This window comes from Phyllostomus discolor, chromosome 11, assembly GCF_004126475.2.
Source record: "Phyllostomus discolor isolate MPI-MPIP mPhyDis1 chromosome 11, mPhyDis1.pri.v3, whole genome shotgun sequence".
In the NCBI taxonomy this organism is placed as follows: Eukaryota; Metazoa; Chordata; class Mammalia; order Chiroptera; family Phyllostomidae; genus Phyllostomus; species Phyllostomus discolor.
Genome location: NC_040913.2, coordinates 19,877,288 through 19,999,183, shown reverse-complemented (window position 1 = coordinate 19,999,183; position 121,896 = coordinate 19,877,288). Strand labels below are relative to the sequence as shown.

Sequence of the window (121,896 nt, the reverse complement as noted above, 5' to 3'; positions counted from 1 at the left end):
AGGAAACCAAGACAAGGGGAGCTAAATGACTAGCACAAGGTTGTGCAAGTAGTCACTGGCAGGCGCCATGTGGCACCCAAGTTGTGTGCTCTTATGCTCTAGCCACACTGTGTTCACTCTGAAGGTCTTCTAGAAGTGTGTGTGGTACACTGGGTACAACCAGTTTATCACATATGCAGTTAAATGCTGTAATAAGTGCATACAGACTCTCCTTGGAGCAGAAAGGAAGGGGGTACCTGCCTGTCATTGGGGTATGAGAGGGTAGGAAAATCTTCACAGAGCAGGCTATGTGCTTGCTGGGCTTTAAAGGTGAATAAGACATTACCAGATGCACAAGAGGCAAGGATATTCCGGGTCACAAAAATGGCGTAAGGACAAATATTAAAGGCCTGAGCTGTATAGTATGTTTGGGCAACAGCGAGGATTTTTATGTGGTGAGAGCATTTACGTGAGGGTGCACGGGGGAGGAGGTGGGCGATGACCCTGGAACCGTCGAAAGTAGCTTTAAGAGGCAGCAAGATCAACCTCCTGCTTATCCTGTCTGTTCTGTCCGGTATGGTATTTGCAATGTGGCTTGTACGACTATAGAACATAATTTTAACATTTATTTATTTAATTATAATTTGGTTACTTGAAGTTTAAATAGCCACACGTGGTTAGTGTCTGCTGCATTAGACAATGTAGTCCATCCTATATGGATATAAGGTGTTTAAATTTTAGGAGGCATAGGGGAAGTTCCAATGAGTTTGAAGCTGGGGAGTGACATGATGGCATTTGTGTTGGAAAACTCATGTTCAGCCGTGTCTTTACTAGGGAGACAGTAGTAAGTTGCTGTGTGCTATGCCTGGAACCCACTGCTGAGTGTGTGCAAGGCTTAGGGAAACTGTGCAGCGCTGGTGCTTTGGTCACCGCTGGCTGATGTAAGGTGGGTGTCCGAGAAAAACCGTCCTCTTATGGCTCACCAGCAGCTCCAGAGATGGGCCCGTACAGACTTCTACCTACGGGAACTGAGGGTGGGATGGTGGCTGACCAACTCAGACAGATCTCTCTCAGGGGATTTAAACTGCTATGCGTGGAGACTGTGTTAAACTGGTACCATGTTGGAGAGAAGAAGCAGGAAGAGAGTCAGAGGTAGGGGAACTGAGTCATGGTAAGGAGACTCGTGGAGGTGCTATTAGCCGCCCAGAGTTGTACCAAACAGTTTGTGTTGCTTTTGCAAAGTAACCAGCAGGAAATACTTAATTTCTCAGAAAGGCTGCTGACACTGCATCCTGTCTTCCTTTCAGTCCCCTGAATCTTTACACTGAACCTCCTGTGCTGTGAGGGTTAAGTCCAGCAGTCTCGGTCATTCTACAGAAAGAAGAAATAAATACGCACAGCTCCGATCTGAAGCACACCAACTTACAGTGTTGCTTTGTAACCGTGAGCCCTAGAGTTTCAGGACGGTTTGTCAGCATTGTTTGTGGGTAGCGGTGAGACTGAAGGCTTGTGTCTGGGGAGACTTCAGAAGGCCTGGTCGCGTTGCAGGAATGTGCGTATGTGACCAGCAGGGTGTTAGGAATTCCAGCTGAGCTTCCATTTGGGTGTTCTGTTCACAAGTCAGTGGTTCTTTTTTTTCTTTTTCTTTTTTTTCCTTTTTTTCATGAGGTGAAAACTTTAATTGGCCTGATTTGGGGTCATATGCATGATTCAGACATTTTTCTACCAATTGAAAGATACAAAATATCCTAGACTTTTCCCACAATTTTCTTTTTGCCCATTTTATTTTATTCCCTCCCTCCCTCCTTCCCTCCTTCCTTTCTTCCTTCTCTCTTTCTCTTTCTTTCTTCTTCCTTCTCCCTTTCTTTCTTACTGTTCATCTTTTCATATAAATGTAGAGGTTCTTGATCTGAGAGAGAAAGCGCATCCTGCAAAAACACCTTTGAGAGAAGGCAACTGGAGCTTGCAAGTGGCTTCGCTGACCCTTTGCTGTAAGAGACAGCCTTTATATGTGATGCTCCTCTCTAAAGTGATTGCTACGTTGCATCTCTTCCCTGCAATAAGCTGCAGAGTTCTAGGTATTGTCGTTTTGGGGAGTGTGGGTCTTCCCTGTTGAACTGCCACTGTCAGTGTGCTTCTATCGACCTCTGATCTTTGCAGCCTGAGAGGGGCTGACACAGTAGGGGAAAGGTTTGACCAGGGAAAAGACCAGTTTGCAGGCGTTTGGAGAAGTGTTCCCTTACGATGATGAGGTTGGAACCAAAGAAGGGGCGGTGGGAGTCAACGGGAAGGGGAGGGTTAGACTGAATTAGGAGGTATTTGGAGTCGACAATAATGGGCAAGTGGCCGTTTAACTGGGTGTGGATGTGAAGAGGGTGAGGGAGGAGGTTTCAACCTTGGGCAATAAATTCAGCTATGGTCATTGTTATTTGAGCAATTTCCATATATAATCTAGAGAAATCTCTTGTTTTAAGAGAACACTGAATGTTATGGTGAGTTGAAGAGCTGATTTTATGGTCTTTAGTTCAGGCTATTAGAGTCTATTCATTAGCCAGGGATAGAAAGGTCTGATAAGAAAAACAGATTTCTAAAACAGATAAACCAGAGTTTTGGCAAACAGTGAATACCCTTTGTGTGTGCACACTTACCGTTAATGATCATTATTCCTTCATTAAAGAGCTAGTACTAAGTGCTATTCTGAGTCAAGAACCGTGCTATGTATTTAGATAGAATAAGGACAAATTAAAAGGTCTAGTCTATAAAATATTTAGTGATGAAGAGACTAGTGCAAAGTGGAAAAACTGCCTGCAAAGTGAAAAAAATCAGAAATGATGATTGAATTATGATATAACTATCTAGATTTAAAAGTAAGACTTTAATTATAAAATTAGATTTGCAATTCTAAGTTATTTTTCAGTGGAAGAAAGAGCAATTCTTCTGATCTTTGTGGAATTGTTTATTTTCACATGTGGCCAGGAGGATTAGGGTATGTTTGCTGTGTCACATGTTTCTCTAGCTGTGAGACTAGGAAAATGGAGACACATAGCCCCCTGAGTACTGCTGGGCAGCAAACGTGCTGGTTTGGTGGGGCGTAAGAATGAGTGGAAAACCTTTCAAGCAGGATTCGTCAACACTGGCACTGCTGAGGAGAGTTTGGCAGCGAGCCCTAGCCCTGCCTACTCCATTATATTTCTGCTCCTGCTTCTCCCACTGATTGGAGAGATCGGTGATTGCTCAGATTGCCAAACCATGACCTACATTCATAAGCAGAAACCTGGAAGATGTTAAGAAGAGGATCCAGGAAGGCAGAGTGGACCAATGGCCCTTTTTCCTCGTGACCATCTAATTAGTGTCCACTCAAACTTTAAAACTCAGTCCACATCACCTCCACAGCCCAGGTGGAATTCTTAGTCTCTCTACTGTCCTTACCCATGCTTGAACATTACTCTGTACCACTCTGTTCTGCTGTGTTACAGCTGTTTGATTCATCTGTCTCCCTAAACACGGTGAATTCATGGAGAGCAAGCACCAGGCCTCCCTGATTTTTCTGTCCCTTGGGACTGAAACAGTTCTAGAAGCATATTGGGTGCCTAGTATTTGTTAAATGAACACATGATGAAAGAAACAAATGCAAATAGGAGGAATAAACTGGTAAATCCATTACAGAGGACAATTTGGTAATATTTATCTACCAAAGTTAAAATGTACAAATCCTTGGATCCAGCAAGTGTATCTCTCAGAATTGACCCTACAGAGACTACACGTGTCAAATGTTTGTTCACAGTGTTACTCACTGCAGCATTGTGTATTAGCAAACCTTGGAAATGATGGGACTATCCGTTAATATTAATGACATAGGTTGTGAAATACCCATGCTGTGGAATGCCAAGCAGCTGTGAAAAACACAATACAGAAAGATCTTCAGGATATAATGTGACAGGAAAAAAAGCAAGGTTCAAAACAGTGTAACATGCAAGCAATAGTGTAAAAATGGAGGAAATAACCATATATTACATTTGCTTGTATACATATAAATGTCTCTGGAAAGACCCAGATGAAACTAATAATTGCTTTTTATTTTGAGACTGAAGTTTAGAGGGAGAGAAAGACTTTTATTGTATTCCTTTTTATACTTTAAATTTCTGAAAAATATAAATAAATGACTGATTCAAAATATTGCATAAATTTTTTTAAAAAACTGCATATAGATGGTTATATAAAACTTTATTCATAAAAATTGCGAAGACTTGGCAGCAGCCAGATGACCTTCGTTAGGTAAATAAATAAGTAAGCTGTGGCATACCAAGACAATGGAGTATTATTCAGCACTAAAAAGGGAGATGCTATTAAGCCATGAAAGATGTGGAGGAAACTTAAATGCAATACACAAAGTGAAGGAAGCCATTCCGAAAAAGCTACATGCTATCTGATTCCAGCTCTATGATACTCTGGAAAAGACAGAACTGTGGAGACTGTGAAAGGTCCGTAGTTGCCAGGCGCTGGGAGTAGGGAGGGATGACTAGGCAGACCACAGAGGGTTTTTAGGGCGGGAAACTACTCTGCACGATACTATAATGGCAGATACATGTCATACATTCATAAAAACCCATCAAATGGTTTTTTATGACCCATAAAATGGTTAAAACCACCAAAAGTGACAGCCTGGTAGAAATTGTGGACATTGGGTGATTATGATATGTCAGTGCAAGTCCATCAGATACAATAAATGTACCACTGTGTGGGAGATGTTGATAATAAAGGAGATGTGTGTGTGAAGCCAGGTGCATAAGGGAAATCTCTGTACCTTACTTTCCATTTTGCTATAATCCTGAAACTACTCTAAAAATAGTCTGTTTTAAACCCTGTCCTGTGTGGCTCAGTTGGTTGTACATCGCCCTGCAAACCCAAAGGTCACCAGCTCAATTCCATGAAAGGCAATGGGAGGAGGCAACTGATTGATGGTTCCCTCTTGCATCAAAGTTTCTCTCTGTCTTTTTCTCCCTCCCTTCCCCCACTTAAAAATTAAAAGTAAAATACAATAATTATAAACAATTCTTTCATGAAATCATCAACAACTGGAGTTATAAAAAATTTTATTTAAAAGTAAAAAAGTAAAAAAAATTAGTGAGTGAGATTTACACTATGCATAAAGGACCCTAAATTCTGAAGCGATTCCAGGTCATTCTGTGGTCTGATGTTGTGATTCAATGTACATAGGCTATGATATATTACTTTTGGTGCTATGAGGGATATAGGTACATATATTTATGCACATTACATATGTTTTCTGCTAAAAGCCACTGTTCTTTTCTGTCACCTAATAGTCAGGGCTCAGGCCTGCTATAAATTTAGCTCACCCTGTAGCCTGGCCACAGTCTCCTGATTCAAGTGCCTGTTCTTTCTGGTGCTTTGGAGAGATGAAAGAGCTTCCTGTCCAAGAATGCGGTCTCTGCAGCCAGCTTGTCTAGACTGGAATTTTGGACACATCTACTTCATCACTGTGTGACCTTACACCTTTGTTTTCTTATCTCTGTCATAGATATAATAACAGGTCCTTGGAGAGTAGGGATTTTGTGAGGATCAAGTGAAATAATACATGTAGTGCACACAGCAGTGATTGGCACATACTTAAACTATTGTTGTGTTGTTATTGTTATTTTTATTATCATCATTTTAATCATCACCAGCCATGCCTAATCTTGGCCTATTTCATTGGGCAAGAGTAGTTAGTTGCCTGTTTGAAGCATGAAGAAGACTCAGAAAGCTAGGAACTCTGGCCTAAGTCTTCTTGGTTCCTCCTGATGTTGCTGGATGGAGCACAGGTTTGAGGTCCTGGTTTAAGACACCTGATATCCTCACTGTGACCTGTCCAGTTGGTGAAGAGATTGATCTCATCAGTCTTACTGCACCAAGGAAGCCATGGGCGAAGGGGCAAGAGATTTGCCATAGTGAATAGCGGGTCTGCACAGACAATGGATTCTCGTCTCCTGTGGGCTCTCTGCTGTGCTCTGCTGTGCTCTGCACCTGCTTCACGGTGGTGCCGTTGACGCGAATGAAGCAATGCACCAGCTCTAGCAGCGCTGACAGTAATTCATGAATTCTGGCATCCATCTACTCTCAGCCAAAGAGAAATGGTTCTGTAATTATCCCCATAATGACATATTCTTGTTTTAACATGCACATTCCATATGCTTTCTCCACCTAGGAGGACCATTGGGAACCCTCTATCTTTCAACCCCTCAAAAAGGCCCAGCCCAATACTGGTAGTTAGAGATGCTGATTTGCTCTATCACTATTTTTTTTTTTTTTGCATTTTCAGCATCACTTTTGGAATCTTTCTGGGGTGAGGAGGTATCTTAGTCCATTCCAGTTGCTTTAACAATATACCATGGACGAGGCAGCTTAGAAACAACAGAAGTTTGATTCTCACGTTCTGGAGGCTGCAAATCTGACACCAGGGTGCCAGCATGCTTGGGTGAGGGCCCCGGTCCTCATTCACAGCAGCAGCTTCTTGCTGTGTCCTCCCATGGTGGAAGGGACTCTGTAGGGTCTTTTATAAGGACACTCATCTCATTCATGAGGGCTCTACCCACTTGACCTAAGCACTTCCCAAAGGCCTCCCCTCCCCATACCATCATCTTTGGGGGTCAGGATTTCAATATGGATTTGTCAGGGCATGAGTGACCACAAACATGCAGACCATAGCAGGAGGGAACAACCATTTAATAACAATTGTTAACTTAATGTATGACAAGCAGTTAGAAAAATGCCTGGCACATTCACAGTGTTATATACATTTTTCTATATTCATTATTTTATAGGGATAAGTGCCCTTTTCTGACAGGTTGTTTCATTGGATCCAACACATAGAAAAAGCACTGTCCTGTGTCAGGAGACAGGGTCAGCCAACACTTCCCTGTCTGGGAGTGCTGTCAGACACCGCTAACTAACCATGGCACTCTCCCCGGGAAGTCCGAATCTGTCCTACAAACCTCATGGTATCTCCAGGGCAGCCAGCACTCAGCAGGACCAACCAAAAATACCATGTGCCATCCCAGGCCTAGGAGCGCATGCTCCAAACAGACCTCAGGAACTCCGACACTCACAGTGAAATAGGCGTGGTGGAGTCAAGTTATGCTAAGTATGCTCAAGGCTTCCTAGTTCAAGGCCCGAGTGAAACCAAGGCCAAACCTATTTGGCCACCTCCACACCCATGCACATTCTTGACTGACCTCTTCACACTCTGAAATTCTTAACTTGAGGCATATTTTTTGCTGAATGCCTTTTTAGTGATAAGGTCTGAATTTTCCCCGAGCATTTAGAACTAGCTCTTTTTTGGAATCAAAGATTTGGTTCCAAATAAAAGGACACTGGTGTGGTTTAGTGGTGTGGGTTCCTGGTACGAAAAATAAGAGAAACCCTCAATTATGCACAGAAATAATTGCTTAAAAGCTCAGAAGACTTAAATGCAGTGCATTTTACTTCATTACCTGGTAAAAACTTATTTTTCTGGTTCTATATTTTATGAAGAAGAGAACCATACATTTAAACATTCCCTATAATGGAAGTCACTACCTGTCCCTACAAGTCAGCTCTGAAACTGTGTTAGCCCTTCATTTGGCCAAATGAATGCTGAATATAACTTTTAATTTATTTTTTTAGTTCAGCCACATCATACCTTGGTGTTTTAATTTTGTCATCTGTAGTATTAACATCCAGCCTCAATCCAGCCAACATTTATGGGCATTGCAGAAATTTAGAACATATTCCTATCATATTTTGCACACATAAAATTCCATAAAAAGGCTGAATAAACATACACACACGTATGCATGTTACTTTGAAGGACATTTTCCGTTTTGGATTTTCGAATCCTTCAGCCGAAAATAAGGGTGCCTTAAAGAGCTGATGTCCTAGTTCACAGTGGCTGCACACTGCAACTTCTGTGACTTCCAATCTGAATCTTTCTACTTCTTGTTATAGTCACTTCTGTGACTATAGTTCAGCTGAACTGTCATTTTCAGGAGCTGTCTTAAAGCTGGGAGGATGGGTTGATTGCTGGTGTGACAGATTAATAAAGATGACCCAGGAAATTCTAATTACCCGGCTTCTCTCAGCAATGCTCCAGATGTGCTGAGCCCCTTTATGGCCTCTGCGGCCGTGACGGAAGGTGTGTTCCAGAACCTGTGTGTTAGGACCCCCCTCCCGCGCTGTTCCTTCCTCACCAGAAGCAGGTGCTGAGTTTCTGTTCAGGGGCAGGTGGAGTCTGCTGCTGCCCCTCAGATGGGAAAGAAGTTTTAAGCATTCTTTCCACATTATTGTGCATGGAGAAATAATCAAAGGATTGGAATTCTTATATTTCAGAATATATTTTCCCTCTGAGAGTTTTACAAAACACTCCCTGTGTAGAATTTGTGGAACAGACTCCTCTCACATTTTCTGATCTCAGGGTTCCAAAGGACTTTTCTGTCTTTAAGGATCTTGGTTCCTCTGAGTGATGTACTTCCTGTGGGTATATCTGTACCCCAGCCTTTGGGTACCATGAGCAGATAGAAATTTCCCCTACCATGAGTTTTTTCTTTTTTCTTTTCCAAAAAGAATCCAAAATGGGTTGGGTACTATGCCACCTTATCAGTGATATAGTTGTGTGTGTGTTATTGATAGCAGTTAAAAGAGCAATAACAGCAACACTTTTTTTTTTATTTGTCTGGGTGTTTTTTTGGCCAAACAAGGCCATAAATTATAGGAAGAATTCACCAAACAAAGATGGTGGGTCCGTGAGAGAGCCTGTTTTAATTGAATTGGTATTTATACAAGGTGACACCCTGTTTCACACCACCCACATCCTCCCTGCCTGAATGACTCAGACACTGAGGGAGAAGCCTCTGACTGTTCATTAACACAGTCAGGTGGAGGTGGAAACCAGACTCAGTCAACTCCAGGCACACACATCGCTTTCAGCTGGACCCACCTGGGGAATCGCTGTCGGCTGTTCAGACAAAAAGTCCTGGTTTTCTGCTCAAGAGAGGTGAGTTGAATTATATCTGCAAACATAAGGATGTCTGCTTTCACCTGCATAACTTTCTCTGTTTTCTAAGCAAATGATGAAAATGAGAACTTACTGTATTAACTTTGTCTTTTTTCCAGTTAACATTTTGACAGCTTCCAATGGGCTGTTCTGCTTGTTGACAGCTCATTACTCCTTCTTGTGATTTAGATCCCCTTGTTCTCAACTCCCTGGCAGTTTTACACATCTGCAGGCATCACAGAAATACCTGGGAGCCTTTTCGAGTTTCTGTTTGGGAGCTGTCAGCCAGAGAGTCCCATCCCGCCTAAGAGAGTAAATTCTTTCAGTCACAGGACCAGCACCCGCTGGTCTATTTTCTCAAGTGACTATAAAAACATTTTTTAAAAAAGGATCTCCCTGTTTCTACAGATGATGCTTGTAGTGAAGTGATGAAACCTATTGTTTTATAGATAGTAAGTTCTATCTGGGGGGTTTCGACTGCTAGAAACATTACACGTCACGGAGCTGTGGGAGAGGTGCCAGACGCATTCCCCATCCTCTCTGTTTTCCCCATTAAGAAAGTCACACAGTTTGCATTAATGTGCCAAGGAATGAAGCAGGTTGGGGTTAAACGGGGTGTGTGGTTTCACAGGGATTTGTGTGCATGGTCAGCTTCTCTACGTCATGCATGGGGGCAGTTTTCAACTTCTATTCATATCCTCATCCTGAAAAACCAGTTTTAGAAGCCCTTTGATAAGAATAGAAAAGTTATTTTCATCAGGCTTTCCTTTATAAATAATAGCTAAATTGACTTGTCTGACGTATTTTTTTCTTCGCCGTCTCCATTCGTGATGCAGAGCTGCAGGAATCAAATGCAGGGGCCACTTGAAATTTGCAACTAGCAGCTCTATGTCCTTCAGAGAGGCACCTCCCACAGTGTCACCAGGCTCTCCCTTAAGCTCTAGAGTTGTCATCACTTCCCTTGCTGACCAGGTCACATCTGTCTCAGGAGGGCCTGGGGCTCAGTCCCCGAAGGTTTACTGAAGAATTTTGTAACTTGGCTTTCAAACATTTATAGTGATCAGAGAGCTAAAGTTTAACATTTGTGAATTATAATTTTACTTTGCATGAAACATGATAAAATTTAAAACTGACTTTCACTTCCACAGTTTATAACACAGATATAGTCTTTCTGGTATTTGCTGTACCAGTGTTTCAAGCATTGAAAAATCAATTTGAGAAAACTGAGATATGACATCAGAACAAATTTTAGTAAAACATTTGCTTGATTCTAAATGTCAGGATAGAAAGAGAATGGAGATAAACAGGCCAGGAATTTTATTAAAATTTCAGCTTTATGTAAATCTCAGATCCAGCTGACATAATTTTCAGTTAGAAAAGGCATGGGGTCTTCTAGTCTAACTCATGAATTTTCTAGATGAGGACAACAAAACATAAATGTTAAGCAGCTAGTCAAGATCACAGTAAAAGAACCAGAATGAGAAGCCAGGTCACCTACCTTACTTTTGTCTTATTAAATTTCCTCGGTGATTTTTCAAATTTCTTTTGCATTGAATAAGTAGTAGCAATAACTGAACTTTTTTCTGGTTTTGTAAATGGACTACAAATGATATAGAAATGAGAACCCAGCGACACTTGAAAATTTATTACAGGGTGCATGGTATGACTAAGATATAATGAGGTATATTTTTAATTTCTGGCTTATGGAGTCCATCTTGTTATTTGTCATGTTGATGAGGTTTTAATCTCAGGAACTGTTAGCCCCTCTGTAGGAAGGTAATGCCTTTTATTTCTTTTTCTTGCCTAATTGCTGTGGCTAGGACTTCCAATACTATGTTGAGTAAAAGTAGTGAGAGTGGAAAATGTAGACAACTGTACAACATTTTAAAAAATAGAGGGTAAAAAATAAAGTAGTGAGAGAAGGCATCTTTGTCTTGTTCCTGATTATATAGGAAATTCAGCTTTTCACCTTAGGGTGTGATGTAAGCCATCATTTTGTCATATATATATATATGACAAAGATATATATATATATATCTTTTATTATGTTAAGGTATGCTCTGTCTGTACCCACTTGATGAGAGGTTTTTATCACATGGGGGCTCAAATTTTGCATCTATTAAGATAATCAGGTGATTTTTATCCTTCATTTTGTCAATATGGTATATCACATTGACTGATTTGCAAATGGAGAAGCATCTTTGCATCCCTGGAATAAACCCCACTTTATTATGGTGTTGATCCTTTTATTGTATTGTTGATTTTGGTTTGCTAATATTTTGTTGAGCTTTTTGCAGTTATATCTTCAGGGACAGTGTTATTTATTTGTAATTTCATTTTCTTGGAGTGTTTTTGTCTCGTTTTTGTGTCAGGGTAATGCTGACCTCATAAAATGAGTTTGAAAGAGTTCCTTCCTCCTCTGTTTTTTGAAAGAGTTTGTGATGGATTGATATTAATTCTTCTTTGCATGTTTGGTAGAGTTTCCCAGTGAAGCTGTCTGGTCCTTGACTTTTGTTTGTTGGGAGGTTTTTGATTAACCACAGGAATTTGGAATGCAATACCTGAGAGGTTTATTTTTCTGGTGACTTTATAAACAAAACAGAGGATGTGTTTTGAATGACTGAACTCATACTGTGGAATAAATCGCATGTAATCATATTATTCACTAAGCAGTAAACTAAAGAAAACGTGATTTAGCTGATAATGTCACCATGATTTTGCCATTAACTTAAAATGTTCTTTAAGAAGGAAATGATAAAATCCTTGGCCAGCAGTCCAAGGTAAATCTTTGTTGGTTTCATACAGCTTGTCTGCTGATATCCTGCTTCTAGGCCCTTTGTTGATTTCTTTTCCCTTGCTGAAAACTTTGAAATAAGGGTTTTACATGTTAATTGCTGCATATCTATCTGCAATTGTTAAGTTCACTTTTTAATCAAAAGTCTTTATCACATATGTCTAAGTATTTCTAGTTTATTATAAAAATTCACGAGATTTTAGAATTTAGGAAAGATCTTTTCACAAGTGGATGCTTTGTCAAGTTACAACTACATTTACTAAGTTTGCATTTTATATTGGTTGCTATACTTTTTAGAGATATAAATCATCCTTTTATTGTGATCATTAATTGGAAGAATGCACTTTATAGCTATCCATTAAAGACAACTGGCTTACTTGTAGACATGGGAACACATTTGAGTCCCGAATAGTCATTGTAATTGTATGCTTGAAAGTTCTAAACATCTAAATCATTTATTCTGTGTTTCTAGACCCAATTTCTCTGGCCTAAAATGTGATTATGTTTGCTTTATATGGAACCTTTGGGGGAAAGCAGCGAACAATAAACCACACTTTCAAACTGGGATACACACATCTGAGAGACTATGGCAATGTTCCAGAAAAGCACAGAAGCCACAAGATAAGCATTGTACATCTACATTGAGAGTTAATTTTACTTAATTTTTATTTTTTATTGTTGTTCAATTGCAGTTGTCCCCATTCCCCCCCCCCATTGCTCTCCCCTGCCTCCCCACCCCTCACATCCCACAGTCAGTCCTCCCCCCGCCCTATTGTCTGTGTTCATGGCTCCTTCACACTTACTTGCTCCTCGACTTGATCTTTCCCCTTCTTTCCAGCATTATCCCCTTCCCTCCTCTCCTCCGGTCACTGTCAGTTTGTTCTTTATTTCCATGTCTCTGGTTATATTTTTGCTTGTTTCTTTTGTTGATTATGTTCCACTTATAGGTGAGATCATATGGTATTTGTCTTTCACCACCTGACTTATTTCACTTAGCATAATGCTCTCCAGTTCCATCCATGCTGTAGTGAAGGGTAGGAGTTCCTTCTTTCTTTCTGCTGCATAGTATTCCATTGTGTAAATGTACCATAGTTTTTGATCCATTCATTTACTGATTGGCACTTGGCTGTTTCTAGCACTTGGCTATTGTAAGTAGTGCTACTATGAACATTGGGGTACATAGGTTCTTTTGAATTGGTGTTTCAGGATTCTTAGGGTATAATCCTAGCAGTGGAATTGCCAGGTCAGATGGCAGTTCCATTTCTATTTTTTTGAGGAAATTCCATAGTGTTTTCCATAGTGGTTGTACCAGTCTGCAATCCCACCAACAGTGCACTAGGGTTCCCTTTGCTCTGCAACCCCACTGGTACTTGTTATTTGTTGATTTGTTTATGATGGCCATTCTGACTGCTGTGAAACAGTATCTCATTGTGGCTTTAATTTGCACCTTTGTGATGGCTAGTGATGCTAAGCATCCTTTTATGTGTCTCTGGGCCCTCTGTATGTCCTCCTTAGAGAAGTCTGTTCCAGTCCTTTGCCCACTTCTTAACTGGGTTGAGTGTCTTCCTGGTGTGGAGTCCTGTGAGTTCTTTATATATTGTGGAGATTAAATCCTTGTCTGAAGTATCACTGGCAAATACATTTTCCCATATGGTTGGTTCCCTTTTCATTTTGCTAATGTTTTCTTTAGCTGTGCAGAAGCTTTTTAATTTGATGAAGTCCCATTTGTTTATTCTTTCCTTTATGTCCCTTGCTCTAGGGGACCTATCAGTGAAAATATACTGTGTGGGATAGCTGAAATTTTCCTGCCTGTGTTTTCCTCTAGGAATTTTGTGATATCATGACTTATATTAGTTAATTTTAGTTAAAACATTTTTCAAAAACCCACTCACCTGACACTCTGCCCTCTTCCCTGCTCCTTCCCAGCATACTCTCTTTTGTCTTAGTTAACAGTTCGAAAGGATTAAATCCACGTCCACCTGCCATGGATTTAATCACAACCCCACTTTAGCCAAGGGTAGCTTGCATGATTCTGCTTGTCTCATAGCACCAACACATAAAGAGAAAATTTCAGGTTCTTAATGAATGATGTATAAACACATACATATCATATGACATCATATAACCCATTGTATTATTATTTCTTTCATAGTAGCACAAAGAAATGTAAAACATCAAGAAAAAAAATCTCTGCAAGAAAAATGTGGTGCTCAGATGAAGAAAATAAAAGTATTTACTGTAAAATCTCCTTTGAGCACTGTTCCTGGATGGGCAAATTGAGTAGCACAAATGTCAGCTCTCCCTAAACCATTACATAGGACTCATGCAATTCTAATAAAAAGTTCCAATAGAATATGTATCCCAACATTTGGGAACCAGACAAAATGATTTTCAAGTTTATCTGAAAGAAATGAATGAGTGAAAATAGCTGATAGAATTTCCGCAAAGAAAATTAATTAGGGAATGTTTGTTTAGATATTAAAGTATATTATTAAAAAAGTAATTAACAGATTTCTTGAATAGAAATGACAACTACAGAGCATATTCTAGACTATATTAGAGTTTAATGCATGGAAAATGAATTATATATCAATGAGCACCAACCATGACCAAAGTAAACCCACATAGGTTAGAGAAAAAAAGTGTAAACATATAATTAATCTCACTTGTCCAACAAAATATTCCTCTGAAACTGATTATGTGCCAGATGCTATGATAAACTTTTGAAATACAACTGGGGAGAAGACAGTCTTGGTTATGTTCTCAAGATTTACATGTATGTGTGTGTGTTGGGGATGAGGGAAGAATACTCAGTCAGACAAACAGGCAGTCAGTATGGAAATGTTATAAGGAAGGACCCCTTGCCCTTTGAATACTTAGTAGGGCCCTTAACTCCACCTGGGCAGGAAGGCATGGGACAGGTTGGGATGATATCACTGAATACTTCCAGGAGAATATCTAATGCATGACTTCATATACTAGTCTTTCCTGAAAAAAAATTACACAGTGAACAGAGTATTCTAGACACACGCCATAGAGTGAGCTCAATAGCTTAAAGGTGATGAAAAGGATGGAGCCCTCAAGGAATTGTAATGACTCACTGTAGCTGAATGAAGTTGGAATTGAGTGAGGAATGGGAAGTTGGAAGAATTAAGGCTGTAGAGTGTGCACTTGTAAGCCGTAAAACTTCTAAAACTTCTAAAACTTGTAAGCCATATTAACTATTTGGATTTTATTCTGACTGAAACAGAGCACCACTGAAGAGTTTTAAGGTGATAATGGGTTAGAAGAGAGCAAATCTAGAGATCGGAAATGTAGCTGGGAAGCTCTTAAAACAGTAAGATTATGGTAACTTGAACTGGTGTTTTGAAAGTAAAAAGTAATTCAATCCAGAGATATGTAGAAGTAGAGTTGTAGGACTTGGTGACTTCGTGGATTTTGAGGTCAGAAAGTTGCATGAATGGGCTACAGGGATCGTTAAGGACTAGAAGAGTCCATAAGACAGGGAATGCAAAATAGAAAGCTGCCAATCAAAAGGAAAATCACAATTAGAAGCTCAATGAAAACCTGGAAAAATAATGGATGAGTATCTCTGATAAAGAAAATATTAAGAAATCCATAATAATAACCAATGGGTAATTTACAAAATAAGAAACAACCAATAAAATTAGAGAAAACACAATTGAAGCACAAAAAATGTCATCTATTAAATTATTAAACAGATTAATAAGTGATGATTCAAACTCTTGGCAAATGTATGGACACTCATATGTTGCTGGTGGATTATAAATTTGTGTAAGGTTTATGGAAAGAAATTTGACAATAGGGACCAAGAACATTTTAAAAGTTATACCCCTTGGCAAGTAATTTAACCTTTAAGGATCTGTTCAAAGAAAACAATCAGAAAGATATTCAATGATTTTTGTATGGTTTTGTTGCAGAAAAATAGAAAACTTACATTATATTGATAAGTAGACCCATAAGATGAAATACTCTACAGTTGCAAAAGAAATAATTTTTAAGTGGCATTTGAAAAACGTGTAACTGTAGCACCTAATAGGCACAATGATTGATGAAAAGTGTCTAATTTTTTCTTCGTACTTTCTTGTATTTTCCACATTCTCTTTAATAAGCATGCATGACTAATATAATGAGAAAGACATAAAATTGCTTATATATAAAATTGAGATAATAAATGACCACATGACAGAGATGTTGTGAATATGAAATATGATAAAGTATTTAAGGTAACTAACAGGGTTTTGGCCCATGGTACATGGTCAAGTTTGGGTCTTCACTCATTTAACAAATATTCTCAGTTAGAACTGGCAATAACCTGTGAGTGGCTCTGGTGATAGGTCATTCTTATTAGATAGTATTCTTATTAATGAATATTAGGCCAGTGTTTTTCTCAAATGAAACAGATCAGTGTCTCACAGAGTGGCATACTTTATGTTTATACCGAATGTTATCATTCTGCAGGAAAGATAACTGGTGGGAACAAGGGCGGGTGAGGGTTTTTTATCAAAAATAAAAACCAACAGTAAGAAAATCTTGTGGTTGGTGGGTATCAGGCTCTAGACCTCTGGCTAGCTAAAAGATTTCATCTGTGCTACATTCTGAACTTTTTCATCACCAGTGAGCAGGTTTCCCAATGTTAAACTCAGATTGTGAGGCCATGTGACTAAAGAAATAGTCAGTTTACAACCATTACGAGACACAAGATGGCAGAGGAGTAAGTGGAAGCTACAATAACTTCCTTCCAGGACCAATCTGGAATTCAACTTAACAATCACTGCAGCAGGCTAAATGTGTCTGCCAACCTGATTATTTTCCATTTCTTTCTCCACTGCACATTTAGAATAAACATGGTCCATTAATTTAAATGGGCTTGTTGATATTTACACTTCATGAAACCCTGTTTGTTTCCTCCTTAGGTAGTATTTCATGTTCTTTTAGGTAATAAGTAGTTGTTTGATGCTTTGTTTTATTTATCATTTAGAAGATAACGCTTCTTTTTTTGTATGTGCACTTTATTTGTTAAATTATATTTTGATTATGCTATTACAGTTGTCCTTATTTTTCCCCTTTTGTCCCCACTAAGTACCCCCAGTCCTTCAGACAATCCTCCCACCATTGTTCATGTCCATAGGCCATGCATATAAGTTCTCCAGCTACTCTGTTTCCTATACTGTACTTTACATCCCCATGGCTATTCTGCAACTACCTATTTGTGCTTCTTAATCCCCTCACCTCTTCACCCATTCCCCCACAACCCTCTCCCATCTGCCAACCATCAAAACACTTTCTGTATCCATGATTCTATCTCTGCTCTTCTTGTTTGCTTAGTTTGTTTTTTAGATTCAATTATTGATAGATTTGTGAGGGTTTTTTTTTTTTTTGCCATTTTATTGTTCATAGTTTTGATCTTATTCTTTTTCTTAAAAAAGTCCCTTTAACATTTCATATATTATTGGTTTGGTGATGATCAACTCTAGTTTTTTTCTTGTCTGGGAAGCTGTTTATCTGCCTTTCAATTTGAACTGATATTTTTGCTAGGTAGAGCAATCTTGGCTGTGAGTCCCTGTTTTTCATGACTTGGACTATTTCTTGCCAATCCCTTCTAGCCTGCAGTTTCTTTTGAGAAATCAGCTGATAATCTTATGGGAACTCCTTTGTAAGTAATTATGTGTTTTTCTGTTGCTGCTTTTAAGATTCTCTCTTTATCTTTAACCTTTGACATTTTAATTATGATGTGTCTTGGAGTGGGCCTCTTTGCATCTATCTTGTTTGGGACTCTGTGCTTCCTGGACTTGCTCATCTATTTCCTTCACCAAATTAAGGAAGGTTTTCTTTTTTTTTTTCCAAACAAATATCCAGTTTCTTTCTCTTTCTCTTCTTCTGGCATCCCTATGACGAGAATGCTGAACCTTTTGAAGTTGTCTCAGAGGCTGCTTATACTATTCTCATTTTTTTAGATTCTTTTTTTTTCTTCTTGTTCTGATTGATTGTCTTTTGCTTCTTTACATTCCATATCATTGATTTGATTCTTGGCTTCATCCACTCTACTGTTGTTTACCTGTAGATTATTCTTTATTTCAATTAGTGTCTCCTTTGTTTCTGACTGGATCTTTTTATGCTGTTGAGGTCCTCACTAAGTTCCTTGAGCATCCTTATAAACAGTGTTATAAACTTTGCATCTGGTAGATTCTTTATCTCCATTTTATTTAGCTCTTTTTCTGGAGTTTTGATCTGTTTGTTCATTTGGGCCATGTTTCTTTGTCTCCTCATTTTGACAGGTTCTATTTGACAGGTTCTCCTCTATTTGACAGGTTTGTACTAGGTAGAGCTGCTTTGACTCTGTGTCTTGGTAGCATAGCCTAATGTAGTAGATGTCCTGTTGGGTCCAGTGGCATAGCCTCCCCTATCACCCATGCTGAGTACTCAAGGTGTGCCCTTTCTGTTGGCTGAGTATATCTTCCTTTGTAGTTGAGCCTTGGATGCTGTTGGCAGATCAATGGGAGGAATTTACCTGGGCCCATCAGCTGCAAGGATCGGCTGTGACATTTACCACCAATCTCACCCTCTGTGGCAGATCAGCTGTGTAGGGGAAGGGTGGTGGGGCTCCTACTTGGTCTGTAGCTGCCTACTGCATGCACCAGCTCTGGGGTCCCAGGTGGTGTAGGCTAATGTCATACCCCACTGTGTTTTACCCAGGGCCACCCTACCTAAGCTATAATTCAATTTGAGATGGCTGCTACTTGTGCTGGGATTGGAGATTCCCAGGCAAAGCCAAGCTGTGAATCTAGGCTGGCTGCTGCTAGTGCCAAGTCTGGGGCTCACTGAGGCTAGCTGTTGCTTGGTCTAGAGGATTTATGAAGTTGTAAAGCATGAGCCAAGACAAGCCATTCATATGGAAAAGCAGCTTGGGTGGTATGGAATTTCTGGAGATCTCCAAGGTAGGTCAAACAGTGTTAGCCAAGTTGATGGAGTCTAGATATGGCACCAGCTTGCCAGCTGTGTGGGGGCATAGTTTAGAAAAGGAACAATGGTGTCTGCTTGCCTTGATGCTAGACACTTCAGTCTCTCCCTATATACCACTGGTGCCTTTCAAGCTGCTAGGGTAAGTGCTGGAGCTCAGAGGGAGTGAGTCTGAGTAGGTGAGTCTGTGTGTGGGTTCAATAAGAGGAACTGCTTGGGGCTCCAGCAGTTTCTCCACTGACTCAATCTCACTGGTTTTTATAACCAGGAATTGTGAGGACTTATCTTCCTGTCACTGAAACCCTGGGCTGGGGGGTCTGGTGTGGAGATGGGGATGGGGTTCCTTGCTCCTAAGCTATCTCTCCTGAATTTGTATCCACCACATGTGCATGTAGGATCAGCCAGTTCTACGTCTGTGCCTTTCCTGCCAGTCTTGATGATACGGTTTCTTTAATTCTGTAGTTGCCAGACTTCCATTTGACTCAATTTATGATGGTTCTGAGTGATGGTTGTTCTGTATGTTAGGTGTAATTTTGATGTGGTGGTGCAAAGAGGTGAGCCATGTCTGCCTGTGCTGCCATCTTGACTGGAAGTCTTGATAATGCTTCTGTCTATTGGTTTGTAATTATTGCATCCCACGTATTCTTCTATTGAAAAATGGTTTAATAGAATTTGTCCTTTTGAAGTTTCTCAGGAGTTTTCCCTATTACAGGTGATTTCTAAGATGGAAACGCTAGTAGTTATGGCACTATTATTGGGCTGTGAAACCCTCAAGACTTTTCATACACAAAGGTGAATTCCACCAGGGTGTGTACATATGCCATTTCCTGGACATTTTTGCTGTATTTCTTTCCTAATTTTCTGTTAGCTTTTTAATATTTTCTATCACTATGAAGATTTTCCCTAGGTGACTATTTATATTTGTTTTTTTATTAAGACATTAATTCACGTAAGTTTACTAGAGACTTGATAAATCGATTAGAAAATTTTGGGGCAGTTACAATATTCAATTATCACTCTGTGCTGATCTCATGAGACTTTGGTAAAACAATCAAAGAAAGTCTGCTCCAGGTCTCACTCTTGGTTGAGGCCCATCATGAATCTGTACTGCAAAGGGAATGTCATTCTTCTCACCCTTTCTTTTAGTCTGGTAACTTTGTACCTGTTCGCTCTTTTATGTTTCCTGGGCTTCTGAGACAGGAACTTTGGTGTCAGGCTGACTTGGGTTAGAATCCCAAAGGTGCACTAGCTATGTAACCTCAGGCAAACTACTCCTCCTAAAACCTCCTTCCAGAAAGAACCAGTTTTACCCACTTCCAGCTCCTCCCCTGCTCTTCTACAAAAGGAGTCTGACTTCATTGAAACCATTGGTCATAAAGTGTCACTTAGGTATGCAGTGAGAATAATAACACTGTCACCTTTAAAGCCTGTGTGAGTCTTACATGAAACAGCACATGTAAGTTTTAGCTCAGGCAGCTGAGACTACCACATGGTCCAAAATATCAAGAGTCAGAATAGGATTCTCTTTCTTGTTTTTTCCTCATCCTCTATTTTGTTCATTTATTTTTGTTTTATTTTTTTCCTTTTCTGTCCTACTTTTTCTATTCTCTCTTTTTTTGGTCCCACTCAATTCCAGTTTCTTTGCTTATATCATCTTTCTTAAGAGAAAGTTAGCAGGGAATGGTACAAATAATATTATACGGCAAATCAAGAGACATTTTGTCCTTAGGTGGGAAGGGAACAGTGAGACTACAAAGGTTTTGTGTCACGAGGACCCAAAAGATGAAGAATAAGATTGTAGTTTAGCTGGGAGGTGGCCCAGGGAATCCTTGGAGCTGGGACAAGAGGAAACTGGACTAGGACTGGGCTATAGGAATAGCAGATTACCTAATGGACCTCTATATGGTCCCAGGGAAGCACTATTTATTACTAAAAAGAGAAATGTAGTGAAGGAAGTTGAGAACAATCACAAGGGGATAAAGAAAAGCCCAATAGAAGACAATTTTAAAAATAGGAGATGTTTTAGAGTTTCAAATACATCCAAAGAGAACTAAGAAAGTTGCGTGATTCAGAACTTTAGATGAGTGGTTTCATCTAAAACTTAAAGACAGATGTCTTTGGGCAGAAGCTGTAGGCCAGAAGTGGGCCGGAAGTTGAAAAGGATTTTTTTCCCCTTTATTCTCATTGACTTTGACATCATGATTTCACATCAGAGTTTCCAACTTGTGTATTAATGCTTTTTTAAAGGGAAAGAAGGTTTTTGTAGTTTCCAGCAAAACGGAGGCACACAGCTTCCACATATATTTGCCATAATATTCCACAATAAAGCACAGTTGCTGGCGTCTGCCACTGTTAGTCATATGCAATGGTAACAGTTTTTGGAGGGGCCAAGATCAGAGTTTCCTTTTTCTTGTGAGAAGTTAAAAACTTCATTAGAATGAAAATGAATGGTCACACTAGGAAATCAGCCCAGTTGGCTGAACTAAGACTGGTAAGGTGTCATTATTTGGGTGTTGAGTAGATTTGAAACTCAGGATAACCTCAGTCCCTAAGTAAGTAATTCCTTTAAAGAATGTAAAATTAATATTTAGCTGCACATATTTTTTATACTACCAAATTAAGAGGTTTGTAGTCTCTAATCCACTCTATGAAAGGCTGTTTTTTTTAACAAAGGCATTATTCACAGAGACATATGTGGTTCATCCATTTATAATAACGAGAAATATTCAGGTATAAAAATACTGCTTTATATTCTGGGCAAGATGAAAAGAGTCCCATTGCAGTAACATTTCTGTGAAATTAGAGGTTGATGAATTAGGGGCTTGCGCTTCAGCACTTCTAGATTGGAGTCTCTAAACTTGTTCTGGGGCCCCCGAGGGGTTGACATGAGGAGATGGTTAGGGTGAAATGGCCGGTGGGTTCTAAGGAAAGAAAAGAAAGAAATCCAGAGCAGGTGGGGCCAACAGAGGTGGTACAGGAGACGGAGGAGAAACACACATAGATTTGAAGAGAAACATTTTACTTTCTACAATATTGGTCCCCTGCATTAAAAACTCCTGCATACTCATTCAACTCTGATCACCTAAAAATAGAATACGTGATAGTTTCCTTTCTCATTTACCTTCTGTCAATGAGTAGGAAAAAGTATGAAATATTATCAGGCTCTCTAGCAGGGTGACAGATCCTGGGAAGGATATAGTGTGAGGCTACTCATGGCTTCAGTGTGGTCGTGAGGGGGTGAGGCTCGAGGCTGAGCTGTCCAGGGATGATGCAGCGGTCATTCATTGCTGCTGTTCCTCCCAGCTACTCTCCCATTGCCTTCCACTTTCTGGGGCTCCAAGGTATTGACCATCTCACGTGGTTCTTTAGCCGACTTATAGTATGGTGTACAGAAAAGAGACTGTAGGGCTGTAGTCATCTACACCTAATCACTGTTCCTGGTTCTGCCATTTACTGTGTGACCTTGGGCAGGTTATTCAGCCTCTCTGAGTTTTGGGTTCCCATAACTAAATATAATAATTTATTTTCTCCTCACCTGGGAGAATTAAGTAAGATAACGTGCATCACACATGTGGCACAACCTGAAACATATAGTAGAGACTCAGCATGTAATCCCTGCTGGGAACATTGAACAAATAAACATATTTGCTAGAAATAGTATTTTACTAATAAATAAGTCACTAATATCTTATAATTTTTAGACTTTCTATTTGCTCCACAATAACTTCATAACAGGTAGAAAGGACATAGGCTTGAGTAACTGAAATGTGGAAATACAATCTCCTGAACAAGTTAGGAGGTTTGTTCTTCTCTTGCAAGGAGAAGTTCAGAGATCAATAATCCAGGACTATTGTGGCAGCTCTATGACACTGTCAAGGAGCCAGGCTCCTCCTAACCTCCTGCTCTGCCACTGTTAATATGTGACTTTAGTCCTTGGGGTCAGTTCATGGCCCCAGGTTGTCTGCACCTATCTTCTGCAGGGCATGCTAGTTTCAGAGCAGGGGAGGGTGAAGCTAAAAGGCCAGGGGACTTTCATGCAAGAGGCAACAAGATAATACAATTGGGAAAGCAAGTGGGTTTGTTGGAAACTATTCCTAGAAAATGTATCAGAGACTGGGGTGGAGCTAGAGAGGTGTTCTAGGATACCCAGGGCTATTGCTTGGCAGGGAGAGAGAGGTTAAGAGCCATGTGCTTGTCTGCAAGTCTCATCTCATTCGATCCCATTTTGTTAGGCCTTCTGGAGAATGCCTAGCTGCTAAAGGCATGAAACTATCAGACCTTCTCACAGGATGTTGGATCTGACTAGAGCCAGCCCTAGATATAAAGAGGAGATACATGCTTTTCTCTAGACAACTTTCTGCAGGAATTGCTGACAATCTGGAGTCTCTGGCATAGAGAAAAAATGATGAGTCTTGAGCTAGAAAGCCTCAGGTTGAGTCCCAGCTTTGCCACGCATCGTCAGCTACTCAAGCTGATTCTCCACTTCTGTGTCTGCACAGGAGGGATTATGTCACTCTTAAAATGCTGTTGTGGAAACTAAATGAGATCAAATATAAGTTACTATAAAATCATCTAAAGAGAGCATTGTCTGAACTCTCCTCCTTACCCAGCAGAGCCAAAGAGAAGAGGACTGAGGTGGGACACCATGGAAAATCTAAAAAACAACATCCATGTAGAATCATACATGTGTCATCTTTTACATCTGGCTTTCGTCATTTAGCATGTTTCAAGCTTCATCCATGTTGTAACATGTATCAGTCCTTCATCTTTATTGCGAAGTAATACCACTGTAGGGATATAACACGTGTTATGTATCCATTCTTTCCTTGGTGGGCATTTGGGCTCTTTTCATTTTTTGGCTATTTTAAGTAATGCTGCTGTGACCATTGGTGCACAAGTTTTTGTGTTGACATGTGACAAGGGAGTGTCAGGAAGGACACGAGAAGGCTGCTCTGTGCGGGTTTGCCTGCTGCAATAATGCCTTGGGAGACTGCCCCGGCTCTCCTGCTTCCAGGCACTGGGCCTCCCAGGGGGTGAGATGTCAGGAGTCACACAAGGAGCCGTGTATGGCACCTGCTGCCTACCTTCCCTCTCTCACTCTAATGCCAGGGGACCAGTCCGGACTTGCAAAGATCCGTGATGAGCATTACTTCTGGTTGCTGGAGAAGGAGTTGGCTTTCGTTTACAAACTAGATTCTGCTTCTTATAACCCTTCCCATGTTGGATACTCCCTCTGAGCTTCAGTTGTCTCATCTGAGAGGAGAAGGTAATGATAGCTGTCTTGCGGAGTTGATTCGAGACTGAGAGGCAATGTCTATGAGGTAAACTGTTCAGAGCAGGTGCTCAACTCATGGATGTGGACATTATTAGCAATTGCCCTGTGCAGTAGGACAATTGAAGACACAAGGGCATAGGTCAAAGACAGTGTGGCACAAAGTTCTTGGAATGACCTAGCTCCTATAAAAATGATTGCATGCCATTTCCCATAATTACTCTATTCATTTGAGAGGGCTGTCATAACAAAGCCTCAGACTGGGTGACCTAAACAACAGAAATCTGTAATCTCACAGTTTTGGAGACTAGAAGGCCAAGGTCAAGGTGTTGTCAAGTTTTGTTTCTCCTTGGCTTGCAGAGGGCCACCTTCTCTGTGTGTTCTTGTAGGGCCCTTTCTTTGTGCATGCACACCTCTGGTGTCTGTGTGTGTGTCCAAATGTCTGCCTCTTACTAGGATACAAGTCAGACTGGATTAGGGTCCATCCTAAAGGTCTCATTTAACTTAATCACTTCTTTAACAACATTATCTCCAAATACAGTCACATCCTAAAGTACTGAGGGTTAGGGCTTCAGCATGTGGCTTTTGGGGGTGATGCAGTTCAGCCCACAACAAGCATCTAGGGAGCACCTGCTCTGGGGATATAGGAGAGAAAGACTTCGGCCTCACCCACAGGAAATAGTCTTTTGGGAGAGGCAGACAAATCAGCAGATAATAATAAAATGCCTTTTCCCCCTTTATTCTACCCTGTGTCTCACTACTGAATTTGCCATCTCTGCAAATGTATCATCAAATATACATTCAGCACGTTGACCACCTCAAAGCCCAGTTTGATCAGCTATAAACCCTCCAGGTCTTTCACTTGTTCAGAGGAAAAGAATTTATCAGAGCCCAGTTTTAAAACAGGGAACACATTAGCCAAGAACTCAGAAAAGCCAGGCCTGACTGAGGCAAAATGAAGAGGTAGTTGAGACTAAAATTTGCCATTGGATGCTTCTTTATCTCTCTTTCTGCCAAAGTTTTAGCAACTTCCAAACACAGACATCCAGAGGCTCCCTGCTTGCCCAGGACCCAAATTCAAGGGTGCTCCACACCCCTGTGTCGCACACCCAACCACACCTCCCCTCTGTCTTGGCTCTCGGCTTTCTGAGGCAGTGGAGGAATGGAGTTAAGACTTACTGAGCACCTACTGTGTATTGGGCAATAATTAGACACTTTACGTGTCATCTAATTTGATATTCAAAACAGCTCTCTTTCATCAGGGGGATGAACTATATAACATACCCAAGGTGACACAGTCAGTAAACAGCATCTTTACATGCAGATCTAACGTCAGAAAGACCTTCGGACCCTCAGCCCTTAGTATAGTGAGCAGCTGCTGGTCTCTGTAAAGATAAAGCCTAGGCTGACTACACTGGTTGTTGGTCTTAGGTTGGGTCTCTTAGAAGCTGTGCCTGAGGGTGTCTGTGACTTACTGGGAGTGTGCTCTTGGGACAAGGGGGAAAGGGAAGCAAGAAGGGGAGGCGGGGAAAGGGGCTGAGCGGGCTGCACTCTCTGCTGGCCTAACTCAGCCGGACCCCTGGGTGAACTCTGGGGCGCAGACCACCTGCAGAACTGGCTCCACCTTGAGGCAAGAGAGTGACCTTTTTTATCCTGAGTCGGTCAGTCATCTGCTACAGGTTGTGGTGGCTAAGGGCCCTTCCCCAGAGCAGGTGCAGCCTGGACTTAAAGCCACGAAGCACCAGACTGGTCAAGGGGACCTGTCCTGGGCATCAGTAGCTTCCGTTTCTCACGTTCTACAGGGGAATTTACATTCTATAAAGGATTCTGGGGAAAACCATGCCTTGATCCAAAGGAATGTATCTTTACCACTTCAGGTCATATGACAGTTTACTGTAGGAGATACTTTTGCATCAGAGGGCAGGAGATGAAGGCTTTCAGGAACCCCGAGTTTTACCTATAAACAGCTGTTTGATGATAGTACCTTAAGTCCAAGTAGCATTTATTGTTGAACAAAATGATTTGGTGCACATTATTCATTGGCTCATGACAAAACCCTCATGGAGTCCACGGCAGGTTTCATGAGCCCCATCTGACAGGGAGACTAAATGCTCAGCACAGAACCTGGATGGGATAAAGCTGCACCTTGAACTTGCTTCTGACATGAGGTCTAACGCCCCTCCAACATTCCATAGACTGCCTGCTCGGATGAACTCTGCAGAAACATAATACCCCACCGAGGGTGACCAGACACCTCTGGTTGCCCAAGTGTTTTCCAGTTTTAAAACTGAAAGTCTCACATTAGGGGAAACCTGGAGGCTGAATTGCCCATCAAATAGAAAGGCAATGCCTAGGGCCCATGATACCATGAGGGGCCCACAAAAGGGTTCTAATATTAATTTCTTTTACTGGCAGAAGAAAAAATGAATAATGAATATAATAATAATGAATATATAATAGTGAAGCCAGCCTGGATTATTATTCGTCTTTATACTAACACAGTCAGAAATAAAACTTTTAAGTGTGTGTGTATATAAAGGAAATTTCTAAAAAGTTGGTATGTCCTGGTATGTTATCAGTCGAAATTCAAAAATGCATGTTACAGAAAAAAAAGAAAAAAAAAGGAAGAGAACCACGAAAGCGCCTAGGATTCACAGAGTCGTAACTCAGCCCTGGACACCCAGTCAGCACCCAGTCAGTTCCAGACAAACCGGGACTGCGGGCTGTCTTCACTCCTGCACAGCTCAGAAGTGGTGGAGAGCTAAGACACTCTGGGCTTTCCCAAGCAGCAGTTACTTATCATCAGCCGTGTTTCCCAGATCTGTGACTTCCATGCCTCCGGCTGCTTCCCTTCTGATCACGCACCAGCTGCCTGGGTTCCTGCTGGCTTCCCCGGAGGAGCCCCGTGCCCTCCTCAGGGTACTCTGCAAAATGTGCTCTCAGCTCCACGTCTTTTCATTGACCTGACCAGACGCTTATCTTACTCATCTCTTGTCCCCAGCTCCTGGCTCAGTGCCGGGCATGTCAGAGGCATTGAATAGATGGGTTAGCTGGTGGCCTGATTCAGCCAACTATTTGTTCTCTAACATCAGGGGCACTACACACTCTGGGCCTCAGTTCCTTCATCTGCAGAATGAACACAGCGGAAGAGATGAACTCGCGGGTCCTTAGGGGGCACTTTACGTCATGTGCTCATGATATCAGATCCGGTGACGGCGCCGATGCCATTGAAAAATGTGTCTTGTCAGCAGTGGAAGAGTCACTTGTAGATCGCTAGAGTCATTGTCGTGTTTCCCCTGCTCCTGTTTTTCTTTTAGATCTGTGCTGGAAGGCAGTATATCCAATTTTGCCTTAAGAAAAATGTCTCCCACAGGAAATGGCAATGTAGATGATATTTCCCTTACTCAGAACACTTAAAAATCTGGGGAAAACAACTCACAGGTCCTAATTATTTTATATAGATATTGAATGTTTAGAAGCAGCAGTCTAATGTAATTGCTAAAACTAGGCTGAAGAAAAAAGTGAGGCTGCAACAGCTTTTACTCACATAATTGCAATTCAAACATTTTTCAATTAAATCAGCAAAAATTGTTTTGTGTGTGACCTTTTATGTTTCTGACTCCTGTGAGATCAAAGAATTAAGTTATTTATAATCAAAAGCACCAGGCTCGGGTTGACTATTGTTTTACTAGGTGCCTTTAGAATAGCCCTGTGTGTATTTCTGAGGTGTATTTCTTCTCTGGGTAAAGTGGCCTCCCACCGAGCCCTGCCCTGGTTTATCCCAGGCCCAGGGTTCTACGTCCCCAGGTGCCAGCGGGGCCGCCTGAGCTGCATGGGCAGTTTCAGTTGGCAGCTGAGCAGCTGCACATTATCTTTGATGATGGGGTGTGGGATTTGTTTTTTCTTGCTGGTGCATCCTACTTTGAAACAGTACTGGACTTGCCAGCCTAGAAGACTGATGCTGGCCAATCAGATGTGCCTTTCGAGATTTCCAAGTTAACAAACCCACACTCACCTCCATGCCTTTACATCTCCCTTTCTGTTTTCATTTTTCTGTTGATAGCTATGACGAGCACTACTCGCGGGACCACACAGAGACAGCAGGGCTTTCTGGAGGTGAACAAAAGAAGGACTTTCTTACAGGATAGCAGCTGGATAAAGAGCCGCCCTGAGGAAGAAAGGTAAGACGGGGTGGAGTGGCTGGATGAGGAGAGAGAGAGCCAGTCTCTGTGTGGGAGGCCAATGGCCATCTAAAAATGGGATACTTTCATTGTAGAACACTGTCGCATGGCCTAACTTTTGGTAAGGTTTATTAAGCATAAATTGGTAGCATCAGATTTTCAAGAATATCGCTACCATTTCTAATGTCCACATACCAGAGAACAGGAGTCATCGGTGAGAGAAAACAGAGTTTCGTGGCTGTAACTGAACACACCTTGTGGTAGGGCGCTTCCCGCTGCACGATGGTCATGTCGGTGGAAACAAACACAGTCTGTATGATTGTACATTTAAAAATGTAATAACGATTTAAAATAATTTAAAATAAAATTACTTTATGCACAAGTGAAATCAATAAATTCATAACTTATTTTAGCCCCAACTAGCCGTATACCTGTAGGTAGTAGTAAATATGGTATTACTTTGCAAGGGGAAAGGCTCAACATTGAGAAAGTTTCATCTGCTTTGAGCATTATTTCAACTATGATTTTAGAGCTATGACCATGTCGCCTTTTTGCACACATAGATCCACAGTAGACGTTTGTCCAGCCCAGATGTCCATTTGTTATAAATTCTGTGTATACATACACACACATGTTCTGATTCCCTCTTTTGTGTTAGGCTTGATCCTGGGAACTTTACACATCGAGCATTACTAGATCTCACGGCAATCACACAAGTGGGTACTATATCCTCGTTACACAGATGGGAAATCTGAGGCTCCGAGAAGTTGAGTGGCTCGTCCAGTGACACACAGCTGTTAGGTGGTGGAGTAGAGATGTTAACGTGATCCTTGTCCTTCATGCTACCAATGGTTTCACTCCGGTCAGGGCAATTTTACCCCTTGGGGATGTTTGGCGAGGACACAAGAGACATTTTCAGTTGACATCCAGAGGGTAGATGCCAGTGTTACTGCTAAATGTCCTACAATTCACAGGGCACTTCCCAGAACAAAAAATGGTCAAATCCATAATGTCAGCAACACTGAAGTTTGGAAACTTCACCTCGTAAGATACTTACCTTAAATTTACTGCCAAACTGTCTGTGGGTGGTTATTTGAGAAGTGTACTTGTAACTGTTACATAAAAATGACTATTGATTTCTGTTATTAAATATTATATTAAGGGACTGTTGGGGGTGTTTGGGGACTCACACTTTCAGAGTTAACACTCCCGGACAACAATTGTCTCCTTCTGTGAAGCAACACTTCTTACTGCTGTCAGAGCCTAATGTGGCATTTCTGTGTTTTCATAGTGGCAGAGTGGTGTCAAATATAGAACATCAATTTTGGGTTGCAAATATTTGCACAGATGGGTAAAGATAGAGATGTCGAAGACAAATTACAGTTGGCAGGAATGGTGGTTTTATGCCTGGCATGCCTCCTTAAAAAGACCCGGGGAAGCCAGCGTGGATGGTATAACAGCTGCTGATGAAGGGGAGCTTGGCTCCGCCGCCTCCCCGACTCCCACTAGCTCAGTTCTGGGCGACGTGTTATAACTTCTCTTCAGGTGAAGGCATGTCCCATGGCTGCTACGCTCTCATAAGTTTAGGGAGGGATACCAAGGGAGATAGAAAAGTTCTCTTGGGATTTTTGAGGGTGTATATTTGCTGGAGCTGTTTCACTAACCCTTCTTTTTAATTGTCTACTTATAGCTTTTTATAGCTTTATGCTACATGGTTTCAGAGTGTTGAGTAACAGGAGTGGAGCAGAACCAGGAGAAATGTGGTATTTCAGGTTCGGTGAGGTTGACATGAAAGAGGTTCAGGCACTCACTCTCTGCCTTGGCTGAAGGCCAAAGACTCCACTACATGTTTTGACATTTCCTCCCATCGCCTGTACTTTCCGTCCTGCTGCAGAAAGGAGGAAGGACACGGCTGTGGGGGTTTCGGCCTGAAGGTCTTTTGCAGGGCTGACCGACAGGAAACGCAAAGGCTTGGAAGAAATCGATATAGATCCTAGACCCACCTCTGCCACTTGCTCACCTTTTTGCCTTAGGAAAGCCACAAAGTCGCTTTCCGTGCCTGTGAATCGGGTGTGACAGTGTCTTCCCTGCCTAATTCATAGGGTTATTTTAAAGGCCACACAGAGCAAAGTGCGTATTCTCATAGTTCAAAAACAAGCTAAGTCTCCTATGAGTAATCAACCTCTTTAACCACAGCTTTTGGTAATTATTTTCCTCCTCTCGTCAAGGAAAACGGTCAAGTCCATAAAATGAAGATGCCCAGACATAATGGGCTTCATTAAATTTAGAATGCTTTTATAGAACACTTTTGCCTTCCTGCAGAAAAAAATGACTCTCCTAATAGATACAAAGTAGATGGCCTTGTGCTCCCACACTCGGATGGAAAGTCGGCACAGAACAGCAGACACTTACTCCATTGTTGAATCACTTGGAAATCTCATGCAGTAAATTAGAATGCTGATCATTTGTACGGACAAACTTGTTTCTTTTCACCATGCTCTTTCAAGTGGTGACTGGTTAAAATAAATACATAGATATGTTTTTATGCCTGAAGTAAAATGAATTAACCTTGCCAAAAGTTGTGAGCTGTTTCATGTCTCCCTTATTTGGTGCTTGCTGAACACTGTGGCTACTTTCCATGTGACTTAATTCTGTTCTTTCTCTGCAGAGATGAAAATTATGGTAGGGTGGTGCTCAACCGACATAACTCCCAGGATGCCTTGGACAGGTGAGTGTTTCAGACGAGCTACATCATTAGCAGAAACACAAAGGCATCGTTTTTGAGAAGACTTGTTCAAGACAGGCCGCATAGTTGTGGCTGCCCTCGGGCTTGCCCTGACACCCTGGGCACGTGAAGGCTCCTGGGTAATATCACCAGGGGTTCCCACAGGGCACGCTCTGTGCTGCTCCGGCCCCGTGCTGCCCTAACTACAGAGTAGAATAACCAATTCCCTAGTCCTGATGGGAAAAGGAGAGGACTCCCACTGAGACATGACCAGATAAGCTATCTCTAAGCCTTAGGGAAAGAAACTCTAAAATATAGACAGACCAGCCCCAGAGTTCACTGCTTCCTGGGATAGTACACTTCTTTTTAGAAACTTGAAGGCTTGCAGAAAATCAGTAAGTGATACTCAGTGGGAAAATAGGCTGACAAGCACAAATTAGTAGGAAAATTCAGACAAAACTAGTAATCTTAGTGATTTAAATAATCTAAGATTGCTCAAATAAATACATCCTGTTCTTATTAAAACACCTTTACACGCACACACACAAGACCACACCCATCACGAGGAACCCAAAGTCTTATCAGACACAAGTTTTGTCTGGCCCGGTAGCCTGCGTGTCACCGAAAAGTACCTAGGAAAGGAGTGTGATTGTTTTCTGTGGTGTGGTCTTCCAAAAGTGAAGTAGACACCCTGAGTATGTCTGTTTTGGAAACTCGTATTTGTGAGCTTTTCTGAACTCATAATCTTGACCTATTGTAAGGGCCCTGAGCTTGCAGCCCTCTACACAGAGTATCTGGTCTTCTAGTCCCCAGCCTCAGCTCACCTGTTCGAACGGCTGCCCCGGGACTCTGCAGACTCTCCTGGTGCCCTCTCCGGGGTCTTCACGGCTTTGAAGACCACAGCCTGGTTCTCAGTTGGCCCCCCGTCACCAAACAAAGAGAGTCTGATCCTCTGACTGCAGCCACCAATAGAACCTTCTCCCTCCATTTCATTGGCCTTTCTATGGGACTAAGAGCGAACATACTTGTTTTTCATCGTGACCGGGAAAACTAAGCTTCACATTCTCAGTGTGTTTTAGGTTCACAGGAGCTTAACGCCTCCTGTGCTTATTTTATGTGTTAAACTACATCAGTTTCCCGAAACCTTGTTGTTGGTGGACAGCACTTTGGCTAAAGCAGCTCGTGGAGCTTTTATCTTCAATAACAAAACATTTTAAGCCCAAGACATTTTCCCCTTGACCTACATCTACTGTTTCTCAAACTACATTTTCTGAAAATGGTAGTGTGCGTTATTTTTTCTCCCTTGCCGGTGCTCAGATGGAAGCCCAACTTGAAACTTTTTGGCCCTCTTGCATAGGATGTATCCACTTTGGTGTTTACCTAATACCACTTTGAAGCACCTACTATGTGCTGACATTGTGCCAGGTGCTGGGAATACAAAGATGCGTAAGACAGCACCCAGCACCTTCAGGAACTCTCACGTTCATGAAAAGTATGGAGCCATAAGCCACAAGGCTAAATAAAATTCACCATGGAAAGTGCTCTTGCAGCAGCGGGCACAGAGGGAGGGAGGCAGGGAGGGCGTATCTCAGCCCGAATACAGGAAGTGCTCGTCCCTGTGGGCCCTGCTGCTTGGAGGGGGAGGAGGAGAGATTTCCAGGTAGGGAAGGGCGGCTGGTGGGTGTGGGGTGTGGGAAGAAGCACTCCCTGCAGAAGTGACGATGTGTGCAGAGAGCCCGTCGTGAACAGAGACTGAAAGTAAAGGAAAAAGAAAATGAGACATCCTCAGTTGTTGCCCTAGATAACAAGCTTCATCTTATCACAAACTAGGCGATTTCACTGTGAGCTTCTCTGCCAGATCGTTAAAACATGTCAAATAGGCATGCATGATACCTGCACAGGTGCCTCCTGTGAGCCAGGTGCTATGGTAAGGTCTGGGAGCCCAACAACATCCCTGCAGTCCTAGAACTCGCATCCCAGTGAAAGGTGGAGGAAGGGGAGACTGAAAGGAAAGAAACACAGTACAGTAAGCTCTGCTGCGGTAGGTGCCAGGAAGGTGGAAGCCAGCTGATGAGACCGAAAGTGACTGTCTCAGAAGGGCTGCTTTGTGCAGGGGTGTCGGAGGGGCCCCCGCAGCGCCTGTTTGTACTCAGGCATCACACCCAGGGACGCACTGCAGCGGGATTTACTCTGTTAGGCATTTTCCCTTCCTTCTCTCCTAACGGACACTGCTCTCTTCACTCTGTTTCACTGCGTCCACATTTAGGACCCCTCCGAGGCCCAGCTCCAAGTGCACCGCAGTCCTACAGCCTTCTCTGGTTCCCACCTCTGGAAATGAGCTTCCTCAATCTAGAACTTCCCTGTACAACGCTTTCCTCCAGCCCCCTTTACGACACTGACCCCGGTGTGCCTGTGGGTGCAGGGAGGTGCCTAGTGCGTCCCTCCAGCTCTGTGTGTGTGTGTGCTGGGTCTGCAATTCTCTTTTAATTTTCTCATAGTCGTCCACACTGTGCATCGTATACTGCTTACCTCCCAATATTGGCTTCATCAAAATATATGACATCAAGTTAAAATTAAATCTTAAATATGCTTTTTTGGGACTTCTTACTGATTAGGTGCCTTTGATCTGTGTTTGCTCTGATGTACAAACACAGTAAATCATGGTTTAATTCCCCAATGAGCTTGCTTTCCCCATATCACAGGGTTATATAAGATATTAAACAGGTCATATGTGTGTGTATGTGTATATATATTGCTGATTGATCATTCTGATGGAGACATTTCCACTACTTTCATGATCACAATTCCTACTATTGAGCCTTCTATCCTCTCTTACCTTATTTTCTTTTCCTCCCTCTCCCTTTTTTACGTCTTCCTCCTCTCTCTCTGCCTCCTGTCTCTCCTCTCCCTGCTTCTCCCTGTCTCTCCTCCCTTCTCCTCTCCTTCCAACATCCATCTGTTCTCTCTTCTCCCGCTTTCTTCTTTTCATTTCTTTCCACTTTTCCTGTTTCTCTCTTTTCCTTTCTTTCCTGTCCCTCCCTCTCTTCTGCCAGCACATTATCTTTCAACCCTATCCACAGTGCTGAACTTTAAGCTAAAACCATTTGTATTTAGCCTGTTGGGCTGCCAAAACCCTGCAAATAAAATGTAGTTGCTTGTAAGGGACCGGAGCTCCTCGTGTGTAAAAATCAACACCAATACTTCCCTGGCAGGGGAGATGCCATGATCACGAAGGTGGTTTTCCTGGGGCGAGGCTTATCCACTGCACTCCGGATGTGCTGACCCCTGCGATGTCCCCAAACATGGGAAACTCGCTTGCATAATTTGTGGTAGTGGGGGGCTGTGTTCTCATTCTCCCCTAAAAAAATAAAATACTAAAATAAAATAAAAATCAACACCACTGACAAGATGTGTATTAGTTACTACCCATCTTCATGTTGTGCTGTTTCCTCAATTGCAGTAGGTTACACTCTAGTTAGAAATAGTGGACTTAGAGAAGAATTTCTTTATTAGCATAATGAATTGGGTTTGCTATAATTTATTCTTTCAAACTAAAAACCTTGGAATATTTGGATACTTCAAATCTGTCTTTTCTTGGTAATATATGCTTCTCCTACTGAACAGACCAAAATTTTGCCAAATGCATGACAGGTTTTATGAACTATTTTTTTTGGTAATTTATTTTATCTGTCTCTAATTATCTTTGCTACAGGAACACGAATGAGAGAAATGAGCTAAAAGCCACACTTAGTCGGTACAGATCTGATGACACTTTGGACAGGTAAGGTGTTTTGAACTCAGTAGAATGCATAGCATATTAAATCCCATTTCGTATAGAACATGAGGCATTTAAATGCTTACCAAGGTAAACTTTGAATCATGATATTTTATATGCAGATATAGAAGGGCTATAGTAATTGAATTATCTTCATCAAAACTTAAAATCTTGACTCAATAACCCAGTTTTCCTAAAATCCTGCTAACAGTAGATTGATAGAAAAAAACTGAAACTGGTTTGAAGAAACCGGTTTGAGCATAGGTAAAGCGGACATCGTGTGGAGTCTGTTCCATTTAAAGTGCAGAATATAGCTGTGTTTGTGGATCTGAGTTGTCGGTCCTTTCCACCCCAATGGTGGAGGAACAACAGTTTCTGTATGGCTACTTTATGGAGAGACTGTACCTGTTCATAACACAATAATTTTGATCCATTCTAGGGTGAAGATGCTAGCTCTTTTAAAAAAAAAAGATTCTACTTATTTATTTTCAGAGAGAAGGGAAGGGAAGGAGAAAGAGAGGGAGAGAAACATCAATGTGTGGTTGCCTCTCACATGCCCCGTACTGGGGACCTGGCCCACAACCCAAGGATGTGCCCTAGACTGGGAATTGAACCAGCAATCCTTTGGTTTACATGCTGGTGCTCAATCCACTGAGCCACACCAGCCAGGGCAAGATGTTAGCTCTTTAGAAAGTGAACCTACTCTTTCTGCCCTGGCATTACCATATGGTTTATAGAATGAATCTATTATGTTGTACCTGTTGTCAGTTTATTCTCATACAGAATGAAAGGGCTCATCTCTGTAGGGAAAATTAAACGTCTATTCAGGGTGAAGTGTAAATGCTACAGATCACATTTAAGTTTTATTTTGGGTGGAGATGCATATAAGCATAAGTGGAGAACAAAGTTAACACCTTTAACTGGAGTCTAGGCACAATGGACACATGAGGCTGTTGATAGCTGGGGTCACTTCTTGTAGCCAGAACATGTGCTGTTATTGTAGACAAAAATGTTACCTGCTGCTGTTTAAGCAGATATGTTGAAACCTGATATCCAATTTGTTCTATATTCAGACTATTGCCAGTGTTAATTATCATAGCAAATGTACATACTTCACTCATAGGTTTTCAAAGTCAGCCTGCCCAAGAGAGGACAGTCAGCACTGGCATCCCTCAGGTGACGTCTCCCCTGTAATTAACAGCCTTGACAAGGGTGAGCTCGTAGGAGTCTGGCATATGACCCAGGCCTCATCTCTGCAACACGGAGTGGAGAGAGGAGTCAAACACCTCTGCCACTCACCTGGCCTTGCAGGCTTCTCCTATTGCATCGTTAAGTGAGAAAAAAAAAAGCACTATTTCTAGGGGTGAATTTGAAAGTGCCACAATTATGCCTTGAGAACAGTAAAGATGTGGGAGACCTGGGCCTTCATGGGCTGTGTGTCCGAAAGTTGGTACCAGGCCAGTGGAGATGGAGCCTGGGAGCACTGGCAACGCCCAGACCAGCACACGCAGGCGAGCTGGCTGAGTCGCTGTCAGCCTCCGCTGCAGATGAGAGTGACTGTGAGAGCTTTTACATTTGATGGGTAACTTGTTCCCACCACCTGCCACCACCCAAATTCTGATTTTATTAGTCTGAGGTGGGCCACAGGCATTTTTGAAACCTTATAAAGTAACTCTAATGTGCAGCCAAAATTTGGAACCACCAATATAACCCAAAACCTTCATTTTTTAAAAAAGATTTTTATTATGTATTTTAGAGAGGGAAGGGAGAAACATCAATGTGCGGTTGCTGGGGGTCATGGCCTGCAACGCAGGCATGTGCCCTGACTGGGAATCGAACCTGTGATGCTTTGTTTTGCAGCCTGCTCTCAATCCACTAAGCTACACCAGCCAGGGCCAAAACCTTCATTTTATACACTAGAAAAAGTGAAGCCAGAGATTACTACTTTATTGATGCAGGAGTTTCGTGGCATGTTTGGAAAAAATATCCTGGCCAGCTCATTTCCCAGGCAGCCCTGTCTCCCAACAGTAACCTGTGGCTGTCTGGGTGTGGAGACAGATGGGAGGGACAGGACCGGGTCAGTGGAGAAAGGAAGTCCCACAGGAGGGCTTGGGTCCCATAATGCAGGCCACTCCAAAGGCAGGCTGGGAAATAATTTTATGAGGAAGATGATTAAGTATATCTGGGGTGTATGTATGTGCATTTCAATAATAATGCATTCATTTTAAATAAATATGAATATGAATATGAAAAAAGTACTGAGTTTACACTTGATGCGTTCCCTTTAAAAATGTACATAACCTGGCTGGCAGAGCTCAGTGGATTGAGCGCGGGCTGGGAACCAAAGTGTCCCAGGTTCGATTCCCAGCCAGGGTACATTCCTGGGTTGCAGGCCATAACCCCCAGCAACCGCACATTGTGTTTCTCTCTCTCTCTCTCTCTCTCTCTCTCTCTCTCTCTCTCTCTCCCTCCAACCCCTCCCTCTCTAAAAATAAATAAATAAAATCTTTAAAAAATTTAGAAAAAAATGTACATATGAGGTGTTCTAAAGAAACTAATAACCGTGTATGTAGTATGTTATATGGCCCAAATCCTGACTGGTTTAATAACTAATTTGGAAAACCTAGGTTTGGGCGCCCTCTAGTGTTTTGTTGTAGAAATATAACTCTCTCCCTGACCCCACCTTTTAAAAAGCAACATTGCTGGTAACAATGGGTATTTCCTGTCCCCAAAACTGTTTCCTATTAAACAACCCATTTCATACCACAAGTTGGAAGGAAGGCAATTTCCAAGGGAAGCACAAAGTTAATTTCTGTAAGTAATAAGACAGTGACGTATGAATTGGAGAGTTTTCCCCAACGATGATTCGTAAACCAGAGGAGAGAGCAGAGGCGAGGGCTAATCACTGAAGGAAGGCGTGAGCGCTGGCGCAATCACACAACAGGATTAGGCGCCTTGATGGCTTCTGGCCCCGCTGGGAAGAGTCTGGAGATAGACTGCTTCCTAGCTGTGTGGCCAAGGCTTCACTTCTTTTTCTGTAAAATGAAAATAATTGCACCCGCATTGTAGGGATGTTCCGAAGAGTAAAGGAAAATGTATAAAATGAGCAGTAAAGAGTAACTGGCAGCTGTCTTTATTATGACACGCAGTATTGCCCACATAGACTTACACTGTAGAATTTTGATTAAATTCATTTAACTTGAACATCAGAACCCACCGCTTATTTAAACCTTGAGAACGTTTGGTATTACGGTTCCATTTGCTTTAGACTGATTGTTGCTTTCAGTGTTCCAGAGTAGCAATTTCCCCAGACGACTTTCATATTTTATGAAGGTCTTACAGACGGCTAGATAGATTTAAGACGGCTTAAGTCTGATAGATTTAAGATTCAGGATTACTGACATCTGACTTACGGGATTCATGGTGGTTCACTGCAGAGCCCTGTGGACAGAAACATCTCGGCGGCTCAGTAGCAGTCAGTGCAAGGGAGGTACTCATAGTCTTTGGCCTGATGATCACCTTAGGTATAAGGTTTCTATGCGTGGTTCCAGGATTCTGTGTAAGCTAATGCCTGTATTGTAAACAGTCTGTTGAGACTAAGGAGCTTGGAAGGAATCCAACCTTCCTACCCTTTTGCATTGAAGAGTTGCCAGTTTGTGGCATTGCTTACCACAAACCTAAACCATTTGGGGTTGACTCATAACATTTCAAACATATTAGAGTCATTCCTTGGCATTTCAGGTACACATGTGAAAATGACATCTAGGAATTTATTTTAAACATATGACAGGTCAGATTTTTCATAGAAAATTTTTTAAGAATGTGGCATAGTGTCCATCTTCCCAGAAAGAGTTTGTGCAATAAAAAGCCTTGTACTAAAGCTGATGGTAAAAGTGGAAGTTCAGAGAAAGCTGTAGGAGACCCACAGCGTGGATCACCAGACAAGTCCTGCTGCCCTTTCGTTTCCCCCGAGCCCAGTTTTGCTACATCCTAGTTTCCTGCAGGCCTGCAGCCCGAGCCAGAAGGCAGCGCACGTCTCAGAAAGAACCTGGTATGCAGGAGGGATGGGATGAAACAGGGTAGCATGAGATCCCGCCATGGGCATGCAGTCTTCAGGATTTCTCATTTCTCTTTCCTGACCCAAGGGGCAGGCAAACACACCCCCTCCAGACCTTCCCTCCCTGTGGAGTCCTGAGATTAGTGGGTTGAAACCGTCTAACCACTGGGGGGCCCTATTAACAAAATGTGTTAGTCAAAGTGAATCAATTCTCCCGGGTCATGTAACTCTTTTAACAACTCTGGGGTTTAGCACAATAGATTTCTGCTTGCTCTCATCAGAGTCTAGCGTGATTTGCTGGAAGAACGGGGGGCATCCCTGATCCACAAGGAGACTTAGGACCTGCGTTCTGTGTTTATATATACTGCCTTATATAACCTGCTTCTGGGAAGGTGGGCACTGTGCTACACTCTTAGTGCTGGATTTAATGCTGCCCTCTTTCATCCATGGGCACCAAAGCCGTAATAGAAGGAGAATAAACAGCACTCGGTATCATGCAAGAGGTGTTAGGATGTGTCTGGAAGTGGCAAACGACATTTCTGCCCGTAGCCTTTAGCCCAGAACTCAAGGTCCTGGTCCCAACGGAACTGCAATGCAGACAGAAGTGTGGTCCTCCTGTGAGCTCAGAGGAAAATGAAACCAGTTCGGCAAGCATATAGCATTGTCTGTGCCACAAAACATTTAAAAATACTTAAGTGTTCCCATGATGGATTTTACCAACATAGGAGGTACTGTCATTGGCTATGTGTATTATTGAACAGTGGTGAAAGTAAAACAGTTACTGAGTTAAATGCTCCATGAGTCAGAAAGGCTAATTGAAAAGCATGAACTTTAACAATTCCAAACTCTAACAAAATTGCCTCGTGAACAAATTTTGGCACAAGTAGCTTTTTATTGTAAAAATTTCTAAAATGTAACACCTGAAAAGCATTTCACTTTACTAGAGAAAGGTTATGTTACGAACTTACCCAGCATAAAAGAAGTCTGAAAGGTGTTTAATACGTAATGTTCACCCAGTCTTTTGTCTCGTTTCTCTGCGAAGGATCTCAGACAGACACGATGCTGCTAAGTCGTATAAGGCCTTGGACAACCAACCAACCAACAGGTACCAGTATTCACTAACTTTGGGAAAGGCTCAAGTTCAATATTTTTCTAAGCATTACTTATTTACTTACTATTCTTTAGTCCTACTTAATATCTTTCAGTTAATTCTTATCCTCTATTTTTCTTTTCACACACAAAGTTTGGAGTAAAATCTTTTACCCCTGCTCATGGTTAGAGCAAAGTAAAATCTTGTTGCCTGGCTTAAAAATCAAGAGAACTTATTGCTTCAGGACATCATTTTTTGTTTGTTTGTTTGTTTATTTTTTAACCACATTTATGTTTCTATTTAAGTTATCCTGATAGAAAGATTACAAGATATATATAAATGTCAATTTCTTATTCTTATTGCTAAACAAAATTACTGAAAAAATACTGAATTTTCTGAAAGAAAATGATTCCTTTCGCAATCTAGTATAAGACATAAAAAGATTATGAAATCATGTTACCAAATTTATTCAAATGCTGATGCTTTCTTTTTCTTTCTCTCAGATAATGTCTAAACCTTAATAATCAGAATCCTAAATTCATGGACAATTTCAAATAGATGCAAGTATTAATTTTTCATTGCTGCTCAATTTTTTACCTTTTTTTTTCTTACCAGGCACATGTCCACATTTAGATCACCAGAAGCAACAAAAATGTATGTACTTTTCTAACTGAAGTTACATTTTAAGAATAAAGTGTATTTCTTTGTATGCGTTTAAGAAAAGCCAGGGTATACTGCCCTCAGGCCGAACTTTCACTGTGATGTAGCCACGCCCCTATAGCTTAGGCAGAGGGAAGTAGTGGAAAGAAACTAAAATGGTTTATATATTCAAATATTCCTGTGTGAACTTTGATGAAAGTTTGTTGACCTCCGCTCTCACTAAACATCAGTGTAACTTTTTTCTTTTTTTAAGTCTAGATGTTTTGTTTCTTTCCCCACAGAACCTTTTTTATTTTTTCTTAGTCCTATGCAATCAACTCGTTCTTCCTGCATTTTACATGCCTCCCCGAACCCCTGTCACACCTGCAACTCAACCGAGTCACGAAATCATGGGCTTGCTCATGATCTATTTGGATGACACGTATTTTCCTGGGAACATACTACTGGCAGTTACAACCTACCCAAACTAGGTTGATTTTTGAAAACTTGATTAGTTTTAAATTTGTATTTACATGTAAAATAGTTTTTGCACTGGACTGAAACTTTCAGTAGTTGAAACAGGCCTGGGTCATTTCCATTTTTTTGAGGTTTGTGCATGTTAAGAAATACTAAATAGAGATTTAAAATAGCATGATTTTTAAATGTTTTCTTAAACAAATTAATGCTTTTAATGCAAAAATTATTGCAATATAATTTTTAGTTGCAATATAATTACAGGATTAAAATATATGTATACATAAAATTTGTGTGTATGTATATGTATATATGTGTGTGTGTGTGTGTGTGTGTGTGTGTGTGTATCTCCATAGCACACCTGAATTGATCCGTCTGGATTTCAGACACACTGAATGTGAATAAATGATTTGTTCATTCAGTTCCTTCATTCAGTTGGTTTTAGTCATGTAGATGACAGCCTGCCAGTTTATAAAATGGGTAAACTGAGGAAGAACTTTTTGTGGTTTGTTCTTCCATCTTCAAGTGAAACATTTCGTGGTGGATGGAGAGCAGATAGGAGCGTGAAGAGATCACAAGACCTGTAACAGTGGGGAGGAATGGGAACGTTTCAGGGATGTAACATAGCTGTTGTTCTGGTGATTAACAGGCAGCCCAGAGGTTTTCTGGGTGCGAGCGCCACCAGCACCCCGGCTCCCAGCTCTGCTACAGCGCCGGTGAAGAAGAAGAGGTATGATGGGTTCATGGCGCCAGCCTCTTGCTGATACTCTGCTGGGGATTCCTCTTTATTAATTCCTGAACCAGATCATCTACCAAGGCTCCGGGCCGCATTCAGAAGTTGCTCTGTGCTTCCTCCTTGCTCCCTCCTTCCCTTCTCAGGGACCCAAGGCCTGTGAGATCTGTTGTCCTCAAACTTCAGTCTCCCCCGCCAACCCACCCCCAATCTCCTTCACAAATACTCACTCTTTCTTCCAGTTCCCTCAGGGTTTTGAATATCTAAGTAATGATTTGATGATAGAGCCCCGATATTCACGTAACACATTTTAACAGAGTCCTACTACAGCGAATGTCTTACCCTGAAATAGTGACCGGCGTGGCCGTAGGTTGCCCCTGAAACCAGCCTGCATTGTGGCTGCCTCCTCTGCTCTGTGGATTGGGTGGACCCTTCTTCCAAGGAGAGAGGCAAAGACCGTATCTGGAGACACTGACCTGTGCTTGTGTGATTATTGCCTCCTCCTCCAACTTCTCCTGCACAGCCTCCCTCATTCTGTCCATGCTGAGTCTGTTTATCCAGCAAGCACGGAGAATCCATAGCTAGACCGGTCGTGGTAGAATGTTCTTCAAGACTGAACGTGATGGTGAAAGGGATTTTTGCTCATTGAAGAGAACGCATCGCTAGGGAATCATGACGCTCATGGAAGACAAGCATTTGTGAACCTCAGTGCTTTCAGCAGTTGCCTATTTTCTCTGCCTGCAGCTGGGACTGTGCCAGGTCTAGGGTAGGTGGTGCTCAGTGTTTGTTGATGGAATAACTGATGGCCATGGCGCTGCCATTGTCCTCCTGGAGAAAAAAGGCTGAGTCCCTTTGCCCTGTGGTTGGAATTCTGTGTGTATCTACAGAGTCTCAGAAAATGGGATCATCTTTCTCTTGGACCCCAAATTCACATTACCCTGACCCTTTGCTTGTTAGAAACAGATTCCTAAGGTAGGAGGGGAAATTTAAGGTCAGTGAGTTCAATCTCATACCCAGCATAACAGTCTTCCCTCTGACAGCCCAGGCATAGTCCAGGACCACAGGGCCTAGCAGTAGACTCTCACCTCTGTGATGCGCCTCTCACTAGCTCTCATGGGGAGCGTCTATGACTTAAATCAAGGTGAAATCCGCTTTGATTTTCTCCCATTTCATCTTTGTCTAGTCCTGCGGTGCCTCAGAGAATACAGCTTCTGCAAGAATTTTGTTTAATTTTGTTTGTAGTACTTCCTTTTTAATGACACAGGAAATACTTAGAGAACAGACCTTCTCTTAGGAGTGGGCCTTCTCTGCTTCCAGACCAAGGTGCTTTTTAAAAAAATCTTTATTGTAATTTTTCCCATTACCATTTAGAACCCTTATGCCCTCCCCCCACCAGCAGTCACCACACTGTTGTCCATGTCCATGAGCCCTTTTTCCTGACCAAGGCACTTTGTGACAGGACTGGACGTCCATGGATGACAAAGAAGGAGGGGAAAACCCCAGCCCTGAAACTTCTGAGGTTCAGCCTTCCGTGCTGGCTGCAGACCTGGGTGTCCTTCACGGCTCCCTTTTCACGACATGCTACAGACTTTTCAAGTTCCCACTTAGCTGCCGGTTGCTAAGGGCAAGCTGAGCTGATTTAACCGTGCATTCCTTTCCTAAAAGACAGGCTGGCAGTTGTTTTTCCCACTGTAAATACCAGAAAGTCAGGACCCTCCCCACTCCAAACCAGTGCTTGTGCTACAACACTGAAGCCATCTTTCATCACAGCGGAGTCAATTATTTTATTCAGTCGCTTTTGCTGCCTCAGCCAGAAGTCTTGGCAATATGGAATATTATTCTGTACAGTGCATCTTCTTATTGGACACTTGGCTTCATTTTTCTCTTGATAATGATGGGTATTTAAAATACTCCTGACTATTGGATAGTAAAAGAAAACTCTCATTGTTCCAAGTCTTTCTTCTTTTCTCTGTTGGGTTTTTTTGTTTGTTTGTTTGTTTGTTTGACTGTGACCTCATGAGATATATATCCACTTAGGGGTGTTTTGAAGAGGAATGAAGGAAACAGATAGGACGTGGAGAGGAAAAAGGGACATCTAATTGGATGTTTCCTGCAGACCCCTCGGTGACCCAGCACCGGAAACTGCCAATGTACCTGTATGACACTGGAGCCTCCACTGTGATTTTTCATGCCATTAACTTGTTTTTCGGCAGCAGAATTTATTTATTTACTTATTTATTACAGTTGGTGTGCAATATTATACTAGTTTTGGGCGTACAGCACAGTGGTTTGACACTTACATACCTTACGAAGTGATTACCATGGTCCGTCTGCTACCCACCTGGCACCAGGCATAGTTATTACAGTGTTAGTGACTTGTCTGTCTTACCTGTGCTGTACGTTACAACCCTGTGATGAACTTTATCGCTGGCAGTTTATTTTTCCTCTTTATGGAATTTATTGGGGTGACACTGGTTAACAAAAGTGTACAGGTTCCAGATGCACCGCTCCACAGCAGATGATCTGTCACTGCAGTGTGTGGTCTCCACCGCAAGTCACGTCTGCATCCATCACCACGTGTTCCCCCGATGCCCTCCTCCCCCTCCCCCTCCCCCTCCCCCCAGCAATCCCCACACTCTTGACCATGTCCATGAGTGTTTTTCTCTTTTTCCTTTTATTCAATCCCTTTACCCGCTACCTTCTAATTCACCCCCCTCCCCGACAGCTGTCAGCCTGCTCTCAACCTATGAGCCTGACTCTATTTTGCTTGTTACAACGGGCACTTTGAACTTCCTAATCTCCTTCACCATTTTTGTTCATACCCCCCCATCTGACAACCATCAGCTTGCTTTCTGTATCTGTGAGTTTGTTTTTGTGTTGTTTTGTTTGTTTGTTTTTTAGATTCCACACATAAGTGGAATTATGCGGTACTTGTCTTTCTCTGACTTAATCTCACTTAGCATAATACCATGTAGGTCCTCCCATGTTGTTGCAAATGGCAAAATTTCATTCTTTTTATGGCTGAGTAGTGTTCCTGTATATATGCACCACATCTTTATCCACTCATGTATCAGTGGTCAACTAGCTTGCTTCCGTATGTTGGCTGTGGTAAATAATGGTGCAATGAATAGAGGGGTGCCTCTATCTTTTTGAATTAATATTTTCAATTTCATCAGATAAATGCCCAGAGGTGGGGTTTTGGGTCACATGGTAGTTTTATTTTAAATTTTTTGAGGAACCTCCATACTGTCCCCTATAGTGGCCGCACCATTTTACGTTTCCACTAACAGTGCACAAGGGAGCGCCTGGGGAGTGGCTCTGGGGCAGACAGAGGCCAGCCACCATTTGTGTGGGTCTTGGGGCTGCTTGGTAGGAGCTATCGTGCAAGCTGAAGACAGCCAGCCGGCACTTGTGTGGAGCTTGAGGGCGTTTGGAAGAGTCTGCAGTGTAAGCAGAGGCCGGCTGCTGCTTGTGTAAGGGGTCTGCGCCTCTGGAAGAGACGCTGGCTGGGTGACTGGGTTGGGCAGGGCCAGATCTCAGGGAATTGCTGGGAACTGAGACAATGGTATTAGCTGGGTTCACGGAGAGGGACAGGTTTTGCACCCACCCGTTCAGGGACAGCTGGGTAGGAGGGGAGCTCAACAAAGGAAGAACCTGCCAGCACTTCCTTCCCTTGAGAGAGTTCCCAACGATCTCTGCCTTCTTCCTAGAATTAGTCAACTTCATTCTTCCCCCATGTGACCAAGGCAGTTCTCTAGCTGCAGTCTCTGGGCTGGAACTTGCAGCTGGTGAGTTTGCACTCGTGCCCTGTAAGGCCAGGGTCTCAGTCTCCCATAGATCGCTTTCTCTCTCAGATGTAACTCCTGCCAGATGTTACGAGGACGTTGCTCCCAGCACAGGTTCCTCAAGCTCAAGAGCCCAATGTGGGGCTCAGACCCGTTGCTCCTCCCAGGGCCAATTTCAAAGCCAACATATTCCTTCCATTTATTAATCTTGGGTGTGGCACCTGCCTTGCCTGGACCATGTCTCTGCCCCTCTTCCCTGTCTCGACGTGGCTACATCCTTCGTTACAGGGATTCTGTTCGGCGAGTCTTCAGCTGGTTCTCACTGAGGGTTGTTCTGTAACTCAGCTGAAGTTTTCCTGTGTTTGTGGGAGGAGGTGAACCCGGAGTTCACCTGCTCTGCCATCCTGACTCTGCCTGGTGCTCCAAGAGCTTAAAGCCAATGCTCCGTCCTCCTTCCTCTCTGAGCCTTGTCTTCTCCAGGCCTGGCTGCTCTTCTCAGAACATCTGCGTGTCCGTTCATGTCTTAGTCTTCTTGATGGAGCCCTTAGCTCTCCCCACCGACTGAAATTATGCTCTCATCACGTGCAAACATCTTTCCAATTAGATATACGCATATATGTATTTGTATATAAACACACACACATAAAATTGAGGTTAGCAATGCTGTGGCGTTCACGTATGTTTTCAACATTCTTGTTGGAGTTTTCTATCACACAGGTTGTTTTAAACCATACTTTGAGTAGGGCCTCAGATTGTTATTTTTGTTATGAAATATTTCAGATATGCAGCAAATAGAGAGAAAGTGAGGTATTTTTATGATAAATACCCATGGACTTACCATCTAGACTTTTAGAATGTTATTATTTTCTAGATTTCCTTCAGCTTTCTTTTAAAAGAAATGTCCGCACTGTTGAGTGTTGAAGAAAACGGGGAAAGGAGTTTCCATAGGGGAGCAGATCGCCTGGCATGTACGACGGTTTCTTGCTACTGCATTTATGAAATACCTTTTATTTTCACCTCCCGAGGTCTTGTAGAAAAGTCACCTTGTTGCCTGCATAGTCTCTCTATTGCCACCTTTCCCGAATACACGTGGACGGGATCAGGCCTTTCAAGCGCCTCTCTCACACCCCATGCGCTTCCTTCACAGGCAGTCCTGGTTTCCTCCGCCCCCTCCGGGGTACAGCCCGGCTCCCAGCACCAGCACCGGAGCGAGCAGAAGGTAAGGGGAAGGGGACGGGGTAATTGCCATATACGGCAATCTGATGGAAGAATGTGTTAGTTATTGACAATGAATAATTGTGGCTGCTTCGGAATTAATTGGAGGCGATTTTGGGAACTCAGAGTGCCGAACCAGCCAGCCTTGGGAGCCAGGCCAGGGCACAAGGGCCTCTGGTAGGAAACCTGGCGAGCTGCAAGGGGTCAGTCAGTAGCTGTATTAGTTCATGAAGGGCTGAGGGAACGGAGGGCCACCATCTGGGTGGCTTGACAGAAACTCACTGTCTCAGAGTCTGTCCCAGAGGCTGGAAGTCCAAGTTCAAGGTGTCCGCAGGGTTGCTTCCTTCTCAGGCCCCCGGAGAGGACCTGTTCCGTGCTCTTCCCTAGCGTCAGGTGGTTTCCTGACGATTTTCGCCATCCCCTGGTTTGCATCACCATCTTCCTGATGCCTGCCTTCGGTTCTCATGGTGTTCTCCCTGTGTGTGTGTAAGGACACGGTCGCATCAGACACGGGCCCCCTTCTAGTCCAATAGCGTCTAATCCTAACCTAGCTAATTACATCCGCGATGAGCCTATTTCCAAGTAGGGCCACAATCTGCAGCACTGTGCACCAGGGCTTCAACATATGAATTTTGGGGGACACAATTGAATCCCTAAGAGTGGCAGAGAGAGAACAGTCAAGCACCAGGTGGCGCTCCAAGGTGGGCTCTGGGCTCACAGCAGCCTCCAGTCCCCAGAGACCCCCAGGGGACTATGTGGCGGCGGGTGGGGGGGAGGGGGGAGGGGAGCATGTGGGCCAAGTTCTCCATAAACCCTAAGTGGTACATGGGTGCTTTCTATTTTTAGTTTTTGTTTGTTGAGAGCAATAATGAAACTAAAATTATAGACCATGTTGGAGCTGCCTTGTTCCACAACTTCCGTATAGGAATGCCAGCAGCAATTCAGTAAGTATTTAGTGAGTGATTACTGTGTGCCAGATATGGCTCTAGGGTCTTGGGATGCGACCGTGAGCAAAACAGGGCGTCCACACTCCCGCCTTCAGAGGCGCAGGGGCCAGCGTGGAGCACCCGGTAATCTCTGCCCCCCTCACACGGAGGAGAAAGGTCTCCTATCTGGTTTGGCCTTAGGGTACCCCAAAATTGTTTTCATGTGTACCATCCACCCCTAGAATATCTTTATTGAGTACTTTTATGTTCCAGGGGGACTTATTTTCCCAATTCAACAACTAGAAAAGAGAATTATTAAATGATGTGTATGTTTAATATTAGAATGTTTTATTTCTTAAAAGTTTGATCTGCTATGCAGGCTTTTAATGCCTCTTTTATTTCCAGATAATAGAGATATTTGGAAGTAAATGTCTTTTATTATAATTTAGGTTGGATTTCTAAGGACATAAACTTCAGTCCATAAATAGACACAAAGAGCTCAAGCTGCTTTTTTTCACACATGTTGTTGCATCTATGTGTGTGTGTGTTATTTATATCTATTGATACATAAAATTATTGAACATGTTGAATAATCAGAGCTTGGAATCATATCCACCTTCTGTTAAAACATTTTCTTTTTAAAACTGCTTGTCAGTAGGTGACTTCCAATTATATGAACTGCCAAGTACAGATTGTATTTCTAGTTTAAAACCTTTTTTCCCCTCCAGCTGTGTTTAGATATTTCTCTGTGAGTGACACCTTTGATAGAGCTACTTAAGTGGGGAAAATGTTTAGTAGGAGTTTTGCTAGTTGCGATTGTCTCCTGAACATTAGAAGACCCGCCTAATTTTGTCTTAATAGACAACAACTGGTACTTAGAAATGTATATTAAAATACATATTTTGAAAATGACTTTTTATTTTTGTCTTCTATTCAGTATTCCAGTATTATCATAAATGATCGTTATAATAAGCAACTGGTTATATAACTGTGTAAAAATATGGAGGCATTATTCAGGAGCTAACATAGCATGTTTTCAGAGCCCATTCAGCTTGTGGATCTCCGCAGAGAACTGACAGTTCCTGGCTCTCTGCCCTCACAATTAATGCATTGCTGGCTGTAATTTACATGGAGGATGAAATGAGTTACAACGCTCCCATTTCTGATTCCTGGCTCAGATCCATCACACCAGAACTAAGGAAAAGAGAAGATTATTGGACTGGGTTGATCAATTTAGATATCCATTCCTTTCATAAAGCACAGATTATTAATATAATGGTTAAACGGAAAGATTTCTTGGCGAGGATCAGAGCTAATGTCATCCCAAGCGTTGGAGGGAAGGAGAGAATGATAGCAATATAGCAATGCCTTTGATTTCTGAAGTGCTTTTCTCCAGGAGAGCTCAGAGGACAGCTTCTGTTTCTCACCTTTAATGCCAGTGCATTCCCCGGGCTGAGAAAGCACTTTTTAGCAAAAGCTGAAAAATAGAAGCAATTATTAAATGATGAAAGGAAGCAAAAGCTTCCAAAAGAGATTTTTGTCCCCACAAGAGCCCAGAGAAAATGGAAATAGGTCAAAAACAGATAAAAATACGATTTTGAATACCAGCTAACAGCTCAATGCTAACTTTATTTCCCTTCATCATTTACTCTTATGCTGGTCTGTCTCCTTCTCCCCTTTCTCCCCCCTCCTCTCTTCTGCAAAGGAATTTTCCCTTAATACTGACACTCTCGCTGCTCTCTTTTCTGTTCTTCACTTGTGAACCTTTATTTTTTCCATCCCATCATCTTTCTCAGAGATTTTTCCCACACACCTCTGTCTGTGCAGCATGTTTGGGAAGACCACCAGACTTCCTGCTCGTTGCAGGAATGAATATTTTTACTGAATTTTTTTTTTAATTCTTAACCCTTGACCTCTCTGTGGCCTTTGAAACCGTGGACCATCCCATCTCCCCACTGTTCCTGTCTCGACTTCTATAGTGTGAAACAATCAAATTTAGTTGTATTTGGACTGAAAACTTCTGTTGGTGTTGGGTTGGGATTAAAATCTATTACAGGTTTAATATAAGCTGCACCCAAAAAGTCTCAAGCTTTTTTATCAACAGAAGAACCCAGAATATCATACCTTTATTTATTTATATATATAAAATATATATATTTCATCCAGCTACACACACATAAAACGTGAAAACTGTTATTGATGTTTCCCTCTGTCTCCCTTACTCCCCTGACCCAATGGTTGTAGAGTCCAGATATGTGCGGACCAAGGAAAAGATAAAGCCCCCTGGTGGTAGTAGCACTACAGGCTTCATTTGGAGGGTGCTTTGGCAGGTTTTAATGGGGAGGAAGTCACTAACAGCATGAGACTATCCAAAGGGGCCACCACCCAGAAGGAGAGGAGGACAGGGAACTCCTAAGGGACAAGGGGATCAGAGATGAGGCTTACATGCCACTTGGCAGCATGTGGGGCAGTAGGGGGGCGTGTTCCTGGGTCAGAGAACTCCAAAGGGTCTTTTACTGCCCCCAAAGTTGGGTAAGGTAGTTGCACAAGTCATTGTAACCAAGGTTAACTGTGGGATCATGAGAAAATCACCAACATTTTCTGGGAGCTCTGATGTGGTGAGAAAAGCTTCTAATGAGGAATTTGGGAGGAAAAGTCCCTGCAAGAGGTGGGGTGGGGGAGGCAGGGAGAAGAGAAATCACACATGCTGGGCTTTCAGTCCCTCAGTGATGTTAAGCATAGTGATGCCACCAGTCAGTGGAGGAAGAAATAGGAGCATCATGAGAAGTACATAATTGGTCTCATGAGGCTGAATGAATGTGCATTGGTTTCAGCAGGCAGAGCCTTGCATACTGAAAGGATACATTTGCAGAGGTAATTTCCAAGCAGTAAGAAATGAGGGAGATGCTCAGATAAGAGGTTGGACAGAGAGCCTGATCTGTGAATGAGTTCCCAAATTTAAAGGCGGCATCCTCAGAGTGAGGTTACCTGTGGAGAAAAGATTAAACCAGAAGAGAATGGAAGTTGGACGTTGATGTGTCGGTACACATGAGGTGGTAGAGGAGGAACCAGAAAAGGAGACCTCACCTAGTGTGGTAATGTGGTCAAGGTGAGGCGCAATGAGAGGGAGGGAGGGCAGAGGCAGCATGAGTAGATGCGTTCTACATCCAAAACCAGCCCACTCTTCAAAGTCTGTTATGCGCCTCACTTCCTCTATTGAGATTTCTCAGCCCAAGGGGTTGTCTTTGTTGTCAACTCAGAAAGCTTATTATCTGCAATCCTCACTTGGCAATTCATTGTTCACGACCTTAAAACATTACTTACTGTTGGGATATACTCATAGACAGCATCATCTTACAATCCTTTGAATTATCAGTAAATTTGTCCATAGTAATTTATTGATAAATACATATTGATTAATTTAAATATTTCTTATTAATATTTCAAGGTAAGGATTTTCTCTCAACCCTTCTAGTTAGGGTTTTGTCTCTTTGTCTCTTTGTAGTTAGGCTTTATTCTACAGGCTTAAGTTATGGCCACTGTTTAAACATGGCTCTCTCCTTCTCCCTCTCCTCCCCAAAACACTCGCTCAGCTCTGACTATGTGCTAGGGAAGCCCTTTGCAGAATCCAGGAATACAGGGATGTGTGAGACCCAGTCCTGATTTCAAGAAACTCAGAAACTATCGGGAGGGCAATTTGAGGTAAACGTGAAGGCTGTCCTTGACTGAGTGATTTTGGGGGGCATGATAAAACACAAAGGGTGAGACAACCACAAAATATGTGGCAGCATGGAGAGGGAGGCAATGGAGGAGGGTGTGTCTGAGGGACAGTAGAGCCAAAGGAGGAGACGCGTGAGGACGCAGCCATTCCAAACAGAAAGGAGAGAAGGAACAACAGCTCCAACGTCAGAGAGCGCGCAGTGTGTGTGCGTGCGTGCAGCGTGTGTCTGTTCACGCGTGTAGAACTGTGGGCTTTCTCTCCAGGATGCCTTCTTCACCTTCACCTCTATCAGTTGTGTTCAGTGATAGCGAGAAATCCAGTAATTCCAAATGTCACGTCATGTGAAGAAATGTTATTTAGTATAAGAAGTTATGGGTGATGTATGCATTTGTGATAAGCGTTGGTACCTTTTCAGAACATTGTTTCTGTTTTAAGAGGTAATGCTCTGCTGTTACGTAATTTGAACTCTAACTATGTGCTAGAGATTGTGAAATATATATACATATAAAAAATACAAATACAGTCATTATAGAAAATTATTAGAAGGTCAGAGCCAGTGAAAGTTTTTCCCTTCCCACTTCTTTTTTTGAAGACATTAAAAAGTCAGACACAAAATCATTCATCGCCAATTATTAGTGTGTGTCCTAATTTTCACGTTCTTAAACCTTTTCTCACCTTTGAGTCCTTCAAGAGTGATAGTATTTGCCAGGCTTGGACCAACGGAGCAGAGAAGAGGTGCCAGGCATGAGAAAAATTCAGGTGCATCACAGTGGCATACAGAAACAAGATTTCTAGGAGGCTGAGGCTGACACTGCCTCTGATTTCAGAACGTACCATTCAATGTTCGTGTTCTGTTTATAGTAAAGTCAGTGCTTCTGTCTCTGCATTTAGGTGGCTTAGAGATTCACATGGATTAAATAGCGTGTGAAGCTCATTTAAGAAACTCACAGAAGCCAAATTAAGGTATTGCTTAATAGGCAATATGAATGTTTATGATTATTACCCATTTTAATGATTCAGGATTAATAATGAAGACACTGCCACTAGTGACAACAAAACAAGATGGGTTTTTTTTCTGGAATCATTTTCAAAGACAGAGAACAGAATATGTAATATCTGATAAAGTTAAAATTGTGGAAACACACCTAGAAAAATTACCATATAGTTGAGGTGCTTGCTTGCTATGTTCTTTCATAATTTCTCATCCATATTTGTTTCAGCCCCTTCTCCTTCAGTGGATTTTCACTGTCAGCTAGCTGATTGGTAGATTTTGAAAGAAAAATCCTGATTGAGAAGTGAGTTGCCATGGCAACCTTGCACTACACTTCTATTTTTCTGTCTGTAACTATAAATGGTAAAATGTAACCTTCCTAATTATGCTGTGATTTTTTAACTCTATTGGTACCAAACCCTCTACAAAGTTTGCTATTATTCTAAATAAAAACAATATATTTTACTTCTCCCCCAACAAAACTGTTCTTTATATTAGCTAGATTCTGTTTTGTAAAAATTAAGATTCTAATAGACTCAGTGAAAGGTCTAAGTGCAGTGATTTTACAATCTTATCTGAATGCTTAGAATGCCGTTCTAAACATTCAAAGTAAATAAAACTTTATCTTGAGTAAAGGTTTATTGTTTTAGAAAAGTATTGTTCAAATAAAACAAGGGGGAAACTAGTTCACAGTGTGGTCATGGAGGGCTGAACCTTCAGCAATCAGCTGCCTTTTCCCCAGTCCCGTGGGGTCAACACTGCCAGCCTGACCCCCTCACACTAGCTGTAAGGAACTCGTTCATTCAAATGGCAACAACAATCGAAAAACAACCCTGTTTCCCCTCCATCCGGATTCCCACTGCCCTCCAATGGAGCCCTTGCCGCCTCTGCCGTTGCCAGGGGAGCTCCGTGAAGTATGACAAAGGAGGCAACCTTCAGGTTCAGAAGTAGGAGCAAACAGGCAGCTGTGAGAATCAGGATACCTTGGGGTGAGCTCTCTGCCCAAAACACGAGCCTTCAAGCTGCAGCTCCCTCTGCTCCAGCCATAAAAAGCAAGCTCTTTGATTAGAAAAAATTTAGAGAAAGGTGAGAAAAAATTAGAAAAATGAGAAAAAGGTGAGATTAGAAAAATTTCACCATTTAGTAGTATTACCTGAAGGTCTACCAGCTAGAGAGTATACATCTCACCTCAGTTAATAGCATGAACAGCTGACAGGCTAAAGGGCTGTCTATGGTCATCCAAATCTTAGTGTCACTGACATAAATCAGGTCTCACTGCTGCTAAAACTGGGCGGAGTTGGAGCACACTGAGGGAATGGTGGTTCTGAGTTTGTGGAGAGGAGAGGCTTTGGAGCAAGCAGACTCCGGGAGGCAGGGAAGCCTGGGTGTGGTGTCGTATAAGTGACAGGGGCATAGTGTGATGGAGGGACTGTGCTTTCATGACCGTGGGGCTACTAGGTTGGGGTGCAAGGTCTAATATCTTACTTAGGACTCTGCTCATACATGGCAAACTGGGGGCACTTCTCCCTCTCAGAGGTGTGCAAAATATGCAAGCGGATCACACAGTATGCAGACAGAGCCTTTTGAATCTGGCTCCTTTCACTGCATGTGTTTCATGTGAGATTCATTCATGCTGTTGCATGGATGATAGGTCATCCCTTTTCGTTACTGAGTAGTATTCCACTGAGTGGAGACAACAAAATCCATGTATCTGTTTGCCAGTTGAAAGACATATCTTTTGTTTCCAACATTTAATGCTTTAAATGTTCACATATAGGTTTTCATATGAACATATGTACTTATTTCTCTTAAATGCCTACAGGTGAAATTGCTAGGTCATATAGTGAGAAACTGCGGAACATTTTTTAAAGTGGGTGTACCACTTTGCATTCCCACCAGTTATGAATGAGAACTCAAGTTTTTTCACTTTCTTAACATCACTTAATACCATCAGTATAAAAAACATATTTTAGCCGTTCAAATAAGGGTGTAATATATCTCATCATGGTTTAAATTTGCATTTTCCTTAAAATGCAAATGATGACTAGTGATGTTGAACATCTTTTCATATGCTTATTTGTCATATATATATCTTTCGTAAAATATCTCTTCAAATCATGTACCTATTATTTAATTTATTTTTTTTGTACTTTTTTCCATTACCATTTATCCCCCTTATAGGTCCCTCCCCACCCACTGCAATCCCCACACTGTTGTCCATGTCCATGAGTCCTTTTTCCTTTTTGCTTGATGTCAGTTTTTTTTGATCAGTCTTTAAACTTACTGGTTATGTTTAAGGGTTTTTTTAAAAATACATTCTGTTTACAAGTTCTTTGTCAAATATGTGATTGGCAAATATTTTTTTCACAGTGTATGGCTTGTATTTTTATCCTCTTAATGTTTTTTTGCAAAGCAAAAGTTTTTAAATTTAATTAAGTCCAATATATCATGTTTTTTAAAACATGAGTTGTACTGTTGGTGTTGTATGTAAGAACCCTGCCTACCCCACGTTCATGAATCTTTTTCTTCTAAAAGTTTTATTGTTGTATGTTTTACATGTAGGTCTATGATTCATGTAGAGTAGACTCATTTTTAAAGCTGAAAATGTTTACAATTTCACCTGATAATAGTTGGATTATTCTTAGTATGTCTTTGAAAAAAACATCTAAAGACCAAAAGATGCGAGGAATTCACCAGTACTTTAAGATGTGCGTCTCTCTGTGTCTACTGACAAGCTAGTTTATTTATGTTCTTATAGAGCCAGCATCAACTATACCGATTATGATTTCATTAACCACAACAGCATCTACATATATTTGGGACGTGTAGTGTATGAATGTGCAAGGTGCATAGTCTAGAGTGTGCACTTGGGGCGCTCTGGAACTGAGGATTCCTTACAATCACTCTGCCTATCTGTAATACGCAGTGGTTTGAAGCCACAGGTCTGGACCGATTTTTTCCTTCCATGTATAAATAAGCAGAGGTCCAGAGAGAACCAGTGCTCTTTCCAGGCCCAAACGGAAGGTTGGTGGCAGAGCTAGCCTGCAGCCGGGTCTCTGGAATTCTGCCCACTGCGTGCTCCATTGCGGTGTCATGACCGATGGAAACGGCCACTGGCTGCTGGAAAGTGAGACATCTGTGGCAGTCATTCTTTTGAACATGTGCCTTGCCCTGTGCAAGCTCTCTGACAGCATGGGCTCCATCTTGTTTGGAATCAGCAGTGTGACCTCCTGCACAGCGGTGGGTCCTAACAGTGTGACGGGGGCAGTTGTGGAATAGGGATTGTTGAGCTGACGGCGCCTCCCTTGGTCAGAGAAGTGATAACACAAGACCACCTGTTGCTATTAGGTTTTCATTGGAAACACCCGGAAGAGTATTGGATACAGTGTGACAGAGAGGAAAATGGCATGGGAATGACACAGAAAGACTAAATTGAAACCCTGGCTGAGCCAAGCACTAGCCATGTGATCCAGGGCATATTACTCAGCATGTTTGAGACTCAGTGAATAATAACAGTAGTAATAATAATGATGGCGACGCACACGCCACAGGATAGATGTATGGATTAAATAAAATAACGTATGTGGAAGCCTACATTATTAAAAACTGGCGTATTGCCAGAACGCAGTAAACATGAGTTCCAACTCCTTTGTTATTGTTGGAATAAAAAAATAAAATCTGTGGGATACAAAAGCTAAGCACAATGGAAAGTGAAAAAGAAACTAATGATTATATACTAGAGTCAGTTATTCTCGTGTCAGCCTAGACCTGTGTTGCAATAACAGAAATATTCTTCATGAAGTCAGTTTGAATTTACAGAGCTCAGTGAATGAAACCAAATGAAAAGAAATGATGCCTACAGTAGCACATGAAAATGAAGCAATACGAACAGCTTTACAATGTTATTTCTATTAGCTCTGGCCCTTGAGATACCATCTGCATGTTTTCATATATTGCTTGTGAGCACTGCCCTTTTACCCCTGAAAGTTATTCTTTACAACCGTAGCCACTAACGTGGTGGCATTGGTCCTGCAAAGGTCTGTGGGATTGAGGGAAGGACAAAGGGGAGAGCTGGGGTCAGTTTATCCAAGCTTAAACATTGCATCTCAAAGTGGCATTCAGACGGGATCATTCCACATGAATGTCTCTTGTTTCCTTTTCTTCAAAACATTCCGGGCCACAGCTTCCTGCTTCGCTCTTGCATTTTAATCCCCCACTTGGCACCACATCGCGCTCCTGGCAGGGCGTGAATGATTTCTCTCATCGCCCCGGAGGGCTTGGGTTCTGTCATCTGTGGCTGTCGTTGCAGACAGGCAAATGAAACCTCCTTTGAGGTGAATTGAAGTGAATGTGGCATCGCCTGGCCCCTGCCCAGCGGGGGCGTAAATGCATTACCCTCGGAAACAGATACACTTCTCTGCTTTTCTTGGCCTTGACAACCACACGCCCACCTTTTTTTTTTTCCTGGGCGCGCTCCAAACAATCGCTGCACTTGGTGCTCAAGTCCACTTCATGCCCCATCTTCCTCCCAGACACGCCCAGTCAGTATTTACTGGCCTTTTTGAGGCCTTAGCCATTCCAAACTGGAAGAAATGTAACTTTTCCTTGGTGGGAGTCTGGTGTAAGCACAGTTTGGCATCATCCTTTTTTAATCCTCGTGCCTGCTCTGAGATGCCCAGGGCCCTGTGCAGGTCTAGTATGACCCAGGACCGACCACCTCCTCACCCCTTTCCTGTACCCCTGGGAGGAAAACATGCAATCAGGTAATCCACACAGATACAATAAAGACATTATCATGTGAGTGATATCACATTATCTCCCAAAAAGGGATATGTTTTAAGAAGAGAAGATGATGGCAACAAAATAAATTACTATCTAATTGTAAAGTCTAACTCTGAGCCAGAATGGGGAGACCATTTTTTTGTAAACCGTTTTTCCAGGCATATCATGTAACACAGTAACTCACCTGAGCACCTGGCACCTACTAGGCAGTCGGTAGTGCAGCGACCAACAGACTTCTCCCGTGGCACAGCGAAACTTGACATTTTTGAAGTTTCAGGCTCCTCTTTAGTACACATTTCCTTCTTCGTCAAATAGAAATTCATCTGATCACTCCTTTCATTCATTTCATGCATCTTTATTGGGCTACTACTTGATATTTAACTCTCCTTCTAGGAGAGTTAGTCCAGTGTGGAGACAGAAAATTATGTGTCATCCAGAATAGTGTGATGCATTCCATGAGGAGGGTGTGCTATGAAGAAACACAGGGATGATGTGTCCCCCACAGCTGTGGGTACCCCTAGAGAGGGTAACACCCAAGCCAAAGTTGGAAGGGCCAGGAGGAAGTGTCCAGGTAACAGGGAGAAGGCAGTGCTCCAGAGAGGAGCCAGAAGGTAGTGATGGTTGGGAGCACCACAGGTAGGATGTGCGAGTAGTTTGGCACAGGCAGAAAACTGGGTTCAGGTGGAGAAACCACCGCCACAGCACTGGACACTTCCTGAGCACTTACAGTGAGCCAGGCAGCATCCTCATGCTTTGTGTGGCCTCCTCCCGGCTTCAGTGCCACGTGAACGCAAGAGTCGGAGAGCCACCACACTCCCTTCTCTGCTGCGCTACTGCCCATCCCCTGGAGTCTCACTACCACACTCTGCCAAGGAAGCCTTAGGACCAATTCAGCTACATTCTCCATCTTACAGCCATGGATCCGCATGGGAACCACAGTCATCATTTTTCATTACTTGGACAATCCCCACAAAACTGTGTATCACTTAACATCATCCAGACCCCTCAAACTCTCCACAGTGCTTCCCTGCATGTGTCGTCTGTTATCATCAAGACTTGCTGCTCTTCAACCTCATTTCTGACCAATGGGTCTCTCCCTTTGTTGGGTGCTCCCCGGAGCCCCTGCTCCCCAAGCCTTCCTCTTGGCGAGGGCTGTCTTTCTTCTAACCCCTCATATCACAGGGTTCTGCTTGCTCCTCATCGCCTTTTCCTATCAATTTTAAATCACCCCCCTCCTCCACACTCCTCATCTTCTTTGAGCCATGCCATTAGAGCCTCTCTTCCTCATTGGAGTTGTCTAAAGGCCTCTGAGTCACTCACCTTCACTCTCTGAAGATGTTGGCACCAGGCTTGTGGTCTCTGACAATCATACCCCTGGTCATAATGCTCGGTGATTTCCAAATCTAGGGAGAGGACCTCGCCCCACACTGGCCTCTCACTTCCCTGACCTCTCCAGTGAGCTTCACCATCCCAGAGCCACCCATACATAGGCCTTGCCCTTGTACGTGACCACATACAGCACAGTACAACACTTCAATTTCAAAGCTTTCTCTCTGGCTCTCATTTTCTGTCTGTCTAGCTCCCTCCCTCCAGTTTTCTGATTCTAGAAATTCCTCAAGCCCACCCAACCACCAATCTGCTGAGTGTACTATCTCTTCACAGTTCCTCCCTGCCTCACTCCCCACCCCCGCCATGTCCTCATGTCCCTCCACGTCCATCTTAGATCTCACAGTCCCTCACTGGAATCACTCCACGTGCATCCCTCCCCTCCCCTCCCTTGCTGTCATTCTTCTGTTGTACTCACTTGGATGAATCATCAACTTACTTAAAGCCAACTCTCTGTATATTCTCTTGCTGCCCCCAAAGCAGCTGAGTATGATAAAACAGTGTTAACCAGCCTTGTTGTAATTACGTGAGTACTACCCTCCACTGAGACGCTGGAGCTGCCCAAGGAGCCCCTAGGAGGCAGTGTAGCAGGGGGAGGGCTTACGGAGCCAGGCGATCTGGTTCACAGTCCTCATTTCCTTCACCTTCTAAGTCAGCCTCTTTGCTGGATGTCATTCCCATCGTCATATCTAACTGTTCTAGTACCCTTCCTGAACCTATCAACCTGCAGGGAGCTACACAGTCCTCACTTCCCTCTTCCCTGCAGAGAGCATCTCAACACCACTGCCTCCCGTTTTATCTTAAATCTACTCCTGGAAAGTTTTTGCATCACTGCGCTACCAAAAATGCCCTTCTCTGGGTGGCCAGTGGCCACTATAATAGCACCCACACCATGGTAACCTGCCAATCCTGTTTCATTTGATCTATCAGTAGCATTTGGCATGGCCAACTCCTGCTTGAAACACTATTGTTCCTTGATGTCACACTTTTATAGTTCTTTTCTCCCTGGCCAGTTCTCCCCACACCCCTTTGCTGTTTTCTTCTCATATTCTTAACATCTACAAACATGGCAGGGCCCAGGGTCCAACACTCGGCCCACCTCCCGTCTCTGTGCACACTGACACCCTTGGCGACCTTGTCCGGTTTCAAGAATTAAACACGACCACGACGCTGACCCTGCCCATGTTCACATGCTCTTCCATGCGTGTTCTTGTGGCTCATGTCCTCCAGGCCTTGGCTCAAATTCTCCCTCATAGAGCAGCCTCCCCAGGCCAGTCTATATAAAATACTTTAGCTACCCCATTGCTCTAAATCCCCTCTTTTATCTTTCTTCATCGCACTTTTCTCTGTCTGTCCTATATCTATTTGTGCTGAAAGCCTTTTGAGAGCAGGGAAATTGACCACTCTGTAGGGTGCTTTATACGTAGGAAGCTACCAAAAGATGTTTGTTAAATAAAAGCATGGTCTCATTCAGTGCTGACAACACCCGAGGGATCCTGTTAGGAGGTTTATTACAGATGAAAACATTGAATCAGGTTAAGTCATCATCACACAGGTGACAATTCAGGCAGCTGGGTGTAGAGCCCACACACTCGCCTAGGGAGCTGCGGAAGCCAGAGAGGCACATGGAGTGTGGGTCCCAAGGCTGCTTTCACCAGGTATGGAGTTTATCTTGAGGATAAAACGGAATAACCGGAGTGGCTGTAGGGGTGAGAGGAGAGACGTGCCTGGGTAAGATGCTGGCTCCACCCAAAACAGGCACAATTCACATAATTGCCTTACTCCAGTTAATAGGGTATCCAATCATACCTGCTTAGAGGCCACCTGGGCACTGTGTTGTGAAGTTTAGGCTGACAGTGTGTGTGTGTGTGTGTGTGTGTACACATAGGAACACATATGCTTCCTAGCATCAAACTGGCCTATACTGACAATATTAAAGTCAGATTTGGTAAAGAGCTTCACATCAACTTGACCTTGAGGCCTGTGGAATTGCAAACCTTCCTTGCTGTTTCTGTAGCAGCCTGATAGCTGACATAATTCCTAAAGAAGCTTATCTATTAATGCCCAAGGACCATTTACTATGCTCATGTGCTGCCGGCCCAAAATGCCACGACTAGCTAGATAGCCTAGGAAAATATTAAGCTGTTTAAAGAAAAAAAAATGGTGTTTGAAACCATAGTCAAAGAAGAAATGACTTCCAAAAATTTGACTAAATATTTAAAATATCCATACTTTAAATAGTTGACTTCTTCCAAGTTTAGTGCTTTCAGTGTCTTCATGATTGGGGGCTTTAGATGCATAAGATATTTTCATGTAGGTAACAAATGCATTCGATTAATAGATGCTGAAACAGACCGTGTTTCCATGGTGAAGTGAACTGCTGTTTTCTATTTTAAAGGGAACCAGCTGCTCACCCTCCAATACCCCCAAAGCCCAAGTCTCCTGCTTTATCTCCTCACCAGCTGAGACGGGATAATAGGTAAGACCCAGCACGCCAAAATTTCCAAACTGAAGAAGTTCAACGGACATGAAAGCGATTGAACTGTGACCTGCCTTGTGGAAAGCGTGGGTTTGCCTCGTGGGCACGTTAGTTGAAGCAGGACTCGTAAAGCGTTTCTGCTTCTATTTGTCAACACAAGTGCATGTGTGTGTTTGCCTTTGAGGACTTAGGACCATTATTTGTCCCTCGAAAGACCCTTTCAAGGCAGAAGCTGAACAGTGTCCATGCCCAGGAAGTGTTCATGGGCGGGGTCCTCTAATTTATGTATGAGGAACCCTTTCTTTCCCTTTCTTTGTACATAAATATATATGTCCATACATATGTGTACACACACACATACATACACACACACATTTGGCTTATATTCACTCATAGTGAAGTTTCCCCATTAAGAGCTACAATTTCTGATGAAAGATGTTTTCAAAACTTTGTGTTACTGCTTAAACCCTCTCTTAGGTTAAAAATACCTTTACGTAGTTTTTTAGCCCTGTTTTAGTTAAGGAATTCATAATTTACTTCAAAACTATCACAAATTTTGAAAAATGTTCTAATTAACTTGTCTCCGAGTCAAGGAAAAAGGACAGACTGCATTTCCACTTTGAATCTCTGACGCTCTGTAATTAATACCGAGAAACAAATTCAGGGACTTGAAAATCTCCCCATGTGTTCCCATTAAACTATTTAATAACCTCAAGTCATTTTTCAATATGCACCTTGTACATTTCCATTATTATTGTGAAATTTTAAAATGGTATCTCAATGAAGACAATACCTCATATCCATTCCATTGCCTGCCTTTGGTTCTTTTGGATTTTTGCCTTTTGATGGTGATTTTTTTTGACAGCGTGTAAGACAGTTTTAGAACTACTATTCAGTAAGAGGGTAGCTTCAGCTAGAAAATGCTAATTAGGCAATGGAGCTATGTAGTACTAAGTGTTCAGCCTGTTGAGTCAAAAACCCTGGTTAGAATTTCTACCCAGTGAAACTTCACAGGGCCTTTGAAATGTCCTTAGGATAAGAAGATACATTTTTTAATGAGCCAAGAGAATACTTCTTCACTGAATTAATTAAAAATATAGGCCATATTGAAAACCTTTTATTTGTACAATGGTTATAATTATGCTCTTAAAAATAACTTCTCAAGCTTTGTATCTTACCTTATATTTTCTTTTATAATATTGACCAATTAAATCTTAATTTGAATAGCATTTTTAGAGGGCTAAAATAAATTGGATGGAGTGCTTCCTAAACTCTAACATCAGGGACTCTAGAGTAGTGAACTTATGTAGATTCAAAAGAAGCCAAATTTCATGAGAATTGGTCTAATCCATTTTTATTATTCTAATTTATTTTTTTCTACCAATGATCTTAAAAATAAAACTAGGGCAACTTACATGCTTTAAATCTTGATTACGTTAATCACAGCAAGATGATTTTAATGAAAGAATATGAAAGAGAAGTGTTTCCTAAGTAATTAACACATGTCCTCAGGAGTACAAAAAAAATAGTTGAGTATAGCTTCCTGAGAACAAGCAAGAATGTATAAGTAGGTCAATAAGATACTTGGGAAAAAAGCAAAACCTTATGTCATAAATTGTGACGGAACCTACCACCGTAAAATTTCATTCTGTCAACTCAGTGTGGTCATTTCTCGATGGAGGGGTATCATGGAAATTTAAAAATATTTCCCACCATGTCTGAGCAGTTTATTTCTTCATAAAATTCAAATGGAATGTCCTTCAGAAAAAAATCATCTCTAATGCCTGATAACAGAAATGATTCTCTATTTTTTAAAATATATCATTATCTGAAAGAGATAAGTATGACAATGCTTTATTTGATGACTGGAAACTAAAATAAAATGAACATAAAGTGGCCCTGGATGGTGTGGCTCATTTGGTTGGAGCTATGTCCCAGAACTGAGAGGTCATGGGTTCGATTCCCAGTCAGGGCCCATACCTGGGTTGCAGGTCCCATCCCTGGTCCGGGTGCCTGTGGAAGGCAACCGATGGATGCTTCTCTCTTGCATCAATGTTTCTCTCTCTCCTTTCCTCTCTCTCTGGAAGCAATGAAAAAAATGTCCTCAGGTGAGGGAAAAAAAGAACATAAAATGAACATATTTAAATAGATATTTCTATATATATTCAATGGTTAAAATATATTAAATGAGATAGGCTAAATTGCAAAGGTAGTATATTGGACTCTATAATCTCCAATAAAATATGTGGTTCAGTTCTAGTGAAGTTGGTTATCTCAAATAGTGTTCCAATAAACGTTGATGTTTTTGAACATGAATGCTTTCTTATAAGTTTAAATTTAACAAAGAAGTGTTTCTTACCTAACAAACATTATCTTTAACTTCTAAACTACAGGCAGATTTGTCCACCTGCAGCAGGTGTGTATACAGAAACCAACAGGCCTGCTGAAAGGAAGTTAAGGTACAACGAACTGTTTCTCTATCTATGTAACTGTACAAATGATCAAATATGCTTTATTAGAACACTTAAAAACACAAAGTAATTAATAATAAAATACATAAAATGAGCTTTCCAACTAGCTTTAATATAGTGGGTAGTGAACATTTTTAGATGTATGTAAGAATTTTACTTCTTTAATTTCTACTCTAATATTTACATTACGAAAACAACCAAAATGGCCTGAACATGGCAACAGAATACGGTGAAACCGCTTAGGAACACAGCTCTTGATTGCCAGCACTCGTCCCAAGGTTGGTGCTAAATAGATGAAAATCCGGTCGTTTGAACTTTTTCTACAACAGCTTTGCCTAGAACTCCTGTATAATCAGGTCACATCCAACCGCGCCAGCCTCTTCGGGAAGAGGCTCACGGATTGTGCCGACACCTTTGGGGAAGGTTCCCCGTGACCGCTCGGATTCACACCTGTTGCCTGGCACATCTCATCTAGTTTAGTGTTTGTGGTGGATATGTTGTCATGATACTGTTTTAGGAAAAAACCTATTTTTGAAGTTAGCTTTTGAGCCAGTGCTATTTTATATGAAAGATGATTTATTCTGGTATCACATTTTTATGGAGTCAAAGATATATTTTAAAAGAGAGTAGTTAAAGTTTAACACATCAATACGATAAACCCATTTTTATTATGGTAAAAAAAAACCCCCACCATAAGTTTAGTATTGTAATTATTATGATAAACCAGTTTTTCAGTCAAAACTTCCTTTGGACTGAAAACATTTTCAAAGTTCAAAACTTACATGTTTTTTATTTTTTTAATCATTTGCTTTGACTCTCACAACAGAGTTTGAAACATGCATCACACCAATCCTTTCTTTACCTTTGGAGAACAGCTCGTTTCTCTCTCCCTGGTAACTTCAAGTGTGGCTCTACCTCGGCGCTTCCCGTATTGCGCCCCCTGTGGCACGACCTGTTAATGCAGGCCGTGGGGGGAGGTTGGGAGGGCCCGACACACAGAAGAATGTTGTCAGGCAGAGTTCTCTGACCTACGACTTCTCAAAGCCCTCATTCAGTGTGCACGTTTATCCTCTGAATCTCCGAAAGCTGGTTACACTTCCCAAATTTACTTGACTACCAACTTTTTCCTCATGGAGTCCTAGCCTGTATTAGAGATTGTTTGTGAAAAACAAGTCTTCATTACAGGGAAACGTATAAGGATTTTCCCAGTTATTTCTTTTCATGACCGACAATGACCCGCATGGATCTAAGCTATCTATATGTCCTATCCTATAGTTTACGATGTACTTTCTTTCCCCGCGGAAGGCAGCGCATTTTCCCCTCGTGTGAGGCATGCATTAATCATCTGCATGTGTTGCTTAATGTTCCTTGGTTCTGGGAGAAAAATTCTGAGCACACTTCTTTGCTTACTGGTGCAGCTAACTGTATTCTCTTTTCCATATCTTTTTTTAGGAATAGAATTTTGTAGCAGCCAATGACATCTTTAGGAGAAACTGTAGTTATTTCAGTGAGCACTAGGTGGCAGAATCAACACCCAGGTGGAAGGACGGCTGGGGGGCGGGGTTGGTGGTGTGTGTCTTTGTGATGAGCTGATATAATAAAACTATTGTTATTCAGTTAGGCTCAAAAATTCCTAAATAACACATGAACTATCACTTTCTTCACCGAGAACAGATGAAAAAGTTAGCTGTTTCAAAGGTGGCTGTACTGTCATTGACCTGTATTTATTTTTCCTTGTTTGAAGGAGTGAGGATCTCGAGAACATCGTGAAAGTGGCCACTTCACTTCAGAAAACTGACAAGGGGTGAGATCTCAGAGCTTTCAGCTTGCTTTTCCCTCTGTCCATGTTTCAAAATGCTTAATCAGTGCCTTAAATTCCCCACTAAAAACAAAATTCCGATGCTATTTATTATGTAGAATTTAAAAGAAGAATCAGTGCCTATAGATGTATCCCTGAAGATTGGTACAGATATTTATAGGTGCTTTTCTTCCTCTGCCTCATTTTCTGGTAACCGTGCGTATCCTAGTGACCTCAGCTGCCCATGGTCTTGACCCCATTCCAAACCGTAAGCCCTGTACTTACGTTGCTTGTCCAGATCTCTATTTATCTGTCTCCCTAGCAACCCCATTTAGAATGTCCTAGGCCACACTGGACTTCCTTCCCAAATAGGCTATTTCCTGACTTCTCCTCAGTTCTGTTATTCACTGTTCTGGGATCATTTCTGGTCTTCCCATGTCTGTGTCCCTCTATGTAGTATCAGGCACGTATGGGTTAAATGTCTCCAGTGTCCCGCATGCCCCATGGCCTCACCTCTCTTCAGACTCTCACTGACTCCGGCCTAGGTTGTTAGGGTAGCTGTCCAGGTTGGCTTACACTCCTCCCATCTCTGCTCCCATCTCTGCTACCACCACTGTCCAAATTCTCTTCCTAAGATTCTGCATGAACAACCCTCCGCAGGCTGCCTATGGTGCACTCAGTCACATGAAACCTCATTCAAGGCCCTTGCTAACCAGGCTCCCACCTAACATTCTAGAGTTATTTCTGACTTTGCCCTTACAGTTATTTACCCTGCATTCAATACCAACTTAAATTACTGCCTTTCTGTAGTTTCCGGCTACTCTGCCTTTGTTTGTGCCATTCTACCCAATGGCAGCCCTTTCTAGCCTTGCAGCTAGTCCCTGCAAGCCCCACCTGTTATTCAGGATCCAAATCAATATCACCTCCTCTTTGAAGTCTTCCCTGAGTGGTCTAGTGAAATGTGACTTCTGTTCCTCTGGACTATTAGAGCTCCACTATTTATATTTTATAACAACGAGTCATATTTGGCGCTGTTTCATGTTATTTATATGTAAATGCCTCGTCGTCTGTATCATCTCCTAAATGAGCAGATATTGTTTCTTACTCATCATCTGTCACTCACTGAGTCTGACCTGATGCTTTGCACAGAGTAGGTGTTTATAGAGTAGAGTATGGTAAAATAACGATGAGCAGTGAGAAAACCTTGGATCTAAACATTTCGTAGTCTAAATCCCCTGCCTACAAGTTTCTCTTGCTGCATGGACCTTGGCGATGCTGAGAGTGCTGTTAGGGATTGCGGCCTCAGTCGGAGAACTGAAGAGGAAAGCAGAGGCAACATTTGGCTGTTCTGTGCAAATTCGTCAGCAGAACAGGAGCTCCGAATCCAGAAGGGAGCTCCAGAAAGTGCCCTAAATTTGTTCTCCATTTCTTCTCTCGTCCACGTGCCTAGACATCTCATTTTATTTACCAATTTTTGTTTGAGGCAATATCTTGTTTTTAATAGGGATTTAAAATAGTGTTTGGTGAGTAAAAGTGATGTTTAAGAGAGAGATGAGTGAGTGATACTGCAGCGAAAGTGTGGTTTGTCATCGGTCAGACAGAAACAACAAGAGCTGCAGTTAGTTTAACTTTCCCTCTCCTTGGTCGCAACGCATGAATTCCACAGCCAGATACATTCTTCCCAGAGAGACGGGGGCTTTGGGGTGGGGTGGGGGGGTGGGGGGACCAGGGAAAACGTCTGTTGCATCCATAGCTGGGTGTTGTTTCTGTGGGATGCTCACAGGGACTGGAAATAGCTTTATTTCTCCCAGTTGCTCTTTGTGATGTTCCTTTGTGACATGGGCTGTTACTCTTATCTGATTAAGAGTGCATTTAATTTATTGCAAATGCGATGGTGAAACTTAATATCCAAAGCTTTCATCAATTGAAGGTCATTTTAAAAGCTGAACTTTTTCATTCAGGATGCAATCTCCATTTTATTTAATTCACCACAGAGTGTCTTCTCATGATTTATGCTAATTTTCTGTGATAAACACGAGCAACCCCCAATCCTGATAATCTCATCATTGTGACTCATACCAGCCAGAAAGGTCTGTGGCTAAAATTTACAGGATTCTTCGGTTTGCTCTTTCCCTTGGGGACACAGACAGATTCACAGCCTCAGGGGTTGGGAGGTAGGGTTTCAAGCAAGCAAAGACAATGGGGCATTGTGTCAGGGGACTGGGGAATGTTCATCCCACAACAGGCTAGAACATGAATCATTTTTTTCACAGTCAGTAATTTTTCTGTTTCAGTATTTTTTCTCAGCCTTCAATCCTACCATCGAACACATAACATCACCTGAAAGGGTTCATGTGGTGGTCGCTGATTTAACGTGTTCTTAAGGGTCTCTAAAAGGATTGCCCCAATGGCTATTTTGTTGCTACCTTCAAAACACATAAGTGACTCAGCAACTGTCCCTCCCTAAGGCTAAGCCAAGTTCTTGGCATTTCTAAATGCAGTAAAAAATAAACATAGCCACCATTTACTAATGAAAAACTTAGTGTTGACTGGGACCTGTTTAATATAATGGCCAGCGTTAAAGTATGGCTTGCCAGGCATCATAGTAAGCACTTTATACTCGTTAGCTGATACATTCTTTTCTGCGGTGGGTACCATTAGTATTCTCACTTCACAGGTGGGGAAGTCCAGGCAGTAAGACATCAGGTAACTCAGCCAGGGTCACCAACTAATACGTGGTACATCCTCTGTTGGAATCCAGGGATCCTCACTTGGGAGCCTGAATGTGTAACTACTGAGTTACTGGGCCTCACAGTTTCCTGGTTAACACCAGTGATGAATCAATAAAAAATAGAAATATTGAGAAAGTGTGGAAAATGTGTGAATGTGTAAATCAGGAAGAAGAGAGAAAACAGAATTTGTGAATAGAAACCCTAGATGACGAACGCAAGAGGAACGGGAGTGAAGTGGGTGGACAAGACAGGGAAGGACGTGTGAGGAGTGAAGGAGAGCAAGCCACCCACTGAGTCTGCGCTGTGGGGGAGAGGGCTGAGCTCACGTGGTTCTAAGGGATTCCTGGAACCCAGGGGATTCGCTTAAGCAGGTTGCCCCTGAAGAAGCAACCAGGGAAATCTTGACAGTCCTCAAACATACAAACAGGATACCGAATTTACCTGGCCTGGAATGAGGTTGAGTAGAATTCAAGAAAGTAGTCAGACGTACCAATGAACAAGTGTTCTTTAGCAGCTGCTTTGTGCAAGTACATTGTGCAAAAATAGGACCTATAATGAGTCAATGTACCTGTATTTTTGATTCAATTAAAACCCAGTATTAAGCATCTACTGGATGAAAGACACTATATTAAAGACTGAAGAGGATCCAATGTAAAATTTAGTTCTAAATTTTAAGTGATGTGCGTGTGTGCACACTTGTGTGTGTAGGAGCAGGGACGTGACTATGAGACAAACGTGCAGTTGGTAAGTTAGATGAATAGTAATGGAAGTACCATACAGGAGATGCCAAAAAAAAAAAAAAAGGCTGCTAGGATTCCAAAAATGGAGGGCACTCTATTCAGTTGGAGGGTTGAAAGAGTTCTTGGAGAAAGAGGTATTTGAGGACAGCTTTGAAGGGCAGACAGCATTTCCATAATAGATGAAGGTGAGACATGTGTTGTATTTCAGAGAACTCAGAAATAGTTGTTTTAAGGTGAATCTGCCCTTAGACTCTGGGCAGGCTTTTACTGATGTGAGATTTATTTTTTTTTTACTTCCAAAAGAGAAGAATTGGATAATATCATCAAAATGAACAAAAGCTTGAATAGGTAAGATTTTAAAACATTTATTTTTGCTTTATTACTGAATTACATATTGTGAATTCTCATGTCTTTTCAGTAGTTGAGCCTGAGGACCCACATCCTGAGTTAGTCAAAAGTATCCTACAAATATTGAATAAAAAGCCTGCAGAAATCACCATTTCATCATTATTATGAATGGTTATTACAATCCAAGGATCCTAATATTAAAGTGTCTTTGATTTTCCTTCTCCATTTGTTCAGTAGAGCAGTTAAAGAAATAACCATACTTCTCTTCCTGAAATATGAATATGTTAGCATGTAAACGCAGTTTGGTTTGACCACTAAATGCTGTTAGTTTAACCGTTACAAAAACTACTTATTACCTCAGTTAACATTACCTCCTTATTTTGAATCATTTGTAATTGCATACCTTAAAAATCCTAGAAGTTGAGGTTTGTGTTAGAGGTATGTGGAATATTAGTTATCTCTCTTTTCCTTTGCCTTCTACTGTATTAAAGGCACAGGGACCAAAGTAAAGGAGAAGCAAAGCAAATGTCGAAGTAGTTAGTTGATCAGGAGATGTGGTTTTCCTACTCTGTTCTGACAGTAAGGATCTGACCATCAACAACTCACTGACATCCACTGCTTCTTAGTTTTCTCATTCGTTGGTATAAGGAGTGGGTGTTGGGTCGTGAATCCCAGACTCCAGGGCCTGTTGAGGCCAGGCAGGTGAAGGAGTGAAGGCAGCTGACTGGATGGAACTGAAGGGTGTGCCCGACCATAGACCCCGGCTGATTCTCAGCTCCAGCTGGTTGCTGCCCCGGGAGAATCTGAGCCAATGTTGCTGGACAGTTCCAGGAGGCCCTGAAAATCCAGATTTCTTTGTTTCCCAGCCATCCTGTACAATAAACATAGGCTCACATGAAAAACAAAAACACTCCATGAATGCAAACAACACATCTGTATACCTATTATGGGTTGTGTGTCCCCAGTTTGTGACCTTAGTTCCGTGGCAGTTTAAATTTTGATTCTATGAAAATATCTGTTTGGAATAAAGCAGTTTCCAGAATTGTGCCTCATCTTTTCCAATAGGCTTCTATTTCCTGTCTTAGATGTAAACTGGTCTATGTTTTTATAAAGTATCTATTATTACCACTGACAAAGTTTTTTTTTTTTATTTAACACCTTTGAAGAAATCAAGGTCTGGATAGTATCTTCAGAACAACTCCTAAGGCAGAGCACATAGAGAAAAGGTAAGTGCATCTGTCTCTACCCTGAACATACGATCTCCCAGGTTGCTTGTTTCGTTCCTTCCCCCATTATCGGGAAGGGAGGTGTGTTCCTCTGGCATAAAAATGTGCTAGCCAGTGGGGTGGTGCCCTCAGTATTGTACATCCTGCAGACCTAATTGCTCAGAAGGGTTTCTGCTCTTACGTTCATGAAGTAAGTGAGCAACTCACGGAGAACGTTTATTGTATCTGCCCTTTCAGGATACCACACAATTTTATTTCAACATGTGGTTTGTAATTTGAATTTCTTTCTGTTTTACAGAGCCCAAAGCCTTGAAAGTCTCATCTTTCTGAATGCCCGGACAAACAAAGATGGCAGAGGGTAAGGTCTGACCGACACTTTCACGGGCCTCCTTGATGGAGTCCTAGACTGTACACCATCTCCGGGGCGGGGAGACCTCCCGCTCAGAACAAGGGCCGGGAAGGCTGGTGGACCAGGACCCGGATACTTTACAACTGATTCACTCATAACCGAATAATGGTTGGGACCTTACTATTAGGACAGTTAGTATATCTTGTCAGTATTTTGTATGAGTAGAGCCACTTAAACGCTTTAGGCACTGATAACATCTTACTCCTGTTGTGAGGAATCTGCTATTGTTGGAAGAGACTGAATTTTTGCTCTTTCTCTCTCTGTTGCTTGCTGCCTCCGGCTCCCTACAATGTTTTAAAGAAACCAAGGCCTTGGAAGTCTTATTAATCTTAATCAGAGGACTGACAAAAATGAGAAAGGGTAAGTAACTCCTAACTTGATGGGGCTCTCTTTTTTTCAGGTTAGCTTCTGACACTTCATCAGAAATGAGAGCGTAATGTTTTCCTCTGTCACAGATGAGGTTGCCGAGTAGAAATAGGCCTAGTGGAAATGGTAGTAAGCAAAGGAATAGGATGACTTCTGTTTCCATAGGGCCACATATTTGAGGGGCATTAAAGTAAGTTCAGGAAAACCTGCTACATAATCTCTTATTCTATGCTTTCTGAAACAATTTAAAAATGAGCCAAATTTTCCATTTAGATTAAGAAATATAAAGGACAACATTGCAAAGTGAGAGGTATGTTAGCAAGTTTTTCTGAAGTGATTTAAAACAAGTACTCCTGTGGAAATTAATAAAGATAAGCTAAGAATAATTACATCAAAGCTTTTTCTGGCCATTTGGCCCTGGAAACCTCTGACACCCTTTCCGGGACATTCTTATTTACCCAGATTTCAGATCAAATTCAGATGTGACCTAACTGGCATAAAGTGTTCATGGTTTTCCAAAAAAGCCAAGATCTCACCACAGATAGCAAAGCAAAAACCAGGACAGATAAAAATATCAGAGAGTGAGAACTGCTTTGATGTTTCTGAATCTTGGTTATTTTCTCCCAGATTAATTGTGATTTCTTCTCAGTGATATTGAGGGGGTCACACCTTTAGGTTGGTCTTCCCTCATCTGTGTCTGAGCCCTATGACCCTGACCTTCAGTTTGGAGAGTCCACAGTACATTCTATGTGAATTTACATTTACATATTGCCCAATTGAATCCCAAAGATTAATTTCCCTATATTATATATAGGCAATTTTTATAACAAAAATGAATTTAAATATCAGTATAATTTTCTCTAAAATATTAAATTAACCATTAATAATATGGAATATATATATATGTATGCATACACGCACAATACTTTGAAACTAACCTAAACTCTGTTTTTAAGAAATGAAGACCTTGATTATGGTACCAAAATGGATTCCAGAGGAAGTGAAAATACCACTGGGTAAGACTGATTAGTGCCTTAAATCTGATACCTGTGGCAATAAGGTAAAACAATTTGGCACTTTAATTTCATAAACATATTTTATTAGCATGGGTTTGGATAATAACTACAGACCACATGACCTTCTCTTCTTGCTCTCAAAAATCATTTATTTTTGGAGAATTGTCCCAATGTCGCCTTTTCTCCCAGATTTTGGACTTTAGTCTGTTTTTAGGGCTAAGTTACTGAACTGAATTTCATGTGTCTAAAGAAAGCACAATCTAGATAGCATTTTCAAAGTGGGTCTCCGAAATGGTGAAAATAGCCAAGAGGGAGGTTGAACGGAAACCGTTGCAAGTCAACCTCCCTAAGGATGGTGGTCTCCGAAGGCAGCCCCGTGCGGGGGCTGGGCGAGCACACACCCCAGGAGGAGGGCCCTTGCCCACCCACTTCTTCTCTCCCAGGGAGCGGATGTGGCAGTGACGCTGGGTCACGGCGCTCTTGCCATCCTCTGTGGTCCCTTTGGGTCCAGGGTCCACGCGTTTTGGCATTGCCCAGTGCCTTTTCGTGGGGGGAACACATGTGCTCTGAGAAGTGCGGCATTAATTTTTCTACCATCTAAGGTTTCTTTTCTTTTTGTCCTTTGTAACTCACCATAACCCAATTATATTTAAAAGGTTCAAGTTGGGGAAATGGCTGAATTTATATGAGAGCATATATTTGTATTACTTAAAAATGTAATATTTGTTATTAATAATATTTACTAGTTTTAATATTTTAAACTTGTTATCATTATTATTAACATGACTCTTACCTAAAAACAGATTAGGCGACTATATCTGATTTGCTGAGTAAAATGTATATTCTGAATGGATCCAGCATAAAAACTTTTCTAACTTCACTGCTGACCATTTCAGGTCTTCCAACAAGATGTGTCTGAGGGCAAAGTTGATTTTCTTTAATAGCAGGTTTCACATGCACTTATGCGTGTTGAGGACAAAACAAAAAAAACATGTTCCTTGTTAATGAAAAAGGAATCTTAAATGGTTTTCAGCTCAAGGTGTAAGAAAATTGTCATTTGCCTTTAGAGCTTAACAACTTGCAATGATAGAGAACTTGTATGTGTGCCACTTAATTTTTCCAGTCATTGTTCATGTGATTAGCGTTTTATTTTAACAACACTCATTAAAATGTATTTGCTTCCTCAAAGAAAACAAGACCGCAGTGGGCGTATTAAAGTGAATCCTGAAACAAATAACAATATCAAGAGGTAAGGCATTTAGAGCATCGTCCTCCCTTTGTCTGGCATTTGTAGGCACACTAGCATTCTGTGTGCTTGTTTTCAGGAGGTTAGACTGAAATTCAAGCCAAAACAGACCTCTCATTTTCTGAAACACGTCATATTAAGCGATTCTATATAACTTATACACAGAAATGATCGCTTGCATTTTATTCTTGGGAGAAGTTTGCTGTGAGGTAGATTCTGAGCTATTAAACGGAAATTTTGACTGACATCTTCTGAGCTTAGTGATTTATTTCTGTGTGTGTGTGTGTGTTTGTGTAAGTAGGGTGTGTATATACAGGGTGGGATGAAAGTAGGTTTGTTTACATTCATCCATGTGGAAAGTAATACAATTATTAATAAATACTAATACAAGAATAAACTGTGTTTTGCTTACTTACAACTGTAACCCTCCATGCAGATGTGTGTACACATGAGTAGTGTGTGTGTCTAAGTGTATGTGGATGTATTAATTAGGGTTCTTGAAAGAAACAGAACCAATAGGAGATAGAAAAATAGATAGATAGAGAGATAGAGAGATAGATAGATAGATAGATAGATGTATTATAAGGTATTGGCTATGCTGAGAAGTCTCAAGATCTGAATTTAGCAAGCTGGTGACCTAGGTCAGCCCGTGGTGTCCAACCAAAGTCTGAAGGCGTGAGAACCAGGAGAGCTGAGGGTGTCGGTTCCAGTCCATGGGCAGGAGAAGACCGAAGTTGCAGATGAAGCAGTCAGGCAGCCCATGTCCCCTTTCACTCAGTCATTTCGTTCTGCCTAGGACTTCTGCTGATAGGACTAGGCCTTCACATGTTAGGGGGCCGATCTGCTTTACTCAGTTTATGGATTCAAAGGTCAATCTCATCCAAACACTCCTCCACAGACACACCCAGAATGATGTTTGACCAAATCCCTGGGCCCCCTGTGGTCCAGTCAAGCTGAAACATGAAATTAACCATCACAATGTGCCCGTGTGTGTGTGTGTATCAGTGGTGTGTGTATGTGCAAGTGATATATGTGTATAAGTGTATGTATGGGTGTGTGAGTAGTGTAGGTGTGTTTATATGTGAACTGTCTTCAACGTGTGGTGGATTTGTGTGCCGCATGTGTTATCTGTATGAAGTGTGGTGTGTGTTTAAGATGAAGAGCTTAACCAAGTGCACTTCATTAAGAGTTCTCCTACCCATGAATTGTTGAGTAAATCTGGAAAGCTTATGTCCTCTTGCTTTTCATTTTTAAAAAAGCAGATGGAGTATATTTGAAACTGAGCTTGCTGGCGTGTCACTGGAAACAGTGCATCAAATAATTCCATGTGGTTTTAGTTGAACTCTTTTCCATTCGGTTAACTCAGTACATGATATTATTAGATTCTAAAATGTGTCACTGGTACCCACAGGCACTGTCAGCAGAGCCAGGGCTTGGCCAGCTGGGGCACTCACTGTCCGGCTGTCGTTCTCTCCTCAGCAGCCTGGCTCGTCAGTGACGCAGAGACTTGGACAATTTTGCAACCAGCAGACTGAGAGGAAAACACTGATTTCCTTGGCTGCTTGCAGGCTCAGGGGGGTAACTTGAGGTAGTGACTGTGAGCGAGGAGTCCAAAAGTCCTGGTGCAAAATCTGTCCCTGCCACCGGCTAGCTGTGTCCCTGTGCCTCAATGTACTTGTCTACAAAATCGGAATCAGAATCCTATTGTGCCTAGCACAGAGGAGATACAAGTAACTGTTAGCAGTAATAAAGATCAGGTGAATATGTGCTTTCCTAATGATTTAGATACTGTTCAAATATTTAATTTATTTTGACTCTAAAAAATACCCATGTTTTCCATTCTGATTTTTATTAGAGAGATTATTTCAAATCATGACCTATTATTTTTTTATGTTGGTGCATCTGTGTGTACCCACATGCCTATGTGAGCACACATACACAGGCATACAAAAGTTTGTTTGATTTGTGTGTATGATTATGTGATCATATGCATATGATGCATGTGTGTATGACTCCTTGTGTGGATCCATGTGTGTGTGATTACATATGCACACTCCTGTAGGTCTTTTAAAAGTAAAATAAAGATTATGTTCCCTCCCTTATTAAAAACTCTCAGTATTATCACATTTTAGGTAGAATAAAATTCTCATCCTTAGCTACAGCCTTTTGCTTGTTCAATGAAGTTTAGCCTTTCTACTCCAGGCTCATTCCTGCCTGATCGACTTTATGAACTTTGAAATTTAATAACCTTGCACTGATATGTACTTTGTTTAATAGGTTTTTTAATGTACTGAATGCAGTTTTATATTATTTTTTTAAATTGAAGTATAATGACATAACAGTTTCAGGTATCTAACATAATGATTCAATGTTTACATATATTGCAAAATGAAGCCACAATAAGCTTAGTTAACAAGTGAGGTGATAGAAGTGATCTTACTTAGTCCTTATTATTTAATATGTTTAAAGAGATCAAGGTCTTTACAATATAATTAAAGCAAACCCCACAGCAAACACAAATATTGCAAGGGAGGAGTCACAATACCTATTGTTATGTTTTGTTTTGTTTTGTTCTTTCTTGAGTTTTCAAATCTCAACATAGAATCCTAGGAATTTTTATTTTTAGTCACTGGCATTTAGATCTCATATACTTCGTTTATGCAGAAACCAACAAAGTGTTAAAAAATCAATAAGGAGTATACTGGAGCAGAATAGCCCTTTCTGTTGGGTTATTTCATTTGTATGAAAAAAGGTTCAAATTCTTTTTGCTGCTTTTAGCCTGGGTATACACATTCTCAGACATTTGGATAGGAGTAAAAACTTGAGTTAGCATCTGCTTCCTTCCATGTATCTGTATCTTTGATGTGTAGACGCAACCACAGAGTTTTATGATATGATTATAGTAGGGCCACAGAGCATGGAAAAATGGTAAAAAAAAAAAAAAAAAAAGCAAAATTCCACCAAGGTCAGAAGCAGATATGTTAAAAGGTAAAGATAAAATACTGACATGTTTTCAGTGACTATGCAGAGTTTCATACTATAGTAAATATATTTTACCTTTCAGAATGCCATAGATTTTAATCTTTTTGTTTATGGCCAACACAGAACTAGTCAAAATTTGTAGTTTTAATACACAGTTATAAGTACCAGAAACAGATATCTAGTTGTATATCATGGACTTCAACAAACTAGTATATTAATCTTAATCCATTGCTGTGAATAGAAAACTTGCTAATGAATGTCATTTACAAAACATACATTCTCCAAAGTTGATTTGAAAGTCTCACAGCATGTTTGAGGTTGATATCAGAAGGATGCCTTTCTGGCCCTGGCCAGGTGGCTCTATTAGTTGGAACATCATCACATACACCAAAAAGTTGTGGGTTCATCCTTGGTCAAGGTACATACCTGTGTTGTGGGTTCCATCCTCGGTGAGGGCATGTATAGTAGGGAATGGGGGACTACCAGTTGATGTTTCTTTCTCTAAAAGTCAATAAATATATCCTCAGATTAGGATAAAAAAAGGATACCTTCTGGAATCAGATACATCACAAGATGTATCTGTACACTGTTGCAAAATGTTGAGTGCATCTGGCAAAGATTAAGGTTATAGCATAAATTAAGGTTATAAATCATAGAAAGAGTCCTAGTATAGCATTTGCTTGCTACTGGTATCATGGCTCCAAGATTGAAATATTGTCTCATGGAGCCTCAGTGAGTTTTAGAGATGTATAAAGCCCTATATACTCTGCTTAGTCACCTTTAACAGTCTTCAACTCATTGCTGTGACCTCAGTATGTGTTCATACTGTTTCTGAATTTTGACAAATAATTTTACCCACTCAGTATTAATCTGTCATTAACTTCATCATTTTTTAATGTTTTAAAGGGGCCAGAGTCTTGACAATCTCAACACAGTGACCCCTGAAGTAAACAGAAGTACCTCAGGGTGAGGATTATGTCTTGTCTTTCTTCCCTCTCCATCAGCGTCCATTTGTGGCACTCTTCAGAGAGATTGTGTGGGAAAGTCTTTGAGCAGAAACCAGAAAGTCCGGACTCCATTACTGGCCGCATGGGTGCCATGCACATGCTGCACTTCCGCTCCTTCAGTTATAAAATCAGGAGAGTCATGGTTCTTCCGCCTTTCCACTTGATCGTTTTGAGAATCAAGTGACATAATGGACATAAAATTCATTTAAAGCAAAAATGTACTATAAATATAAATTATTAACAAAATAGAGTATAGCTACAGCATTAGATAGAATACTTAGAGGGGGCAGGTCAGAGTTTTTGGCAAATCACAACATAATTTCTGAATTAATATTTTAAAAACTCAATCTGGCCTATTTTTATGGTTTTATTTTCAGGGTAAATGAGAAACTTAGCTAGTGTGTCAATGATTTGTATGGAGGTCAAATTTTTTCCTCTTTTAAATGAAGGGCGTGGATTGGTATTAATTCAAATACCAAAACTTAGTATAATTCATCTTGAGTACATATATTCTTTAAATTAAAATATTTAGTTGACTTAATTCCTTTTTCACTGACTGTGTGTTTGTTTGCTTTTTTGTTTAAAGTTTCAGGGACCTTGATAACCTCATCAGAGTGAATCCAAGAACAGAAAAAAGTGTGCAAGGGTAAGATTTAATACGCTGTTCTTTGTTGTTCCATGCTGACCAATGCTTAACATGAAATTAAACCATCATTTGAGCTGACTGACCCTGAACTCAATGAGAGGCGAAGCAAAGCCATGTGATTTCCACCACCTCGTACCTAACATGTAAATGATTTGGTCAATTAGGTGAATAGTTTTTCCAGGATGGACAGGACAATTTCATTCATTGATTTGTTTATTTTTCTTATGCGGAGGGATAGTGCAGGACAGGGGAAGGAGACCTGGGCCGGAACCCATAGATGTGGGTCTGCCCTCTCTAACTGTTGAAGCGGGCTGGCCACTTCCCCTGTTTGGGCTTCCGTTTTCTCATCCTCAAAGTGAGAAAGGTGGACCAGTGCTCTCCAGTGACTTCCAGCGCCAATTCTACTACTCTGTCCCAGTAAGGGGGCTGGAGCAATGGAAAGTGCATACAGTCTGGAGTTAGGTTGCTTAGCTTTAAATCCCAACCCTGTCCCTATTAGCCATGTAGGGAAACCCTGATCTCCCTGCATCTCAGTTTTTCCCCTCTGTGAAACTGGGATGGTAGTTCTTCCGGTCATAGGACTGGCATAGGGATTAAATCACACAAATCATGTACCACTTAGAACAGTGCCTGGCACATCACAAATTTCCTAAAAGCATTAGTTATTGTTTATTATTTCTATGCAGTCATAGTTAGGTCCAAAATTTATGCATTCATTGCACAGAAAAACACCAACCCTTTGAGATGATCTCTGTTTTAATATTTCATAATAAAATATTTTTACAATAAAAATGTTTCTAAGTTTTAATAACTGTTTGCAACCTTGTGATATAAACTGACTGCTGACTTGAGCATTTCTATTTTAAAGGGGCCAAGGCCTTGAGAGCCTCATCAAAGTGGCTCCTGAGACACACAGAACTAACCGAAGGTGAGATTCCTAGAACTCTCCTACCTCTCCCCTCTCGTCTCTATTCAGCTTAAAAAAGTGATACAATTCATTGTCCCATCATAGAGACAGCCAGTGGTAGGACCCAAAATCAACAGCTCTGTGTCAGCAATCTGGCCCTGAGCATTAGTGGAGGAGAGAGAATTCTTTAAATTATGTCTTATCAGTATGGCATTTGTGATCCGTGCTTGGAATTTCCTGAAAATGAATCGGGATTCCCCGTGAGATGGGACATCACCCCAAAACAATTCCCCAGAGTGGAGCAGTCTAAAGAAGTTTGGTGTGAAGAAAATTCCTCCTTCCTTCTTCCACCCTCGTTTATTCCCTTCTGCTTACTGCCTGCCACTCAAAAAACCTAAAGCTGGGAGGTCATTTAAAAAAATTAGTCTTAGTTCATTGAAATAATAAGGAACACAGAGAATTATCTTTAAGGCACATCATGTTAAGTAAGAAAAACTTATGACAAAACTAGGAAGCTATAAATATGTATTGTTATGGTAGTTTGAACATGAGTTGCATATGAAAGACACTAAGGAATGTATCTTCTTTCTGATAGATTCCCTATCCTACTTTGCATATAGGAATGCTGTTTTTTACTCTCTGTAGCTCTCATATAAAGTTTCTTAGGCTAGCCCTGGCCACTATGGCTGGGTTGGTTGGAGTGCCGGCTGGTAACCCGGTCAGGGCACTTGACTAGGTTGTGGGTTGATCCTGGGTTCAGGTCCGAGTGTATACGAGAGGCAACAGGTCAATGCTTCTCTCTCCCACTGATGTTTCTCTCCCTCTCCCTTCCTCTCTCTCTAAAAAGCAAGGAAAATAATGTCCTTGGGTGAGGATAAAAAAATAAAATAAAATAAATTTCATAGGCTAGCTCAGGGGTCAGCCACTTTTACTTAAAGGTCTAGACAGTAAATATTTCAGGTTTGGGGGGCAAAGCCATCTCTGTCTTACCTAGTCAACTAGCAGCCATAGATAATACATTCTAAAGAATGGGCATGGCTGTGCTCCAAGAAACCTTTATTTACAAAACCAGAGACTGCAGGCTGGGTTTTATTTGATGACCATAGTCTACTGACCCATGGGTGGGACAGTATTTTATGTGGGTGCAGGAGAAAGATCAGTTCTGAATGTAGCTTGGGTAGCTTCCGAAACAGCCAGCTGCCCACCCATCCTCACCCTTTGCATACATTTTCATTTACTTTAGGGTTACCCAAAATTTCATTACTCTTCTATCTGAATGTTCAGTGCTAAATTGTCCTTGGATGTCTTTTAACCAAATAAGAATATAAGATTCTGTCATTTACTGGGGGTCAGACACTAACTCTAGAGACTGTGTAATACTTTACATCACAGATTAAGATTCAATGAAAGATAGGTCTCCTTTGTCCTTCTTCGCAGAGGACTTAGTTTCTAAGGCTGAAGATGACCTTAATCATGTGGCCTTTCCCGTGTAGTGTTTGAGCCTCTGCTTTAGTAGCTGCATCCTACCATGTATTGCATTAGGTTATGTGCCCTTCTCTTCCACTTGATAATGAATTGTTTGAGTTAAGAGAATACTTACTAGCTGCGCAGCCTTGGACAAATGGCTTAACCCCCTTTAAGCTTCAGCTTCTTTACTGCAAAGTAAGATTATAAAAGTTACCTTCCTCAAGAGTTACCACAAAAATGAGATAAAATTTTTTTTATCTAAGCACTCAGTGCTCAAAAACTTATCAGACATTATCTGTAGGTGCTATTGTTGCTGTTATATATTTTTTCATTGTTGATTTCCTATTGCACTACTCAATGCATAATTCAAAATAGATATAGATAGCAAAGAAATTATCCTATTATGTTGAGCCTTATGAAATTATTGACATTTATCCATTTTTGTCATTTACCCACTAAATGACAATTCCATGTAGTTCAACATAGTGTGCACAGGAGGATATGTACATGATAAAATGAGTTTATGGATTAACCCTAAAAACTAATTAAGTGATAAAGTCTTTCTGATCTTTTTTATCCTCTGGATATATAACATATTGTCCTCATAATGAAGTATATTATGTTAGGCTTCTTGTTCAGATTTTGGTATTAGGATTTGTATGACAGCCCAATGTAATAAGAGAAATGTCCCTTTTGAGCTATGATTGCCTATTTAAATGTTTAGAATAAAAACAAGTTATATAATCTGAAGTCTTACTAGTTCTGATTTAGCATTGCATGAAGTATGATTCTGAAATGATTTGATTTATATCTTGCAGTAGTCTTAATATTACATATTCATGTTATGTATATTAACTACATGCCTTAGAATCAGAAAATAACTTTTATTTTTGGAGGAGAGGGAGGGAAATAAGGAACACAGAAATGATGAGCAATTTCATATTTTTCTCCCATCAATTACAACCTCCAAAAATATTCTAAATGCTAATTCTATTGTAAAAATGCAATATGGACAGTAAGGAATTTATAAGTAACTTAAATTTGAGGTTGTCTTTAAAGAAATAAGAAGAAAATGAAGATGAATTTTCACATGTACAAAATTATGCAAGAAATGAATCAATAGTGACAATCTGCTTTTCCCTAGGGGGAAAAAGAGATTCAAGTAATGATGAAATTTTAAATTACCAATAATCATTCAATTAAATATTAATGTTGAAAAAACATACAAATTGTTGATTTTAGTTGGTTTTACCAGCTATTAAACCCTATGTCATTGTTTTAGGGACCAGGACCTAAACAATCTCAGCAAACAAAAATTAAGCTTATTAAGATTATTCAGCCCTGGCAGGCGTAGCTCAGTGGATTGAGTGCGGGCTGGGAACCAAAGTGTCCCAGGTTCGATTCCCAGCCAGGGTACATTCCTGGGTTGCAGGTCAGAACCCCCAGCAACCGCACATTGATGTTTCTCTCTCTCTCTATCTCCCTCCCTTCCCTCTCTAAAAATAAATAAATAAAATATTTAAAAAAAAAAAGATTATTCAGAACTCCTAACCAAGCCTCCAACTTATGACAAAAATAAGATTAACTATTTGTCTAAAGACATTTTGAAAGGGGACATCAGAAAATAAGAAAACAAATTGATTTGTTGATGTGTGATTATATTGTATAAATTTTTCTTTTATTATTTTTTCCACTTCACTAGAATGTTATTTAAAATGTTAATATTGATGCTAATTCTGTATAATTACTACTTGAGAAATTCATTTTTACATGAAACAGCAAAACTAGTTTATTACTGTAAATTTATAGTTAATAAATATTAAGTTTATAACTGAATAAATTAAAGAACATTGACTTTCTACTCCTACCCAAGAATTAATTTTTAAATGACTCCTAAGAAAATCAGCAACATAATGTTCTTATACTTGGTTAAAATAGTTATGCCTGATATTAAATTTACTCCTGTCTTCTTGAGAAGTTAAGAACCATTATACCCTAGAGCGTAAGTTGAGAAAAGCATGGCAGAGCAGCTCCATGCTACCTCTCAATTCCTGTGAAGATAACAGTGGTGACAAGCACTGTGCAAATGTAAGGAATCATTATGAACACGGAGAGAGGAAGGATGCTAGTAGAAAGGAACATGGGGTTGGGATCCAGTTGCCATGGTTTCAACCCTGGTTCACCCTCAGTCACTTCTTAGGTACCTGGCCCCAAGGAATGTCTTAATTCCTCTGAAGTTCAGTTTCTTTATTTGTTAGCAGGGGGGATGGTAGTATACATCTTATTGGGTTGTTTCGAGGATTTTAAACAGGTAACTAATGTGTATAAAGTAGAAGCAATAAATTTATCACTATCCAGGATTTCACTGAATGATTCAAGTGTCAAAAGAAAAAAACGCCAGTTATAAAATTTACTGATTTCCAGCTGAATTTGACCTTTTATCTTATTTTGTTTTTAGCAATGAACAAGGTCTTGATGGACTTATTAATCCAAGCCCCAAAGCTGTCAGAAACATGGCTGGGTAAGAGAAGGATGTTTTTCTTTTCTTTTCTTTTTCTTTTTTTTTTTTTTGGAGGGGGGTGTTGTGTCTTTTTAACTAAGTACAACATGAACATAAATGACATAATCCTTGTATTTACAAATTGAATATAAGTCTTTTAAAAGCACCACAATTTGTATATGTCCCTGGAAATTAGATTATCTGTTTGGTAATAACAAGGTAGGCAGGGAAGAGAACATACAGTAGTGGCTTCACTGCTTTCAGTCTCAAGTAGAGCAGTTGATGAGAGAGTTGGGGTGGGAACATAACTAGTCTGTGTTGTTTGTTTTGTGGAATTAACATGGACACTTTTGTCTCTCCAACTGATTAAAAATTATTAATCGTGATTTTTTAAAAGATCTAGATACTTCCTTAGGCTCATCACGAGCAAATATCATTCACCTTGTTTTTGGAGAGTATTTTCTGGTAGTTAGATGGCTTGCTGCTCCCAGCAAAGTTATAGACCTAAATTTTGATGATTTTTTAAATAGTATCTGTAGGATGATGAAATTCACTTTTTGTCTCTGGTTATGTGAAGATTTTATATTATTATATACTTCTATTAATGTATATTTTGACGATGTTTTCATAATTTTTCTTCTTGAGTTTAGTTGATACATGTAAAATTGTAAAATTTTAGAGGTGGAATGAAGGAACCTCAGAAAACTCGAGACCCATGGTTTGAACAACTTAGAAACCTCAGTTTCAGCTGAACCTAATCAATGTACAGAAGAGGCGTTTCAGATTCAGGAAGGTTACTTGGCCAGGGTCACAGAGGAACACTCGTGGAGGACTGACAGTAGTTCTGTGATCTGTTAGGCAGTGAGGCATTGCGAGCACCTCCTGGGTTTGAAGAGTACAGTAGGTATCATGAGGAGCACACTAGATATAATGATAGGCCATGGATGCCAAAACGAGAATTCCACAGACAAAGTGAATCCTATTAACAGATGTCAATTATCCTAGATTAAAGCTAATTGTGTATCAGGGCACAGAGATGTTATTCCGAGACAATAATAGGTTGTCAATTTAATCTAGTACATTTTGGAATACTCACATACTACTCGCTGGATATAGACTGTGTGGTTAGTGTGTTGTATTTAAAAAGAAAAAGAGGCATTGGCTAGCTAGTTTAACAAACAGGGCAAGCAGTAAATTTCAGATTCATAGATTCTCAGAAGCAGATGTTAGAGATGGGAAGAGACTTAGTGATGATCCAATCCAATCCCCTCATTTTACAGATGAGAATACTGAGGCCAGGGGCAAAAAGCAGTCATCTGTGCGTTCTATTTTCCAGCCTAACTCCCAGCCCAGTTCCTGTTTTTGAAACCACAGCACAGGGACTTTTCAGAGGGAAAAGTTCTTAATTACCACATTTGCTCTGAATAATTTGTCAGTGTGTGCTGGTCATGTGCTCTGGCAGGAAAGCCTGTGAAATCAGAGAATTTTCCTTCTGATCCAGCATAATTCATCCTTCCCTGGATTGGTTAAAAAACTTACTTCAAGGCTATTCCATGCCAAATCAGGACATCTCAAACTAAATGATGAGATAGCCAATCCTTCCTATTTCCAACCAGCTTAAACCCTTATTACCTCTAACCTAGCTCTTTTAATTCTTTTGCATTTACAGAAATCAAGATCTTGACAAGCTCATCAAAGTGAATCCTGAAACTCTCTCCAATAACCGCAGGTAACAACTATATTCATTATTGTGCTTCAGTCAGGAAGACTGTTTTGTTTTATTAGTGCTCTAAGCAGATTTATAATCTTAATGACATTATCAAAAGAACCTCATAATTAATCAGCCATCGTTTTATTTTTCTATTTAAAGAAACCAGGATCTTGATAACCTCATCAAAGTGAATCCTGCCGTGATCAGAAGCAATCAGAGGTAACCACAAAAAAGCAGTCATTTCGTCTTTTCATCTGTCTGTTGTAGTGGATTTATAATGCTTCTTTGCTGAACTGGCAGCACAAAAGATCCTTTCACTAATCCAAACTTATTTCTTTCTCTTTGAATAGCCAAGACTTGGACAAGCTTATCAAAGTGAAACCTTCGGCTCTTAGGAACACGGAACGGTTAAGTGACTTTCTCTAACTATCTTGACATGTTCTCAAGCTTCTGGCTTAGGCATTTTCTTTCTTTTCTCTTTCCTTTCCTTTCCTTTCCTTTCCTTTCCTTTCCTTTCCTTTCCTTTCCTTTCCTTCCCTTCCCTTCCCTTTCCTTTCCTTTCCTTTCCTTTCCTTTCCTTTCCTTTCCTTTCCTTTCCTTTCCTTTCCTTTCCTTTCCTTTCCTTTCCTTTCCTTTCCCTTCCTTTCCTTTTCTTTTCTTCTCTTTTCTTTTTTTTCTTGAAGTCTTTTGTCATTCTTTACTGTCAGATGGGGACGTTTGTCACCCATGTGGCTCCTATTCAGCAAGAAAACATGCTGTGTTCTTCTGGAATCCATTGTTTGGTTTTAGACTCAGCTCTGCACTTCTCATTTGCACTAAAGCTTCTCAGTGTGTGTTGTCTTTACAAAAATAGTGTCAGGACTGAAGTGAAAAATGAGTGAAATCAAATAAGAAAAAAAGTATTTCAGAGAAGTAGACCCAAATTTAGGGTTTACATAGATACCTGCAGAGATTGGAGAGGATATCAGGGTTTTCGGTCTCTACCTACAGACTAGATAGGTCCGTAGCTAGTGTGGGCTCACAAAATATGGGAGCATATTTTAGCATTGGAATTCCATTTGAGTTCTGCAAATATCTTATAATTCACTATCTTTGTGTCATATTATTCACCTAAAAGGCTTTATCAATAGTTAATAGATAACGTACCAGAGTGCATTGCATTAGAAATCCAAATTGTTCTACTGACTTGAAATCTTATCATAAGAAATGTATAGATGGGAATCATAGTCTCAATATCCCGTGGTGAAGAAAGCAGATTAACACAGAAAAGTGCTTCGAATTCACTGGGAGAAGGAGGGCAGGGCTTATGCTCACTGATCTAGCTCTCATCTCTCCTAGTCTGTTTCCTATGTTAATGCTGCATTTTACTTTTTCTGTTGGTATGTTTTTATCATGTTGTAGGGGTTTCTGAAGCAGGAAGGCACAAAGGTGGTTGTTACTTAGAGAGTAGCATTTATTAAATGCCTATCATGGGACTGTCAACTCATATACATTTAACCTTCATGACAACCCCATGAGAAATCCATCAGTATATCATCCTTTTAAAAGAGGGAACTATAGCTGAAAGATATGAAATAGCCTTTTCAAGACAGAAAACACATCCTGGGTCTAAACTCAAGTCCTTCTGATGCCACTACCTACGAGAAAAGCGAAAGTTCTGTGGCTCAAACAGCTCAGACTCCCCTTTCTTTTAATTCTTCATACTCTTCACAGTGCCTTCCCTTCTAATGGCTCACCTCCCTCTGCAGTTAAAGGACTGCAGTTAGACACATTTATTCCAGAAAATTATTGTTAAAATGAGGGGCAGGAGAGAAAGTACCTATCTCACAGAGGTTTCCTAATAGCTGAAATACCAGCAGACTCAGGGTGTCGGCCCTGCCATTAATAATTGTACAGAAATGTGGTAAGAAGAACCATTTCTTCGCAGTGAACTGGTGGGGGCAGATTTTCTTTTATTGTAACATGGAGGTTTCCAACCATGTTGGGAGTGATTAGGTTTAATGATCACGTGTGGCTACTGCAGCAAACATCCCCCCTCTCTCCCCCTCTCCAATCCTCCCTCACCGCCTTCTTCTAACTTTCTTCTCCTTCCCTCCCTCCCTCCCTCTAGTGCATGTGCTATGTTGGCAGACAGTGCTAACTTCCTCACAAGAGTTTTGTCTTTTGTTTATTAGAAGAAGCTAATTTTTTAAAAAAATATTGTTTGTATTTCAGCAACTCTTAATAAAATATCTATAAAAAGATGACATTTTCCTTATACACATAGGATTTTTATTTTAAAATATTTTTAAAACATTGGCCATGATGTTGTTTTAAGATGGCGGCTTGATCCACAAATGTAACCTAAGTGATATCTGATGATTCTTCAGTATTTGATATAATCTGCTCTGACGTTCAAGAATGATCCCAGAACAGGCAAACAAGAAAGACTAAGCTGCCTATTTGAAAATAAGTGACTTCATTCAGCCGGTGCAGCCACCTATATCTATAATGTGTCTACACTGACTGCTTGATGCCAGTGGATAGAGAGAAGGATATTTTAAAGTGCCTCTCAGTGGGAATAACAGCCACAAAGAACTTTTACATCCAATTTCATGTGACGTGAACACTGATTATTTAATAGTGTAACAGCAGTGAATCAGAGCTCTTTTATGTGATTTTGCTGACATTTCCAACAGCTGTATACTTAGTTCAGAATTGGGGGCGGAATAAACTTCAGTCATCGATCAGAATGTAAGCAGGTGTCCCCGAGCTCCTTCTAGGAGCACAACGACCTGAACACACGCAGATGTGCACAGAATTTGCATTGATTCAGGGAGAAACTGCCTGGCTTTTAGCAGTGACAGTTTCACATCTTCATGAACGAAGAAATATTAAAGAGAGAAATTAAATTATTTGTAGTCTATACACTGCTTTTCCCAAACGAAGGTTGAAAAGCATGCCCTGGCTGGTGTGGCTCAGTGGATTAAATGCCAGACTGTGAAGCAAAGGGTCATTGGTTCGATTCCTAGTCAGGGCACATGCCTGGGTTGCAGGCCAGGTCCCCAGTAGGGGGCGTGGCAGAGGCAACCACACATTGATGTTTCTCGTCCTCTTTTTCTCTCTCTCTTCCCCCCTCTATAAAAATAAAGAAAATCTCTAAAGAAAGAAAGAAAGAAAGAAAGAAAGAAAGAAAGAAAGAAAGAAAGAGAGAGAGAGAAAGAAAGAAAGAAAGAAAGGAAGGAAGGAAGAAAGATGTCATCTAGTGACATTTAGGCCTTGCATTAGAAAAGGCATTCTTCATCTGAAACAGAAAAAAAAAACCCCTGAAAACCTCTGAACTATTAATAGTATTATATTGAATACTTTTACCTTTTGAAGGGCTTCCTATTTGCTGAGACATACCTCCAAGTTTTTAGTATTTTAGTAAGAGTCCCTTCATACTGTATTTTTTAAATATTTCTGCTCCAGATAGAAAGCTGGAGGGTGGGGAAGAGGATGACATTGATTCTTTCCATTGCCTCATCGCCCACAGTCAATAGGTCACTCTGCATGCTCCTAAGTCCATCAGGAGCAGAGACGCTCCATCATCCCCAGGACTACTGTAGTCTAGATCACCGGGCCGTCTCCTGACCAGTTCCTCTGCTGCCGGTCATACCTTCTACCCTCCAGCCCCTTGGCCACACTGCAGAGTGATCTTCCCAAAACAGCCATCTGATCACATCGTTCTTCTGATGGAATCCTTCAGTGGCTTCTCACAGCCACTGGATAATGGCCAGACTCCTTAACCTGGTTTCCAAAGTCCCTGCCCTCATCCTGCTTCCATAGGCCTTCTCACTACATCCTCTATTATGTTCCATAAACTCACCCCAACTTATGCACACTCCTCACTCCTCCTTCCTCGCTATTGTGTGGGTAACTTCTGCTCATCCTTTAGGTCTCAGCCTGGGCATCTATCTCTCAGGCTCTGGAAATTTCACCCTTCCACCCTGCCCACCACATCTGCCTCAGGTCCTTCTAGACATTCTCAAGCGCTCTACACTTTCTGTCCCACTGCGCTCGTCTCTTAGAGGGAATGATTATTTAATCATCTCTCTTTAACTACAGGATTTTAATGTCCTCTTCACCGCTTTATCTTCAGTGCATAGCACTATGCATGGCTCATATCAAGGGCTTAATGAGTACTCCCTGAATTAAAGGCTAAGTTTCAAACTAATCAAGGCCCTATAATAATCCTCCTACATAAAGCCTATTGCTTTCCAGCTCTGACATTCTGAGACCCTTAAATGAAACCAGAATGAAGAATCTGTTATCTCCTAAATGGTCTGCTGGAGCCAATGACTACCTCCTGCTTGTGGCAAAATCTCAGTGAACCACGATGTAGTAGCACCATTAACATTCTTGGTCATGTTTCATATTTCAAATATCTAAATTCTTCCATTTCTTTATGGACCTGTGAATTTCTTCAATATATAATCTTTGGAACACCCTCATTGAAAAAGGTGGTAAAAAGTATAAAGCTGGGTCCACTCGGCAACGTCAACAGAGCTGAAGAAGTGCGATCATCTCCCTGTGTTCTGTACTCCCTTCAGAGACAGACACTCCTTTTGAACTAAAGTTAAAGGCAAGGGTTTGTTCTTGGCATACAAGAAGTACCATAGGAAAAATTTTATGTGGACACTCTTAATTTTGCAAATGTGTTTGATACTAGGCAGAAACAATTTAAGTAGGCTGTAGTGAGAGAAACATATTGAAGCTTTTCATAAATGCCTCCCACACCTTCGTGAGAGAAGAGCAGTCGGGATTAAGCTGATAACCTTCTCTCACACAGTGCTTATCCTAGGAGAGGTTGTATAATAAGAGACAATAATTAAAGGGAGTCAAATATACGGGGACAGAAGGAGGCGAGGCTTTGGGTGGTGAACACACGATGCTACAATATACAGATGATGAGTTATAGAATTGTACACTTGAAACTTATGTTATTAACTAATATCACCCCAATAAATTTAATTTTAAAAAAGAGACAATAATATCTTCATCCAGCAAATCTCTATTTGTCCCTTAATCTGCTCTGTAAAGCAGTGTTATATTCCTTAAAGAGGCATTAAAAATTAAATTACATGACAACAAAGATAAATGCTTATATTCAAATGTGTGCTCTGACCCTATACACATCTCATATTTTCTCCCAAACATTTTACAGTCTACACAGAGAGAAGCATTTTAGCTGCTATTATTAACAGAATTTCTTTTTAGCATTTCTCACTGTATCCGCAGAGAGGTGATGATTTTTCTTAGTGTTAATTCCAGATGCTCATAAACTATAAAATTTTAAGGCCTTCCTTCTGCTGCAACTGCCACAGAAAGTGTTGGAATCAAGTCTGCTCCACCCTGCAGCATTTGGCTGGGCTTCTATTAAAATCTCTTTTCACGCTTTGACTCACAACTCTTCATCTTCTACCACAGTGCAAAAGACACAATGCAATAGATGTGATCTTAATTAAAGAATGGAATTTATTTTTACTTCCTTCAGCTTGGGAAGTTTATGGGCAATCTGAACTTTTTTATTGAGTCTTCAAGTGCTGAAGACGTTAATCGGCCAAAGCAAATATACATTTTATTCTTTACATAATCTGGGACTTTTTATTTTGCCTTAAATATTAGTATAGACTATTCAGAATTGCATCTTATAATCTGCCCTACCAAAGTTGATGTGTGGCACTATTTAATGAAAACACCAAAAATTCTATGAAACCACCAATAATATGGTTTGTTTGATCGTTCACTTAGACCGCTGTGGGAGTGTGTACCTTTGAAGGCATGCACAGGTTCCAGTTTCAAGTTATCTGCTTATATCGTTGTTACGTGTGTAGGATCCTGGTTTCTTTTCTCTCCTCCAGTCCAAACCAGCTCCCGTTCTCCCTCACAAGAGCTGGGGTCCAAAAAGACTTGGAAGGGGAGTGAGGGAAGTGGTGGTAGGGGGTTGGGGGAGTGTAAGCTGAGCAAACACACAGCCAACAGGCTTGAGAAATGCCAGAGTGAGTGAGGGTGTCCACCATCAGGCTGAGAAACTTAACATAATCGTGTTGTGAGGGCAGAAGCGGATCCGTGTTAGTTTGCTAGGGCTGCCGTAACCAGAAGTACAGACTAGGTAGCTCAAAGCAAAAATTTATTTTCTCAGAGTTCTGGAGGTTAGAAGTCCAAGATCAAGATGTCAGTAGGGTAGATTCCTTCTGAAGGCCACGAGGAAGGGCTCTCCATTATAGGTCTCTCTCCTTGTCTTGTAGGGGGGGCTGTCTTCACCCTGCATCTTCACGTGGCCTTCCATGTACATGAGTCTGAGTCTGAATTTCCTCTTCTTACAAGGATTCCAGGCATATTGGATTAGAGCCCATCCTAATACTTCCTTTGAACTCGATTATCTCTACAAAGACCAAGTAAAGCCTCATACTGACATAATGTCATCGGGGCTTCAACATATGAATGTCATGGTGGTGGGGGGTGCACAATTCAATATACAACAACATCCCCAAAAGGAAACAAAACCAGGGTGGGGAAGTGTGTAAAAAAAGAAAGAAATATGTTCAATCCAGGGGTGAGGTATAAGGCAGGTTCCAGGTGGCTGACACAAACGGAGGTGGAATGTCCGTTGCTGCCCTCACTGATCGTTTCTCTCTGGCTGTGGTGCACACTGTGCTTGGGTGTGGGCGGGGCTGCCTGCTCTACAGGTTCAGGGTCTGATGTTTTCCCCCTAGGGCTCCTTTCATGTCTTTCCCAGAGCTAGGTAAGGTAATAATGGATTTCCCCCAGAGAAAAAGAGAATTTAAGTTAATTTAGTTAAACTTCTACAGCTATATTTGGAGAGCTCACTGTGTGCAAGGTGGTGTTAGGTCATGGTCACGGGTCGCTGCTCTCAAGTTATAATGAAAAAATGGCAGTCCGTCCACCCAAGGTTAGCAATGAGACGCTGACTAACTTACGGACTTACCAATTGTCAATGATTTGGATGTTATAACGAAGAATATTAAATCTTAGTCTACATCTAAGGGAATTTTTAATATTATTTTTCATCCTTACCAATATTAATTTTGAGAGTGAGAGTTCCTACATTGATTATAGGTAAAATAACCTTATTTAATTCTATTCAGGCTCAGAAAGGAGATTTAGAAAAACTGAAGTTAATTCTAAAGATGTGAAAAGGTAGGGCAGAAAGAAAAAAAGGGAAGGGTTTACAGGAACAAATATAAAGGACGCATGGACAAAAACTAAGGGGGGTGGAAAAGGGAGAGAGGAGGGGAGGGATGGGAGTAAAGGGCAGAAAACTGTACTTGAACAACGATTAAAATAAAATTTAAAAAAAGAAAAAATTAAAAAAAAATGCAACAGTAGTCTCTCAACATTTTGGAATCAGTAACACCTACTGCCACATCACTATACTTCCATTAACGATGATTTACTTCTGCTTATTCAGCTCACCTGCAACTGTAGTCATTGTGCCCACAAAATTTATTTACCCACACTCATGTATTCTCGCCGCAATCTTACATGTTTAGATACTACTATCCTGGTTTATAAAAGAAAGCTGAGAAATGTCGTCACACTTGCTCAGAGGAGTGGGTAGATGGCCTCACTCTGACTGTTACACAGCGCTCTGAGCCAGCAAGGTCCATGACAAAGGCTTCTCCAAACTCATGAAAAAAATCAAGTACTGCCAGTGTTATGGCAAAGCTGTGCTGTAAATAACTAATATATGAATAACATACCAGAGAATATTTATTGTATCTTATGCAAGTGTGTCAAATTATAAATATAGCCCAAGATTTAAGAATTTAATCGTCCCATTTATCCTTCACATTATGAATTATTAACTCAAATTTTGGGTTGATTTTTCATATTTCCATAATCCAAAAAGCTGGAATGAAATCTCTAATTAAATATCCAAGAAATGATTTCAGATGGACAGATGGCTCAGCCTCAAATCTTGACTCTTTTACAAATTAGTTAATTGACCTTGGAAAATTCACTTAGCCTTTCTGAGCCCCAGATGCTGTCCTGCAAGATTTCATGAGATCTGAATGAGATAATCCCCATGGAAACACACAATTAGTGCTTTGTGGCTCAACGTAGTACTCATTGCATATTAGCTAAATGTGAATAGCAGAGGTTCCTTTCAGACCAGATTTCTCAGTCCTCCCTAAAATTAGTTCCTCTCTCTCTCTCTCTCTCTCTCTCTCTCTCTCTCTCTCTCTCTCTCTCTCCCTCTCCCTCTCCCTCTCCCTTTCCCCCTCCCTCGCTCTCTATCACTCTCTCATGCTTTGGTTGCACAGATCTATAGTTCAATGTCAGCTATAGCTCAATGTCAGACTGTCAATGTCCCATGTCCTTATACCACAATGACTACGTCCAAGATTGTGTGCTGATTTTAATGTTTTAGTTCTGTTTTTCTAATTTCCTAAAGTTATATTGTAACTAAAATACATATATATAATTTTTATATTTTTTCTATAGAGATCGGGACCTGGAAAATTTAATTGAAGGAAATTCTAATGCGTCTAAAAATGAGAGTGGAAGGTAAGTGAGGCTTATTATAATTTACTTTCACTTTATGAATTCTGTATGAGCCTGCATTAGTTATGTAAACTTGGAATATTTTCTGAGAAATCAGACTACAGTATGGTATTTAAATATAAATACTACCTCAATACAAAAAAAAGAACAATGTACAGGGTGTTTAATAAACTGATATAGAAGAAACTTAACAAAACTCCAACTGTTGAAATTTCTGACTAAAAAACCTGCTGTTCTATTGCTTAGTGTAAAAGGCGTCATGGAAATTCAAATTTCTGCACTTGGTCTGTGAAGGCTTATTTTTACCTACTGTTGCTTGGTAGGCTTTCAGTGGTGCAGAAAGCACCCTGAGAATATCTCCCTTGGATGTCTGGTGCTAAAAGAACATGCAGATTCATCACAGCCACAAAACAGGACCTCACTGCGAAATGTTTTTACACCACACAGTATAATGGCTTTAAAACTGTTGTACCTGGTTGCTTTTACAGGAAGGTTTGGGTGGAAGCTGTACTTTGTTATTGTTACAAGCTGTTTAAATCAGGAAAGAATGTTAAAAATTATTCCATGTTTAGCAGTTCTTCCCCCAGCATATGTAGGAAGGGATCCTGAAAACAATAGGGTCCTATTTTGTGTGTTCCTAAGGGTCACCTGCCTCTTCTGTTTAAAAATTACTTTTAATTTTAATATAAAGAAATGATAGTGTTTATATTTTGTGCAGGGAATAGAAGAGCAGGAAAAGATCTGGGTTACTTATTTTTCCCCCAATGTGTACAAAAGGCTCTTGCATCTAATGGGTAGTTTCTTTCTGTTCCCTTAATTCCCTGAATCATCCACCTCCTTTTTCGTGTCGTACTAAGTGAGCCTTTGATAAAACGAGAGACCGATTTTCAGTAAGATCTGTTTTTCTTGGAAAAACACTCACTACTTTGAGAGCAGGACAGGGCTTACGATGAACTGGTCTCATGCAAATATTATTTGGGAGTGATCACAGTGAAAAACAAATACAAGTAAATGATGGAGTGTGATTTAGAAACTTCCCATTTAATATGATTTGAGAGGTGCTTTAGTTTCAGGCGGGCTTGCTCATGAAATGGGGGCTTATTGGAAGGACACATGGGGAAATATCGACTGAATTCCATCAAAACTCAAGAGCAGCAATGGCAGCATGGCTGGGCTTCCCAGGAGCCTGAACTGGAAGGTTGTTCATTTTTGACCAGCAGACATGCCCTTAGGAAAACCTGGACGTTAACCCTAGGTTTTTTGGTTTTTGTTTTCTGTCATTAATATAATGTAGCTACTTCCCAAATGTTGGTTTCTGCCTATTTTTCTCCTGCTCCTTTCTCTACTAATTAGCTTCCTTATTTTCTACTCTTTATCAGTTTGATAACCAAGAATTTTTCCTGTCTCACAGCTTCTGCTTTCTCACAACTTCAACTTACCCCAGCTTTCCGTGGTGTGTCAGGCGCCTTTAGCAAGGCTGTGTGGGCATAGCCACCTGCCTAGAAGCTGTGGAAATGGAAATGCCACCTGGGGCTCCAAAGGGCACACACTGTCCTTTCCCTTTCTGCAGTTTCGTCTGTGCCTCCTACAGGATATGCCGCCTTTTGCCATATATAATGCACATGCTTTTGCCCAAATTTTTGAGGGGGAAATAAGGATGCGCATCATACATGGGCATAATGATTACATACCATGGGGATAATAATCCTGTGTATAACACGCATGAAAACATCGGTGCACATTATGCACAGCAAAATACGGTAATCCAACTATCACATATACATTCACAAGTGCACCCACCCTCTCCCTGGTGGGAGGGTGTTGACCACGCTCAGTTACTACCTCCAGAGGCTTTAACTGTCCCCACCGCAACACCATTTGCGGATCCCTGAGTTCTGTTGCCAGGCAGTAGTCATCCGCCTTCAGCTCTGTCACAGTCATGCACAGGTATGAGTCCTCGTGGCTCTGCTATTCACACATGAAATGGTAAATGGACTCACTGCCCAAGCACTGACAGAACGACTAGAATAAAATTTTTCATTTGAAAAAGAGTGAGAAAAGAAGAGATCTTCGGCTTCAATTCTTATGTCTATGTGAGAAAGGAAAAGTTCACTTGTCTCTTAAAATGAGCGAATAACAGGAAAAAAAACTGATGATCAGAGAATAAGAGAAATGACCAGGGTAGTAAATTACAGCAGTGGAATGAACGCAAGTGTTCTGGCATCAAGTTCTCTGTACATTTTTCTATGGTAGTTATTTTTATACACTTAACATATATAACCTTTGCAGTTTTCTGGAGGTAAACCCTAACACATGTGATACAGGATGGTAAACTCTTAATAAGCCTTTATTCTCTATGCAGACAAGATTTATAAAGTTTGTGATAATAAGGATGTTTATGGGTTGAAATTGATTTTGCTTTTTAATCTCAGAGTGTTAAGGTTAAGTTAATAAGACAATGGAAATTAAGTAAGAATCTGGAGCTAGTCTATTGAACTGGGACTTGATTCACTTTATGGATGTATTTACTTTGTACAGTAATTAGATGTCCAAGTAAATATACATGTTCTAATTAGTATATCCACCGAGTTGTGCAACCATTACCACGATCAATTTTAGAACCTTTTTATCACCTTGAAAAGAAATCCCATGCCCATCAGCGGCCACACATCATTTTCCCCCAACCTCTCAGCTCAGGCACTGCGAATCCACTCCCTGCCTCCATGAATTGCCGCATTCTGGATATTGTGTACACATGGGATCTTATAATATGTGGTCCTTTGTGATGGGCTTCTGTTACATAGCACAATGTGTTTCAAGATCCATTCGTATTATAGCATGTATCAGTATTTCATTTCTTTTTACTGCCAAATAATATTCCATTGTATGTATTTCCAGCATTGTGTTTATGTATTCATCAATTTGAGGACATTTAGGTTGTTTCTACTACTAGACTATAATTCACTCTTATGAAGAATCCTGCTATAAACATTTGTACATAAGTTTTTCTGTAACATATGCTTTCATTTCTCTTGGGTGTATACCTAGGAGTGGAATTGCTGGATTGCATAGTAACTGTATATTTAACAATTTGAAGAACTGATGGACTGTTTATCAAATCAGCTGTGCCATTCGATGCTCTCGTTAGCGGTGTGTGAGCATTCCAGATAGGTGAATGTTCAAGCTGAGGTTCCCCTGCAGGAAACACCTTCTCAGGTGTAATTCCATTTGGAGTCTCTAAGATCCAACACAATGTTTGGGTTTATATTTTATAGAGTTGCTGATTAATTAATAACGCTATGCAACAAAGCAAAGCTATGACCATTAATCAGAATTTATGATCCCTCAGTTTATTGCAATGAAAGATAACTTAACAATCAAGCTGTCAGGGGACAAACACTGTGAGTCATGAGTTCTCTTTCATGACTGTCACTCAAGGCACTGGAGAGGGGTAAGTTGGCAGAGAGTCCCCCGGGGCACTGGTTCTCAGACTTCAGTGCCCATCATCATCACCTGCGGGTCCAGGGACCACGCTGGGAGAACCTCTGCTCCTCTGAGTGAGACGTCGGACTGTCCGGCCTCCAAGGTGGCCATTCCCAGCCTTGATGCACGTGCAGACTCACTGGAGGGGTAGAGAGGAATCCCAGTGCCCAAGCTGTTCCTCCAGCTAATTAAATCAGTAGCATTTTGAAAATCACTACAGGTTATTTCACTGGTTGTCAGCGTATTATCTAGCTATTTTCACAGTTCTTAATAATAAAAAAAAATTAGTGTTACCACTTAATGGCATCAAGATAAAATTTCCTTTGTAAAATCTATCACCATCCCATGAAAAAAAAATGCTTTGAAACTATCACATGATGATTATGTGGAAGTGGTATCCTGATTTGGATTCTGGAAGTGAGAAGGACGTCAGGGGGAAGATGAGTGAAAGACAAATAAACTCCTTACATCAGTTAAATGTATTGTGGCCATGTTAACTCCTCAGGGTTGCCAATGTGCCGTGCTTATGTAAGATACCAGCACCAGGAGAAGCTGGGTGCAGGGTGTATGGGGGTTCATGATGCTATCCATGCAGCTTTTCTATACATTTAAAATCATTCTAAAATAAGAAGTCCATTTTTAAAAACTCTTATCACCTCCCTAACCTAGTTGAGAAGCAATATCCATGAGAACTTGTTCCACATTCCAAATTTATTTATTAACATTTGTTTTTTATTCACAATTATAAAACATAAATCTTTCATGAAGGCATTGTCATTAATCTCATAAACCCAACTAAGAAATGATACTTTTATTAGTCTATTCAGGCCACTATAACAAAATACCCCAGACTGGGTGGCTTAAACCACAGAAATTTATTTTCTCACAGTTCTGGGGGCTGCAGTCCAGGACTGAGATACTGCCAGGGTCAGGTCCTGGTGAAGCCTCACTCCTTGCCCTGCAGACGGCCCCTCCTCACGGTGCCCTCAGGTGGCCTCTCCTCCGCAAATGCATGCGCACAGCGGGAGACCTCTGAGGTCCCTTCCTCTTCTCATAAGGACACCAGTCCTGTGGACTTAAGGCTCCATCTGCCCTTATGACCTCACTTCGCCCTTATTATCTCCTTATAGGCCCTGTCTCCAAATCACACTGGGGGTTAGGGCTTCCACATGTGAATGTTGGGGGGACACAGTTCAGTTCATTACACTTCTTTTTGCAGGTTATGTCCCTCTTCTACCTGTGGTTTTTACAAACCAGTGATATTTGATTTTTACGTTGTCAAGGAAAATGCGAACACATTTCAAACTCGCTGACAGCCTTTGTCCTTTGAAGCTGTTTGTTTCTTAACATTAGGTTTTGTATTGTACATTTTTGTTTGAATATTTCCAAACAGTTCCTCACTAGGTTTATTATTCCTGCAATGACATATTCTAATAATCACATGAGAAAATCTTCTCATAGTATTAATTCCACTTTCTCATTACTTAGTATCATTTTTGTGAAGCATCTATCTTCAAACTAGAAGGTGACCTTCCACATGCCAGAGATGACAATATGTGAACACATGTTTTCCTCTCCTTTAAGAGCCTTGTGGACATGGGAGGAACAGCTCATTTACCAATGATAAGGCATGACTGAGGTCTAAACTTTGCTTTTGATTCTCATGTCTCTTCCCGATTAGAGTTTACTAACGTGGAGGAGGAAGGAGCTAAAGCTTTCTGTCTTCTGGCTTTACAAATCTTCTGTTTCTAGGAAAAAGCAAATATGCCTATACTTTGTTAAGCATAGTGACATTTGAGATGAGCAGACATCTAGGTCAAAGTTCTTTTGCAATCTTCAAAGTATTGCTTTCCATTAAAAATAAAATGAAAGCTGGAATTTCTCCAAGCAACCCCTGGATAATTTTCACTAAACTGATAAACTCTCAGATGTATTGTACATGAAAAGCTTTCTGAAATGGCACTGCTGCTGTGAAAATGTTGCTGGAACGATTTCAGATGGTTCCTGCCCTTTGTGAAATATCTACCCCGGCACTGGATAATGAGTCACATGCCTACAGATTAGTCTCGAAGAGATGACAGTGGCATCTGTGAAGAAGTGAAATAGTGCATGTACTCTGTCTGCACATCTGTGCAGAAACCAGGCAAATATAAAGAGTTCCATGTTACATGAACACAATTTTAATAAAGTAAAATAAAATTTTAAGATAAAAAAAATTATCCTTATTGCTTCTAAATAAAAAATATTATTATTGCTTCTAAATGTCTTTGGTTTTAAGTGCCAAATGTTTGTTTGCTTTCTCAGGCAAGAGGGCCGAGTCAATGGACCCACCAGCGCTCTGAACAACCGGTCCGCTGGAACCACAGCCCGTGCTATTGAAGCCAGGAGGAATTTCAGGTAGGGCCAGGGTCACTTATGAAATAAATGAGAGGGCTGTCTCCTTCTGTTTTTAATAACCGCTGTACCTGCAACCTGACCCTTCTTTTGAAATGCAGGGATTTCTAATTTTATTAGTGGCTCAACAGGCTTACACAAAGGTGTTGAGTTAGCAACTTGGTCATTGGCAAGTTGTGACTCCTGCAGAGGAAAGTGTAAAATGTGGTTGTCCCTTAAAAGGCCTGTATTTTAAAAAAAAAAGTGATTGTGACATTGGTGTTGACATTCTTTAGGTAGATCTCAAAGTTTCTTTAAATCAGATGTTCTGTTAGCTAAGGTCCATTTTGGTTGGAGGCTTGTGGGGCCAGGATGGTTTGGAGATATGAACAGGATGTCAGGGAAGCGGACATTATGACGTATTACACACGTGTTCAGAGGCATCTTCACGCTGCACCGCAGACTTAGGGAGTGACCAATTTGCATGCAGCATTCCGGGGGCAGGCCAGGCTGTGGAAGGGAGGACCAGAATGGGAGACTGAAAGGAGTTATGCAGAAATGGGTGAATACCGCTCGAATCTTTGCATTTCAGAGGTGTAGTTTAGAAATGGTACAGCATTTGTGCATTGGGTTGAATACTAGCTTTGTTATTTTAATTATTCTCGTAAACAAACTTTAAACATAAAGTAACATGGTTTTCCCCAGCTCCGACGCTGACCCCAGGCCTGCAGGGCCCCAGGATACGGTGGTGTACACGAGGACGTATGTGGAGGATAGGTACTGGAAATTCATTTAAAATCTTGTGCTCTACTGATGATTTTGCAATGATCTGTGTTTAAGAAGAAATGGCATTATGTTTGAGTATGCTTGCTGTTTTCAAGTAGAAGACCATTTAAAAGTACTTTGGATTCTAGGTATATAATTATTTATAATGTTTCCAATATTAAGTAGTTGTCAAACAATTGTAAAAAATCACTCAATGGACTAAATACTAAATACTATTTTAATATAACATATATATATGTAATAGGGTAGCCATTTGAAAGTTTTCATATAGTTTATGTAAGAATATGACTATATGTTTATAATTACCTTTATACAAATCACACAAAAATGTCTATGCTAATTTGGAGTTGTACTTTAATGGTTCTGTCTATCATTATTTACCTCTTATCTGAAATAAGTGGTATAAGTTTTGGTAGATGTACTCTGGTCCAAATTACAGGAGTTAATTAATGCTCGTGAAATCTGCTGGCTGTGTGATAGATGTTGAGGAAAACGTCAATGGAGGCCAGGAATGGACAATCCCTTTGATTGTCAAAGAGAGTAAAGACAAGGATTAGTCTAATTGTGGGGTAATATAATGATAGGGCATGTGACTGTGGCATTGGTGACACGTGGCAGTCAGAGCCTGTTTCTTGGACACGCCAAATATACAACTACAAGTGAACCAGTTCTGTCTCAGTGACATGCAGGACAAGTGGACTGACTCACACCCTGCACATGAAAACACTGAGAAAACACATCAAAATGGGTAGGAAAGGCTGAAACACACTTTTGCCATAAACCCTCCCCCCAGCACAGCACTTTATAATCAATCAAGAGGGACCCCCAGACTCCCAGATTGTCGCCGAAGAGCGAAGGGTTTGGGTCACACATCCAGAGCCCCAAATGTTGTGGCTGCCACATGGGGGCAGGCCCGCAGGTATGGTGCCTGCCTGACAGCCAGCAGGGCTCAGCATTCGGGAGTCTCATAGAAAACAAAAAGAAAAAAAAATTAAAGAACGAGACGGAAGAAGAAGAAAAAAAAAAGACAAAGAGACCAAAGAGCAGAGCACCTGGGAGGGCTTCCGGGCGGTGGGGACTCCAGGAAATTCAGGACATTCAGTGTCAGGAGATGAGCAACCATCCAACAATGACAAAATAAAAAAGGTTTCTCAACCTCCCACGTAATTTATCTTGCAAAATGCAACCCCAATTTTGGTTTTGCCACTTAATCCTATTCTCCCTAAAATCTTCACTGATTGTGTAGTACAGAGAGGCCTGAGAATCGGACTTGGGATTGAGTCTTTGTCATTTACTGACCGTGTGGCCCTGGGAAAGCTACCGAACCTCTTCAAGTCTCAGTTTCCTCATTTAAAAAACAAAACAAAAAATGGCAGTAGTGATACATGTGCTGTGCATAAATGCACGCAAACTCTTGTTTAGCATTGTGAATTATATGTTCCATAAAGTAGATTCTATTTCTGACAGCAGCCTGCCTACGGGCAGTTTGGAGGGAAAGAGAGGTTTCTCATTAAAAAAAATAAATCCCAAGTGAGGGCTGTGGAGTTATCACTCACTCTATGAAATCAGAGGAACATATTGCTTCCAGTCCTAATATACTCACAGGTAGCATATGTACTTGGGAAGCAATTATGGGCAGCCAGTTGGTTAGTGCATTACAGATTGCATTTGTCTCGAGGAAGGAGTGGCCTTTACAAACTGGAGCAATCTAAGAAATGAAACAAAGAGAACGTTTTAAAATTACTCTTTTTTCTTTTTGCTTTCATGCTAAACTAATCTTTCTTGGATGTTTTCAAGTAAAAATAAAAATGTGTATAGCTTTGTGTACAAGTTCAAGTTTCTGGTTCTCCGTGTGAATGGTGTGTATGTACATGTGTTTTCACTGGCTCTTGCTTTATGCATTTCCTTTATGTTAGACTACATGTAGCTTTCTGTTGGCGAATCATTGAGGGAGGTGCAAGCATGAATTTCATTGAAAAATGGCATCTCCTGCTTTGCACCCTTGCCCCATTCTCTGTTTACTTCGGTAGATATGCCAGCTTACGCCAACTTGGAGGTAGCTTGTGCATCAAGTTTTCTCTAGATTAAAAAAAAAAAGCCCTGGCTGGTATGGCTCAGTGGATTGAGCACCAGCCTGTGAACCAAACGGTCGCCTGGTCGATTCCCAGTCAGGGCACATGCCTGGGTTGCAGGCCAGGTCCCCAGTAGGAGAGGCAACCACACATTGATGCTTCTCTCCCTTTCTCCCTCCTTTCCCTTCTCTCTAAAAATAAATAAATATTTTTTAAAGAAATATTTTTAAAAAAAGAAAGTATCGCCCTGGCTGGTGTGGCTCAGTTGGTTGGAACATTGCCCTGTAACCTAAAGGTTGTGAGTTCAATTCCCAGTCAGGGGATATGCATAGGTTGTAGGCATGGTCTAGATTCCCAGTGAGGGCTTGTATAGGAGAGAGCCAGTCAATGCTTCTCTCTCCCTTTCTCTCTCCATTCCTCTCTCTCTAAAGCAATGAAAAAACGTCCTCAGGTGGGAGTAAAAATAAATGATATCAGTATATTGTCCTGGCTTGTAACATCACCAAGAATACAATAATAAGGCTGTCTGAGGAGGTGTGTGTGCTTTCTCACCTGCATACAGGTGAGTATATGCAAGTACGTTAATACTAGGGAACCAGCCCAGTTCTCACATGTGCACATGTGTTGTTTCTAGTAAATCGCCAAAGGATGGCTACGAGGACAATGCCTCTCGAAAATACATACAAACTGTTTATTCGACTTCAGATAGGTGAGTATGTCTGTATTTCCATATGTAAAAGCCTATGTGCACACACTTGTACGTACATTTTATATATTTTCTTGTCGCTGTACGTGGAGAGGGTGCTCCTGATGGTGACTGTTGTATACAGGGTAGGGTGAAAGTAGGTGTCTAGTTGTGTGCACATGGACACACTTTATTCTTGTACTGCTGTGGATTAATTATTGCATGGTTTTCCATGTGAACAACTGTAAACCTACTTTTGCCCCACCCTGTAAGTGTGTGAAGTACAACCTCTGCACCCAGAATTTGTTCCTTGGCTCCCGGGCTGTTGCTAATGCTCTCTATTCCAGTAGAGCTTTCTGTGCCTTACAGAGGGCCACTGCCTCTGCTGCAGCTGATTCCCAGGGGTCCCCAAACTGCCACAGTGTTAGAGTCTAGGTTGCATTGCATCACCGGACGGTGCCCTGTAGCCCTCCCTCATGGCGGTTTCCCACAGCCGTGTCACCTTACAACAGCTGTGTGGATGGGCTGCTATTATCCGCCCTGGGCCCACACTCCATTCCCAGGAGGGTGTTCTAATGAGTATCAGTTTTGTGCCGGTAAATTGACCCCAGGCTCGTGCTGTTGGTAATCATCTTTTACCATTTAGTGTTCAGTGGGGCACATCGATGACACTCGTGAGAGTGTGGCCTGCAGATTTCCAGTGGAGGAAATGAAAATAAATAATTAGCATTTCATCCTAACCACTGGGAATCAGCTGCAATGCAAATGTCAGATATTCTCCTGATGGCATTTCTGTATAGAAGGGGCTGGAAATAAGGCTCATTGAGGGTAAAGACGTACCTAATTTTTATGCACAACCTCAATTTGCAATGCAGTGCTTGGCCCTCACAAGGTACTCAATTAATGTTTTCTGAAAAAATGAACCTATGTGCTGTTTGTTAAGGGGAACATGGATAAACCAGGCCTCAGAATTATATCCCCTTCCTGCCACTGTTGTAAAACCTTGCCCGTCACCAATGCTGAGTATCTTCCTTTAAGTCACTGCTCTTCGAGGAGTGAAGTCATCTGCACAAGCATGAAACACACATACTGCTAGGTAACCAGATTCCAGAGCTGGACTCTTCGTAAGACTTTGAAAAAGACCTTTGACTAACAGTATGGGTTTAACAAGGACAGCACCAACATCAGAACTCTCCCTGGGCTCATATTTTTATTGTTAACTTAAGGAAGGAAAGCACTCCCATACCAGTATTGCTCTTAACATGAAGAATTTCAATCCTGTTCTTCAAGTGGCCCTTGAAACTCTTCTTAGCCATCAGAACAAAAGTCAATTTTCTGTTAAGACCAGTCAATCCCACAACTTTTTCTGTGGATTATTGTGTGAAATGAGCCATGTCCCCACGGTTCTTATCCAAGCGCGTTAATCCCGTCTGAAGTGGCTTCCCACTGCACAGGTTAAGACGAACTCCTCCACACATTGTTTACGGGCCTTCAGCACCTGCTCCTGCGTGTTGCCCGCTGTTGAGTCACCCCAGACACCCTCACTGCGCAGCACTCTGGTACCACCTGTTCAGTCTGCCTGGAATCCCCCATCACGCCCCTCCCTGCCTCGCCGCTCACTGTGAGCGCTCCTTCATCCCCAGGCTGCAACTCACAGCACACTCTGGGCACGCCTCTCCGGCCTTCACCGCAGGGGCGAGTTGCTCCCTGGGCCATGCTCTCCTGGCTCTTTCCACGTGTCTGTAAAATGCTGTGGTCCTCTAATCACGCACTTGGCTAACTCGAGTGAACAGGGAGCTTCTCATCGGAGGACACTGTCTCATTCTTCTTTACATTCCCAGCTCCTAGCTCATTGCCCCTGGAATGGAGAATGATAGAGAGCGCCTGTTTTCTACTCTTGCAGTGCTTGCATGGGACATTTCAGTGTGTGTGTGTATATATGTAGGTATATATATGGATACTCCATGGGAAAATATTTGCCAGGAGCATATAAGCCAGCAACTGTAGAGTGAGGTGGAAGAGGAAAATGTTATTTATATACATAAGGGTTAGGGAGAAGTTACTAGAATGACTGAATGTGTAAAACCAGACAGGGTTCTCTACTCTAATCCCTTTCCTCCCCCGCCTCCTCCTCCTTCTGTTCCCCCGCTCTCTGCTTCTAGGCCTGGGTTGGGTGATGGGATCGTGGTTCCTGGGCATGACTTGTTTATTCCAACAAAGTGAGCCCACAGTCCTCAGGGCCAGGCCCAAAGGTAGCACCGCGACTCTGGGGCCATGCCGCCTTTATTCAAACCCTGCCTCCGCTGCTCACCAGCTGCATGACAGGCACCCCTCTGTGCCTCAGTTTCCTCTTCTGTAAAGTGATGATAAAAACAGTAGCACCTGCTTCTCAGGGATATTGTTTAGGATAAATGAGTTTATGTAAGCTAAGTACATGAAAAATATACTGCACATATTGAGCATATTAGTACTAGGTAAGTATTGGGTATTTTTATTTCACCACCCCATTATGTACCAACTCTGGAAATTTCCGACCTGCATGCCACTCCCTGACACTAGTGCAGCCCTGAAGTTGTTATTTAAGACAATCCTAAGGCCTTCCCAAAGGGAAAAGAATCACATAGTTATCGGCCTTTCTTAAGGCTCTGGTGTGACCCAAGGTCTTTTGGATGTGCTGATTAAATATCTACAGTTCAGTTATTATTGAACATATTTTTCCACAGTAAATAAAAAAGCTCTGTTTTCTTCATCAGATTTGTGGGGGGGGGGATGATGTCATGATAATATGATAATGTTGGAGAATATAAATTTTGTCATACAAGGTAACCCAGTATTCTGAGTCTCACAATGACACCAAGAATATTGTCATAGGAAGCAGGTTGGTGACTCTAGGCCCTAGACTCTTGAATGGATTTCTATTTTTGTCCTAGAACATGTTTTGAGAGTTAAATTTTTATATTAATCTACAGTATAATTTTTCTATGATGTATGTAAATGAATAATTCAAAGCCCTCTTCAAGCTTCAAGGGGTTCTCCTGAATGAGCTCAATGAGGAAACCATAATTATCTCTGCCCTGCCCAGCTGCACTTTTGATTGCTAATGAATTAATAATTTGAGACTTTCCTTTATGTTCATTCTTTGATGTCATTTTGAGGCAACTAGAAGAATCAGTTCTATCACTAGAATAAGTAAATCCCCAACTTTCCTTGATTTTTATACAGTCTCCTAAAGTATCAACAAAATTAACATATCTCCACATGACTTTATGGGGAACACATCTGCCTTTTGAGTGACGACAAATCTATTCTGGATCACTTACATCTCTCTAGGTCTGTCATCGAAAGAGATATGTGCACTTACTGCCGAAAACCCTTGGGCACGAACACTAAGATGATTTTAGATGAATTACAAATTTGCTGCCATTCCACTTGCTTCAAGGTAAGGATGCGTTTATTGTCTTTAACTAAATGCATAGCTGCATAATGACTGGAATAAAAACAATTATTTAATGACATACACGAGATAAAGTTAAAGCTTTCAGAAACACTCTCATCCACATTAATAATGCACCACTTAAATACCTCCCAGAGGCCTGCAGCCAAACCTCAAAGGTTTGTAATTACTTCCTTGGCTTTAGGCTTCAAGTTGATCACTAACACGTTTATTCCACTTACCCTAGAGATTTAAATCTATAAAAGATAAGCACTTGTTTTCTTTATAAAAGTTTTCATGACATTTTAATAAATCATGCATTACATAAAATATACAGGGTCCAGCAGAAGTAAGGCCTGCTGGAGTGTGGTTGGTGGGGTAATAATATGGGTGTAATCATTTATAGTTTTAGTTTGAACATTTCACCTAAAATGTCACATGGTGTGCCATGTGACATTTTGTTATGTTACAGAATTACATGCTTATGGTTTTTGTAATAAAAGATTTTTAATTAGAAAGGAGCATTATTTGTGCTGGACCCTGTCTAATGGAGTCCAAAAAGGAAAAGGAATTGTTGGGAAGAAGCTAGCAGCTCCTTATATCACAAGGGCTGATAGGCTTAACAATAGTGGAAACTCAGTCTGCTTAGTGTAGTGACAATAAAGCAGACATAGTAGGATGCTTCACTGTTTGTGTTTCACATTTCATTGCTTTTACTTCCATAATAATACAGGGTAGATCAACATTATCATAGTTTCTGTTGTAACTGATGGGCACTGAACTGGGACTCTGAAGGCCTGGGTTAGAGTTCTAATTCTGTCACTAACTGGTGCCGTGTAACTTGTGGAACAGTCACCTAAATTAGCTTGGCCTCGGTTTCCTCATCTGTAAAATGAGGAAGCCAACTAGATGAATGGTTCTCAACTGTGGCGGTCCATCATAATCACCAGGGTAGGTCAGGAGAAAAACAGAATGCTTGGACTAGCACTAATTCAATCAAGAGTCGCAGAGATGATTCCCAGGCATTGGCATTTTTTAAATCTCCTTAGATGGATCTAATGGGCAGCCAGTGTGAGAACTACTTGCCCAACCTATGGGTTCTTTCTGTGCTGACAGTCTTTGATTGATGGGAATTACCTCATTCAATCCAGTAGCTGTAATACTTTGATAACTGATGGTTTTTCCTCCAATTAGCTTCAGACAGTGATCCATAGTAATCAGCAGCATGATGCCTCATTTTGAGCAAAAAATTACCTAACTTTAGGCTATAATATATAGAATACTGTATAAAATGTATTCTGAAAATTTTATTATTATTTAGTTATGAGGAAATAAAATTTTCTTTTAGTTATTAAAATTTACTCAATAAAAAGATTATAGTTCTCTCTTTAAAATTAGTGTGCAGAAAACTATTTAAAACAAAGGAATTATCCTGGTTATGGCTTTTGGTAAGTGCAAATAGTTTTATTTTATTGTATTTTGGATGATTTGTAAAATACCACTAAGAATAAAAATGTCCCCACTGTCCTGGAAAAAGATGAATTATTGTATAGCCTTGATAATAGAGAACTAGGTAGACTGGTTTAAGCATGTCGGATTGAGCAATGGCTGTTTGCTTCAAAGAACTTGCCTCTGAAAGCCAGCCCTCAGTGACAACCTCATGCTTGAAAGTTAGCCAGCTGACCGTGGACTTGCTGCGATAAACACAGGTCCAAAGCAAACGTCAGCCCTCCTGACCAGCACAACTCAAAACATGCTTTTCCTTATACCCTGCCTAAGATCAGAAATCGGTTTTGCTTAATGTTTGCTTAGTGTCCAGTGTGTATGCCTAGACAGCGTAGGTCTCCCTAAGCAAGCAAGCTGTCAATACCCTTAGTATTTCTGCTTGAGATATCAAGCGGTGGTGGTCTTGTCCTTGGCATAACCAATTTTTGAAGATTGGTATCTACCCTGGACTGAGTTAAGTGGACATTTCAGTGATAGCCATGCCCTGAAATGCACACCTGCACAGTAGGGAGATGCTGTGAGAATATGTCGGAAAAGTTCTGCATGCGGATTGGAGACAAGTGCATTCTCACTCCCCCTGCGGATTCTCACGAGGCTTCATCTGAGTGTGAATACGGAGACTAGCACTGAATGAACTGGAAGTGTTTTCTATCGTGTTACATGAAGAATCTAGACTTTACTTGCAATAGAAACTTTGTATGCTGTTTTTTCCCTTTAGTGTGAAATATGCAAACAGTCTTTGGAAAACCTGAAGGCGGGAGACAGTATTTGGATTTATAGACAGACAATACACTGTGAACCTTGCTACTCTAAAGTTGTGGGTAAGTGTTAAGCTCTGCAAGAAACTATTAGTTTTGCTATTATTAATGAGCTTTAAATTATTGAAGGATTTCAATTTAGCAAAAATATTTTTGCTATATTTTTTGCTATATTTAGTTAAATTCAGTGTAGACAGTATGGTAGTATTTTGTCTTATGGTATAAAATTTGTAAACACTTACATTTTCTTCTGATATCAAATCAGACAGATACAACTAAACAAGGAGGTTATTTATTATAGAATATTTTCCATTTTTTTTCTGGAATTCAAGTCCATATCTGCCAATGACCTTATAAATTTGCACTGAAATATATACTTTTTACCTAATTTGATTATGCAAAATGCCTTTTAATGTTTCTTTTAAATGGGGAATTTAAAGTTAATTCTGTTTAATTCTATATTAAATATAGCATCTAAATATTTTTATCAGTTTAAGATCAACATTGCTATAAGCTGGGCTCTTCATTAGCATAAACAATGTGAGAAGCAAACATTAATGACCTGCATTTTTAACTCAGATTTCCTCTCAACTTAGCATGAAAGCTTTAAAAGTTGATTTAAAAGATACGCACAGTGCCCAGTAAGTTAGTAAAATAAAATCCTATAAAACTTGATTAGCTTTTTAAAGCCAGTATCAACACTTTATTTTTAATTCGGCAGTAAGTAGAATAACCAAGGTGATATTGGGGAGTTGGTCAACCGGCAAGCTTCCTGATGCCTTTGTGTGCTGAATGCAAGAGGCACATTTGTGATTCTTACATGGGGTCCAAAATATGGGATTTAGTGACAAATGTGTAACATAAATGAGGCACTGGGAGGCTATGTCTGGAAAATGCTCAGAAAAATATTTTAAAAACCCACGTTCCATCAGGCTACAGAATCAATTATAGAAGCAAAACTAATTACATTCATAGTTTGCCTTCTATTTTCTGCTGTCCCCCAGCCAGTTCTCATATTGCATTTTCTTCCTGATTTGGCAGCCTTGTCGTGATCCAATATGATGTCAAGAGCCTCGATGCATATGGTGGCAGCTCTAAAACTTTCAGCCCCCAGAGGCCCATGATATGGCTTACGAGACGTGGCCACCAAAAGACACAGAATTGTGTCCTCCTCCCTGCCTATGTGCATTTTAACCCACGTGCAAGTGCCTCCATGGGCATTGCATTTTTACAGTAAATTTAAGTTGTGAAGACACAACTCAGGCGTCAGTCAGCCCTTCCTATCCGTGGCGGGACCGAAAGCCACCGTGGTGAATGCAGTGGAAGGAAAAAGTAAAATGCCGACCCTACCATGGGCCCCTTGATGAATGATTATTTTAAAAAATTTTAGTTCTAGACTTGTTTTTTTGTACTGAATTTACATCTCTAACTCTGATTTCCTTTAATATTTTCAGCAAAGTGGATTCAATAATTCTGGCACACGGAAATCAAGATGAAAGCATTCATTAAGGAATTCAAATTTTTATTTTGAGATTATGTAATTTAGAAAACCCTTTTCCACTGAAGATTGACTTTGGTATACAATTAACTATCCTGCTGGTGCATAAATAATCTAATTGCCTTCAATAAGGTCACACACATAAAGGGAACCATCTGTCATCTTGCTGGATTGAGTCATCAAAAATTCAAGGGGTTTCAGTTACTGATGTCAGAAGAAGGTGCTCCTGATGGCTGCCGGCTTGGGGCCCCGAGCAGGTCCGCCCCGCTCCCCATCCGGGCTGTGCACCATGGTTTCCGTGACATACACGTTCCTCATTTCCTCACCTTTGCTTCCCTAAGAATTTGGCCTTGCAGACGTCATTGACATCTTGACAAACTGTCAAGAAAGCAGGATATGTCTCCTTCATGTGCAAAAGAAACATTGTAGAAATTTCCTGATAAGGTTGGGCAGGAAGATGGGAGCATATAAAGTCGTATGGACCTCAGAAAATCATGTGCACTTTCTGGGTCTCTGAGCTTGTATCTGAAACAGGAAGGGTATTGAAAATTGTTCCTGAGGTCTCTTTCTGCTCCCAAATTATTCTAAAGCAAGTTTCTGTTCCTTCTTTAGAAGTATATCTGAATATGGGCTTGTTAATCATATTGAACTGGAGAGGACATCTGAACAATATAATCTTTGGGTCACCCTTCATTTTATTGCAGATATAATTTTTAAAAACAGAAAGACATTGATTTGTGGGTAATGGGCAAAATTGTATGATGTGTATTCTACATATTATAATTTGTTAATTTTTTGCATGTATTTCAAAATCGGGGTATATAAATAATCTATGAGAAAATAATGGTTATGGACTACAATGACATGTTCTTTATCATGTTACATCTATTCGTATTACATAGCACTTTATATTTACAGATGGCTGATGAAAATAAAATGAACTGCCAGTGACAGAATGTTTTTGTGGAGTGTCTATAAATATCATTCATTGACACTGATTTTGTCAATTATAGTGATGACGATTTATTATGTTCTGTGCCACACATTGGTTAACTTAATTATTTAACTGCTTAAGCTACATAACTTTTATTTCTAAAGAGCTTTTCTTTAGGAATTGAAAATTCAGCATATTCGAGGAACTAGTATTATTATTAAGACTGAGAAATTGAACTTATAAACTATTTTATATGTACATAGCAACTGCTTCTTGAAGGAAGGCATATGGAACATTGAGGAGAGGGTGGAATTTTGGGGAAATTTGAGGCAATTGTAAAAAAGTGACATAAACTAGGGAGATTAAAAAAGATAATCACGTATTTTCCAAATGTTGATAAATTTAAAGAGTTATTCTTCTGTATGATGATTTCAAGCATCTGCTCTCCTTAGAGACTAGTCCACACAGTGTTAAACACAAAATCCTTATCAAAATTCAGCAATGTATAACTGTTGCCATACCAAAAGGGAGCCAGAAAAAACAATGAAAAATAATTTGATACTCATTAATTCATGCTTGATGAGAAGCAGCGGTAATTGAGCCATATGTTTTATTGTTCTTTTTTGACATGCTCTCAGAGTGGATCAAAAGAAATAATTTTTTTAGAGTTGGAATTTGTGGCAGAAAAGGACGAATGGAATAGTATCCTTCCCTTTTATATAAAATGTATTAACATCTAAATGCCTTTGTGGTAATTAAAAATCATTTGAATGTCATTTTTAAAGTATTCTACTTTATAATGATTCATTTTTTAAAAATGGTAAAAGGAATATATTTCTCACTTTCCTGTGGCTGTTTAATGGACAGTTTCTTCTACAACAATGTATTAAATTAAACTAAAAGCTGTTGTAAAAATGGAAGAAACACAGAGTGGAGAGAGAAGGGCTTCTGATTCACCCAGTCAGCTTCACACTGTCTGGGTTTATTTGCATCAAAAGAATGACAGACTCCTAAAACAATTTGGAAGGTCTCCTTATATTGAAGCTAATTAAGAGATGACACTAAAAGAGAATTGATTGTTCCAACAGGATGATATCCTTCTAAGAAAAGTAAAATGAAAGAAATATAGGGTCTTTTACTTCATTGCCTCTGTATTCTTTTTGATATATTCTTCTCATTAATACATGGAAATGCCCAATTTTTCTAGGCTAAAAAAAATGCCTGCTTTCTAATCTACCATCATTCATTCATTCTGCTATTCAGTAACTTAAAATCTTCATTTTGAACCTGTGTTCCAGATCTTAGCAATGACCGGGAGCCAAGGTTCCTGCTCCTGCCCTCATGGAATTTACATTCCAACGGGAGAGCTGAGAAGTAGTTTGAAAGACAGAAAACAAACACACCAGTTTCTGAAAGTAAGAAGACCCAGGAAGAAAATAAAACATAGTGATTAGGTGAAAGGGGGTTTAAAAATAATGTGGTCAACTGGTAATTCAAATGAGACCCAAATGATGAGAAGGAACCAGCCGGGGGAAAGCCGTTCAGGAGGACCTATCGTGGTGTCGGTCAAAATCAGACCATTTTCTGGGCTAGACCTGCCCTTGCTTGCTTTAAACAAAATGAGGTGGAAGGTCAAAGATTCTAGGATACGGTGACCAAAGAGCTTTTAAGCTTTCTCTATTCCTCATGTAAGACTATATTGAGATATTACTTAGATAGATTTCAGCTCTCTGCCATGGGGTGAGTTACACCAAAGGCTGCCTTTTCTTGGGCCTCAGATTAAAGTCTCACACCTGGATACAGGAGCCCCCAGGCAAGCTCTGGTGGCTGCATCAAAGGCGGTCTGCACCAGCCCCAAGCTGGAGTGCAATCAATGGGCTGGTGCGGTTTCCTCACCTCACTTAAGGCGCTAGGAATCAAAACCCTTTCTGTTTTCCAAATAGCAACATTAGAAGATTAGGCAGCATCATTTCCGAGTTAGGAGAAAATTCTCGCAGGAATCTGGTAAACATTGCATGTTCCCTTGTTGCGATATGAATAATGTATCTAGTGGAAAGGAACATTTGGATCTTGATATAACTTTCTCGACTGTCACAATTTGTTAATTTTACATTCTTTCCCACGAGAAAAGGAAAGATCATGAGCTTCAAGAGCCCTCCAGACCCAGAAAGTCGCATTGGACTGAACGTCTCCCACAGGACAGTGCCCCAGCCCACAGGCGAGTACAGCTCTGGCGGGGCTGAGGGATGGAAGGACTGCCAGAGGGCTGGGGTCACTGAACAGGGAGTGATGAGGGGAAGCAGTGGGCAGCAGACAGGGCATGGCGGTTCCGCAATGGGTCGTTAAACATTTACGTCATCAAATGTATATTGACGTATAGTAGAATCCACTTATACCTTTTAGATTTGTGCCATTAAAATATTATTGAACATTGCTAATTTCATGAACAGGTTTACATTATGTAGAGACAATTGTAGTCTACCGATGATTGACAAAAGTCTTCAACAGATGCAACAGATGGTGCTGGAACAATCTAACACTCATATGTGAAAAAATAGTACAGGAACCTAGACACAGATCTTATATTTATTTTTGACAAAAATTGACTCACGGTGGTTTGGAGATTTAAATGTATGATGTAGGACTATCACATTTCTAAAAGAAAACATAGAAGAAAATCAACTTGGCCTTGAGCGCAGTAAAGAATTTTTAGATACAATACAAAAGCACTATCTATAAAAGAAAAAAATGGTAAGTTCGACTTTATTAAAACTGAAAACAAACTTGTGCTCGGTGACAATGTGAAGACAATGAAAAGATGAGCCACCGACTGGGAGAAAAATATTTTCAAAACACGTATTCAATAAAGAACTTGTCCCCCATGTATGAATAACTTAAAACTAAGCAATAAGAAAACAAAAATCCTGATTGAAAATGTGCAGAATATCTGAACAGACACCTAACCAAAGGTCTATAGGTGGCAAATACGCACATGAAAGATGCTCCACGTCATTTGTGATTAAGGAAATGCAATTTAAAATGCGATATTATGTGACCTATTAAGATGACTAAAAGTGGAGAACACCCGTAGCTGGACGGGGTTTGGAGCAACAGGAATGCTCATTCATTGCCAGTGGGAATGCCACATGGTGTGGCCACTTTGGGAGACAGTTTGACCCTCTCTGATAAACCTAAACATAGTCTCACCGTATGATTCAGCAGTCACGCTCCCAGGTGTTTGTTTACCCAGAGAATGTGAAAACGTATCCATACGAAAAGGTACACATGAATGTGTATAGCAGCTTTATTTATAATCATCCAAAACTGGAAGAAACCAAGATGTACTGTATAAACAAATGTCTCAACAGACTGTGATACATCCATATAATGGAGTAATATTCAGTGGTGAAAAGAAATGATCTGCTGCCCTGGCTAGGAGGCTCAGGTGGTTGGAACATTGTTCCGTATACTAAAAGATTGGGGGTTCGATTCTTGGTCAGGGTGCATATGGGAGGCAAGTAATTGATGCTTCCTTCTCTCTCTCTCTCTCTCTCTCTCTCTCTCTCTCTCTCTCTTTCTCTCATTGATAAACATATCCTCAGGTGAGGATTAAAAAAAAGACTGGGGGGAAAAAGTAAAAAAAAAGACTGAATTATCAAATCTACAGAAAAATGGATACTTCTTAAATGAATATTGCTAAATGAATAAAGCCAGTCTGAAAAAGGCTCTGTAGTGTACTATTCCACTTTTATGACATTCTGGAAAAGGCAAAACCATAGACATTTAAGCAGGTAAGTGATTGCTGAGGGTTCAGGGAGATGGAGAGTTAAAATAGGTGAAGCACAGGGAATCTTTTTAGCACAATTGAGCTATTCTATATGATACCATAGTGGTGAATAGATATAACTATGCACAAACCCACAGAAACTTAGGAGTACAGAGAGTGAGCCTTAATATATACAAATTAAAAATCTCAATTAGATGGTCAGGGGCAGAGCATCCCAGGATGGAATGCAGAATATAACAAATGAATTCAACTGTGTTACAAATGTGTGAAACAGTCTTACTAAAGCTTCTATTCCACTTGCTTCTAGTTAGTTAGTTCCATATGAAAGTTACCTTAGCAAAGGCCTTGGATGGTCATAGTTCTTCTGTCTGCTGATTCTGTATTTACTGGCTTGTCCCTCTCTCCTTCAATTAAATTCTCTTTGCAATTGAGTTGATTCCTATTGTCTGAGGAAGAGCATTTAATGGAATACCCTGAAACAATTTCTGAGACAATGTTATTTCTTGCTCTTTGTCAGGAAGTTGCAATTGGCTTTTCTAGCTTGGTTAAGCCTTCTATCACCAGCCTCTCAATCCAGTTAGATTACAGGACTCTGACAGAGCAGAGCTACAATGTTTAAACATTCATGTTTGCAAGCTGGCTAATTTAGGCCTGAATTTCATCTGTCTCATAGTATCTTGTTAAATGCACTGAGGAGCAGGTAACACATATTAAAATTCTGAGTTTTCCCCATCTCTTCTAGAAGAATGGGCTCCATAGCTGTGGTAAGTGAGAACTTTGCCAAGTGTTTTGCCACGGCGTAGCAAGGGCCACCAGATTTGCAGCCTGCAACATTTATTTCCTCCTTCCCTATTTCACAAGCAGTTAGCCAATGTGTTTTCGGCTTCTGTTTGACAGCACACTAGTTCTACTACCAGTTTCCAAATGTGTTAGGGCACAACTAGGGGGCTGTAACAAAAAAAACTTCTAAAATACTGTGGCTCAAACGTGACAGATTTTTTTCCCCCTCTTTGTCAGAGCACAGCAGAAGTCATCTCTCTGTTTGTGAAATTGTCTAGAGCATATTTCTGTGCTGCCCTCTTCTAGTATCTCATGGTCAAAGCCAGCTCACGAGCCCCGTGACCGTGCCCCTGTCCGAGAGAAGAGAAAAAGAAAGGATGTGGGGAGGAAGCTGCCCCCATTCCTGACACCCTGTCCCAGTGGCCTCACCTCACTGCAAGGGAGGTTGTGAAGTGTTGTTCCCACTTGTGTGTGTGCTTGCACGTGTGGAGGTTTCTATTTCTAAGGGGAAATGGAGAAACAGGTTGTGGCAGCAGGCTGCAGTCTCAGCACAGAGCCGTGAGAGCTGGGGCTCCTAACCTGTCCCCTGAGATAACTCATCAGGGGCTTCTATGATGTGTCTCTTTGTACACACAAAGACATTATAATTAGATCATCCCGTTGCTGCTAATAATGTCTTTTCCCAATGAACAGATTTGAGATCTGTGTGGGTATTTGAGAATGGTTCTGGCCACACGCCCTTAATCTACAGGGTCTGCAGATGCCCAGGGAAGCAGGGACCTAAATCCCTGAACAGCTCCATCTCACCGCCAGGTTGTCCCCGGCAAAGGGGGATTGGAAACCAGCACGCTGCAGTCTCTGGCACTAAATGTGGGGTTTTACCATGAATAGAGTCATCGAAAAATGATCTCACTGGAACAGAACAGAGCAACAGATTAAACCTCACACGCCATTCTCTTATTTAGATAATTCAGTGCTTTATTAACTTTAAAAATTCCTGTGACACACTGCAAACTCCTACTTAACTTGTGGTTTTTATGATTCTGCATTAGTTTTTTGCCATACATTTGCAAAGTAAGTACTGTCCTGGCTTGCCTTTGTATAGATTTCTTCTTTGCCCAGTTATGTTTTTTTTGTATCAAATTATATATGGATTTTTTTCTTTTTTTAAACTCCTCACCCAAGGGTATGATTATCGATTTTAGAGAGAAAGGAAGAGAGCAGGAGAGAGAGGGGGAGAAACATCAATTGGTCACTTCTCATACAAGGAATGACCGGGCACTAAACGTGCAACCCAGGCGTGTATGTGCCTTGATTGGAAGTCAAACCCCTGACCTTTTGGTCTACAGGATGACTCCCCAACCAAGTAAGCCACACCAGTCTTCTTCTCATTTCTTTTTCATTTTTATTAAATTTTGGGGGGGTGACACTGGTTCACAAAAATGTATAAGTCTACCAGTAGATGAGTAGATAAAAAAGCTGTGGTACATTTATACAATGGAATACTACTCAGCCAGAAAAAAGAAAGTGTTACTCTTTGTGACAGCATGGATGGACCCGGGGAGCATTATGCTAAGGGAAATAAGCCAGTCAGAGAAATACAAATGCCATGCAATTTCACTCATATGTGGAGCCTAACGAACAAACTGAACAAGCAAAATAGAGACAGACTCACAGCAAGCCGACAGCTGTTGAGTTGAGGAGGAGTAGGTACAATAGGACTGAGCAAAAAGGGAAAAAATGAGAAGAAACTCATGGACACGGACAACAGTGTGGTGATTGCCTGAATGCCAGGGGAGGCGTGGGGGTGGGGCAAGGTGGAGGGGGGTGTGAGGGGAATAAACGGTGGTGGATGGAGACTTAGCATGGGGTGAACACACATGCAGCCTGTAGGTGTGCTAGAGAACTGGGCACCTGACGCCTGCATACTGTCGTTCACCAGTTACTTTTTGTGCTCGGTGTGTGTCATTGTTGACTTTGCTGAATTTACAGTCCTTTTGAGTCCCATTGAACATGAGGTGCTTTCTAAAGTCAAACCCTGGGACTAAATGAAAATGTTTACTAGAGTTAAATATGTGTCATATCCATTATATGCTCCCCAACTTACTATATTTATCACTATTGTAAAAAAAAGTTAGATTGGGATTTACTGCTTTAAATCCCAATGGGGAAATAGGGAAAATCAAACAATATGCCACTATTAATCATATTTTTCTTGCACAATAATAACTCCCACTCACCGGACACCAACTGTGTTTCAGGCACTTTAAATATGTGTGTTTCTGGGTCTCACTTTTTCAAAGATTGTCACAACCTGGGAAAAATTTGTTCAGGAGTTGTTAAGTGCATGCAACTATTGAATATATTGCTGAAGTATACATGAAGTACATTCAATACACACATGAAGTAATATTCTGCTGAAGTGCTTAATTCCATGATACTTTGAGATGGTAAAGGAACTATGTACCACAAGAAGAAAAATTTATAAGCATTATATTCAGCCTGAAAGATTCCTCTTTGTTTATTTTTTGTTCATATGGTTTGTGGATCTCTGCAAACCATCATCACTTCTGACACCTATTGCAGATTCAAGAGGTCCCCAAGACCACAGGTACATTTGTTACTTTTCTTAGCAGAGAAAAAAATGGACTAGAGAAAACCTTTTTCTATTACACATGTGCTTTACTGGTATCATCAATTCACTTGCTCATATACATGTTCTGGGTGAACTAAAACCAAATGTGAAATATGATTTATAGCTTATTCTACTGGTCGCACTAAGCAACGGACCCTCCTTTTCCACCTCTGCTCTTTCGCCCCCAGCCCACTGGCAAACCTCCAGCTTCAGGAGACTGGTTCAATGATAGTTAATATAGTAAGCTTGTATATTACACTTCCTGTGCTTACATTTTAAAAACATAACACATTGTCCTCAATGGATCTCCCTCATCAGCTATAGTTCTTTAATCTCCTAAAGATTATTAATTCTTTCATCTCCTGAAATACCCAGGCAGTGCTCACGTTTCCCAGATCACGCTATAAATACTCTCTACTGAAGAGTGTTTCGACCGTGATTCAACAAGCTCTGTACATTGCATTTGGTTAATATGCTCTTGTCTTTTATCATCTATAGATTCTTTCTCCATCTCTTTTTTCTTTTTTCCCTTTGCAATTGTGTTGTTGTGGTGGTAGAAGAAGAAGGAGAAGGAGAAGAAAACAGGAAGGAAGGGGAGAGAGAAGAAGCAGAGTCACTTGTCTCATCGTTTCCTGCAGTTTGTATTTTCATTTTGTTTTGCTTTGCACCTGTTTCTAGGCCCTATTTCTATGTCATGAGATTTGATCAGATTCAGGGGTGCTGGTGGTGGTGTGTGGAAGTGTGTGTGTGTGTGTGTGTGTGTGTGTGTGAAGTCTACTTAAGTGGCAGTGGGTGCTTTCATCAGAAGCACATAATGATTTTCTTTTTTTTTTTTGCTTAGCGATTCATTTAGGTATTTAAGTATCATTTTGAAGTAATAGATTTCAACATAATTTGTGTTGCAATTGATGGGAGTTATTGTTCTTGACATTTAAGTACTCTAATCTTTGGACACTGGGGACGTATTCATATCGAGTAAGTCCTTTTGACATACTCCTACCAGCTTCAATCAAAAAAGTTCCAGGTTCATCTAGTCCATCTCCTTTCTACCTTACACTTGCAATCAGCACCTCTTTTTCAAGACCTCTGGGCTCTTTTTATGAAAAAATGTATTTAAAGACCAAAATCTAGGCACTAGGGTAACAACTCATTGCTGTTATGTTGGTTAATATCTCTAGGCCACTTCAGTGGATAATGCTGAAAAGTTTTTTTCTTAACTGGATGAATAAATGTGTTTGCACTGATATTCTAGTTAATTCAATTCAGAATTATAAAGTTAAAGTCATCGATCTTAGCGGATATCTCTTTTCTCTCATGCCATTAATACCACTTCTCAAAGACAAAAAAACCCACAACATTTATTTGCTTTATACTACAGAGTACACATCACAGCCTCAAAATACCCTTATCAGCACCAGTATCAATAGGATATTTTTAGTAATTTTTTCAACTCAAAAGTTCTCTAGGAAAAGGATGGTATTTGAAAACCGACCATATGGACCATTCGTTCTTAAGCAAATACTAATTGTTTGGCTTCGACATATTTATTAATCCTTGGTGTCATCTGAGATCTGCAGAAAAGCACTGAAGCACTCTGTGTGCAGAAGTTCATCTGAGGATGATGGTACCATTTTCTGCTCAGAATTAGCACCTGGTAATTCACAGGAGTCACAAGAACGTCTCTAACTGCTTACCTCCAGCCCCTAACCAGAGGGCTAGCACATGTGTAGAGAAACTGTTGGGTGATGTGACAAGACTCACAACGAGTTTGTTAGACTCCCTTGGTCAGAGAGACACAGTAGGGGCCGGGCCATGCCCGATTAGACCATGGCCCTGCCTGGTATCCCTGCGCAGTTACCACCGCCGCTTTGAAGCACTGAAGTAGCAGATGGCAAATTTAAAAGAACAGCTTTTTTAAAAACTTAAAACAAATCCAAATGTAAACCTCTCTCATCTTCTCCATTCCACTCTTTGCCAAAAATAGGGTGAAAAAACGTCTCAAGTATGATCCTGAGATGTTTATTTTAAAAGGATCATTTATCCATGATTTCAAAGTCCATTACAATTCTTATTAAACAGTGTCTTTTCCATTTCTTTCTTTCTTTTTTTTTTTTTTTTGCGAGCCAATGCTTCCCTTCTGTCGGCTCCCCCCAGCTGGCGCCCAGCGTGCAGAAACAGGAGACAGGAGGTGAAAGCTGTGGAAGGCCACTGCAGGGAGGTGGGCCCCAGCTGTGGCGCGGTTGACTCTTCCAGGTGGATGGCTGCACGACATCCTATCACTATCCCTGAGTGACAGCGACCATTTCTAACCTTTAATTTTGTGAGAAAACGCTTGAAACGGAGAAGTGTAAAGCCACAGTAGCTTCCTCTCACTCTCTGGGCAGGGAGGGGTGTGCTGATGAAGTGGAGGGCTGTGCAGAGCCCCGCAGCCTGCCGGACCTGAGCGCACAGTCAGCTTTCTGTGGTGTTTCAGTTCCCCACAGACTCCACACCCAAGCATACACCAATGGGAGAAACAAAACTCCTTTTTATGGACCAGGGTCTGAAGAGGTGTGCAAGACGGAAGGCGCAGGACTGAGCTTCCCTGTACCAGGTGTGGCAGAGATGAGGGATACCATCCCCCCGGGCCATGGAAAAGTGGGATGGGGTGGCAAGTCACTCCTCCACCTTTCCTTCCCCATCCTGGGAGCCCAGGCAGAGAAGGTGCCAGCTGGAGCTCCAGCTTCTGAGTCCGTTCAAGTGCCAAGGCAGGTGCAGAGCCAGACTCAACCTTCAAGACCAAGTCTAGTTGGTTTATCATTTGACTTGGAACTTCCTAATGTCACGGTGGAATGAGAACCCTTGGCATCAAGAGAAGAAATGCTTTTGGACTTCGGGTCTTTGGGCTTGGGCAGAGGCAACCACAAAATCTCTAAATCATGACAAAAGGAGAAAAACAGGACTACGAACTCAAGTGATCTAAAAACAAATCCCAAAGCATAAAAACAAAATTAACACTAAGAAAGACAGTGAGTAATATGAAATATTGGGAAATAAAATCATTCTAGACAAATGAAAATAAATGTGCTAACTTTAAAAGACTTTAAGATTAGAACATTTAGAGTTATCAGGGAGATACGAAAAGGAATAGCATCATTTCAAAGACATGCAAAATTATGCAAAAAGATAATTTTTAAAACTCGGTAAACTGAATCAACTCTAAACTGGGATAATCAAGATCTGAATAACATAAGTAAGCAACATGATTTTAAACATGTTATATACATTTATAAATATTGTAAGTTTAGATAAATGTTATATATTTGTTTGAATAAATTATATGTGTGCCTGTATTCTACACCTAATGAATAGAATACATACATACTGTTGAGGCACGCATAGAACTTTGGATGTTTCATCAAAATTCAGTGAATCAGATTTATGTAGTAAAGGGTGATAAAAAATATGTATATACACACACAAGCAAATAAAATTGTGTTTTTTCATTACAAATGAACCAAAGATACAATAACAGTAAAATTACAGACTATCAACTGCAAAAACAGAAGGTGCCAAAATTTATGGGAATCAGCCAAAATCTTTAAGGTAAATTGTAGCCTTAATTTATTTAGTAGTGGAAAAAATTTACATAAAAGCATATTTGGTAGGCAGGGCTGTACACTAAGTATTTCTTGTTCTTCTGGTCACGTGGTAAGATCGCCGACTACTATTGCCTTGAAGTGACGTGTAGCCAAAGACTTGCTTTGGTCAATGAAATGAGTGGAAGGAATTTTGTGCCCGTCATGGGCACGGACTTTGTGAGCTGGTACATGGGCTGGCCAGACCCTCTGTTCTTCTGTCAGCAATTAGGGAAGCACGGAGACAGATCCCTTCTTAGGCTAGGCACCGAGTAAGCATGCCCATCTTCTGGGCCTGCTCTGACTCTCCTCTGTCCACGAGTGCGCCACAACAGCGCCGTAGGGACAGACTGCCACCCTGTCGTCTCCAAGTTAGGTTTCCAGTTATCACCTGGACGTCTATCTTCTACAAGC

General features: G+C 41.0%; 1 protein-coding gene and 1 non-coding gene across 6 annotated transcripts; both read left to right on the top strand.

Moving 5' to 3' along the window:
• The first annotated feature begins 8,858 nt into the window (after positions 1–8,858).
• Positions 8,859–110,685, top strand: SCEL (sciellin). 5 transcript variants are annotated; one of them, XM_036011253.1, is made up of 32 exons: positions 8,860–9,007; positions 27,372–27,433; positions 28,118–28,235; positions 30,904–30,963; positions 34,673–34,741; positions 39,835–39,897; positions 40,498–40,536; positions 41,645–41,725; positions 46,661–46,732; positions 60,933–61,013; positions 63,407–63,472; positions 65,229–65,288; positions 69,058–69,102; positions 70,269–70,328; positions 70,627–70,686; positions 71,038–71,097; positions 72,063–72,119; positions 73,309–73,368; positions 77,254–77,313; positions 77,941–78,000; positions 78,869–78,928; positions 82,833–82,895; positions 84,544–84,603; positions 84,745–84,804; positions 84,936–84,992; positions 93,076–93,138; positions 98,923–99,015; positions 99,697–99,768; positions 102,484–102,558; positions 105,865–105,973; positions 108,192–108,294; positions 109,686–110,685. In XM_036011253.1, exons 2-32 carry the CDS (start codon positions 27,415–27,417, stop codon positions 109,700–109,702), a joined length of 2,022 nt encoding a protein of 673 aa, XP_035867146.1. In that variant the 5' UTR covers positions 8,860–9,007; positions 27,372–27,414; the 3' UTR covers positions 109,703–110,685. The 5 variants fall into 5 exon arrangements, with proteins under 5 accessions (XP_035867149.1, XP_035867146.1, XP_035867145.1 ...); XM_036011252.1 differs by having other exon boundaries at positions 72,060–72,119; XM_036011256.1 differs by lacking the exon at positions 82,833–82,895 and having other exon boundaries at positions 8,859–9,007; positions 72,060–72,119.
• Positions 34,158–34,321, top strand: LOC114509024. The gene has a single exon (XR_003685592.1). It is a non-coding gene; the product is annotated as a U1 spliceosomal RNA (small nuclear RNA).
• Positions 110,686–121,896: the final 11,211 nt, after the last annotated feature.

What these genes read in the sequence shown, in the direction of transcription:
- SCEL (XM_036011252.1), top strand. An exon ending in AGCCGCCCTGAGGAAGAAAG is followed by an intron (nt 28,236 to 30,903) that starts GTAAGACGGGGT and finishes CTTTCTCTGCAG; the next exon opens with AGATGAAAATTATGGTAGGG. An exon ending in ACACACAGAACTAACCGAAG is followed by an intron (nt 78,929 to 82,832) that starts GTGAGATTCCTA and finishes TTTTGTTTTTAG; the next exon opens with CAATGAACAAGGTCTTGATG.